The sequence below is a fragment of the Arachis hypogaea genome, chromosome 13 (genome assembly GCF_003086295.3).
Source record: "Arachis hypogaea cultivar Tifrunner chromosome 13, arahy.Tifrunner.gnm2.J5K5, whole genome shotgun sequence".
Lineage (NCBI taxonomy): Eukaryota > Viridiplantae > Streptophyta > Magnoliopsida > Fabales > Fabaceae > Arachis > Arachis hypogaea.
Window position 1 is genome coordinate 145,944,085 of NC_092048.1, and position 128,551 is coordinate 146,072,635.

Sequence of the window (128,551 nt, forward strand, 5' to 3'; positions counted from 1 at the left end):
AAATGGATCGGTGCAAATGTTAGGGAGTTGTATACTTCTAGGTTTAAACTTTGGTATCCAGAAAAGGTAAAGAATAAGAATGGGGTAGGTATTATCGTGGATAAACAATAGAAGAAGGACGTAGTGAATGTCAAGAGGGTGGGAGATCGGATCATCTCTATTAAACTTGTGGTGGAAGGAGGTACTTTTTATGTAATTAGCGCCTATGCACCGCAAGTGGGTTCGGACGAGCAACACAAGATAAGATTTTGGGAGGATCTAGAGAGTTTGGTCCAAGACGTATCTTGAGGAGATAAAATTTTCTTAGGAGGAGATTTAAATGGCCATGTTGAAAGAGATGTAACTGGGTATGGAAATATTCACGGAGGCCATGGTTTTGGAGTGATCAATACCGAAGGTAAAACTATTTTGAACTTTTCCTCAACATTTGACATTCTCATCACAAATACATGTTTTAAAAAGAGACATGAACATCGTATAACCTATAAGAGTGGCGTGCTCTGAAATTGACTTCTTCTTGTTGAGAAAAGTTGACTAGAAATTTTGCATTAATTGTAAAATTATTTCTAGAAAGAGTTTAACAACACAATATAGGATGCTTGCCATAGATTTTCGTATTGAGCAAAAGTTAAGGAAAATACATCATATGAAGAACCCAAGGACGAGGTGGTGGCAGATGAAAGGTGAGAAACAAAGAAGCTTCCTAAGACGGGTAGGAGAAGAGAAAAAGTGAAATGGGGATAGAAGCGGAGAAGATGTGGAAAGAGATGGCAGAAGTTACTAGAAGAACAACAAAAAAATTTTGGTGAATCTAGAGGGATAGTACCAAGAGATAAGGAGTCTTAGTGGTAGAATGTGAGTGTATAAGAAAAGATAAAAGGAAAAAGGGAATGCTTTAATAAAGAGTGGTATTTGTGCTGCAATTCAGATAATTGGAAAAAATATAAGGCAGTAAAGAAAGAGACAAAAGTGGCCGTAAGTAAAGTAAGACCAAGAGTATATGAGGGTCTCTACCAATCTTTAGGCACGAAGGAAGGAGAAAAAGGTATATATAAAATCGCAAACAACGGTGAAAGAAGAACAAGAAACTTGGACCAGGTTAAGTGCATAAAAGATAAAGACGGAGATGTTTTGGCTTAAGAGGAGAAGATCAATGAAAGGTGGAAAAGCTACTTCTACGAGTTATTTAATGAAGGACAAAAGACTCTTCTGAGCCTTGGTTGGTTATGCACAAGGAAAGAAGATCAAAATTTCTACTACTATCGAAGGATTCGAGACTTTAAGGTAAAAGATGCTCTAAAACAGATGAAAAATGGCAAGGTGGTAGGACCCGATAATATTTCAATTGAAGTTTGAAAAGGCATTGGAGAGAAAGACATCAGTTGGTTAACCAAGTTTTTTAAGGAGATTTTAAGGTCAAAGAAGATGTCAAATGAGTGGAGAAAGAGCACCTTGGTACTTATCTACAAGAATAAGGGGAATATACAAAGTTACAAAACTATAGAGGGATCAATCTCATGAGCCATACCATGAAGTTATGAAAAAGAGTGATAGAACAGAGGTTAAGACAAAAGACACAAGTAATAGAGAACCAATTTAATTTTATGCCAGACAGATCCACCACTGAAACGATATACCTGTTAAGAAGGATGATGGAGAGGTATCGTAATAATAAAAAAGATCCATATATAGTGTTTATTGATTTGGAAAAAAGTGTATGATAGGATGCTAAACGAGGTCTTATATAGAAGGTTTTGGAAAGAAAGAGAGTAAGGATCGCATATATTCGTGCAATTAAAGACATGTACGATGGGGCTACTATTAGTGTAAAGACTCAAGGTAGTGTGATAGAGGAATTTTCTATTGGTATAGGATTACACAAGAGATCATCCTTAAGTTCATATCTTTTCACATTAGTCTTAGAAGTACTCACAGAGCATATCTAAGAGCCTATATCATGGTGCATATTTTTTCATTGATGCCGCTAGCAACATGAGCAACGCCGTTAAATCGGTACAACCTGTTTTCGTCCGCCATAGTCTCACTTGAATATGGTCCATCTAAAAATCCCAAATCTTCTCAGCCTCCTCCTCCTTCTCTCAATCCACAAACTCTCTCTTCTTTCTAAACAAGATTCTTTCTCTAACCAAACTTGGTTTACATTTCAAATGAAGAATCTGCTACTGTCTAAAGTAGTTTTATAGACTACCAATATAAAATGCGACACTCATCTGTGATTTATGCAACATAACATTTGCCTATAAAACTACTACATTCGGTAGCAGTTTTTGACAAGCGCAAATTAAAAAAAAATGCTATATTTTGTAGATTGATCTACTACATCCTATAACAATTTCTATTAAAATAAAAAAAATTATAAAAATATCTTCAATATTTAAAAGTTGTATTCTAATAAATTTGCTTTTCAAATACTTTAATTAAGTAATTTGTTCGAGTCACCAAAAATTAAGTAATTTGTTCTAAGTATTTTATTATTGAACAAAAAACAAAAAGTTCAGTGTATGAGAAATGATACGAAATTGATGAGTTGATCACATGGACTGTAGGAGTGGGGACATGTTAGGGATATTGCTATTTCCATATTAATTGTGTTCATTAACACAATCCGTACCTGCATAATCCCTGCATCTAAATGCAAAATGGATCTACATCATTAAAACTCTGATCTTCCATAAATCCCTAATTTTAACTCTTCTTCCTGTCTTCTCCTACCAAACCAAAGTTGTCCAACCGCTTTAGCCTATAATAAATACATATGTACTTATATCATGAGATAACAAGAACGCAATTTTTTTAATTTTTATTGTTATTGTCATAGTAAAATTTAGTTTATCCCCGTCATGGTAGATTAACTACGATTATTTAATTTATTAGTAATAAATAATGCTATTGTTCTTAATAGACTGAGTTAGATTATAAATGAGTCACTCATTCTGTTAATACTAATGAGGCTATAAGTTAATCGAAAATGACTAATAGATAATTAAAAATCAGTTCAAAGTTATTTTATTTTATATGTATTATTAATACATAATATTATATATAATTTTCAATATTATATATATAAAATTAAATAAAATAATTTTAAATTATTATTTTCGTAGCAGTAGTGCTCAAGTCAAATATATCACCATAACTTTTCATCATGATGGCGTAAGAATTTCTCCCCAAGCTAAAGCTAAATTAATTAGTGTTTAATAAATGAATACTTAATAAATAAGATAAGAAAAGAAAAGGCTCATTTTTTTTGTTATGAAAACTTTGTTTGTGTTCTTCATGATTATGAGTTTCTGAGTATTATACTAACGTGTGGGATAGTTTTTACTCAGTTTTAGTGTGAAAAATTTAGGATTCGATTTGTATTTTTTATTTTTTTTATTTTTAAAAATAAAATTCGAAAGATTCGATTTTAATATTAATTTTTTTTTTATTTTCTAAACCACAAATCGAACTGTTTAATTTATGATTATTTATTTAAAAAAATAAAACAATATAAAAAATATCGAAAGCATCAATTTATATAACTCATAACAACGTAAAACACTTCTCTTCTCGTACTATTTTGTGATACACATCTTTCTCACACGAAAAAAAAATTTGTGAAAAGAAAATGCATGCAATAATTTCTAATTAAACAAGTGATTTGACATGCATTTCCAAAATAGCCATCGATTTAGGTGACACATCCTTTGCCACAATCCATGAATAGAACAAACTATACATATTTCCTCTGCAATTGGTAGGTCCAATGAAGTGAAATATTATTAATAATAATTATTAATTAGGAGGTAAACTCCAGAATTTGGGGCAACCTAAAATTGTAGCTATGTTGCAACCAGTGCAATTAAAAACAAGTCAAATCAATCAATTATCAATCAATTATCAATTATCAATTATAAATAATTATTAAAATTGAAATTCATGTAGATAATAGGAGTATAAAATTGCAGCCACCTTAATATGAGAGTAGTTTCCATTCCGTAAAAAGTGATGTGTATGCTAAATGAATGAATGAAAGAATAAAGAAAAAAAAATCTGAGTGCGTATTAAAAAATAAAAAAATAATATTATATATCTATTTATTTTTATATATATTATTTTTTATATTTTTAATACATATTTTATAAAAATAAATTATCAGTGATTAATTTGTAATGACTGATTTGAAAAAGGAATTGGATTTTATTCTCTTCTTGAATTTATGCAATGAAGCCTAGTTCCTAGGTTTCATAGATTTAACTAGGACAACTATTTTTCCCGTTTAGTATTTTATTTTTTTATTGTAATATAATGTTAGAATATGTGCAACCTTGAAAAAGTGCAAAAAGAAGAATAAAAGTATAAAAGTGTATGTAATGTCTATGATTGTCAGTTTGTTAGAATAAGAATAGTTTAATTAACATAATAATGCTCTGAAGAAAGCGAATTCTCTAGGGCATTATTAGGTATTAGCGGCATCCCAAAATGGAAAATGAAGAACATGGTATGAATTAAATATACATACAAGTTAAAAGGAGAACTTCTTCTTGGTCTGTTCTCTTTCTTTGTCAATGGGGTAAACTATCTATAATACAAAATAAACTTCACAAACAATAAACTATAATTCAAATTAATCATGGTATTTGTACTAAAAAAATCAATTAATAAATCAATAATTTATGTACAATATTAATAATATATATATATATTAAAAATAAGTTAAACACCAATACATACTTATATATAAATATATGATAACTAATTTAGAATATATTTCGTTACATATATATTTTTTATACTAAAAATTATTGTGACACAAGTACTTAATATATATATATATATATATATATATATATATATATATATTATCAATTAACAAAATAATCTAAATATACAATTAATTAATAGCAATTATATATCTTATATAAAGAATATTTTATGATAATGAAATTTGTATCGAAAATACTACTAAAGTCAAAGAAAGAAAGAAACTAGTTATTCTGTGCTATACTGCTACACAGTAATGTAAGGAAAATCACGTGCCGATCAAAATAAGGGATTTTTATAAGTTATAATTTCGAATAGTATTTTAGAAGAATATATATTTATTTTTCGTGGATGTAATGAGATTTTTTTCTTGAGACAATAATCTCTATGCCTTTTTATAAGACTTTTTACATATATCAAAATCGTAATGCTACATGTATACTAAAATCAGCTATTAAAATCAGTTATTAGTATAAAATATATATTAAAATATAAATACATATTAAAAATAAATTAAACCGTACATATATTTATACATAAATATTTTAGTAGTTAATTTTAGTGATTAATTTTAATATATAAATAGTATTTTTAATATTATTTATATATTAAAATTAGTTATTATATATTTATATACAAATATAATATATATAGTTTAATTATTTTTAATGTGTATTTTATATTAATAGCTAATTTTAAATTATATATATAGTATTTTAACGGTATTTAACCAATTTGACACAATAAAAATTAATTTATAATATATTTAAATTTTATTTAAGTATTTATTATTGACTAATAAATATATATACAAATAAAATTCAAAATTTTAATACTTAATTAAGTAGACAAATAAATTAATTATTTGATCCATTTAAATTGACTATTGTTATATATATATATATATATATATATATATATATATATATATATATATATATATATATATGTTGTTTTAATAAGTGAAGAAAACTTCTCTCTCTCATGTCCTACTTCATTCAATTGATTATTTATTGTTTAATAAAATAAGCAAATAAATAAAATTGTAAACGAAGCTTAATTTTAAAGGCTTTTGTTCCAGCTTTATCCCTCCCTTTTGATCCATCTCAATCACATATCACTATAGGGCAAAGAAAAGAGAAAAGGAAAGGCAACAAAGACAAAAGATAAAGTAAAATAAAATATATAAAAAATTATTTTAATATAATTATGTTACGGTAATTATAATATATTAAAAAATATTATTAAAATTAAAATAATATTTTTAAAATATTATTTAAAAAAATATTATCAAAATATAAAGTAAAATATAACTTTAATTTTATCAACATTTATATAATTACTATAGCTAATTTAATTATACTAGAATCCACCAATATAAAATACTGATATAGATAGATATATCTGAGTACATTAATATATATAGTTTCAGATGCAAAAAACCACCTTGTTGGATGAAAGACCTGTTTTTTCACTTTTATAAATACCCCATCTTTGGTTATAGGCTTTCATTTTTCTGATAAAACAAAGTCGTCTTCTGCAAAGTGCAAAAGAAGAAGCTAGCTAAATTATATATATATTGAGGCACTAAGTATAAGAGGTTGAAATTAAACCTCTCCGATCCTAGCCTGTATTTTGATATTTGTTGAGAGTGATGATTGATGATGTTGTTTCAGGTTGTTGCAAGCTAAGAAAGGATGGATTTCCCAAACCATCATCATCAGGAATCGATGTCAGACAGTTGTTCTCAACAGAAAAAGAACAACAACATGGGAAGAGGGAAGATAGAGATAAAGAGGATAGAGAACACAACAAACAGGCAAGTAACATTCTGCAAGAGAAGGAATGGCTTGCTCAAGAAGGCATATGAGTTATCTGTTCTTTGTGATGCTGAGGTTGCTCTTATTGTCTTCTCAAGCCGTGGTCGCCTCTATGAATATGCTAATAACAGGTACCTAGATCTGTCAATCACCCAAATCCCTAACTCCTTTTTCATTCTTCTCAGCTTAAAGTTCCATTTTTTTTCCTTCTCTCTCTCTTAATCATCTATAATATGGCTTCCTTTAGTCTAATCCCTCAAACCCTTTGACACTAAAGTAAGGTTGGGCTACAAGAAATTATTCTTAATAAGTTAAATCGAGCTATAAATAGACAAGAAAAGAGAAAGGAAAGGTTCTTTAGGGTTTGTAAAAAGCCTAAAACTTAGTTGTCTCAGATTATTGAGAAAATTTCTCTTTTTTAACCCATCACAACAAAATCTGCACAGAAATACTGAGACTAGATAAAGATTTTCCATTCCAAACTTGAAACAGTTATTTTCCATCTCAAAAATCTCACCTTGCCGCATACTCCACGTGGGAAGGTGAAGAGTAACCCTAGAAATTAGGGTTTTATTAGGAAATAATACACAACTTGGGTATCCACTACCAATCAAGGGATAAAAAAAGATGTCTTTTTTCTTCCGACTTGAAAATGGCCAAGAAGGGTGTCAAAAGTTGAAGTTTTTTCGTTTATTTAAACGCCGTTTAAGGAAAGACCAAGTTTCAAGTTGGTTAATTGTGGTTAGGGCTTCAACAAATTAAAGTGATCTAGTTGGAGAGAGTTACGAATGACTTTAATTTGTTGTCTTTGGTTCAAAGAATCTTTGGTCACGTCACACATGATTTTTCAGTTCTGACAAGTGTGTTTATGTCATGATTCCCATACTTGGATCTCTATTTAAATCTTGCATCTGAACCCTAAAAAGTAACTATGCTTCTAACTTCTAACATCCTCTAGTTATGTGTGAAATTATTTTAGTTTCTTCCTTAATTTCCCATTCCCCTTGGAAATATTTTTTTTATATATATATTGCAAAGATTGAAAAGATGAAAAGACTGAAAGAGATTGATATGATTCATGAGCCAATGAGAGAACGAGAGGCCTGATTCCTGAACATTTCATTTCATCACTGTGACTGAGGTTTTGCAATTTATTTGCTCAGGAACTTGCAGAAATATACATCAATGAAAATTAATGGTTTTCTTTGATATGATTAAAGGGAAAGAGGGTGAAGTGAGTGAGTGAGTGAACGGATGAGTGTGGAAGAGACAAGGTACGATAATGTGAGTGATGGATCCAATGGGACACTTCTGAGTTCCATTTAAAAATGATTATCAAGTAAAGTATTACAATAATTCAATATAAGTTAAGGGAAAAAAAAAAGAATTTGAATATTAATATGGAAATCATGTTGAAATTTAGAATGGTAAAGTAAGTGTTGATCCATTATTGCACAACATATTTTGTTGTTAGAAAACATTTTTCCAAACAAAGTTTATTTTGTCATGTGGGGTTGTTTCTTTAAAAAAAATTCAAAGAAGGAACAAGCAAACATCCAAATTAGTACAAGACGATGGATAAAGTTTTTTTTTCTTAAAAAAAAAATTTTGAACCCTTTTACTTGATTGAAAGTTTAAATATTTACCACAAAAGATGTATTGAAAGTTCTGAACTTTTTTTTTTAAATTTTGCACTTGAAATTCTCAAGAGCACACTTGCATAATAAACCATTGTTTTATTAATATGGAAATGATCTTGAAACTTAGAATGCTAAAGTAAGTGTTGATCTATTATTGCACAAAACAATTTGTTGTTAGAAAACATTTTTCCGAACAAAGTTAAATCATGTGGGGTTTTTCCTTTTTTTTAGGAAAAAAGTCAAAAGAAGGAACAAGCAAAGATCCAAATTAGTACAACAAGATGGTTGAAGTTTTTATTTTTTTTTAAAAAAAATCAATTTTGAATCGTATACTTGATTGAAAACTGAAAACCCATAAAAGAGCACACTTACATAATAAACCGTTATTTTATTATAATAAAATGACATTTTTTAAACATGTAAATTCTTAATTTATCACATTTTATAAATGATAAAATGACTAGTTAAGATTAATGGAGTTGCAGAGTAATTAATGAAACGAAAAATCCGGTGTGTAATGGTTTTGGTGGAAGTGGGAGAGAGAAAACATAGGTCTAGAAATGGTTGAAGCAATGATATTGTGGGAAGGTGTGCCACGGTGGCAGGTGCAGCCAATGAGTGGGTCGAGGAAATTAAGGTATTTGTAAGAGTAGGGTACTATTTTAACATTTTATTTTTGATCAAATCCAATCAGACTTTGACGTTGAGGTATTTGAATAGTTGCGTTTAAGGTTGAGTTAACTCATTGAGTTGGATGATTTGACCTTCAATTCTTCAACGTTTTAACAGTGTCAAAGCATCTATTGAGAGGGTACAAGAAAGCCAGTTTCAGATTCTTCTAATGGTGGAATCCAACTTGACTAGATGGTAGATCCACTTCTGAGATTAATGCTCAGGTTATTACTTATTAATTCATTATTAATCTCATCAGCATCATACTTCACTAAATATATATATTGTTTCAGCATTACCAGCAAGAATCTGCAAAACTGCGTGTGCAAATCAGTAACCTTCAGAACCACAACAGGCAAGTTCAATGAATCAATTATTACTAAATAATTGAATCACAGAAAAATTGAACAATTATTGCATTATGCAGGCAAATCTTAGGTGAGGCTTTGAGCAATATGGCTATCAAGGATCTCAAAAACCTTGAGACCAAATTGGAAAAAGGGATTAGCAAAATTCGTTCCAAGAAGGTATTTATATATATACATATATCTTTCTATTATTATTTTAGAAGCTAAGAGTATATATATATTATTGCTTTCAAAGTAATTAATTACTTCATGTTTGTTCCACATCAGAACGAGCTGCTGTTTGCAGAGATAGATTACATGCAGAAGAGGGTAAATGTTTATTTGTAACATTGATTATTATTATTATTTCTTTAGATTATATGGCTTTCAAATGTTAAATGTACTAAACTACTTTAATTTACAGGAGGTAGACTTGCATAACAACAACCAGTTTCTTAGAGCTAAGGTATGCATCTGCATATTTCACATAACGTATGTAATATCATGGTAAAGAACAAGTTTTTGTTCTTTAACTTTGTACTCTTAAGTTTTATTTTATTTTAATTTTGTCTTAAAATTTTTTAATTTACATCAAATATATTTAAAACAGCTAATTTTTCAAAAAAATTTAGAATTAATTTAGTAATAATTTTACAAGAACAATCATCAACACAAATAAATCAGAAATAATGGTCATGCATTACTGAATTAGTCCTAAATTTTTTTAAAATTTAATTGTCAGTAGTATATTCGATGCAAATAAAAATTTTAAAATTTTTGACAAATTTTATAAAAAAAATATAATTTTTCCTAATATAATATGATTAACATTCATGGGTCTTAATTATTTTGTGTATGTAGATAGCAGAAAGTGAGAGGAACCAACATAGCAATAACAACAACAATAATGTGTTGAGTGGAGGAGGAACAAACTATAACAATAATGAATCTCATCACAATGAGCAGCATCAATTTGAGTCTCGTGGCTACTTCCAAGTCACTGCATTACAACCCAATAACAATGAAAACCATTATGCTGCTACTGCTGCTAGGCAAGATCACATGTCCCTTCAATTAGTCTAAGCCTCTATCTATCTACATACCTACCAATAATTTATTTCTTTCTTCTATGTCGTGTGTTTTTTTTTTTTTCGGAATTATCCGATTTAGTCTGTGATCTTGGTCTTAGCATATGAAGGTTTTTTATTTAAATAAATAAAAAATTATTTCCAAACATATTCAAAAGTTGTAGAAAGAAGTTGCAAGTATATATATGCAACTTATATTATATCATTTTGCAATAGGATATTGCTTTGAAAAAATAAATTGCGTTTCACACCAACCAATTGTGAAATCAACATGTTTTTCACATTTTGCAAAAAAAAAAAAAAAAAAACAGAAAATTGAATTAATTTTTTTCACATTTGTTCTGCTCATTTCTCATGTCTTACATGAGTTGAATTCCACATGTTCTCCATGCATAGAGTTTTAGCTTAAAATAAAAATAAAGACATTTTCAACCATCCTCGTGTTAAATGAGTGGAACAAGTGCATAAAAAATGAAGTCAATTTTTTCAAGTAAATGCTTATATAAAGTTGCATGAATTAAACATGTTGATTTTGCAACTCTCTCGTGCGAAATGCAGTTTAAGGTATCAGACTCGTAATTTTTATATGCTTGGAAATAATTAATTATTTAAAATGAAAAACCCCATATGACATTTAATTTAATGTATGATCATCACCTATAAGTATATATCTTTAATTTGTACTAAGACTACATCATATGCACGTAGAATACACGAAAGGATAAGAAAGGATAAGAGAGAACAGTCGGAAAAAAAAAAGTAAAAGAAAGATAATATTTTATAATAAATATTTAGATATATTAAATAATATTAATTAATCTAATTAATTCTAATTATACACAAACAAATTACAATCGAACAAGTTGACTAATATCCATTGGGAGGGTGTAGGATTTAGAAGGAGAGTGATAAGAATAACGTGCAAAGAAACGGTTGACAATTTCGGTTGGATGAAAGTCATCAAAGAATGCATGAAGGCTCCTGTCCCAACACGGTTCATGCTCCTCTTTACACTGTCCATTGGATCCTACCTCGCAGCATCTAAAAATACCTCCATGACCTGAAATAATCCAAATCAAATATATAATTAATTAATTAATTAATTAATTAATAAAACTGCTTAATATAATACGTGACGATTTGATTACCCCGGGGGTGGTTTAATTGAGGGATATGAGATGCCATAAGAGGAGTGTTGACATAGATGAAATTGGAATGAGAGAATTGTTTGTTGAGTTGCTGAGACAATGCTTCAAGCTTGTTATTAAACATACGTGATGCGTTATTCACTTCAGTGGCACATAGGGAGTGGTTTTTGCCATGAGTAATAATTTCATGTGGAATGCAGCCTAGAAGGTGCAATCCAACCAAAACAAACTTGCTTGCTCCAAGTTGGTGCAATGCCTTTAAATGCTGCGAATATTGTTTCACAAGTTCCGCAGCGAATTCTTCAGGGGAATACTTTTCACTAGAACGGTAATGTTGGGGCAGGAAATAATTGTTTATGAAATCGTTGCTTCCTACGTTCACATAATATAAGCATTTTTTTAGTCTTTCTTCCACATTCTCAACTCTTCCTCCAACTTGCTTAGTGATTTCTGATATTATTACCTTGTGATTTTGTAGCTGCTTCTCCAACTCCACATTATCACCCTGAGTTAATAATTAATCATCACAAATCATGCTTATATAACACACTACTAATTCATTGATATAAGTTTGTTGATATATAATATACCAAATGTTTTCCGGTGTCATAGCGAATTCCCGCAGAGCCGGATGCATAATTGACACCCTCCTTGATATCGTAACCACCATAATTAGCATAGGGAGGGATAAGATGGTCAAATCCCAATAGTTGTGCTGCAATAATCAATCATATTCAGCTACCTAGTTACTCATTTCAATTTTGTTAATATATACATCACATGCATACATAATAATTATTGAACGAAGACGCGCTAAATTTTTAGAGTGGTCTCTCGTATTTATGATTTTTTTATTATTTTAATGTTTCAATCTAAAATTTATTATTATTATACTGATTCTCAAAATTAAATTTTGGATACTATATATATTGATTTTTTTTACTCTTTTTAACATTGAATGAGCGATTAAAATATTAAATTGATTTTGATATGCTATGTTAGACACAAGACTAAATAATGTTATTTCGTTTTGGCGTTTAAACAAAGTAAAAATGAGGAAAAAAAAGAATTTATATGATGTATAAAGCATTTTATTTTTTTTATTTTCTAAAATATCTCATTTTTATTTTGTTTAAGCACAAAAAAATAATATTATTTTATTCGGTATCTAACTAGCATGACAAGTCAGAAACAACTTAACATTTCACTCATTAACTCAATACCGAAAAGAATCTAAGGACTAGTATGATTTTTAGAACTGAATCTTGAGAACTAATACCGTAAATTTTGAATCATAAGAATTAAAATGATAAAAGTCGTAACTTTTATAAGAATTTAGCCATGAAGATAAGAACATGTGACATGATAATAATAATAATAATAATAATAATAATAATAATAATAATAATAATAATAATAATGAATTTGAATGTATTAATTTGTGGATAAATTAAGTAGTAGTATTACTGATAAAGTCAGCAATAGTGAGGCCATTAGTGTATCTTCCAGTTGGGCCATCAGGGAAATCAATGCCATAAGGGAAGTAATTAGCTTTGCAATCGGTGGATAACTTGTTGTTGTTTCCACTGTCACTTAGAGAGTCCCCAAATATGAAGAGACAAGGCACCTGGGGCTCCCCAACAACAATTGTTACACCACTCATCAACAAAAATACCAACCATAATTTACTCTCACAACCCATGTTTTCTGATTTGTGTGAAAAAATTTTTACTATTTGAGCAACACAAAATATATACAGAGAGAAAAAGAGGCAAGAGAGAAAAAGAAGCATCACGAGGTATGACCTAGTTTTTTGGAAATGTTGATACATTTTTGTGGTGTATTTGATTTGGGACATTTCATGGACACACTAGTATACTCTAGTGCATGTAATTAACCACCTACACATTGAAACAAAGGTTAACTAACTCTGTGGCAGTTATTATCGGTAATCCAATAAAACCAAACACAAGTCAACCGTAACAACCTCCTATAACTAGGCCTACCATTACTCATAACTATATTTACATCTAAAATAAGAATTAGGAATTACCCAACTTCATTCTTATATATTCAATCAACTTCAATTCTGTTGACCAAGAAAAAGAAAAAGAAAAAAGTATAGGCTTGGTCTTAGGTGTAGCTATCTTATTGGGCCACCTATTGCCATGTTGATAATGCTTATTGGAAACATCTTTTTTACCCATTATAATTGTGTGTCAATTCCACAAGAGACATCAATAATTGGAGTAAATTTTATAATGGGCATCAATAATCAATAATCCAAAAACTTAGTAATAGTATTCACTATGCAATATGCAATCTTCCAAAACCTTATGAGAAGTTACAGCATATTAGTACTATATATGTACTAACAAACTAGAAGGAAATTTCCATATTCTTATGCCTTGCAAAGAAAGAAAGAAATAACATATTTCTAGAACATTAATTGTGGCACATACATTTATATATATGCATTTATAGCTTGAGATCAGATCAGATCAGATCAGAGCTAAGCCCTTGATATCAGTAGGGTAAGCATCAGATGGAGATTGAGCACTATAAGCTCTTTGAGCAACAACGGCATTCCCAGCCTCAGTTGGATGAAATGCATCCCAAAACAGATGCTCCCTTCTGTTCTCACATGGTGTTTGCATTGGCAAACATGTTATTTGACCATTGTTCCTTCCCACACCACAACATCCAGCATTTGTAACACTGAACCCTGGATCATTCAAACAAATTCATTCATATACCATGAACCATATAATATATAGCATGTTAATTTGGAATAAGAATTTACCATAGGCTGAAGGGTTGCTTATAATATCTTGGAAGATACCATAGGAGTTTATGTAGATGAATCTTGCATCAGGGAGTTGGGTGTTGAGTTGATCAACAAGAGATTTCAATTTGTTGTTGAATATTTGGTTTGCATCATTGATTCTTTCAATACATGTAACACCATCTGGGCTGTTTTGGGCCAACTCATTTGGGCTGCACCCTATTTGACCAACCCCAAACAGCACCATTTTCCTTGCTCCATAGTTATACAGACTCTGAATAAATGAATTAAATCATCATATTAATTATTGTGGTTAATTATGTTTATACTTTAATGAAAAATGATATAAAGAGAGACTAACTTGAAGTTGTTTGGTATAATCTTGAAGAAGAACATCAGCATACTCTTCTGTAGAGTACTGCCTGCTGCTAGAATAGAACTGAGGCATGAAATAGTTGTTAAGGTAATCATTGCTCCCCAACCCAATTGAGTATATGCACTTGCTCAAGTAATTTGCAGCTGAGTCCTCATTTCCTAGTATATTTACCACCTGGGACACAGTGTTTTGGTAATTCTGCACCTGTCCACTAAAACTAATACGCCCTCCCTGCATTCATATCAACAATTTTCAAACACAACACTCTTCTTTCATCAAACTAATAATAATGAAGGGTACTACGAACCAGTTGCTGGCCAGTCTCCTCTCTAATTCCAGCAGCAGCAGAAGCATAATTGACACCTTTGAGAATGTCATCACCACTGGCTGTTGCAAAGGGTGGTATGTAATCATCGAATCCCAAAAGCTCAGCTGTCACATTTCAAAACAAAATCAATATTAGATAAGACTTGCATGCACCCTCTTCTTAATTATTTGTTATTTGCTAAACACAGTAAATGTTTATTTCTTTCTTTAGTTGCATTTGTAGCTATTAGTCAAAGAAGTACCACTACCACAAGACTATCATAAATTCCACATTGAATGCTATGTAACAATCCCATGTGAATGGAATTTAAGTGCTAGCAACACACCTCAAAAGGTGTAACTCTCATATATATATGTAGAGTTATTATAGCAAGTAGTACTAAGTGTGCCACCAAAACAGTGTTCTTGTTCTGTTCTGTAACTTTGTTATTCACTGCATTCTGTGTTATAGAAAATACAAATGCTTGATGCTTCTTAAAGGTGAAAAACATAAAAGGTCCTCTCTTTGATGTGTTACACAATAGAGATAATCAAACTGATGCATGCACATTGAATAGCAAGCAATGTACGATATATCAAATGAGTAATCAACACAAATTAAAGATGTATATTACCAATGACATCAACAGTGGTTTTGCCATTGGAGAATCTTCCAGAAGGACCAGTAGGGAAATCAATGCCATAAGGCAAGTAATCAGCTCTAGCAAGAGATTGGAGCTGGTTGTTGTTGCCATTGTCAACCAAAGAGTCTCCAAATATGAAGTAGCAAGGTACTTGTGGTGCACCTCTAACCCCATTATTGCTCCACAGGCCAAGAAGCACCACAAGAAGAAGCAAGAGATCCAAAGCAGCCATTGAAGCAAGAAATGAAGAGTGTGTGTGAGTGAATGAGCACTTTGTTTAATAGTATATATAATAGAGTGATCAAATAATAACTATTGGAGCAACCTAAATTTATTAGAATAAAGTTCTCTCTCTCTCTCTCTCTCTCTCTCATCTATTTATTCTCTCTCTCTCTCTCTCTTCTCTCTCTTTTTCTCTCTCTCTCTCTCTCTCTCTATATATATATATATATATATATATATATATATATATATATATATATATATATATATATATATATATATATACACCACAAACACAAAAAAGGGGGATATTACGTATATGTAACACTTAAATAAATGTAGCAGTTTAACAAACTAAATATAATACAAATGATATTTCAGTTTGAATCACGTACTTATTTTTCAAATGATTTTATTAAAATTTAGGATTTGAAATTAATTGTTTTAATACATAATAAATACTAAAATTTTTAAATATTTAATTTTTCAGTACAAAACTTTTCATTTTCAAAATTTATTTTTGATAAACAAATTTAAATATTAATTTTAAATATTTGAATTTAGTTTGCTTTAATTTGAGTTGCATATATAATTCAAACAATGCTATATAGCTAATAAATATTATTATTTTTAGCTAACAATAATTTGTCATAGAAAAAATATATAATTTATACTTATATTTACTAAAATTTTACATATATAAATTAATATAGTTTATACTAATATTATTTTAAAATTTACACATATAAATAATAAAATTTATTTATTAAAAATAATAATATTTATATTAGTGAAATAATAATAAAAAATACTAAAAATTGCTACACCAAAAATTTCTGGTATAATTGGGTACATATACAGCGCACATAGGACCGCATGGTATAACATCACATTAATGGGTCATGCAGGAGCAACTCAAGAGTTATAAGATTAGAGTTTATGATCATTTCTTTATTTCCCTTGATAATAAGCATCATCCATGGGAATTTTATCCTTCATCTATCTTCGATTTAAAGAATGAAGTGACTAATAATAAATTCCTGTACCTATGCATGTAGGATTGTTGGTCTTCGTTATGATTCAGAATTCAGAACTGCATGCTTATATATTCATGAGTGTACGTAACATCCTTCATTTTTTCTATGCAAAATGCCAAGGAATTGTAGTAAGTAGTGATGATGAGTCAGTAGATTTTATATAACTTACGTGATGGCATTCAATGTACGCCCAAAGTTCATGTTTTAGATGTGATATTCTAATTAAGGGCGGTGGAAATATTCATTTTTTTTTTAAATCCACTTTACTTGCTAAGAATAGCATCAAGCTAAGTATGTTACTATGCTGTTATGTGGAATTCAAATAGCATATATTATATAACAATGTAATGTAATTAAGGCTCTTAACTTAATTTTATCTATCTTTGGTTATCATTTTCATCATACAAGTTCGTTAATTACAGTGTTACTATCTAAGCATATATCGCAGAGGGGGGAACTTCGTTGGTAGGTAGCATTTAATTACTTCATTAGCACATTGTTAATGATGCTATCTTCATAGTTCATATCACTGTCCTCTTAATAAATACATGTTCACGTCAAACATAGCTAACTGTCAGAACCAAAAGAATAAATAAAAGAAAAGAAAACTTAGTTGACTTCTATACAGATATACTAATACTAATAACTCGCAACTTCAATTCCTTACGTGGATTACCTTTTGGTTCAATCGATTATTAAATTATGAAAAAGTATAGGTAAAGAATGAGAATATTAAACAATGTGAATAGATATGTCGGATAATTATGTTCATTATTTTTAATTGGATCCTTATTTTTTTTTATTTGGTTTACTCACGCATAATTAATAATGAGTGAATGTTCAATTTATTATTAGGCGTACAAATAGTTATCTTAATGTTAGAATTTAAAGAATAATTTAAAAATAAAATATTTTTTTATTTTATTGGACCAATTCTAAAATCACATTATTCACAAAAGTTATTATTTATCTAACAAAATTTTTAAATTATTGACTAATGTTTTGTATTTCTAATTTCTAACAACTAAATGTGTTTTAATTATTATTACAAATACTTTGATTTGGATAACAAAATTGACAAAACAAAACGTAGGCGTCATGGCATGCAAACAGCTGGTTTGACACGAAAACATTTTATTATTCCAGCGATGGACAACATAATTTGAAGCTAACTAGCAAGCCTAAGAGTAAGACAAGTGCTCCATATATAGCCTATATAGCAGGCTTAATAATATTGGTAATGTTTGAAAGAAAAAAAATTCGTCAAAATTTATTTTATTTAATATTTATTAATTATAACGATAAATAATTAATAAAGATTAAATAAGATAAATTTTAGTCACCAAAAAAAAAAGATAAATTTTGATTATTTTGATTAAATTTTTTATTATTTTTGATGAAGCCATGCAAGATCATTAATGTGAGTTGGTAGAAAAATTCAATGCTTTTGCCCAAATCGTAACCGAGTAACATGCTTGGTTTTGAGCACTCCATTGTTGTGCATTTAAAGCATAAAGTCCACACTTCTCACTCTCCTCAATCTTCATAAAAACTCATTAACTTCCTAACCGCTATCTAGTGCTTTTAAAACCTTCTTAAAATGTTGTCCATAACGATTTATTAGGGTAGAAAGTCGTAATAACTTTTTAATTCAAATATTTTATAATGTATGTTGTCTACTGTAATATTTACAATATAATACCCACAAATTATTATAGTAATGAAAGTTTAAATGAAAATCATTGATAATTGATCGATGAATGCATGGGAATCTTAAATTTATATTTTTAAATGGGTTTTGAACAAATTTCTAAAACGTTTTTAGAAAAAAAAAATACTATATTTCAAAGTTTCTATAGTGGTATTCAAATGCATTCAAATTCATTTTTTAGAAATATTTCTAGTTTTAAATTCTTAACAAGTGTTTTACGGAAAAATTCATTTTTATAAAAGTTTAACTAATATATATCCTAAAGATACATGATAAGATTATTGTTAATAAAATTTTTAAATATTTTTTTTAATAGATACAAAATAAATATATTAAAAATATTTTTTCGTATTTTCAATAAAAAAATCTTCAATTTGTAATTTTAATATATATGCTTAATACATAAATTAGCTAAACTCTTTTATACATAGTACTGTCTTTAAAATAATTTGATTAACAAAACTCTACTAAAACAGTAGTTTTACGTTTAGGGTTTAGCTAATATGTGTTTGACACATAATAAGTTTATTATTAATAAAATATTTTAGATTTTTTGTATTTTCAATAATTTTTTTTAATTTTATAATATAAATATGTACTTTTAGGAAATAAAATAGATAAATCCTTACATTTATTATTAGTAGTTGGGTTAGTACTAATTAATTAGTATTAATGGATGGTATACAAGATTAGTTTTCTTGTCAAGTTGTCGTTGACAATTTGTATTTTGATTACTCATTCTGGATCGAACTATAACTGAATATGGAAGCTAGGATATACTGGTCAACATCAAAGAAAAATAAAACTTAAAGTTTGTTTGTTCTATCAAAGTAGTAGTAGATACTGAAAATGATGTTACCAATAATAACATATATACGGCTTCACAATTAACAACTACTAATATCACTATATCTTTTTAGCCAACTTAAGTTGATTTAGTGTAAAATTGCTAGGTCAGTTAAATAAATGTCGAAAATTTAAATTCTATCTTTTATATACAGTAATTTATTAGTTAATAATAAATATTTAAATAGAATTTAAATTTACAATAGATTAATTCTTGATTTATCAACAAAAAAATATCTTAAAAAACTTAAATATCACTATCTTTTTTGTTTGAGAAAATTTTTATATATGAAATTTGATTATTATTCTTGTTAAACTCTACTTTGTCAATGCAAATATCTGATCCATGTAAAAGGTAGTGAATAATGCTGATATATATTTAGAAAAAGTCTAGGCCAGCAGTTTTATTGAATTTTGGCCAGTATGTAACCAACAGAGAAAGATGAGTCATTGAATAAAATTTCACATCAATCTTACACTATCAAATCATCATTGATGACTAGTTGATAACTAACAATCACAAAAATTGATAGTCCCTAACATTGCTCATATATTTAAGGAGATTCTTAAGAAAAAGGGTGAAAAAAGTTAGGCCGTCGTTTTAATTTTGTGAAAGAATTATTAATGTTATACAGAAAGAATAAAATTTATATATAAAAAAAACAAGTGAACGAATTATTATCGGGAAAGAATAAAATAGATATATAAAAGAACAAATGAAAGAATTGAATCTGATTTCAACACCCACCACATGATGGTATTTATGAGGGAAAATTTGTTGCAACTTGAGAAGTGTGTTCTTCCACCATGCTAGCCTGTTACCTTCGAATTTTGTCTTGTAACCTGTAAATGCTTTTCAGGTCCTACTCTAATTCATACTTGATAAGTTTCACCTACATTCTAGATAATACTCTAAAGTGGTTCAATTTAAATAATGTTGAATATCAACGCAAATGTTAAGATTTCAGCTTCACAGTTTAAACAAACAAGGCAAATATATATGGAAGGGTGATCTCTCGTATTTATATATATGATAAATTGCGGTATAATATTATATAAAAAGAACAACCAATTAAAATGAAACAGTAAAAATTGTAAAATACGAGTTTAGTAAACACAAAATGGTATAAAGAATAAAAATAGGTTAGGAATATATGAAGAATTGATAACGCAGTTGAGTCATCCAATTTGCTATAAACACTTGAGAAAAAAAAGTAAAAGGTTGAGAAAGACGGAAGAAAAGAATTGAGATGCAAGAAAGAGGAGATAGGGAATTTCAGAGAAATAGAAAGAAGAATATACCACTCAAAGTTTGCAAATATAGTTTTTCGATCTCTTATTTATAATCCTCTTTTTATTATTATTACGCCGCATCTTAGTTCCTGATTATACAAATTATTTGTCATCTGTTCTACTTTTATAACTAATCTGTCTTTTCAATTGAGGAGCCCAGTTCATGTTCATTCCCATTACTCTCTTCATGAACAATTCAATTTACCTAAACTCACAATTAGTCATTACATTACCCTTCTTTTCAGCTATAATCTTGTCCTCAAAGTTGAAATAGGGATAAACTCATCGAAAATGATCGGCTACCTCCCATGTAGTCTCAACATATTTTCTGTGGTCCCATTGAATTTGCTGCTGGTGGATCTCCCTTCCATCTTTGAGAATGGTACGGTCATGAATGATCTTGTGTGGTTCCAAAATTGGCCCAAACTTAATAATGCGAAATGACAGAGATAAATAGTGATCAACATGTTCATCACGAAATTTCTTCAAGGCAGATATATGAAATAAATCATGGATTTTGGCCTCCAGTGGAAGAGCTAGCTTGTAAGTAACATCGTTGAGTTTGCGGCTGATTCGAAACGGTCCAAAATAGCGCACTTTTAGCTTCTGATTTTTTCTCAAGGCAACCGAGAGTTGGTGATAGGGTTAAAGTTTCACCAAAACCAAATCACCTTCTTCAAATTCAACGTGGTGTATGTGCTTATCCACAAAATGCTTTATAGTTTCTTGAGAATGCTGCAAATTGTGCTGTAGTTGTTCAATAAAGTGATCATTGGATAATAACATCTCTTGTAAGAATGACTCATCCTTTTGGAAGACTTCATATTTCAATAAATCTGGAGGATCCGTGCTATACAAAGCCTTAAAAGGGGACATTTTTATGATGTTATGCCACGATGTGTTGTACCAAAATTCTGCTGACGGAAGCATCTTAAAACACTTTCTTGGACTATCAAAATAGAAATAGTGCAAGTACATCTGTAAAGTCTTGTTAAAGACTTCACTCTGGCCATCTATTTATGGGTGGTAAGCTGAGCTCATGGCTAACATAGTACCTTAAAACTTGAAGTGGTACTGTCAAAATTTGCTGACAAAAACCTTGTCTCGATCTGATACAATAGATCTCAAAAATCCATGCAACTTCACCACATCTTTTACAGAAGCCTTAGCCACACTCTTGCTACTAAAGTCCTTTGCAGGAATTGGAAGTGGTTATAATAAACCTACAGGTAGCTTGGTTTCTATCTTTGCTTGCTAGCAAGTGCAACATGACAAAACATAACTTCTAATTTGCTTCTACATATTAGACCAATAAAAAGTTGAGCAAATTCGCTAAACTATCTTTGTAATACCCGTATTATCCCTCTACAATATTGTCATGAAATTTTTTAAGAATTAATTGAATGAGACCGCTTTGTTGAGGAATAATGATCCTGTCACGTCAGAGTAGGAGTTCGCTCCTAAAAGAATAATTCGGGTCCGCTGCACCATTGTTACGGCGTTGCTGTACTATATCCCTAAGTGAGACATCTTTCTCTATATCTTCCCTAAGAGTAACAAACCAATCCAATTTCTGGGAGGACCAAGCTATGAAATTAAGGATAGTGCATCTGCAGGAACATTCTCAGGGCTAAGCTTATAGCGGATCTCAAAATCATAGCCCAAAAGCTTGTGCAACCATTTATGTTGCTTCGGAGTATGTAGATTCTACTCAAATAAAGCTTTCAAACTTTGCTGATCGTTGCGGAGAATGAACTTTTTACCTAATAAGTAGTGCTAAAATTTGGCAATTGCATCTGTGATCGTATAAAATTCACGAGTGTAAGCTAATTGCTTTTGCATGGTGAGGGAAAATTTTTTTGAGAAGTAGGAAATAGGATGTTTGGCTTGTGACAAAACCACACCAATGGCTGAACCCAAAGCGATAGTTTTCACTTCAAACGGCAGTGAAAAATTTGGCATCACTAGAACTGGTTTGGACAAAATGGCATCCTTAAGTTGCTAGAATGCAGAGTTAGCTTGAAGGCCCAAACAAAGGCGTCTTTTCCGAGTAAATCGGTGAGAGGCACAGCCAAGGAAGCATAGCCTTTGATAAACCGTTTGTAATAACTGATTAAGCTAAGAAAGTCGCGAAACTGCTTAAGATTTTGGGGTTGCTACCATTCTTGCACAACAGGCACCTTATCGGTCTCCATGTGCACTCCATTCTCACTAATTATGTTTCCCAAATAATCAATTTCATGGGTCCCAAACAAGTATTTAGAGAGCTTAGTAAATAGTTGTTCCTACAGCAAAATCTGCAGAACAACTTCAAGATGCTCCAAGTGAAGTGTCCAAGAAGTGCTATAAACTAGGATGTCATCAAAAAACACCAAGACGAATTTTCGCAAGTAAGGTTTGGAAACATCATTCACGAGGCTCTAATAAGTCGCTGGAGCATTCGTTAAATCAAATGGTATCATCAACCACTCGTAGAGTTCTTGATGTGTTCGAAAGGCTATCTTGCAACGGTCTTCTGACTGCACCACAATCTGGTGATAATTCGACCTACGATCAAGCTTAGAAAATACTCTCATTCCAAGAAACTCATCTAAGAGCTCATACACTGTGGGAATAGGAAAATTATCCTTTACTATGATGTTGTTCAGTGCGCAATAGTCTGTGTAGAAATGCCATGTTCCATCCTTTTTCTTAACTAAAAGAATAGGAGAAGAGAAAAAATTCTTTCTAGGATGAATGATGCCCTCCTTTAGCATGTTCTGAACCATCATCTCAATTTGTGTCTTTTGGCAGTGAGGGTAACGATAAGATTGAGTCTTGACTGGTGCAACACCAGCAATTAAAGGTATGCAGCCTTTTGAACCCCAAGTGTATAAGCTTCCTCGATAGCATCTCTACTCACTAATCTTCAAATAACGTGATATTGGGCTTCAGCAGTCGGCAGAGAGGGAAGCTAATCAAATAGCTGATGGGTTAGCCGACTTCATTCTAAACTTAAGTCAACATGAAACCTATTATGAATAATCTCCCTGTCAAATTTTCTTGCTACTTTTCGTTGATTATTGTGGAACGTATTTTCCTAGAGCTTGCTAGTTTTTTTCCTTTTTCAACTTTAAGATCTTCTTTGTACAATATATATATAATTTTGGCAGTCAATTTTTGTTTTTAGGTCCAATTAATGTTTATGTTATTTAGCATAGGACGCGTGATTAGTAAGTTCTTTTTTTTGGATAAAATATATTTTTTGTCCTTGAAGTTTGACGAAAGTTTTAAAAATATCCCTAAGTTTTATTTTATTTCAATTTTATCCCAAAAGTTTTTGATTTGCATCAAATATACCCATGACGGCCAATTTTTCAAAAAAATTTAAGACCGATTCAACAACATCCTTTTTTTTGGATAAAATATATTTTTTGTTCTTGAAGTTTGACAAAAGTTTTAAAAATACCCCTAAGTTTTATTTTGTTTCAATTTTATCTCAAAAGTTTTCGATTTGCATCAAATATACCCATGACGGCCAATTTTTTAAAAAAATTTAAGACCGATTCAACAATATTTTCATAAGAACAACCCCTCAACACAAACAAATCAAGCATAATTTTCATGCATTATTGTTAGATTGGTCTTAAATTTTTTAAAAATTTAGCTGTCAAGGGTATATTTGATGCAAATCTAAATTTTTTGAGAAAAAATTAAAACAAAATAGAATTTAAAATATTTTTTAAACTTTTTGCCAAATTTTAGAGAGAAAATTATAAGGTATCTAGGCCTACCGACTTGGGCTAACATTAAATGGGATTAGATTTAGCATTCATTTTAAGCCCAATAACCGACATGCAGAACCTATATATGGGCCTCTCATTTCTGCCCCTTGCACACGTTTATTTTCTATTAAGACAAAAAAAAAAAGGAGAGAGCTAGAGAGAGAATTTCAGTTACTATTTCGGTCTCCATAGTTCTGCTTTCTGCATGCATAAGCATAAAACATAGCAGAGCATAGCGTAGTTGCATTCTCAACACCAATGCTATTACCTATTAGGGTTCTTCGTTTTCTCTACATTTCCATTATGCGATTACTTCAATTCACATATTGCGCTCGTAGATTCCTTCACGCTTCAGACTTCAGAAGGTAGCTGCAACATAGCCATAAGCAGAACGGTGTCATGAAGATCATGGAAAATCCACTATTCAATTTCTTGAACCAGAACTGTTGCCAAGAAAACAGAAATCAAGTAATGCGTTTCCTCGCAGACTTTTAATTAGCTATAAATTAATTATTTATATTTTAAGATATCATCAAGATTCATCCGTTTTTTTTTTCTTTTGGTTCGGTGATCAAGATTCTTCACTTCCTCCACTTTATAGCTGATGCTTTTGAAAACTCTCCAACTTGGGTAACTTCTTAATCTTTTCCTACTCTTAATAGACTTTATATATTATAATTATTGTTATTTGTTATATAATATATATTTTATGAAACGCTACATTTTTTTTGGTAATTAAAAAATTGATGCATATTTCCACGCTGTTCAAAGTTGTATAGTTTATTAATTAATTAATTAATTAATGAAGTTGTTTAAGTCGGGCCAAGAAAAGGGGAAGAAGAAACAAGAATATCGTATCTTGGTGGGGTCCATATCATTGTTTATTAATTATTATGCAGCGCGTGTAACCCATTGCTTCTGTTTCAATATCAATGATTCTTTTTTGGCCGTAAACAGGTGTAAGCGAGGTGTCTGATTTCAAAGTCCACAAAGGAGCATCGTCAATGGTAATGCATCTCAAGTGTTTTCATTTGCAAGCCTCAGGAGTTTATTTAGATGCTCTCCTTTTTTCGTTTCAATTCCTTTGACTCATGCATGCCTTTTATCACATTCATACACTATTATGGATAAGTTTCATGTTCCGTTATTATGGTCATCACGTATTTCCATCACTTGTGGAACGGATATTCATGTGATATCATCTTAAGAGATCTCCACTTTGCATTTCATCAGGTTACACCTTCCCGATACATGGGCCATGGTAAAGCTTTCGTTTTTGTCCCCTTCAATTTCACAATGAATTTCCATTTTTTTACCTTGTCATTTCATTTCATTTCATTTCATTTCATTTCATGCCTCTGCTAGTTTATTCTTGTGACAATGGATGTTGTTTGGAAACAGCATTATTTTTTGGTCCTCATTGGTTTGTTACGAGTTATGACTTTTAAATACAGAACCCGAAATTTCTATATTTATGTGAGTTTGGATCGGTTGTTTGTACACATTCAGTTATTGAACAGTAATTTTTCTTTTATCATTTCTTTCATTGCATAATGAAAAGGCTATTTGTTTCACTGAATGCATTATACGTGGATCACACTATAATAGCATGCTTGTTAGTTCCTTTGAGTTATACTTTCCCATTTGATAAATAACTAGAATGTCATCGTGTTTGAAATCAAAATGCAACATATTTGTTTGAGTATGTGATTGAGCACTGTCAATTGTTTGATATATTGTGTGGGAAAATTACTATTTTACTTTAAAATGACTGTATTGCTTTGTGGAAATCACTTGAGTAAATGTCTTAATTTGAAGAACCTCCAGGCCAAGCATATGCGGGGGAACAATTATAACTGCATTCCTATAACACCCAGATCGAGATTAGAGAGGCTTCTGAGGGAGAGAGAGCTAAGAAAGTCAAACAAGTATTTTGAGGAGACAAGAGATGGCAACAAAGAAGCGGAACAAGTTTATAGTGACTCGTTAACAGAGAGCGACAGTTTTAATTCTCTCAATGAGGAAGACATTTCTGAAGCACTTGCTGTTGCAAAAGTATTTCCAGATAGAAGTCAAAGGCCGGAGGAGCGGCCACGCAAACAACGGTTGTTGGTGGTAGCTAATAGGTTGCCTGTCTCAGCTGTTAGGGAGGGTGAGGACTCATTCCACCTTGAGATCAGTGTTGGCGGCCTAGTCAGTGCACTTTTAGGCAAGAAAAAGTTTGTCATCTCTGCGTTAATTGTTTTATTGTGGTTAATTAATTCTTCTATTATGTATTTACTTCCTACAGCTTTTATTGCCTTTGTTGATGATCTCATACAGGTCATAACAATGATAAGAATCTTTCTAACTTTCTATTGTCAACGTGAAGGTTATATATGAAGCTTTTTGTCTTTTTCTCTGTTGAAGGTGTAAAGGAGTTTGAAACTAGATGGATTGGGTGGGCTGGTGTGAATGTATCTGATGGTGTTGGGCAGAAAGCATTGACTAAAGCTTTAGCTGAAATGGTAATGAATTTCTCTCTCTCTCTCTCTCTCTCTCTCTCTCTCTCTCTCTCTCTCTCTCTCTCTCTCTCTCTCTCTCTCTCTCTCTCTCTCTCTCTCTCACACACACACACACACACACACACACACACACACACACACACATTGAATTTTCTTAAATTTATAATTCTCGAGGATGAGAAAATACTCGATATCTTAATGTGTCATCCTCCTAATTATGCATTGTCAACTGCAGAGATGCATTCCAGTTTTTCTTGATGAGCAGATTGTGAATCAATACTATAACGGTTACTGCAACAACATCTTATGGCCTCTTTTTCATTATCTTGGGCTTCCACAAGAAGACAGACTTGCTACCACTCGCAGCTTCCAATCTCAATTTGATGCATATAAGAAGGCAAACCAGATGTTTGCTGATGTAGTAAATAGGTACTATAAGGAAGGAGATGTTGTTTGGTGCCATGATTACCATCTAATGTTCCTTCCAAAATGTTTAAAAGAATACAATGACAAAATGAAAGTTGGCTGGTTTCTTCATACTCCCTTTCCTTCCTCGGAAATTCATAGGACTCTGCCATCAAGAACAGAGCTATTGAGATCTGTACTTGCTGCTGACTTGGTGGGGTAAGTTATTTTTGCATCTCAGTGTTGTCAAATTTTTGTTATTTACTAGTTTTCTGAAGGCAATGAAGCAAAAATGTCAAAACAAAATTAATTAAACTTTCTTATCTATTTATTACTTGAGGCTGTGTATCTTATGACTTCCAAGACCCATGTCTTTCTATTGTGATTTTAATATTTGCATCTGCCTGCATCCCAGATTCCATACTTATGATTATGCCAGACATTTTGTAAGTGCTTGTACTCGCATTCTTGGGCTTGAAGGGACACCTGAAGGAGTAGAAGATCAAGGGAAGCTAACTCGTGTGGCTGCGGTAAAAATTCTTATGTTTTCTATCTTTTCTATACATCTCACAGCATAGCTAGAATATCATCTATTCTGCAGAATGTTCACCTGCATTAAATAAATACAAATGAATATGTACTCATTAATTTCCTTCTCATGATGAACTTTTTTATTTTTTGGGAGTTTGGAAATTCAGTTTCCTATTGGGATTGATTCTGATCGGTTTATTCGAGCCCTTGAACTCCCTGAAGTCCAGGAGCACATGAAAGAACTGAAAGAAAGATTTGCAGGCAGAAAGGTGAGAGCTTTATATGCCAAAAATAGTTTGGAGTTGTTGCAACCATTCCTTGATTTCCATGTTTGCTTTGCTGATAAATGTGCATAATTTGAATAACTTTATGTTATAATCTAATAATCAGGTAATGTTGGGCGTTGATCGTCTTGATATGATAAAAGGAATTCCGCAGAAGATATTGGCATTTGAAAAGTTCCTTGAGGAGAACCCACGCTGGCGTGATAAAGTTGTCTTGTTGCAAATTGCTGTACCAACTAGGACAAATGTTCCTGATTGTATGTTTCTTCTTTAGGCATGTTAGTTATTACTTGAATCGTATTTATCAATTAATTTATATTTTTACTCTTTAGATACATATATACATGCATTTTTGTTTTAATTTGCTTGTCATCTTATTTTATTTGTTGCCACTTATATTTTATGGTTCAGATACTGTTCACATTTGGAGTTTCTTTAGGTCATTTTGTCATATTCTCTAAAAAGAGTAAGAATTGGATTCAACTTCTGTAGGCTGAGGCAATGTTGCCTATCATACCGTATGATTTTTAATAAACATTAACAACAAATAATTCATTATTTTTAAAAGGCATTGCTCTCTTTGGTCACTTTTGTGATCTTAATTGGTTACAATTTTTCTGTCTAAAATTATGTTATATCCTGTTTTTACATATTGGGCCTATTTGGTTGTTGTTTATCATTCTTCTTTCCATTCTACCTTTCTTGTTTCCTGTTATCAGTTTTCCTTCACAAAATTATGAAGACATGTGATACAGTAAATGTAAACTGGAAATGAACAAAAAGTCCTTCTATTTTCCTTTCTTTTTCCTCTTGTATCTTCTTCTTCTTGGCATACCAGTATCTTCTTTATCTGTATTAATTAAGATTTTTTACTGAATGCTTTGACAGATCAAAAGCTTACAAGTCAGGTGCATGAGATTGTTGGCCGCATCAATGGAAGATTTGGAACCCTTACGGCTGTTCCAATACACCATCTGGTTAGTCTTATGAGATCTCTTCTTACAAGCTTTTATAGTACGCGATCAATTAGTCTTTTCACAATTCCATCATTAGAAAACCACTCTTCCTTAAAATTCAAATATAATTTATTGGACAATTTTCAAACAATTATTCTATCTGTTATTTGCACACACTGCTCATGCATTTTGACTTGTTTTATTCTCTTTATTTGCACACAGTATTTATAGCAAAGTCTTGCATTTTCTTTTTTTGAGAACATAAAGCTGCTGTTATTTAGCAGATCATGTGAAGATTTCTGAACCATCTATTTCTGTTGTTACAGGATCGATCACTTGACTTCTATGCATTATGTGCACTTTATGCTGTTACTGGTACTCATTTTCTGCAATAACATACAAGATTTATCCCATGTTGTCCTTATTTTTTCTAAGTTATTTATTTATTTATTTTAGCAAGCAGTATGATATCTAGATGCTAAAACCTAAAAGATCCAAATTTGAAAATAAATTTCATTATCTTGAGAAAATCTTTCTCTTCTCATAATATATTGTATCTTGTCGCTAACACATAGAACCTATTAATATTTAATATTTTTTGTACTGAATTCATCAAGAATTAAAAGATAACTTCAGTGCAACAAGTTCATATTTGTTTGAAATATTTTGAACAAGACCTCTAAAACTAAGGAAATAATTGCATGGTAAATAAAGAGGAAAAAGAATAAAAATTTGCAGAAAGGGATCACATAATATACTTCCTGTCATACAAATGCAAGGGTTTTTGGTTCTCCTTTTTCTTTATTTATGCATTTAAGAATTTGGGTTCTATATTGAATCAGGTTCAGTGTATATATGTTATATTTGAAATTTATTCATGTTTCTCTACTTAAAAGATGGTTTTGACATTTTTCAATCACTATTATGTAGTGACAGTTATCCTAATTAGTTTAATATAAAGATTGAGCATCAATGATATGTATCAGTATCATTCTGACTAACATGTCGTATAGATGTAGCACTTGTTACATCTCTAAGGGATGGAATGAATCTTGTCAGCTATGAATTCGTTGCATGTCAAGCTTCCAAGAAAGGGGTTCTCATTTTAAGTGAGGTAATTTATGTTTTTAAATGAAGCATGACACATTTATCCTATGTGAATTCTCATAAAGAAGGGTTTATTTGATTTTTATTATAACATAATTAGGTCACTAATCCTTCAGTACCATTCGAATAATTTTGAATTCTTTATTGGCTATCAGTTTGCAGGTGCTGCACAGTCTCTTGGTGCTGGTGCTATCTTGGTAAATCCATGGAATGTCACAGAGGTTGCTGCTTCTATTGGTTATGCACTGGATATGCCAGCCGATGAAAGAGAAAAACGGCATCTAGTTAACTTCAAGCACGTGACAACTCACACTTCACAAGAATGGGCAGCAACTTTTGTGAGGTTTTAACCTTTAACAATGCATTTATTTTCTTGAATCAATTCTCTTTTGTTCTTCATTTTCCTTCTAAATCCGCTTTCCTACCCGCAATAGAAAAAATGAAGTGGAAAAGTCACAGATGCCAACATTTGATACCTTGAAGTTGCTAATAACCTACTTTCTATACTGTTTTGATGAAGACAATGGTCTAATGCATTACAGCAAAAGTTGGAAGTTTCTTATTTTTAGATGCATGCATTATTAAATGTAAGAAGCAAATAAGTTGGAAGTATTTGACCTGAACTAGTGTTCAAGACCACTTCTTTTGCATTGAATCTTTATTCATCCTAGCTCACTTTTTCTTTACTCAGTGAACTGAATGATACGATTGTCGAAGCGCAGCTTAGGACAAGACAAGTTCCACCATTACTTCCCAAGGAAGTGGCAGTTGATTGTTACTCAAAATCTAATAACCGATTAATTATACTGGTAGGCTGTTAGATCACCCAACACTAATCACTTCCAGAATTTTCACCCTATTTTGTGCAATATATTTTATGCTTGAATTTGCTATTAGAAATCAACTTGATTCACAAATATAAGTGCACTGCATATGTTAAGAGATATAGACATCAGAACACATCTGCTTCCACTTGTCTTTTGTAAAGTTGAGAAAACTTGCTTTTGATAAGTTATTTTTGATATCCTTGTGAGATACTTTTCAGCAGCATACCATTTTGCTTTACTGCAGGGTTTCAATGCCACTTTGACAGAACCAGTGGATGCCCTTGGAAGGGGTGGTCAAATTAGAGAAATGGAACTTAAATTGCACCCAAATATAAAGAAGCCTTTAAAGAAGTTGTCTGATGATCCAAAGACAACAATTGTTGTTCTGAGTGGGAGTGATCGAACTGTCCTGGACAAAGTATTCTCCAGAATATTTCATCTGTTTTAGGATTATCAGCAGCAACATTTGTTTGTGGACTAACTACATTTTTCTACAGAATTTCAGGGAATACAATATGTGGTTAGCAGCAGAAAATGGGATGTTTCTACGGCATACTTCAGGTGAATGGATGACAACCATGCCTGAAAATTTACATATGGATTGGGTTGATAGCGTAAAGGTATATTGGATCACAAAACTAAATTTTATATTTTTTATTCCAAGTTTGATTTTTCATAACTATATAAAAAAAAATGCAGCATGTTTTTGAGTATTTTACCGAAAGAACTCCGCGGTCTCATTTTGAGCTTCGTGAGACTTCAGTTGTATGGAATTACAAGTATGCAGGTATGTCAGTAACCTGGCCTTCTTCCCTTTTCAATTTCAACTTACTGATTTTCTTCAAACAATATATTTATGCTGACAAGAATCATCTCTCTACCCCTTCCGTGGAGATTGAGTGCCTCTAATGGTTAAATTTCTAATTTCTTTTGTCTATGAATGTCAGATATTGAGTTTGGAAGGCTTCAAGCAAGAGATCTGCTTCAGCATCTTTGGACAGGACCGATATCCAATGCATCTCTTGACGTTGTCCAAGGTGGTCGATCTGTTGAGGTCAGGGCAATTGGTGTCTCAAAGGTACAAAATTCCGTTGGTTAGTGGGACTCCCTTCTAGCTTTCTCTGTTCTGAGGCCTTATTTCTCTCGGTACTCATTTTTTGCTTTCCAACTTTGATATAGGGAGCAGCTATTGATCGCATCTTAGGAGAGATCGTTCATGACAAAGGAATGAAGGCTCCAATTGATTATGTCTTATGCATCGGGCACTTTCTAGCAAAGGTGCTTGTTATTTGATGTTTCTGTCATTAGTTGTGACATTGTGTTTTTGGGATCTATTAGGGTTAATAATTGAGAAGATGAAAAATCATGACTGCAGATTGGTTGCCATAACCAGAAATCTAACATTTTCCATGAAACTGTTTGTTATTCTTGAAATGAGAATCTCTAGGGAAATATTGTTTTGGGATAGATCGAGTTAGGGATAAAATGACATGTGTTATAGCTAATCTAGAAGATTAAAGTCATGAATTACAATCCTTGAAAGAAAATTGATGATTTACAAATTTATTGCTGGAAATAACTATTCTCAGGATGAAGATGTCTATAAATTTTTTGAACCTGAGCTTCCTTGTGAATCATCACCATTAGCACGAGCTATGCCTTCCAATTCTTTAAGGTCATCACCTCTGCTAAAATTTCCAGTCAGCAAAAATGGGTCCAAAGCAGCTCGCTATAAGAAGCAACGTTCAATGTCAACCATAGAAAAGTTAGAAATCGATCATGCAAGGGGCGATCCATGGATACCAACTTATCATGATAGAACATCACTACATGAGGGCTCTTCAGTGCTCGATCTTCAAGGCGATAATTACTTCTCTTGTGCTGTTGCACGCAAGAGATCAAGTGCACGCTACTTACTCAAAACCTCAGATGATGTTGTCAATCTCTTAAGTAACATGGCAGATCATTCATCAACACGATCAACTTAACTGATACCCTTCTCTCACCTTTAACTATCTGTAGGCCAGAAAGTTTTGGAAGCTCTTGTCTTGATATTATGTTTTTCAGGTGATTGCCATACTACCATAATTGTCTGCTAATACCTACTGATGTATCAGTTAAGTCTTCAATCTCTTCATCTCTTGTAACCTGAACTGTTTACCCAATTGAAAGGAGGCAAGGGACCAATAAATTTAAATCTAAGTACAGCATTCTACAAATTGTAGATGACAGTCAGATTTAAGATGGGCAATTGTACGTGAATAGTGAACTTAATAAGATCAAGAGTATGACTATGAATACGAAACAGAAAAGGTTAACATTTGTATTCCATTGTTGGTATGAATAAATGAAAATGATGGACACAGTGATATACTCCGTCATATACAATTACTCAGGAAAATGACCGCATAAACAATTAAAGCTTCCTCTGTTTCAATAATGCTCTTGATTCTTGAGACAAAGTTGATCTTAGATGTGGATATTAAATGAAGGAATACAATGCAAACAATCCAAAAGATAAGAAAAAACGGGTGATTAAATCAGGAATACAATTTACAGTTCCCGATGAAAATGAACTCAATACAGGGCCTGCGCAAGGTAGGATGGTGTTGAAAGGATAACATAATCTTCAATCAAGTTTAGTTCTGCTGGTCTTCCTTTGTTTTGACACGTATGCATATTGTCCGAAATCCACATTTGTTGGCCTGAGGTCAGCAGGTATATATGGAAACAAATCAGCATAAAGTACAAAAGTCAAAGGGACAATTAATTCATACGTTACCTGTTATTGCAACTGTTCCGAACATCTCTTAGAGGAGCACGGAGACCACTGGCACGAGAGCCAGAAGAGCATCTGAAGGATGAGATCACGGAGGCAAATCTTTCTACAGATTTCTCAGCTATTTCTGAATAATGGCCTAGATGGGAAATGTTTACACCGAATTTCTCTTCACCGTTATTATTTTTTCCATCTGGTGTATCAACATTGTGATCAGAGTAACCTAAAAAGGTACATATATATATAGAGGCAAAAAATTAATTGCTGAAATAGCGTGATAATCAATACTACCTCATAATAAATATACTTGTAACAATCACATAAGACAGGATCTCATTGAAATTCAGGAAACAATTCACAGCGTAAAGAATATATAGTTGGCAAAATAAAGGTGCAAGTTACCATTATCATGAGGGGGTGATGTAGGACAAATAGACCTCGGTTGCAAATTTTCCTGGATGAATTAAAACAACCAGTATATTAATATTAATAGCAAACTCTAATAAAAGGAAACAAAATAAAGTTCAAAATGTGAAAACTATACATTTTGAATGTTGTCATTAGGGGAGGTTTTCCTCTTCAAGTCTTTATTCTTCACAAGATTGCCACTTGAATCACCGTCGGATATGGAATTTTTTTTCTCACCAATTAAAGTGCCAGCTTCAGACGGGTGAGCTTGTTTATCATCATAATCATTCTTTTCTACTTTGTTGTGCTGAAAATAAGCACTCCTTACAATTACCTTTCTTGTAACCTCCTTGGTTTTTGACTCAATCGTGTCTTGAACAAGTGTATGCTCATGCTCCTTATGCAACCCCACACAGGGTTTATGAATTGGCTGCCTAACTTGTCGTAGTGCTGTATTTTCAGGACTTCTGTTTCTTTCACCCACCATAGAAACTTAAAACACCCAGAAAATGAAATGAGTATCAACTAACACATGGAGAGGCATAACGGATAACATTTTTGCATCTAAAGGAAATTAACAAGTCTATATACATACCATGAGATGGAGATTTCATATACTCAAAAAAATTGGTTGCTAAGCTGTTTTCAATCTAAAGAAAGAAAAAAAGAAAGAAAGAAAGGAAGTGATAAGTACATATATTTAAAAGAAATAACTACAGTCTACATATGAACACAGGTTTATAGTTAGGTCAGGCAACTTACAAAGTCATTTGCAGGAGGAGGGCTACTGTCAGGGTCCGAATTCTCGGAGTCAACTAAAGTGGCAGCGGAGTTCTTTGTCTTGCTAGCTGTAGCCTCTGAAGTTTCGTGATCCATAGAATTGACAAAAGAGGAATCAAATGTACCATGATTAGCAGGGGTGGGTTGTACCCGAGGTGCTCTGAAATTCCTTTTTGCTTCAACAGATGCAAAACCTTTTCAAGGTTAAGGAAAACAACTTAAGGAGTAAAAGAAACAGGGTAGAAAATATTAGCATTATGTCGGGGTAAAAAAACATTCGAGCTTAAATTCCACCAGTTTTTTGTACTTTATATAAACTTTGTCGCCCCATCACAACTACTTTGAATTGAATGTTATGTAATCTCATCTATTTTTTTTGAATTGGAAGCCAAAGGATCAGGAAGTATGCCTGTGAGCTACGGGATGGCACCTTGCTTCCAACTGTTTGAAATATGCTAAATTGATTGAAATCCACAAAGAAAGATACTTCAGATAGGAGGATACAAAAATACTTAGTCAAGAGATTCTTTTGCACAGGCAGATCAATCTTTTTCTTCACACTTTCAGAATGAATAGTTTTAAATTGTGAAGTTCCAGCAGTTGCTAACCCGGGATTAAGAATCGCCCCCTGCCAAAGGAAATAAATATCAGCCGAAAGTACCTCCAGACCATTGTTTCTATTTAACACTTCTTGTGCCCATAACAATGTTCATAACAGTATATTGACTGAATATGCTGAGTGATAATAGCGGCTGAAAGTAACATCATTTTTTCCTCATGGAAAACATATAAGGTAATGATTTGCCTCCCTTGTAGTATAAAGTCAGGAAACATCAGATAAGGAAGAAACTAAGGAGTACCTCAAATGGCATTTTGGTAAATGGATCGAGATCTCCTTTTGCTATGCCTTGTGCTATATCTTTTGGCAGTGATGTATACCGGGTTAAGGTATGATTTCAGCGTATCAGATAATTGAATATAACAGAGCAGTGCTATACGGATATAACATGGTAACAGAACCCCTTAAAATTGAAGGATATGGGCCTAAAAAATCTAACTCGTCACCAATATCATCAGGTATATTCGATAAATGAATAACGTTTTCATTAATTGGATCATACACCCGTTGAAAGTGGAAAGTCAATATAGCCTTCCTGAACGACTCTTCGTATAAGGGAGGCACAGAAACACCACTGTATCTCAAGTGCTTAAGAACCTGAAATATTGTCATCAGATTCATGTAGAATTTAAGTAGTTAGGCTTGACTGGCTAGGAGGGTCTAAACTGTAAACATGGGGAAACCAGAACATACTTTTCTTTGTTCTTTTTTTTTTGCCTTCCCAATGAATAATTATGCTGTCAAGTGCATGAGCCGGACTTACCTTGTCATAACTTTTAAATCTTTTAATGATTGCATGAGCTCTTTTCAGGCCCATACCTGGCAAGGACTGAAGATAGTCGCAGCCACTCAAGATACACATTTCGAGAAGCATTTGCCTGTCAAATCCTTCAAAACAAAGCTCCTTATTCTTCTGTAACATGGAGTACCGAAACTCAACTCCTTGTCCAAACTTGTCCATTTTGAAGATAATCTAAATAAAAACAAGTAAGCATATCAAAGTAGGAAGAAAAATAAATCAGTAACACATATAATGTTAAATAAATCAAAGGATAATATACTGACCCTTGGGCATCCAAATGGTATAAGATCAGAATCTTCAGTTATAACTGCATCAACCTGTCCACTAATGGCCAAGAAAGCCATCTGAGCATCAGCCTCATAAGGAGCTACAATATATTGCACATTCTCCTGCCTCAATACCTATGGCATAAAACATTCAGGACAAGAATGTAATTGTTTCTGTTATGTGAACCAAACGCAATATAACAGGAAACTACCTGAATTAGGTCGCGCGCAATGAGAGGTGAAATATCAACAGCTTTCTGGTAGCACTCAAAAGCAGCAGTGTTATTTCCATTTGACTCATGTTCAACAGCTCGTGCAAAATTTTCCTTTCTTACCCTGCGCTTGTTGCAGTGGCAAATTAGGAATAGGATAATGGAAATGTGAGGTTCCTAAGTAGTAAAGATATGAAAGGTACCTGGCACGCTTATTCTCTTGTTCGGCCTTCATGGGTAGAAGTCCACCGTCAAATACAAGAATGGGGTTAATACCAAAATGGCGCAGCAAATTCACTCTATGCATGCAATACTCAATGTGCCTGATATAGATAAGAATCTGAGTGAAACCATATCAATAAATAAATCGCAGAAGCCGTACAGAAAGTGAAGTAAGTGAGTGAGCGACCTGGTTGTGGGAATGTTTTTGCAGAGGTGGGTGCTGCAAGAGAGTGCGCCTTTGTGGAGCCATGAATATGTGTCCACCGCAACACAGCACCCCTCAAGCTCCTTTATGTGAATCGGAGCCATTATCGATTTCAACTGCGGCAACAAACCCTGTATTCCCATTTTGCCCTACCTTCCACTTCCAGCGACACAGAAACAGAAAATGCGAGAGAGAGCGAGAGCCACACTCAGGGACCAAATTAGGCGGGAACGTGAACGTTCTTTGCTTTTGCCTCTCCATTTTCTCCAACTTTCATTCTTTTTCAAATCTGTAATTACTCTTATGCCCTTCTTATTTTTTTTTAAAGAAAAAGATCTCCAACAAAAAATTCACACATTTTTTTCCTTAATGCAATCAATTTTTTTTTTGGTGACGTCTAATGCAATCAAATTTGATTCTTTTCTTTAAGAGCTCATTGGTCACTGACAAAAAAATATTTAACATTTTGTTTGGATAGATAATAAAAAATAAAAAAAATGAGAAAAAAATAAAAAAAAATATTTTATGTGTTGTTTGAATAAAAAATAAATAAATAAATAAAAAATAGAAAAAAGTATCTCTTTGTTTAGATGAAAAGAAAAAAAAATTATAATAAAAAAATATATTAATATCTTTATTTCTTATTTTTTTAATTAATTAAAAAATAAATTAATAATTTATATTTATTTATACATTTTTCTTTTATTTTTATCTCATTCTTGAAAAGAAAATATTTTAATGAATTTCACATTACTTTTTTTATTTTTTATTTTATCCAAACAATAAAAAACTTATATTTTCATCTATTTTTTTATATTTTTTATATTTTTCTAATCCAAACAAAGTGTAAATAAAAATATATTTTAACAAAAATAATAGATAAAAATATGTTAAATAATTTAAAAAAAATTAAATTATCTTATAAAAGAATTTAGTATAAAGTAATTTTAAATATGTCTTTGATTATATAATTTTACGTTAATAAAATAATTATTTGTCACATCTTTGCATAAATAATTATAAAAAAACACATAATTAAACTGTATACAACGCTTTTGCACTCTCAGTCCGTTAAAACTAAAAATAATATTTTTCTTAAACAAAATATATTTTTAAGTGTAAATTTAAGAGTTGTATAAAAGCGAAAAAGCAGATAAAAAAACAAGGCAAGAGGAAGAGTGATATGGGAAGCAGAGATTAACAGCTCTATCTCGCTCGCCGCATAGCGTGGTTGCTCCGATCCACGCAACGCCACCACCCTCTCTCTATCTCTTTCTCTGTACCACTTTCCCTTCTCTGTTTCCTTCACTCCACAACCCTTCTTCTTCATCTTCATTCCCCCCTTAAGGGTTTCCGAAACATCAATTCCTCTATCCTTCGTATAATTTCTTCTCCCTTCCGTTAATGCCGCCTTAGCTGCCGTCATAACCTCTAAACCCTTGCCTTTTCACATGGCTCTTTTTATTCCCTCGAACTCTTAACTCTTTATTGACCCTTCCTCCCCCTTTTCTTACCTACTATTACAGGTACAAAGCGAGCTTAGTTACGTTGAAAGCAAGATTTTTTTATTTGAATTTCAAGGTTTCTCAAATTTGTTCATTTTCTAATTGATGTTCTGTGTGGTTTTGTTGTCGGTAAATAGTATTATATACTAGAACCATGCCTCGTAAGGTAAACTACGGACTCGATTACGACGATGATTATGGCGATGAATATGACGACTATGATGATTATTATGAAGACTATGGTTAGTTCAATATATATGTTCCTTCGGTTTGTTTTGGCGTATTATGCATGTTCTTGCAATTTGAGTATGTCGGGTTCAGCTAGTAACTATTTAGTTATAATTATTTGACATTTCCACATTTTTTTGCCTGCATGTTCAATGCTGTTGGTGGCAGCGACATTAATGTGTTATATCATATGACTTATAATAATTAACAAGGAGAAAAAATCAAACTAAAGGAAGGGTGGCATGAATTAAGCAATTAGTTCCGGTTAAGATCTATAGATTGGTTTATGGAGTGGTTTGTTGAATTATTTTCGGTTTGGAGAAGTCCTAATGTTTTTCTTATCCAACAGGAGAAGTACCTGAAACAAAGCAAGAGACACCGAGACCTCCTGGGGTTTGGCGATGCACCATTTGCACGTATGACAATGATGAGAGTATGACATCTTGTGATATTTGTGGTGTTATACGCCGTGACTTTGTAAACACTGGTACATCCAATATTAAACAAACAGGTAATTCAGTATTCTGATAATTGAAGAATAGAATAGTTTAGTTTACAGCCAGGTTTTTTATTTTGTTTTTTTAATGTCTTTTGGTATGATGAGCATTTCTTTTGCACAGCCTAAGTTATTGTCTGTTCCCCTCGCCTGTATGGCTTATGGTATGGGTGACGACAAAAATGCCTAGGTTCATGCTGTTTTTATATTCAAAGAAGAATCGGAATATCTTGAAGTTTAAAATTTTTAGCTTTTTATCTCTTTGAAAAACAAGTTAATATGTGTACCTTGAAGGCCAAGCATGCTAGTGGATGACGAAAAATTGGAGTGGTTAAGTTTGTTTCTTTCCTCTCAACTATCTAGGATGGTAGGATTAGATGTATGGAGAATTTAAACCATGGATGATCAAGGGTTTCCTGCTTTTGTTAATTAGAAAAGGAAACTCCCATTGTATGGCCATGTCTAAGTACCTTAAGGAGGATGCCTCTCTGATAAAGGAGTGGGCTTTCATTTGTGGATTTTGGTGGAAAGAGAGGGGGAGAGAGGGAGAAGAGAAGAGAAGGGGGGGGGGGGGGGGGGAGCCATAGAATATAACTCATGCCTGCCTTTATACACCCCTGATTGCATAGTGCTAGGTTTTCCACAATGACCATGATATACCTATAACCCATTGAACAATCTCTGTGATGCAGTTGAAGACATAAGCAAAACATCTGGAGCATCCAAGTTGGCCAGGTCTCTTTTTGCTTCATTACCAAAACAGAATCCAAAAGAGGTTGTATTACTTCCCAAGCAGGATGATGGTTTTCAGACAGATGCCAGTAACTTCTGCAAGCATAGGAATGTTCAAGGAGAATTTCATGAATGTCATAAGGCGTTTAATACTAAAAGCCATTCCCATTTAAACATAGGTCTTCCCAAGTCTTGATTCAGGATGTGTGTAGAGTTAGAACAGTTTCTACGATATTTGGGTGTTAAGTAATAGAACTAAAATAAAAGAAGTTTTATTATTTGAAGTATAGTATTTGTTTGATGAGGCATGCTATGTTTACTTCTTGCATCTCCTATCATGAGAGCAAACATTATTTTTTACCCCTTTTCTCTAAGTAGCAGTTATATAGCTCTTTTTTCTTTATATGCAGCTCCTTTCAAGTTTGATGTTCCATCCCCTGATGATGTAGTTTATACTGGTCTACGTTCTTCCAAAACAGCTTCAAAAGGTATCCATCCTTCAACCAGTTTGGTTTGCCTCTAGCAGCTTTAGTCTAAAAAGTATTATTGGAATGCTAGGAAATTATGAACAAAGATTGGGGGTGGGGGGGTGGGGGGAGACAGAAAAACCCCAGCAATCAACACAACACAATCAGAAAACAAAACAGCTTCCTGTAAACATTCTTAGATCACTCCTCACACAAAACATTTGCAAAGAAGGCAATAAAAATACTAAAAAAGGACCTAAAGTAAACACAAAAGAATCAACTGTCCTTATGGCGATACAGGAAAGAAAAAAATAATTATGCCATGTTTCTTCTGTTAACATTGTACTTTCTTGTTCGTAAGTGTTATATTTAATCATTCGTCTTTCTCTTATGCTTGCAGACAAAATTATGAATAATGACCATTCTGTTCAATCAAATGTTGAAAGTTTAGAGAATTTAACATCACTAATGCAAAAGGGTAGGCAGGATAGGTCAGCTGAGAGCAAACTTTCAAAGAAGCCAGCAGTTCATCTGGAAACTAGTGATAAAACTTCAAATGTGAATAAGAAAAATGGTACACTTGATATTCGCTCAAGCAAAGGAAAGGCTGGTAGTTCATCTGCAATGCCTGAAGTCAAAGGTATTGATGCAATTAATTTCTCTTCTATCAAAGAGGGAAAATCCGAAAGTCTTTCCAGCAGTTTCAACAAAATAGCTGTGGACGTAAGATCTGGGATTTCAGATAATACTAACTCTAAGGGATCTCATCCACAAGTTTCTTACAAACCTGAAAAATGGATGCTACCTCAACAAGCTGAAGATACGTTGACTCAGCTGAATCTTGCAATTGTATGTCAATGGACTATTCTTTTGTATGTTTTAGGAAAAATAATATTTGTGGGAACTAATATCTAATGGTTAAATTTGTCAATTTTAGGTTGGACATGTTGATTCTGGGAAATCAACACTCTCAGGTAGGTTACTTCACCTATTGGGACGGATTTCCCAAAAACAAATGCACAAATTTGAAAAGGAGGCCAAAATACAGGTAAGGTCATGGTGAGCTTCATTTTGTAGTCATTAGGCTTGTTACTGATGCACCAGCATCTGTTCCCTTTTTTTGTTGATCAGGGCAAAGGATCCTTTGCTTATGCTTGGGCACTTGATGAAAGCTCTGAAGAAAGGGAAAGGGGAATAACTATGACAGTGGCTGTTGCTTATTTTGACACTAAGAAATATCATGTTGTGGTTCTTGACTCCCCCGGGCATAAAGATTTTGTGCCAAACATGATTTCTGGAGCAACACAGGCTGATGCTGCAATTCTTGTCATAGATGCTTCACGTGGTTCATTTGAAGCTGGTATGGATGGTGGCAAGGGACAAACTAGGGAGCATGCACAACTTATTAGAAGCTTTGGTGTTGACCAGGTTATAGTTGCAGTGAATAAGATGGATACAGTAGCGTATGCCAAAGATCGATTTGATTATATAAGACAGCAGTTGGGAATGTTTCTGCGCACTTGTGGTTTCAAAGATTCTTGTGTGTCATGGATTCCTATGAGTGCAATGGAAAATCAAAATTTGGTCGCATCCCCTTCTGACGCTAGTTTTAAAAGCTGGTACGCCTTCGGATTACTCTGTCTGATCTTGATTTGTCTTGGCAAGCAACAAATTGAGTATGAAAATAAAATGCTGACAGGCACTGAAGCAGCAATACTTGCTCAAATAAATAAATGATTAAACACCTGTACACCCAAAAAAAATGATTAAGTACCAAGTTTTTCTTTGTAATACTTTTTTTTTTAAATCTATTCCCCCTCCTTGATATTATGCAAATTTTAGCGCTGAAAATATAATGATAGATTAATACGTAAAAAAATATTAAATGCCATATGAAATTAAGCTGATTGGCATGATTTTGTGAATTTAGCATTCACCTTTAGTGAGAATAATGAAAAAGCAACAAGTGAGACGAGAAAAAGTAAGTGATCAATCAAACAGATACTCTGGTATTGTATTTTATTTATTTAATTTAGTCAGAAGGCTTATGAATACTGCCATAGCTTGGTAGCATCCTTGGTGTAATTTGGATACTTCCATTCCTCACAATCTAGGCTTGTATTTGGTGTGATAACCTTTTCTTAGCAAGCTACTTTAATTTTACTTTTTCAATTGTATGCCTTAGTTCTAAGAAATTATGGTTGTCAATTGTGAAACAGGTATAACGGACCATATTTGTTAGATGCAATCGACTCACTTCCACCACCTGCTAGAGAATACTCGAAACCGCTGCTAATGCCAATATGTGATGTCATCAAATCACCCACACTTGGACAGGTGTCTGCTTGTGGTAAACTGGAAGCAGGAGCTCTTCGGAGTGGATCAAAGGTATAAAATTGGGTAGTGTTATGGACCTCAGCGGAAAAAAAATGAAGGAACACATCTAATTATCTCTAAATTAGAAGTATTTTGTAGTTATCTGAAACACACTGAATTTCTGCTAGCATGACATGAATTTAAACAATGTTCCTTTCTGTAACTATTTTATAAATTGTAGGTCTTAGTTATGCCTGCAGCCGTCATGGGAACAGTACGCTCAATGGAGCGTGACTCTAATGCCTGCAGTGTTGCAAGGGCCGGAGATAATGTATCTGTAACATTGCAAGGTGTTGATGGAAGTAATGTGATTGCAGGAGGTGTGTTATGCCATCCTGACTTTCCTGTTGCAGTTTCTAATCATTTGGAGTTGAAAGTGCTTGTTTTGGATGGTGCAAGCCCTGTATTGATGGGTTCTCAGGTGTGTGCTATAATAATGATTAGTGATATGGCATATCCTTGCACTTTATTATCCAACTTTTGTTTTTCGTGGGGAAAAAAAGTGAACCATCCTTTTCCATATATGCAGTTGGAGTTTCATATACACCATGCAAAGGAGCCTGCAAGGGTTTCAAGAATATCATCAATACTTGATCCAAAGACTGGTAAGGTGACCAAAAAGTCACCTCGCTGTCTCACTGCAAAGCAAAGTGCAGTAATTGAGGTGAATAAATAACAGAGAACTCCCTAATTCAGTTGGTGTCAATCACTTTAGGGACTCGGAAAACTTGAATGACTTTGCTTGTTTCCTATTTCAGGTAACTTTGCAGGAGCCAGTTTGTGTAGTAGATGTCTCAATTTGTAAAGCTCTTGGCAGGGTATCGCTAAGATCTTCAGGTAGAACAATCGCTGTGGGACTTGTGACGAGAATAATTGAAGAGCTACACTAGTTGGTGTAGGGTTCTTCGCATTATAGTACTCAGCAGCATACTAAATACACTGTTCCAATGACAGGAAACTACGTATTTGTTTGCCATCTAAATCTAGATTATGTTATGCTGGCAGACAACGGGAAACTATATAGAAGTTATGCAAGAATGGTGAAGTTTTTCATGCTTTTCACCAGATAATGTATCATATGATAGCGGCTCGCTCTTGAATACTTTTCGACTTGTGTACAATAGCAATCTAATTATAATGAAGTTGGATGTATTAGCTTTCATTCTTATTCTTCATCTACTTATGTTTCCCGTGATTTGCATTTTGGATTATACACAAAAAAGCATACAGGTATAAACATAGTAGTGTGTTATAGACGTATATTCAAATTTTGAAATTAACAGTAAAATCATAGCAGCAAATATATATATTTGACTATTTGACGATGGGTGTGAATGTGGGATCGAAGCCGAAATTGTGTTTTTTTCTTCCTTTTTTTTAAATGCTGATTGAATAAAGCTGTAAATAAGAATTTAATTGTTTATTGTCATATTAGTAGAAATAATTAATTTTTAAATTTATTATTTGAAAAATGATCTAAATTATAAATTTGATTAAATAACTATTACTCTATTAGTAAATCAGCTGTAAGATAATTCAAGCTTGGCCCAACCATTATTATTTATGGTTATGGACCTCAAGAATAGATCCACAGTCAATCAATTAATTTCAAACGGACCATGAAAATAGAAATTTTCTATTTACAAACAGTTTAATGTACTCTTTAGTCACTTGTAATTAAGCTTAATTTTTTTAAAAATATTAACATATATAATCTAATTCTCTTTTTACGGGTACAATCTAGACTTAATTAATCAAACTAAAAAACAAGTAATCAACCAAAGTCCAAATATTACAAGAAAAAACAGTAATAGTGACAGACTCTCGAATGATTAGACATCTTTATTTTAGAAGACAAATGAATGGCTTCATAATTATCCCTTTTCAGTAACAACTCATAATTTGGATGAATCAAACACTTGCTATACACATGAGGAGAAGGGAGAAGTGCAGAAGATTTCGAAATTCTTCTATGCTTTTTGGCTTTTCTCGGGTTTGATCAAGATGTTATTGTTCCCTGTGAGTGTCTATGAAGTTGCAGGTACAATAATTTATATTGTTTCTATATTGCAGGAAACATCTTTGCTTTTGCATTATTTGTTTCCCCTTTGTAAGTTGCCTAGCTAGAACTCAAAACTTTAATGAGAAGCATTATTTGACATGAGAGAATCAAGTGTTTATATCATTTTCTTGATTATGTTCAGACCAACTTTCAAGAGAATTATCAGAAATGCTTCAACAGAACAATTTTCAGGATTGCCTTATGTATATGGCTTCTTGATTTGCTTCAACAGAACAACTTTGTGATTGTTGTTGTTAGTATGAGATTCTTTGATCCTCATGGTTGCCAGTTATTTCCATGTTTGTAAGTCCAATCATCTCCAATGTTTATTAACTTGCTGCTTAGCAAATATTCCAAGACAATGCAATCTTATCTTTTATGGTTGATGCATGACAGAATAGCGTTGAATACATGCCATTTTATCTGTCACTTGCATCCTTCTTAATGAGCCTCTCACTTTCTGCCTATGGAGTGCTCAAGGATGATCCTTTCATTTATGTAAGCTTTTTGTTTCTTGAAATTAAAAGTTTAAAACCATCTAAATCATTAACTTCTTATGTACTTGCAGCAGTTTGAACTTTTAGATATAGAGTAACTATATAATTTCTAAGGTTAAGACGAGAAATCAGTCGAGTCAAATATTTATTAGAAAGTAGATTATTTCGTATGAAAATTTCACATGATTTTATCACATTAATGTATAGATATTTTTGTGTTTGGTGTTTGGTACCGCCTTAACTAAAATATCAAAACGTGACACGTTGACAAAGTCATATGAAATTATCCATTTTTATATACACTTGTTATTATCACGTATAGGAAAATCACAATTAAAAAAAAAAGGAAAAACTGAATTTTGTATCAGCACAATATATCCTAAACTCATACTAACAAAACATTGTTGTTGCATTTGAATCTCTTAACAGATCCCAAATGGCATTGGAACATTTTTACTGCTCCCATACACTGTGAATGCATACTTTATTTTAATTTTACATTCTTTCATTGATTTAAGTTAATGATTTAATTTTGTACTATGTTACACAATAGCTGAATGTAACTATGTAAATGCAGCTACAAAAGACAACATGAATAGCCAATTAGAGATATAAATTATTTTTAATCGAATTTACTAATAGTTGCTAATTATGTGAGTATATTTTAGTGAAAGCTTTGGGATCATTTTAATGTTCATTGTCAATTAAGTACTATACCTTTTTGTGATGGTCTTAGTGAACTTTATCTTTCATTGTAATCCTGTTATGCTTCACATAATGGCAGAGAAGCATGATTGGTGTATAATGAACAATTCTTGTTAAGTGATATGTTTAATACTTGGTAATTATTTTTGTTCTTTTTTAATGAATGTTAGGATATAAAGCTTTTTTTTTACTTTAATGTTTTGCTAACATTTGTATTGGTTCTGATTTTTTCTGATGCCATCATTGAATAATTTCGATTCATTTCTTAGTTTATTTGAATTTCATTTGGATTTAGAAATGAATTTGATGTGTTTTTGTTGATGATTGAGTCTTTTTGACTGCTTGTTCAAATTTGAACTAATTTCAGTTCATTTGTGAATTAACTGAGGTTCACTTGATGCTTGTTGAGTCTGCAGCGGAATTTTGACTTCTAATATAGTAATATGAAATTGAACATTACTCACAATAATACACTCGTTGTATAATTATTAAAGAGAAAAAAAAGAAAATGAATAATTGCTATGGATGTGAATTCCTTTAATTTTAATTGAATTGAATACATTTTGATTTCACTCATTTATATAGTTTTCTAACTTCTATAAATAACAAGAGAGCATACTATAAAATAGTTTCCTATAAAAGTTCCTTAACTATCCACCATTTTCTCTCTTCCATCCTTTGTCTACCTCCCTTTGTTTTCTCTCTGCCTTTCTTTTTATTCTCACAACGCTGTTGTTAAGTATTGACCAAATTTTTTATTCCTTACAATCAAAATGACAAAAAAAAAACCATCTCAAAAAAGAAAAGCCACTTTACAATGTAAGCATATACACATTAAATCAACTCTATTTTTGTATTATAAATATATCATATAACATAATTTTTCAAATCCTTGTAAAAAACTCACAATTTGAGATGTTCAATGAGAATGATAGCTGACCGCTGACGTATTCGCCAACATGAATGATCGAAAGAAAGCTATCGTCGAGGAAATGAGATGTGATGCACTGAGACATATCCCATCATTGAATGTTTCGCACAAGCTCTCGAGGGAATTGATACTTTTCTTCGAACTCTAAAGGATTCTTGGAGACAGGCTATGAGAAAATCTACGTAACCCCTACCAAGATAAAAAGACGCACTGGGCTAAAATTCAATTTGTCTTGAAAGTCATTTCAACCTGGGACATATTGTCCATCAACAACATACCTGAACTGCAAATGAATCGAAATATTATTATAATAACACCATTGTATAATAACAAATGAACTGAAATTTGTGCATTCTATAAATTCAAAAACTCTTGTATTCTATCCAAATTCAAATTCATAAATAACACTGATTTTAGCAAAGAAGAATACAGTTATTCATTATTGCTTTATTCAATTGTATTAGATTCTATTATGTTCAATTTCTCTTGAAAGTCATCCCAACATTTGGAATAAATTGTTCATCGACAACATACCTGAATTACAAATGAATTGAAATATTATTATAACAACACCATTGTGTAAGATAGACTGATTGAGTGGTGTGAAAGTTTGACAAGGAAGATGTTTATACCACTAACTCATTTGTGCATGTTTTGTAGGAACAGACTATGACAGATGATATCCTTACCTACAAGTTCACAAATGGAATTTGGAAAGGACTGGTGCCCTCTAGAGTTGAGTTATTTATTTGGTTTGTGCTAGTAGGTTGAGTTAATACAAAGGAGCGGTTGAGTAGGTTTGGCATCATTGCTCAGAATGATAATACTTGTGTGATGTGCAATAAGGAAGTTGAATCTGTCCAACACTTTGTTACGTGTGAGTTTGCGTGGCAAGTCTGGTGTGCGTGGTTCGCTCATGTGGGTCGGGCATGGTGCATTCCGGGGTCCATAAGAGAACTCTTTGAGAGCTGGAGGACGATGCCTATGAGAAAAGACGAGCGTAAAACATGGTTAATGGGTTTTTTTCTCAGTTATATGGAACATCTGACTGTGTAGAAATGAACTCATTTTTCAGAATAAGACAATGGTCATGGTGGATTGCATTGCTAGATCGCTCTGTAGTTCGAGGGAATGGTGTGAAACTAACTCATGTTGTTGATGGTTATGCCATAGATGACATATGAGTTACTTTGTTTCTTTATTGTTATATACTCCACCGAGTGTGTTGAGCTTGTTTGTCTTTCAAAAGAAAAAAAAAACATCATTGTGTAATAACAAGTGAACTAAAAACTGTGCATTCTATTTAAATTCAAATTCATAAACAGCACTGATTTTAGCAAAGAAGAATGGAATTATTCATTATCACTTTATTCAATTGAATGAGATTCTATTTCATTCCATTCAATTCAAAATTGTCGAATAATGAAACTAGATAAAATTAAGAATGATCCAAACCTTGTTCACTTAATTCGATTCAAAAGAATAATTCAAATCGTCCTCATTCAACTTACTTGAACTTGAATCATTCATTATTTTGGAACACGCAAAACCTAAACAATTTTAACTACACTGTTCGATTCGAAAAAAGCAAATGTAGATCGAAAATCTGAAGAGAAAGAGAATAAAATTCAAGAACACAAAAAACTCGAAAAAAAAAACAAAAATCTAAAGAGAAAGAGACAATAATCATAAAAAACACAGAAAAAACGAAAAAGAAAGAAAGATTTACGTTGAAGAGGAACGAACATGAAAAGATTTACATTAAAAATCTGTTATAAATAACGGGTGATTCTAAATCACTTTAATAGACTTATGAATGAAATTACTTAAATTCAAAGTATTTCTGTTTTTTTTAATCTTTAAGTTAAAATATATTTGAGCCGGCTATAAATTAAAAAAAAAAAACATTTTAGTCGTTATATATTTTTTTAATATTACGTGTTTATGGGCAGTTATTATTGTTAACTAGTTTTGATTGCATAATTTGGAGAATGGATTTTAATTTTTTTTAACAATCGAAGGAATAAAATGTAGTGATCTTTTACTATTAATTTTATAAATGACACCAAGAATAAATATAAGAGAGAGAGCAATAAAAGGTTAGAAATCACACTTTACATTCTTAATTTTTTTTAACAATTAAAAAAATTCATTCCCTATAATTTGTAGTTTAAATTTGATTTCATCTTTTTAAAAGGTAAATCCATAATCAATTCAACCAACATGCTTGGAAAAATTACTATCCATTCCAATTCAATTAAAAGTTTGCCATTTGAAACTAATTTTATTAGATGAGATTATATTTTTAAAGACCTCTAATGAAAATATTTGTTCAGAAACTTGAAAATGCATATCTTTATTTTGTCTGTTTTTCATATTAAATTGATAAAATGACAAAAGTACGTATAAAAATTAGATATCACAAAATTTAGCGACAAAAAGTAAAAAAAAAAACGTAAGTGAGTAATAGTTGTCAAATAAAGTCATAATCATTAGAGTATAATACTTTTTAGATATTATTTTTTACTTTTACAGTAATTAAATTAATTTAAAATTAAATTTTGTACTGAATACTAATTTTAAAATAATACTAATATTAATAAAAAGAAATTATATTATTTTATTAATCTATTAAACTCATTAAATAAATGTCGTAACATTAATATTATAATAAAAACTCAATTAAAATATACTTAAATAAATAAGCTATACTCAATTTGTACTCCTGTATTTTTTTCAATCCAAATGTATAAAATTTTCAATCTTCACATCCATAAAGTTTTAATTTTTCTATTATGTTATCTTTGTTATTATTTTATTTATGTAATATTTTAAATATGTAATGTGTTTTATTTTTAAATATGTAATTTTTTTAATATTGTTGTTTTTAATTAGTTAATGTTTAAAGTCTATTTTTATTAGTGTAATATTTTTTAAATATAGTATATAATTATTAATTTGTAACTTTATTTTTTATTTTAATTAAATGTTTACAATTTAATTAAAATTATTTTAAATAATTACAAATAATTTAAAATTTAAATTGAAATGAGATTAAAAATTGAAGTGACAAATTTCATATTAAATCTTAAATCAATTTTTATAATAATATTAAAAGCTTGTTCGAACTCATTTTTAAGAAAGATTTTTCTTTAATTATCTTTTTTAAAAGATCTTATAGAAAAGTAAAAATAATTTAATGATTGGATATTTTATGCAAAAAAATCTTTTTATCTATTAATTATATTTGGGTATAACAATATAAAAGTACTTTTTGTATATTTATTATGTGAAAAATATTTTTTTAAGAAAAAAAATAGTTTATCAAAATTTTTTTATTTTTTAATATTTTAAATTTTATTACTAAAAATACCATTAAAAAAATGTATTTTTCACTGAAAAAATTATTTTTTTTATTAACTTACGCCCAAATAAGCACTAATCTTATAAATACTTATATAGTATTTTATAAAATCTAAAATAAAATTAAATTAAAATTAAGTACAATCCTGGTACACATACAAATTTTGTTGGCAAATAAGTCCAAACGAGTGAATTATAATCCAACAAAACCCACTTACATAACGAGCACATGAAATTACGTCATTCCTTCTCCAACATGTGTATTTCGCATTCTTCCTACTTCTCTTTTTTTCTTTTTCTTCGGTTCCTTCTTTTTCTTCACGTATTTCATCCTCTTCATAATTCTTTTTATTACTACTATTATTGCTGCATTTCTTTTTTCCTCTTCTTTTTATTGATTTTGCAAACATTATGTATTTTTTCTTTGTTTAATTTTTTTCTCTCAAAAAGAATGATGAAAAAATGAAATAATAAGATGATGAAGAAGCAGTAGAAGATAAGGATGAGGAAATGGAAGAATTTTGAATTATACAAAATTTATCAATATAAATACACCGAAAATTCTTAACAATACATAAAAATGTCTTAATTTTATACCGAAATTTGCTGCAAATACACAAAAATATTTCTTTAATGTTGTTTTTTTCCTTTTTTCCTTTTTTTTAGTTGAATGAATGTAGGTTTATTTTTTTAAGTAATTTTGTAGCATTATACGTTTCTTCTTCTTCTTTGTTTGATTTTTTTGTGTTTTTATTCTTGTTAAGAGAGTAAAACAAGAAAAAATTTGAGAAGGTAAAACAAGAAGAAAAAGATGAATAAGAAAAAAAGAAGATGATAATAATGATAAAAAAATAAGAAGAAAAAGTAGCAGAAGATGATGAGGAGGAGGAAGAGGAAGAGTTTTAAATTATGTAGAACTTATTAGTACAAATACATCGAAATTTCTTAACAATATACAAAAATATCTTAGTTTTATACCGAAATTTACTATAAATACATAGAAATATTTTCTTTATTGCTGCATTTTTTTCTTCTTCTTTTCTTTCTTTCTTTTAGTTGAATGAATGTAGGTTCATACTCTTTCAAGTAATTTTGCAACATTATGTGTTTCTTCTTTGTTTGATTTTTGTTTTTATTCTTATTAAGAGAGTAAAACAAAAAGAAACTTGAGAAGGTAAAACAAGAAGGAAAAGATCAATGAGAAAAAAAAAAAGATGATGATGAAAAAAGAAGAAGAAGAAGCAACAAAAGATGAGAAGAATGAACTAGAAAGAGAAAGAGGAAGAATTTTGAATTATGTAAAACTTATCACTACAAATACACCGAAATTTCTTAACAATACATAAAAAATATTTTAATTTTACACCGAAATTTGCTAAAAATACACAGAAATATTTTTTTAATGTTGTATTTTTTATTATTTTTTTTAGTTAAATGAATGTAAGTTTATTCACTTATAAGTAATTTGCGGTATTATGTGTTTCTTTTTCTTTGTTTGATTTTTTTATTTTTATTCTTGTTAAAAAAAGTAAAATAAAAATAAACTTGAGAAAATTCTATGACAAAAATTCTATGATAACGATAATAACGACGATAGCATAATGACGATACGTATAAGAAGACGACAATAATTATAACGATGATAATCATGATGATGAAGATGATGGAGGAGAAGGAGAAAAGAGAAGGAGGAGAAAAAAGTTCAATGAGAAAAGAAAGAGGAAGAAGAGGAGGAGAAAGAGGTGGTGTTGGTGACGAAGATAACAAAAGAAAAAAATAACGAAAAGAGAAAATGACAAATAGATCCCTGGCCTTTTTTTTCGCGGACATTTTCGTATCTGACCATTGAAAAATACTTTTAAGTCACTGACGTCTTTAAAAGTTGGACGGATCAGTCCCTCCGTCCAAATGCCTCCGTTAGACCCAACGAAAAAGTCTGACGTGCTTGTCATGTGGAGGTCACACGCGGATGCGTGGGTCACACGTACGCATCACCTAGAAGACTTTCCTCTCACGCGTACGCGTCGTCATGAATTCAGTAAATTCTCTTTTCTTTATAAATTCTCTATTTTGCATGCTTTTTTTCCATTTCTTTTCAGTTATTCTTGCCTTCAAAACTTTAAATTACTCAAACAAACATATCAAGATATCGAATGAGAGAAAAGAAAATTTACAATGCAATAAGAAATAATGTGTGTGGAATATATATTGCAACAGTTGTGGAATCTGCAGAGTCATTTGCTATAACAAGATTACGTGCGCATTTGATAACATACTTAACAAATGAGCTTGATGAGTCTCTAAGTGAAGCTACAAAGAATATAAACACTTGGAATGGTGTTTTGTTACTCTTCCCTTTGTTGGGTAACTTCATTGCTGATTCATATCTTGGTCGCTTCACCACTATCGTCCTCTCTTCTCTCATTTGTCTTTTGGTAATTCAATTTATTTATTATATTTTATATATATACAAATTAAATTTGTTCTCATCACTTTTAAGTTGATTATTAGTGTGGATGTCATGTAACTACTTTTCCTCAAATTTATTATGCACGTACTTTTAAGTTTGAATTATTCATACTGTTTATATTTAAATATTTTTTATTGAATAAAAGAAGTATTGTACTATTTGTTTATTAAATAAATTTTAACTCTTTATTTAAAAAATGATAATTCTATTTGCTTTATTAATTTACTTTTCTTCCATTCGATGTCTTGATATGTTTGTTTGGGTGATTTAAAGTTTTGAAGTCAAGAATGACTTTAAAGAAATAGAAAAAAAAAGCATGCAAAGTGGAGAATTCATAAAGAAATGAGGATTTGCTGAATTCATGGCGATGCGTATGCGTAGCCAACGCGTACGCGTGACAAGCACTACGGGAGCCACATCAGACTTTTTTGTATGCATTTGGACGGAGGGACTAATCCGTCCAACTTTTAAGGACGTCAAAGACTTAAAAGTATTTTTCAATGGTCAGGGACGAAAATGTCTGCGGAAAAAAATGTTACGAACCTATTTATCTTTTTCTCTAACGAAAAAGAATGAGAAGAAGAAGAAGACGAAGGAACGACAAGAAAAAGAAGAAGAAGAAGAATATTAAAGCATTCTTCCACTTTAACCCATGACAATAATAAAAAAGGTTCACGGCCCACAAATTCAACCTAATAAATTTAATCTTTATTATCTTATCTTATTTTTATGTTATCTTTTTATGTTATCTTTTCTTTACTTTTATTTTTCGTAGGTAATGTTCTATATATATTTAGTTTTACTTTCATAATTCAATCAATCAACAATCAATAAAAATTTCTTCATCTTTTCTTTTTTTTTTTCCTATTCTTTCACAAAGAAGAAAAGGAACGTATAGCAGGAAAAGCGTGTAAGTGTAAATGATTTATTAAATTTGTTTGGTTAAATAATTTGTAGGTAGAGATTAATTCAATTAAGTATTGAAGATGTCCTAACAATAATAATTAGATTAGATTAGATAAGATAAAGTAAAGTAGTATATAAAGAGAGTGAGAGAATGAAGTGACGACTTCAACAAACTCCTAAAACAGTTTTCTTTTTGGCGCGCCAGCACTCTTTTGCAATTCTTATATCTTCGAAGATCAAAGTTGCTTTTGCTAACAAGATTCAAGCTTTGTTGAACCCTTACATCAAATTCTTCTATTTCTGTCTTTCTTCCTTATTTTTTTTTCTTACTTTCGATCTACTTGCTGTGAATTTTTTCTCAAGATTTGTTGTGCTTAGCAATTGTGTAAAATTTAGGTTTCATGTTTCTTGGTATAAGCACTTTTAAAGACTCGGAATTTTTTGTAGGTTGTGAACAAATTCGTGAGAATGACTGACATTGAAGCAGTTGCATCCTTTAAGAGAAGAGCAGAGGATACGGAGTGCCAAAAGGAAAAGAAGCAGAAGATGAGGAGGACTATGGATTTGAAAGCATCTCGCCAATGTTCTACCATTCTCAATGTTTTGTCCTCTCACAAACATGGATGGCTTTTCAATCAGCCAGTGGATCCTATTTTGTTCCAAATCCCTGATTATTTTGATATCATAACACATCCCATGGATTTAGGCACAATTAAATACAAGCTCGAGTCAAATAGCTATTCTTTCATGGAGGATTTTGTGGCTGATGTCAGATTGACCTTCTGTAACTCCATGATATACTATCCCCGAGGTGACGAAGTTTATAAAATTGCAATGGAGCTCAGCCAAATATTTGAGGGTAACTGGGAAGAGTTTGAGAGAAGTTTGAAGTGTGAACAAGATTTTGAAAAAAGTATGAATCAAGAAAATGATACCTTGTCCAACAACCCACCTCAAAGACTTGCGAGAGTAAGGACCGTTTTCTGCCATTGAAATAAGCATTATATGGAACATGCAAGACTGCACAATGCATAACATATTTCTTTGAAATTGACTTAACAAAATCATTAAATTTTGCTTGTAGATTTGTTACACACCAACTTTTATTGCTACCTTCAGAATGATTCCGAGAGGCATGCACAAAGGTACATAACATCATGGTTATAGTTTGGGTTGATAGTCAAATTAATTCATGAAAGATAATAAGATATTTTTTAAATTCGTTCTTAAAAGATTTTTTCAATCAAATTGGTTTTTCAAAGATTATGAATTGATCATACCTGTTAACAAGAAAATAAAGGTAAGAAAATAAAAGATATGTATTAAAGTTGTTGTTTAGATGATAAAGAGTCATGCTATTTATAAGGATATTTTAAACTAACTTCATAAATATTTAGCTACCCACTACTAACTCTCAACTACTTATTATTACTCTAACACAACTACTCTAGTACCTGTCCTTCAGTTACTCCATTCACGATTTTCGTCAACGATTGATAATGTGAAATGTTAATTAATAGCATACATGACACATAACATGTTCAATTAGACGTTGACTAAATATGTTTACGAAAATCTATCAATTTAGTCACTAGGTCATATTAGGATTAGGATTTTTGTAATTGAAAAAAATGACTAAAAATTAATAAATTTTCATAAACATATTTGGTCAATATTCAATTAGATATATCAGATATTGTATATGTTGCAAATTAACATTTTACAATATCAATCTTTGAAGAAAAATGTTAATAGAGTGACTGGGGGACAAACATGATTAATTTACAATCTTTGAAGGACCAATTTGATTTAAAAAATCTTTCAGGAATGAATTTGAAGAATATCTTTCAGGAACTAATTTGACTATTTACCCGTTATAGTTTGTATTATTCTCTAGCTCTGTGTATGCTGTAGAGAGGGGTTTAAATTTGAGTAACTAACTTACATTTTTACATTGATTTAAACATAACCAAGGATCAAGAGGACGCATACACAAATCTGGTGCTGATAAACTGGTATTAACAATTCTCTTGTCATTAGTGAACTTAAAACTCTGGCTCTTCTATTAGATTTTAAGAAGAAACTTTGAATGTCATTCCAGGAAAGACAAGGTCGTCGCAACTCACATTTACAGAAGAAATCTGATGCTGATTCTGATGGTGAGATGAGATTTTCTACATGTAACTTTATTGCCGATTCGGTTTAATTTATGAAGCACAGACACTTTGCTGAATTGCGGTGTCCACGTGTCGGACACATTTCGAACACGATACTCATTGACATTCGTTCGACAAGCATTTGCTGTGTCCAACCGTATCTTAATAAAAGTAAAAAATTCTTCTCTAGACACGCTTGGACACATCTAAATACCATAACGTGTCAGCATGTCCAGTTTTATTCCTAACATATATTCTTGAAATAAATTTAGATATAGTATATATTATTATTTATAAAAAAATATTTTAAATACTTGATATAATTAAAATAAAATATTAAAAATAATTAATAAAATTTATATTTTAATATCAATAAAATATTAAAATATCATTACAATTTATCTAAAAAATACTTTATATTTTATATGTATGTATGTCCCCGTGTCTTATAAAATTTTAAAATTCACATATGTCCCGTGTCGTGTCCCGTATCCGTGTAAGTGTCTGTGCATCATAGGGTTTTACTGATTATGTTCTATATGATACTGCTGCATAATAGAGCGAGCTAGGATTGAGGCCCAAACTAAAGCTGCTGAGAAAGAGTCTAAGAGACAGGAAAACATAGAAAGAGAAATTGCCATTGGATTAGAAAAGGTTTTGTTTTGTTCTTGTATTAACTTCATAACGAGGTTGTCGTTTCTTTTAAATCTTTGAGACTCTGATGGGTTTTGTTTTGTAGATGAAGATAATTGCTGATGAGAAAGATAAAAGGCTGAAGGAACTTGAAATGCTATCTCCTCAATCCCCAGGCAGTAAAATTACACCCAGATTGGGACAGCTTAGTTTATTTGACAAAGATTATAATAATATGACCATGTTTTGAATGGAAGGAAGAGATGATCCCTAGTTGAAATACTCTTTAGGCATTTTATTTATTTGCACATTTTTTATAGTTTAAATTTGAAGGTTGGTAGATTTGTGTGTCTATGGATATAAGTAAAGCATATGCAAATTCTCACGTGTGACTTGCATTTAAATACATCTTAATCAAATGAATACAATTTTTTATTTGGTCATCCTCAGAATAAGTTTGATTGAGAATTTAGTTTCCATCATTTCCTTTTGCTAGTTTTCTTCTTTTCTTTATGGAAAATTACAGAAAAACAACTCCCTTACAAGTCAATATAAGCCAACTCTATTATAATTTAAAGAGTAATAGACAAATAAGTCTTTAACCTTTTGTCTCGCGAATATTTTTGTTCTTCAAAATTTAAAAAATTTTTAAATTTTTGAATTTTACAAACAGTGGACAGATAGATCCTTCATCCATTTGCCTCTCGAAGAACAAACGGAGATGGGTGAAGTAGCGTCCACGTATTTGTTACGGAGCTATGTGTCTGTTATAGTGCTATTGTGGTATGTCCCCCAAAAAAATAAAGGACAAATAAGTCTTTGCACTACAAAAAAAATAGCATTTTGTGGTTTTACGATTTTGCAGTAAGAGAGAGGGTGAGCTAGAGGGAGATTAGGTGAGGGCCAAAGGGAGAGGAAGGCAACAAGTGGTGGTTCTATGATGGAAGACATGTGATCACCAGAGGCGAGACAAATGGCCAGCGATAATGTTGATGAAGATGGTGGTTGGAGAGTGATAGGGGTTGTTCTTTTTCTTCGTTTTCGTGAAGGGAAAGAGAGAGAGTGTGTGAGAATGTGAGCTAGAACTGGGAAAGGGGAGAAAGAGAAATAGAAGAAGGAAATGAAGGAGGCCGCGGCGGTAGCGTGGACTGTTGCTGATGAAACAGTGAGAGGCAGCGATGATGTGGGACGATGAAGAGGAGGGGAAGAGAGAGGACCACGGCGGTTTGGTGTGGTGGTTTCATCACAGTTGGTGGAGGCTACGGTGGTTCTGGGACGACGAGGGTGGTGATTTCGGTAATGGAAGAGGAAGATGGTGGTTGTTGGGGTTTGAACAACAACTATGAAGCGGTGGTGATGGTGATTCGGATATGATGGTGGTGAGAGGAGGGCGACGTGCAAATCAGAGGAGAAGAGAAGGGAAGAAGAGAGTTTGAAAATGAGTTTACGGTTTTGGGGTTTCTTCAAACGGTTCGGAGCTCGTCGGCGATCATGGCTGGAGGTTCATGAAAATGGAGATAGTGATGGTGAAAGGGAGGATGAAGCTGCGTGTGGTGAAGAGCAAGAAGGAACATCGTCGTGATTAGGGTTGCCTTGAAACGATGTTGTTTTGCAGCAGCAGGCTTAATTGTCCCGTTTTGAAAAAGTTCCATCCACGTATGTATCCATAAGGCCAAGTCAGCATAATGGGACCACGTTAGACTTTTTTGTTGGCTCCAACGGACCCATATGAACGGAAGGACTCTTTTGTCCAACTTTTAAAAAGATTAAGGACTTAAAAGTATTTTTAAATCTTGAGGGATGAAAATGTTCGCGAAAAAAAGGTTAGGGACTTACTTGTTCTTTACTCTAATTTAAATTTTATAAATAAACAAAAATTTAAAAATCAAAATTCAAAAAAGATTCTATCTAAATTTATCCTAATCATATTTATAGTAGAAAATAAAAACAATTCATAAAAAAACCTAATCCCTTTCCATTCATTTGGAAACAATCAAATCTCTCCCTCCACAAACCCGCCGTCTTTATGCAGTTTTCGGCGGAGCCGTCAACCGACCACCGCCGCGTCTTTCGTCGCGCTGCACGACCTCTTCCTCGCATCCCGCCGCAGTCCTTTTTCATTGGACATAGCCGCCTCCACCGTCGCGGGATCATAATCCCGACGTATCTGTACTGCCAAACACCATCGCGGCCTCCATCCGTCACGTTAGACAGTGCAGAATTTACACTCCATGGCTCTACATCCATCGCGACGCAACCACTGCCAAGCTCCCATTCGCGATGGGCGTTCAACTACTTCGATCCATGGCGACTCCCCCACTGGCGATGTGCAGCCTCCGTGGCTTCCTCCTCGCAATGTGCCACCGCGAGTCTCCACCGTCCACACAACGCCGTCCAAGACGTCGTCACTAGCCACCCTGTGGCTCTTCTTCTCCTTCTCCTATTTGGTTTTGAATGATTCTTTTAACTAGTTTTTTATGTTTTTTTTCTTAAATTTCGGATGATTCTTTTTATTAGTTTTGGAGGATTCTTTTTCCTATGTTTTGTATTTTTTTTCTTAGTATTGGGATGATTCTTTTTATTAGTTTTGGATGAATTTTTCTTATATTTTGTATGTTTTTTTTAGATTTGGATGATTCTTTATATTATATTTTGGTATTTTTTTTTAGTTTCGAAGTTTTTTTAAAAAGAGAAATTAAGGTTTGCGTAATAAATAATAAAAGGTAAATTAAAATAAGAAGAGGTAATTAATAATTATTAATTTTGTATGTTTTAAAAAATAAAATTTAAATAATCACTAATTAACAATAATTAATTAATATAGAATGCAATTTAAAAATGTTTATTGACTTATTGTTGGCTAAACCCCGTTAAAATTGCTCCTTTATATACCTCAATGTAAATTTAATATTGAAGAAACAACAGACCATAACAAAGCCTATTAAGAGTGCATTTAGCAATCCAATCGTAACCTTGTCTTGTTGAAGATTGCGCAAGATATAATTTTTGAACACCTTAACTCTTATCATTTGTGACGATATTCATCTTATTGTTCTTCCATTTTTGTATGATTTCATTTATATATTCTCTTGACATTTTGCTTCGACAAGTTGTTTGTCACCGTTAAATTAAATTGAATTAGATGTCCATAAATACGTACTTTTGGATATGAGATATTATAATTCTTTTTGTATAACCTCGTAACGTTTGAATTGTTAAATGATCATAATAATAAAATATAATTTTTAAATTTTTTAATAATTATCATATAGTTATTATTTAATTTTAATTACAGAATAAATTTGTTTATATTATTTAATTACAAAATTTATGTTTTATTTTATAAATTATTATTTTATTATTCATCTATCATATTTATTAATAATTAAAAACAAAAACAACAAAATAGATTTTCAATTAAGTGTGACCTCTATAGATATTTTGACAATGCGAATCAATAAATTTTTTATTCCTTAATCCGTTATATCAGTAAAAGTTAGTAAAATCATGTTTATTGGTAATTCAATCGATTGGAAGTATAACACAATCGATTGAATTTCGCGTTTTTTTAATTCAATCAATTGCAAGTATATCATATTGATTAAATTTCGCATGGTAATATGTGTTTTTTTAAAATTCAATCAATTAAAAGTGTTAGACAATCAATTGAATTGCGCTATAAAATATGTGTTTTTTCTTATTAAATCGATTGACAGTGTAACACAATCCATTGACATATGAATTTTTTTTAAATTTAATCTATTAGAAGTGTTACACAACCACAATATGTATATTTTTTTATTCAATCGATTGGAACTATTACACATGATTAGAGAGAAGAGAGTAGTCAATAGCTCAATATAGGGCTGATCTTTTGGCATATAGAAGAAAAACTTATTTGAGAAAACTCTGAACTTCCTTGTGACAAGTAAAAGCCATAAGGCTCTCTTAGAAAACAAATTTAATGGGGATGATGATGGACAATATTTTAAATTATAGATATAGTGCTTGGTGTTTTACTGTTTACAGATTCAAATATTACTCGACTCCAATGGGAATTCCATTGTATTGGTACCATGCTAATTTGTATGTATTAATTGTTCTCTTGCAGCCTGAAACACAAGCAAAATATGGATGGTGATATGAGGGAGGATTTTGTTACAATTTCCATTGAAACATGGATTGCAAAAGGGAAGTTCCCATGTATGGCTGCGGCCCTTGTATTTCACTGTTCTTCCAAGATATGTATATGTTTGCTGTGTTCTCTTTGCAAATTTAAAGCGATGATATGTATGCAATGGAATATGCAATTTGCTAATATTTTGCTGTGTTCTTTGCAAAATAAATTCCGTCTTATAATTACAAAAAATTCTTATTGAATATGGTTTATTCCAGTGTACTTGTGTATTTCTGGAAATGATGATAATAGTTGCCATTGTCATTATTTTTTTAATTTATAATTAAATTTTTTTTGAAGAAACCATGCTTATTGTTTATGTATTTTTGTGTACTCTTATATACTGTTTGTAGATCTATATACTATTTGGAGATGATGATAATAGATTAAAAACGTGGGTTTAAAATATTTGAAAGGGAGTTCGCCAGGCTAAGACAAACTCTAATTTTTATAAAGTTCGTCGTGGGTGAGGCAAACTTGCTCTAAAAAAAATCGTATCTGGGAATTAAAGTTCAAAATGGTGTTTGGAGAAATGAATTTTTTTATTTTATTTCTGAAAAAAAAGCCCAATCAATAATGATATAACAAGTCTCAACAATATCTTAAAAACCAACGATAACATAACAATAAAAATAAAATTATAATAATAATACATGCGTAGTATAAAAATATATAACAAATTGAACATGTTATAAATATGATTGTAAATATAATAATAAAATAATAATATTAGAGTATATTGTGCGGTTTGAATTGGATCGGTTATGAAAAATAGATTCGAAATCCGATCCGATCTAGCAGTTTGCAAAAAATAGAATTCAATCAAATCCAAATTAGTGCGGTTTTAATTGATTTTCGGATTGGATTGGATTTGATGAATGGATTAATTTGGATCCAAATTAGTGTTCAACAACTAGAAGCAAGGGGAGTTTGATTTCCAAGCAACCAGGCAATGAGGCTATACTAGAGTCTATGTTGTGCACAAGAGTCAATTGGTCTTTTGCTCCATTCAGAGCTTATTACAAGTTGGCAAACTCTAGGTCTCAATGCAAATGACAGAAGATTACAAGAGATTTAATTTGGTTTGATTTTTATGTGTTGATAGCATTAACATTTGGACATCACTTGATAAGATACGCAAATTAATGGAGGCTTTGGTGCTAGTAACTAGCATTTGCATACACCTAGCTTAGTGTGCTAGCTTTGTAATGATGGAATGATGATGAAAAAGTTAAGAGAGTTCACTATTTATAGCAAATTGATGTAGAACAAATGATAATTCCCTGCTACATCAAATAATAATATATATAAATTGAGAACTCAATATATAATACATCTTAATTAATTAATTAATTAAACTACCAGGACCAATGGCTTCATTCCCTATTTCAAACTCAAGGGTTTAACCCATGATTCCAATCCCTTCAAGCAATGCCACCATTAATCTTTCCAAACCTGAAAATGCATTAAAAGTTAAGTCAAATGTTCATACATGAACCAATGGCAGGGCAAAGAAACCAAAGCCAGACAAGGAAGCTTCACTGATTCAACAATTACATGTGTGTTTGCAATTTAATTTTATGAAGTTTTAGTGCTGTATCTACTACAATTTTGAGACCAGTATCATTCTTATAGCTAAAGAATACTATTCAGTTGCTCCCTAGTTTAATTGCACTACTAATTTCCCAACAACTGAAAGTACTAGTATAAGCAAAATCTTTGGTATTTATTTTAATGTGTAAGCAAAATCTTTATGGAAGTATGGGCAAAATATAGCAGTTGCCAAATTCATGAACTCTTCTAGAGGGAACATCATGAATGAAAACACTATACATATTAACCCCAAAAGGCATAACAGTGAAACACTGAATCAATTAATTAATATTCTTCTCACCAGTTTCCATCATCCATTATGAGAAATTTCAAAATGCTGAATTGTCTATTTGTCTTTAAGCTTCGTATATGTTAATAGACTTAAAGTTGCTGCATCTCACACCCTAAAAAGTGAAAGCGATTTCCATTCATTTATTACTACTACTCAGAGAAGGACCCTAGCAATAAAGTAGAATAACTCCATAGACACAAAAATGCATGCGTTAGATACAAGAATTAATGACTAAATAAGTAGAACTAAACTACTAATCTCATGAGATTCTTCGAACCACAGAAACAATGCTTGTCATAAACATAAAAAAAAGAAGCTTTTTTATTACATCATTTGAAAAGAAAAGAAAAAAGTTTCTAGCTTGACCATCAAAACCTCTTGAGAAGAAATCTCCAAGCACCCCAAAAGCAACAAGGAACTGAAAAGGGGAAAAAAGAGAAGAAAGGAAGATGGGTGTTAAAAAAACGGTACCTTTGTAGGAGAAACCATATGAAGAGGAGATGGGTGAGAGAGAAATGGAAAATGCCATAGGAATAGAAACAGCAGTGGGGTTGTGGTTCTTGAGAGTGCATTTAATATGAAAATAGTGAAATTGGCGCAAAGAGAGGAAAGCTTAGCTTAGCTGAGACCACAAACAAGTGAAGAATGGAACCTGACACTTATTATATAGCCAGCCAGGGAGAGAAAGAGAAAGAGAAAGAGAGAGAAACAGTGAAAACACAACACAGCAGAGAGAGAGAGAGAGAGAGAGAGAGAGAAAGAGAGAGAGAGAGAGGGGTTGTTCCTTTCTCTTCTTTTTTTTTTTGAGGAAATCGAGGCAATGTGTTTGGTTTGGTTTTGAAAATGAAAAGGCAGAGATAGCATAGATGACATGAGTCATGAGACACCACCTTTCGTTGTTGTTGTTGTTGTTGTGTGTTGTGATATCTATAACGGTTACATAATTCCAGTTCCATGGGCACTGTACTATGATGACTCGTGCATCTTGCTGCTGAGTTCATTGTCCCAAACATATTTCACATTTTAGTAATGTCGCCAGTCACCTCTATCAATCACAAAATCTATTTATACTATATCAAATAAGAAATTCAATTCTTTTATAATTAACTAACAATATCTAATTCTTTTTAATGAATTTCATATGTAACCATCAAACTATTTTTTTAACAATATCTTACATAAAATTCATAATTTTTACATTAAATTTTCTAATTATATGTTTATTGCTTTCTTAAAATTCATTAGCTTTATACACTAAAAATTTTAAGTTATTATTCAAAATATTACATATTATAAAATATGCTTTATCATATTGAATAACACTTCGAATTAAGGGTTTCATCTTTTAAGTTTAAAAATGAGAGATATGTATAAACATGATTTTTAAAAGGAGAGTGCTAGATAAACAATAATCATTTTGAACAACATAAATAACCACCAATCAAATAAAAACACACTACACCTCCAAATTAACCATCTAAATTTTAATATTAAAATAACCATCCGTACACTTAGTGAAATAAACATCCGATATATCTATTGTTCACATTGTTTAATATTTTCATTGTTTACCTATACTTTTCCTTTTTAAAAATAATCTTATTTCCAATTGAGTATTTAAATTTCAAATAAAACCACACATTAATTGTGGTTAAGAAAATCCTTAATAAAAGATTCACCTCTTTTGCAAGTTTTCTTAAATTACACTATACACGGAATGGTTTTTCAGTTATTTATTATTATTATTCTCAAGCGCACATTTATTATTTTTCATTTACATTTATACTCATTTTCAGATTTTAGTATATTCTTTTTCTGTCGAAATATATTCTTAAGTAATATTTGAATACAAATACAATTTTTATGTAAATTAGGGTGATGGAATCATGGAATCTAAGTAAGACAAAAATTTTGCCAAGAGAAAGCATAGAAGGGTCTTGGTTGATTGAACCTAGGATCATGTTGGCCCCAAAGAAACTGTTTGCCACTTTCGGCCAATTCTCTCTTTGCTGATTAAAACCAAATTTTGTTAATACCAAAATCAGACATCCCTATCCAAATATGCTATTAGGCTTACCTTATCATTAGAAACACAATCCAGCAATCCTATGATCCTTGTTCTACCAATATCATTAGCAAGATCCAGACATGATTATCAATAAAGACACATATGTTACCCAAATCAATTACAAAAGGTAAAAAAAGAAAAGGTAAAGTAGTGTCTGTCACCCCACCAGAAAAGAAAAATGAATCAACTTTAAGCACCACCGCTTTGTCCAACTTTGAAAGAGGATAGGTTACATATAAATTACCCTTTTCTGTTGTAATAACTAAAAATTAACACTTAGAATCAATCACTTCACATTTAGGCAGTAGGAACAGGAACCTCAACCTGCATCCAATTTTGCTTTGTCTTCTTTGGACAATTGGGTGCTGAACTATATATTGGAAACAAAGCAAAGAATGGCTTGGCACAAGAAGGAGAAACTAGTAAACTTCACCAGCCAAGTTTGTGGAGGGTATTCTTTGTCGTTTCTCGACGTATGCTGACGGAAACCACCCTGCTCTGCCGTTGCATTCACCTTCTGACCACCCGGATGGGATTACCTGATGATAAACATATAAAACTTTGGTGAACAATGAGAACCAGAAAAAGTGAGAGATTTAAATTCACTTACTGAAACAAATTTCATTAAGAAAGTAGTAGGAAACAATTGTCGACAATAGTAGAGAATTAATCTCACAAAATGAGAAATGGATAAATGATATTTCACTATGCAGAGCAGTTTATAGGAAAATAAAAAATAAAAAATACATCTTTATTCTGCTTTCGTTTGACCCTTTTTGCCCTTGAGATCCCTTGAGAAATGGATAACTTGTGAAGGTATCAAACTAACAAACTTCCCATCTAATGTAAGTATTTCAGCAGCTCTGGAACTAGAATCTCACAGAAATGAGAGTAGCCAATATGAAAGGAACCTATTTAAGCTAAATGTAAGTAGTCGCTGAGAGAATACCAAACTCGTTTAGTAGCTTGCCACCTGGCATGTTTGAGGATATTCACATAGAAAACAAAGTATAACAGTACAATGACATTAACTGAGAAAACAAACCTTTCGCACAACAATGAAATCACCCTTTGAAAAGCTCAACTCCTTTTCTGATTCAGCACTAAAAGAATGCATTGCCTTCAAGATTATTAAATGTTAGTGACATCAAATCAATCCTCAAGAATCAAATTGATACTTCAAAAACAAAATTAAAATAAAATAAAAATTCAAGAACCACAATGGGGATTTACTCATTGTTTTGTGATATCACATGCCACAAATTTTTATTAATGCTCAATAGTTCTAGTTTCTATTTCGGTAATGTAATAATAAGTAAGCCAGATTTTCATGGTAATGTTTGATTTCCATGACTGAAGTAATTAATCAGTTTTCAATATGTTAAGCAATTAGAAACGAGGAAATGAAATAGAGAGAAATGATAGGAATAATTAGCATACTTCAGCCAAGAAGTACATTGTTTTCTCTGTGCCATTCTCGGGTATAACCACTGGAGGGGCAGATTCTTTCTTCTGTCTCTCTGAGACCATCTGAGAAAAAATTCTAAGTTATGAAAATTCATTGCTACTAAGAGAATGACAACAAGTCGTAGAGCCAATAAGAAATAGGAATATATGAAAATTAATTATGAAAACTTAAAACTTCTGCACAGCCAGTTCTCACCTCAGCTTCAATTTCACTTAGAATAGCACCAACTCTTAAATGAAAGGTCTTTTCTCCTTCAACCTATAAAATCATAAACAAAATCTTTGATATAAAAGGCCAAAATATTTCCCACCTCGGCATCGATTGGTATAATAACAGTCACGTCTTATCATACCATAGCAACGAGCCTTTGAAATGTCAGTCTCTGCTGCTGTGCCTCAACAGCTGCCAGTGCAGCTGCAGCTTCTTTACCCAGAATTGCCATGTTTGCTTTCAGCTCTTGCATCTTTGCTTCAGTAGCATGGAGTTTTGCAACTTGTTCAGCAGTAGGAGATTCCCTAATCCGTGCTTGTCTTCTAGAAATTTCCTCCCTCTAACCGAATTTAACACACAAATTAAAAAGAAATCCATAGGAACACCAAATAATGAAGTGAATGATATAGCAGAACGATGATAAACTATATACTCGTACTAGTATTTGACCTGGTGTAGGGATTACTAATCTATTTCAAATTTTGGCTTACCATGGTCTCCGCTTCTTGCCTCATCTTACTATACCGTTGAGCAAGATGGCGAGCATCCTCCAAAGGTGCACCATTGACCATTGATCTCAAAGGATCCAAAACCTGGAAATTGAAATCAACATATTCACAATACTCTCCTCATACATTTAAAAAGAGTGTAAATAATAAATTACATAGATCTCCCTCACAAATTCCAAAGTATGCAATTTTCCATAGAGATCTTGATATAGTACCAAAACATACACATGTGGGAAGGGCAAAAGGAGTGGCATATGCATTTGATGAAAAGTAAAAATAGTAAAATAGTGGGCTACCCTTTGTGCTTTGAAAGGGAGAGATCAATGAAATTTACTCATATTTGACTTATTTAGGGGGAAAAAATGGAAATTCTATGCTCAAAACTGGCTAGCATGACCTATTTGAGGCTTAATGTTAGGTTAGGGGTTCAATTTCATCTTGTACAACTGCACAAGGTATCAAAAGCCAACCTGGGAAGATAAAAGCCGATTTAATTCATCTTGCTCCTTTTCTACATGTTTGCGAGCATCACCATATACTGATGCTGCCTTGGCCAATATGTTGTCAGTGTTGTTGTTCTCTGCTCCATATTTACAGCAATCCTCAGAAAGTTTTGTTCCTGTCTACCACAGATATTGTTGATAAGCATTATTCCAAAATACCTTGTAAATTATAATGTCTCGTGAGACTAAAGTAAATTTTTCAGGGGAAAAAGAGAAACAAAAACTAATTTCTCACCTGCTTCAATATGCTTAAAACCTATGGCTGTAAATGTTTCTGCCGCTTTAACAATTTCCTTCTGGAAGTCCTGATTGAGAAGATAGTTCCACACACATCAATTAAAAGAAGAAAAAAAGAAAATGGAGGCAAATCACTGACAATAACATCCTTCCTTTTTTTTTTTTCTTACACATTACCTAAAATACATATCCACACAACTAGATTAAGCTTATAAAGTGGGAAAGCCCATGCTGCTCAAACATATCAGAACTAGCAATGGTTACCCCAAAGAATTGAGAAAAAGGTGATCTTTATTTATACCTTGCCAGAACGAGTGGCCCTATAGAGCCTTTCAAGTTGTTGATGTCTCTGCATTTCAACCTCATCAATGACAACAACATCTGAGCTCTCATATCCGCTGCTGCTGAACTGCTTTATTAAACCGTGAAACTGGAGAAAAAAAAAAACCATTAAAATTTAACTTCTTGTGAAATCTTGGGCATACCCAGATAAAGATTTGAGAAGAAAATGAAGGATAATTGAAGAAGAACACAGAAAGATACAATCTTGGGAAATGGGTGGGTAAGGGAAGAACGGTACCTGCTGTTGTTTGGCAACTTGGTCCCTAAACTTGGTGGCCTGTTTCCTCAGAGCGTCCATGGCAGAAGAAGAAAGAGAGTCGCCAATAACAACAATCAAAGTATGAATAAGATGAGATCTAATGTAAGAGAAGCTCAAATGTTGTTTCTTTTCACAAACGATTTTAATTAAATAAATTAAAGAGTGTATGTAATATTGTAAATTTGTAATAATGTAATGTTGATTGGAGGGGTTTAGTATTTGATTTTGACTGTAGCATAGCTATCTACTATCCTCTTTGTGTTCCTCTTTTTCAATCAAACCTGTCTCAAAAGAAAATTTTATTTTTAATATAATAATATCAATATTTCAATTATTATTTTTATGAAAATAAATTAGAATAAAAAATATGTTCTTTAAAATATAATTTGATTTCTAAATAAATTTTTATTACTTCTTCTATTTTAAAATAACTATCGTTTTTACTTTTTGGATTGAATAAAAAATAATATATTTAGCTTATTAAAAATATATGTGATATCAAATAAGGGACATTATATATGGTTTTTTTTAAGGATTAAATCGATGAAAAAAATAGGGACTATGTTAATACATTTAAAAAAAATAAATTAGTATAATATAGTAAGAAAAAATGAAAATGCAAATATTAGTAATAGTTAAATACATCCGAACTAATATTAGTAATTATTTATATTTTATTTTATATAAACGCTAAAAGATGCAAATACATCTATTTCAAGATTTGCAAATTGCAACTAACAATATTGGTAACACAATAAGAGGATAACGGTTATATAACTGAATCTTGTATACAAAGCATCATGACATTTTACTTTTAAGTCAATTTTTCATGAACGCCACATTATATTTCTTTGTTTCTAAATATTGTATACCCTTTTTCCACCACCTTTCTAGCAAGTCTAATGCTAACTCATTACACTCTCTTATTTATAGCGAAAGCAACTAGAATTTAAAAGAATGAAAATGACTAATATTTCAAAAATTTATAGATGGAATAATTTAAGGTTTAATTATTCTATTAGTTTTTATATTTTTTTAAGTTAGATTTTTATATTATTTTTAATTTTATATTAAATTTTTTTTAATGTAAAAATATTAGAATTAAATAAATATTTTTTTTACAAATTGAAAGTATTTACAATTAAGAATCTAACTAAATCTTTAACTATATATTTTTTTAAAAAAATATTCTGTTAATTTTAACGTTTTTATAAAAAAAAACTAATTACAAAATTAAAAATAATGTAAAACTCAATTAAAAAAAAAGTATAAAGACCTAATTAAAAATTTGATAAACTATAAAAACCAAGTCATAATTTAACAAGTAACCATAACTTGAACTTAAATTTCCTTACTCTTAGTCTACCAAAAGAAAAGAAAAACCCATCGCTTACTTCATGGCCAACAGAAGCAACGACTGGACCAGCAGGTTTACAATGGAATTAAATCTTCTCTTTTAAAAAAAATGGAAAATGAGTGCAATTAGTAATTTATTCAAATTCTAATTAAAAAAAAGGGCAAAATAGCACATTATACTTATTATTAGCAAAGGTAAACTGGAGGACAACCTTGTAACTATGTTTGAATCTTGTCCTATATTATATTCTGTTATTATTAGGAAAGATTTCAATTCATTCAAGGGAAGCTCCAGCTAGATAGTGTACGATAACACATCAAATATTGATTGGCGGATCCCATTCTTGTGTTCATATAAACTCAAGTTTATATACAAATTTGTTTTCTTCATTGTTGTATATTTGAGTCTCTTATCTCTCTCTCTCTCTCTCTCTCTGTTCCAAGTTTGTGGCTTTTAGAGTTCCCACAAACACCTCTCTCTCTCTCTGTTCCAAGTTTGTGGCTTTTAGAGTTCCCACAAACACCACAGAGAGAGACAGAGAGAGAAGGAAAACCCCACCATCACAATCATGCCATCAGCTTCTAAGAGAAGAAGGGCTGCTGCCAAGAAAAAGAAGGCACAGGATAACGCCATTATCAACTCTCCACCTCTAGGGAATGGTGAATTGAAATCCCAAGATATTCAAAATGGAGATTCACCTACACATCATGAAAATGCTCGACAACCTGCCTCCGATGCTGAGTCCATGAAACAAGAATCTAGCAATGTTAACAATGATCAAGTCAAAGAAGGAAATGAGGAGGAGGAGGCTTGTGCTATTGTGATAGAGAGCGATTCGCAATCCAATGAGAGTTCTGAGGCTGAAAATATAAGTTCGGAGGAACCTAAGACAAATGAATATGATAATGAAGAACATTCTGATGATTCCAAGAATCCAGCATGCTCTGAAAATCAGGTTTTGCACTTTTCTCACCTATATAAGCCTCATAAGAAAATTATCAAATTATAGTTCATTTAAATATAATTTTCCTTTGCTGAATTGACATGCAGCCACTTGTAGCATCTATACAGATGATTCAAAAGACCTCCTGGTGGAGTTGCTGTGGATTGTTTGAGGTTCTGCAAGCCTCGGATCGATGAGTTCATGAGGATCTCAACCGATGGATCTAACATATGAAGAATTCAAAGGACTTCGTCCAAAAATTTTGTGATATTCCTTTCTAAATTGTATTCTATAATATTGAGCATTGAGGCCTAACTATAATCCATATGAGATTTTATTTTTCGTTTTCTGTATTTGTGATTCTTATAAAGATTTTTTTTTTTTTATTCTTTTATGCCTTCTGGCATTTGTTTACAATCATCCACTAGCAATGAATGCGGAATAATTCCATCCTGTGGGATTCTGTGCATTTCGTGTTAGGAAACTTGTCAGTGTTCTTTAAATCAATAAAGATACATGACCTTTCAGAAAGTATCTAGAAGGATATTCAATTTAACTCTTGCATTTATATTTAACTTGTCAGTTTTCTAATGTTCTTGGCACTTTAGAGCAGTTTATGAGATTTTCCACGATCAATGATTACGGCTAAATAACCCATAATTGCTCGAATGAGTTACTGAAGAAAGTTAGAAGGAAAATAGAAGGGTATAAGATAGTGTTCTCCTTCAATGCTTTGAACATGATTTATTATTCTTAATTCATAGTTTGTACAAATCCAACCATTGATTTCAAATCCCAACACAATCTGCCAATTCTTAATTGATGTCTTGCAAATTGGAAGTCTTAATTAGAGAAACAGGAAAAATAAAATAAAATAAACCAAAGAATAAAGATGAAGGAAAAGAATACGCCAAAAAAAAAAGCACGCACGCACGCAGACACAAATTCATTCCCTCATGCTCAACAAAAAGAACTTTTGTCAAGTTTCAAGTTCATCTCCTGTATGCAGCAGCACCATGAATAGCAGCAATGTAGAAAAGTTGTGTGGCTGACAGGATAATTAGAAAAGCCTCCATTGTTCTCTGCAAAAAATTGATATTTCAGATTAGAGTTGATGTAAAGAGGAAAAAGCAAAGCACTTAAAAGTATACAAGAATATAAGAAAGTTCATAGAAAATTTTGTATATGAAGTTTCCCTGTCTTACCAAGCGTGCATTTCTGATTTGAAGCTCAATCTCTTTGCATGCAAAGCTGCAGAAAATAAATCAGAGTTAGAGCAATAGAATCACAAGTAACTAGAGAGTCAAAATAATTTGCTAAAAGAATAAAAAAAAAAGAAGTCAGGGAGTTCATAGAGGATGGATTACCCCATGGCCAAGAGTGTAAGGGTCCAAGCAATGGTAGCAACTGAAGCTGCAGATGGCAAGCTCTCAGAAGTCCATGAACGAATATGATTGAATCCTGAAATCGTTGATGCAGCACCAACTACTCCAGCAAGCAAAGCAAATGTTACAAAGAAGCCAGTGGCAGCATTTCCCATAGGGAAGTATATGGGTGAAAATTGAGCTGGTAGTGCCAATTCTGGACCTGCAACAATCTCTTTACAACATTAGCATGCTGAAGAAACACACAGAAAAGCTTAGCTATTGCATAGGAAATAAGGTGAATGATCAAGAAGGTGGAATCAAGAATGGGACCTAAATAAATATCTATTGATAAGGTTATGTAAACTTTTCACGCGAAAGAATCATTCCTGAAAATATAACTATAGTTTTGTTTTATTTTTACCTATGATAAAACCATGATCTATTGCTCTATTCATGGCCCATCCACCAATGCCCAAAATTATGACATACATGCAGAAGTTCAGCAACAAAAGAAGGGTGGCAATAGGCTTCATTTGCTCATTGGCCATCTTGCACTATGTGGTGTTGGATAAGAGTGGATAAAGGAAAACACTAGGGGACTTCAAGAAGGTAAAATGTAGTGAATGAATAATGTCTCTAATACCAGAACAAGGATATGCATGTGCTTTCTTGTGCAAGTGATAGTTTTATATATAGCAATGACTTCCCAATGAGAAATGGATGAAAAGAACGTTGGGGTTCTTTTCTTGCCGATAGTTCAAAAGCTCTTCATTCAAGGTTGTAAAGATGATGATGCATCATACTTCACATTCAAGGCAATGGCAAATATGCGTTATTCTTACTTGCCATGCATTTTCTAAGATTTGTTTAACCATAATATACCTTGTATAAACAGCTAAGTGCTTGTTTGTTGGCTGGGGAAAGAGATATTCGTTTCCACTAGTAGACTCTTCTCATTCACAGTACAACGGTCCCAAATCCCAATAGCTCTTTTCACTTGAATTATCTTATATATTAAAGCAATTCATTTAGAATAAAAGTTATCGGTATAAGATGATTTCTTCCACAATCTGATGTATCTTAACTAAACCTTTTGCACGGACTGAAAGTGAAATACTAAGATAAAATCATTTTCAAGAAAAATGTTCTACGATAAAGTAATTACTTTGAAACAAGTAGAAAGTTACACGATGGAGCACCTTACGTTTTGATCATTTAATTAATAATAAAGAACTAAAGAATCCGTATGTTATTCACACTCGCCTCGCATATCCTCAAATGAAATCACATTGTTCTCGCAACGTTTCAACGGATCTACATGTCCTAAGGCTTGAGACAGAAAACAAGTTTCTTAATTCATTGTATTTGACTTGATAACAATTCAATCGTTCAATCGTTCCATATAAGCCTGTATTATTCCAAAATGCAACAATATCCAAAGCCAGTACATAGATGAATTGTGTCAAGCATCTAAAATTTGCTAATGAGTTCAGGTGACCTAATTTATGATTGATTCCATGGATGCAAAATTGAACTAAGAGTAGCAATGATGATCAAGGCTGATAAACCTCAGGGAGGCGAAGACCGACGCTGGCAGCAGATTTTCCAAGAGTTCTTCTCACTTCATCTGACCTATCCACCGCTATATTGTAGGAGAACAACAATTCCTGAAAACACGAAAAACATGAATGAAATCAGGGATAATACATATATGTATGTATTTATGTATATATAAATAGATAGATACCTTGTGATGGTGGACACTGTTAAGCATGAGAGTGTAATCGCGCGCAAGCTTTAATTTCTGCTCAAGAGCTGCAGTATCAAGCAGATTAGGGTTCTTATGGAACTCAGACGATACGAAATCTAGAAAGTGGGGATTGGTGTGTTCCTTCCCATTCACAATATGTTTCTTCACAGCTCTCGCAAGATCGCGATAGATCTTGGCCGTTTGGGATCCCATTTCCTCTCATCAAACCTCTCCTCGCCACCGTTTTCCCCTCAAACAACAATTCCTGGGTTTTCGTAACTACATTGGGTCGGGCCATCACGTTTTATTTGAGCTTCAGGCCCATTCATTCATCCAACCAAAAATCCTTCTTTTGGATTTCGTTACTTTGGTTGAGTTTCATTAGATCGATAAATTTTTTTTTAATGAAAAATATTTTTTTATTTTTTTGTAATAATAAAAGTAAAAGTATTAAAAAAATTAAAAAATATCTTTTTTTAAAAGTTACAATTTATATTTTTTTTTAAATTTTTTTTTTAAAAAATATTTTTTACATAATAAATGAACAAAAAAATATTTTTATCTTATTTTATCCAAACATAATTAATAGATAAAAAATTTTTTTTACATAAGATATCCAAACATAAAATCACTTTTATTTTTATAAAAAATATTTAAAAAAATATCATTTAAAGATTTTTTTTCAAAAATAGGCCCAAACAAAATTATTTTTACTTTTTTTTTATAAAATATTTAAAAAAAAACACACAAAAATATCTTTTCTTCAAAATTCACCTAACAAAATCCTTAGTCTATCAAAGGAACTTATATGTCTCAACCAAATGAGAGAGAATTTTACATGTATTTAGTTTTATTTTACCATAGAACTTAAGTGTTCATGTAAGAGTTATCCGCTTCTGTCCTGGCCAAGAAGCACCAAAACCTCGAGTCTGGTAGCGGAAATCAACTTCAGAACACATTTTCATTACCCCTCCAACAGAGCAGGCGATTCTCTTTATTTTGCTATAACACTATTAGCTACCGGTTTTGACGTCTTTTACACAAATACCCTTTCCTGTTATTCATTATATACGTGCAAAACAAATATGTTTTCATCTACCCTATTCTCTAACCTGCAGTACACAAACCTTGTCCAAAGGACACGCGTTTAAGGAACTATATATATTACACGATAGCTCAAATGAGTTGGGGGTGGACGATGTGACAGTAACCCACTCTTTGTCAACCTTCTCAACATAGGAATTTGCCTTTTCTGTTGCATCAAACTGGAGTATGTTGCTCTCCTTCAATAACTTATTCACAAAATCCACGGAGAATATCATGTCAACATTTTTATCCGAATCCGCTAGTGCATCTGCATTTGCATGTGAAATTTGTATCCCAATATTGGCTCCCCTTGATCTAACCAACCCAAGTAGTAGAGAGTTGCCACCAGCAATTCTTCCACTTGGACAGCATACCTTCAAGAACGTTCAAGACACATGAATCAGGGAAAACATATACCATTTTAACAATGAAACATAGCTATTGTTTCCAAATATGTAAGCTTATGAATCACACAAAATATGGAATTAAAGTCCTTATCAAATACTGATTGCAAAATGTTTAATTTTGATATATTATGTAACTAACAGAAGCAAGTCGTATGAAATCTCCAGGACCGTCATTTGAAATAGGAAAACCCAGAGAAATTCAAAGGCTATCAATGATTGAGCATCTGAACTTCATCAAACCAGTTTGAAAAAGGAATGAAGCCCAAGAGAATTCAATGGCGAAACTACTCGGCAAGTAGAAGCGAGAAAAGAACCTAACCTCAATGTACTCAACACCCATGTTGATAAGATTATCCATGATGTTATGCTTTGAAAACAAGCTAATAAATGCTCCAGATCCAGCAGGAGCTTGGAGTATTTCCCAAGGCGATTTCATCAAGATCTTATACTTGTTCTCTCCTTCCGGCAAACTGCTAATAACCGGTAGCTTCTCTTCTTCCAAAAACCATACCTACACAACAATCATAAATTAGATATTGAAACTGCTATCATTATTTCTGGAGAATACCTTTATCCTCTCTTATTATTTTCCATTCTAGTTTGATAATATTTCATTTTATATGTTAAAAGAAGTGGGAACTAATAAATGCGACACACTTCAAGATATATGTGACATAATAATACAAAAAAACTAAAGGAGATCCTTTGCATGCATGATGTGAACCTTTTCAGAGTCAAATCCAAAATGATGATTGTTTGTAAACAATGTTGTTAAAGGCTGGATTTGTTCTGCTGAAGAGACCAAAATTAAAGGCACAGATACACGATCTTCGACCTGTAAAAAATGGAAATGTATTAGATAAGAGAAGTTGTGTAGTATATCTTAGTGAAGTCACTCCAAAAACATTCACCTAGTTGGACAAATACCTCAGAAATCAGCTTCATTTCTATAATACCTCAAAAATAAGAAAATAAAACGCAAGTTTGCAACAACTTACAAAAGTTTCATGATTGCAGAGTAACTTTTGGAGCAAGGTAAGTGGTGAACTTTCAGTTGCTTCAGTTTCAACATTGCCAGGGTTCCTAATGCAATCCTGATTCTCTATTTCACTCAAAAGCAGGACAATAGCCATTTTGCCTTTGCTCATGAGCGTAAGTCCCTTTTCCTGCATCCTCATATCTCCAACCAACTTCTTACTTCTATCTACGAAAGATTCTGCCGATATTTCCAGAGAACTTATAAGCTTTGCTTCTAGGGAGCGGACCAACTCAGCCATGTTCCATCTGCTTTAAAATAGTCAAAACAGCATAAATATAACAAAATGTTCTTTTGCAGGGATAAGGGACAGGGAAGTGGCGACATATAAGTCATAGAAAAATATAATGATGATGGATAAAGTTCAAGAAAAAAGAAAAGATAATTAAATAAGACATACTATTGTATCCTGTCATTTTTCATCAGTAAGAATGAAAAGTTACATCACAATTGTAATTCTTCAAACACATCTAATGTGAATTAAATAATAAAAGGTCATGTTAGCTAATACATAGTTTCTGTTTTTGCTATTTGTGAGGATGGGATTGAACTTGTCATAATTCAAAACAACTCTTGTTAAATTAACTTACCTCTTGATTGGTTGTTCAAGACTTTGTAAAGCCTCCTGTAACAATTTGGAGTTGACATCCACAATCTGCCCACTAAGCAATCTCCTCTGTTCTTTCTCTCCATATCGAAGTCCATGAAATACATGCTGTTGCTCCATTTCAACAAGTTTCTTTTTCACTGCTATGAGCTGCTTTGAAAACTTTTTCCTCTCCTTCCATTCCTAAAATATAGCAAAAAGTGAACTATCTATACTATATAACATCCTTGCATCAGCTATACATAGTAAAAGCATCCAGTCAAATAATTAGATCAAAACCGAAAATAATACATAAAATGCAATTTCAAACCCAAAAGCTACATGCACATTATCAAAATCCAAGAACTACATGTTAAATTATGTGAGTTTGTTGGCCAGGTTATCATACAAGTGGTAAAAAGGTACGACAAATTATACTAAAAGATAGATTATTGTGCTTTACTATCACAGCAAAATAACCAATGAACCAACCAAATCTCAAAGTGAACATTAACAGGTAGAAACTAAGAAAGGTAATCCAGCATCATCAATAACTACAAAACTTTCATAATTGTCAAAAAAAAAAAAAAGAGGACAAGACAACAAGAATAACAAGTTAGCAGTAAAGTATAGGAAAGTGTGCCTCACAAGTTGGCGCCTTTCTTTTTTGGACCTTTCATCATATCGTAGGTTTAATTCAAGGAGTCCTTTCGGGGGCGTAATATGCATTTCTCTTCTCTCCATATCAACATCTGGAACAATTGCTTCGACAAAAGGCACCAAAACAAGCTGATCAGATGCTTCTGTTCCGGCTGACCTTGGCTTGCCACTTTTATCAAGTATGTCAAAAGACGAATCAAGTGACACTTGTAGTAGGTCATTGGCTCCACTATTGAAAACATTAATAACAGTTCCCACAAGTTCTCTACTTTCCTGATAGAAAGAAATACAGTCAGCACCTTAACATATCGCATTAAGGAACCAAAACTAACAACTAGGTAACGAAAATATGAAAGCAGAAACATCCTTAAGTTAATATTTCTATTACGATTTCATCAGTTAGAATCACCAAGGTGATAATAGACCTCTAAAATTCGATAAATAGGCAGCTGAATAATAGCACAAGGGTACTTTTATTTTGTTAAAACAGTTGATATTTTGACAAAATAAATAAATAATAACAAGAAAAAATTCATGATTATCACTAACCTTCAAAAAAACTCTCATCCCAACAAGATCATGAGTGTAAAATTCACCCTCCTCTAAGTCTGGCTTGTCTTCTTCCGTGACAAGCAACGTAGCACCAATAAGCATCTTAGCCTGTGTGACATATTGATTAGTCAGGACCAAGAAAACATGCATATGAATATGATATAACGAAACACGCCATGTGAAATTTTTCCCTGTGAGTAAAAAAATCAAATACCTGGTCGACAGAGTCAATCCCTTTGAATTTAAGTATCCAACTCTTGAGTGCAGGGTGCTCTCTACCTTCCTCAAGCTCGACCTCTCGAAGGGTTTCGGCATTCAAAACCTTCTGCCTCAACCATCTTCTCCCGGGCTACACAATACTACGAACATATGAATAAATAAATAAACAAACAATATATGATATAATAATGATGATAAAAGGAAGGAATTTTGGTACAGTGGAGAAGCGGAGTTGAGGGAAATCGGTGGTGGGTTTGACGCGAAGCTCGCCATGAAGACCATGAACACTTGAAATGTATCCAATATCGATGAAGGTGGATTCATTGGTGGGGGTGTCAAGAAGAGGCTCTTGGGTAGGTGTAGGCGTAGCAGTGGCGGAATGGAGAGGAGGGAGGAAAAGGCGCGTGGTGTTGGTAGGGAGAGAAGAAGGGTAGAAAGGTAAATGAAGGGAAGGAAGAAGAGCACTGGATGGTCGCTGAGAGGTTCTGAGAGTGGCAGTGGGCAGTGGCAATGGCACAACCTGCATCCTCCTCCTTCTGGATAAAACACACACAAGCGCAAATTCCGAAGCGCAAATTCCGAATTGCCAAACACGTCACAACTAAAACTACCGTCTAAGACTTCTCTAAACTTATTTTTGGAAGAGAAAAGAATTCTATTTTTTTTTATAAAAAAAAGTTTATTTTTATTTAAAATTTAATTTTATAATTTGAAATGATTATAATATATTAATAAAATATAATTTAATATTTTAATTTAAAATAATTTTTATAATTTTATTTTTGATAAATTATTTTATTAATTATAAATAAGGATATTTTTAATATTTAACATATTAAATAAAAAAATATGAGAATTAATTTGAAAATTATATTTTCTTGGTTTAATTTATAAATAAAATTAAAATTAAAATTAAAATTAAAAAAAAATTAAATCATTTATTTTTAGTTGTTCCAAAATAAAAAAAATTTAACTCTTAAATAAATTTTAATTTTTTACCTTTCAAACAAATTCAGTTTTAGAAAATAAAATAGATCAATTTAGTAATTCTATCATTTAATTACATGCTTTTTAAAATTAGTATGTTATAAGCATTTTTATTTAAATTTGATTTTAATATATAAAAAAATGATATTTGCTATAATTATTCACATCAAAATTAACCTTTTTATTTTCAAATATGCTTTTTCATTTGTCTTCAAGAATTTGATGTAGCAGGGAGGGAGAAAAGGAAAGAGAGGCATCGGAACATGGCAGCGACGCTCACAGATTCTACCCGTAAGGAATTATAATGTTGTTTAACCCTCATCAAATTTAATTGTTAATCTCATTATGGTTCCTCTCTCTCTCTCTCTCTCTCTCTGTGTACTTCCGCCTCAGGTTGCTTTGACGCTCTTAAACTTCGAGAATTTATATCTGAGGGTTCACTTGATTTCGAACAATGGACTTCACTCATCTCTGACGTTGAGAAAATCTATCCTGTAAGTAAGTTTAATTCCAATAATTCAAAGATTCGGAACTCACCTTTTTTTAAATATTTTTTTAGAAAAAATTTATCAGTTATTTGTTAGATAAGCATAGCTAAACAAAACATATGGTTGATTTTGAGGAAGGTTTGAAGTTGGATGGTTTTAGTTCTCATTGTTGATGACATGTGACTTTTTGTTAGGTGAAAAGAGAAATTGAGAATCAGAGCTGTAAATGCTATATTTTGTGATTTAATTAACATGTAAGGATGTACAGAGAAGCTTGAACTTGACATTGATGCAGGATGACATGGAGAAAATATGTCTGACATATGAAAATTTCTTATCCAACTTCCCATTGTGTTTTGGGTATTGGAGGAAGTATGCTGCTCACATGGCACGCTTATCCACTGCAGATAAGGTTTTGGAAGTCTTTGAAAAAGCTGTTTTGGCTGCAACGTATTCAGTAGGGATGTGGGTCGATTACTGTAGCTTCTCCATGTCGGCTTTTGAAGACCCATCTGATGTTCGGAGGTAAATGTTGATACAGAAGCTGTTTGGATAAATGATTTCGGTGGAGTATGCTTCCACACTCCATGAATGCTTCTTAACTTTTGGTTGTTCTGGAAAGCAATAAAATGCTTTTCTTGATATGTTTTTTCCCCCAGATTGTTCAAGAGAGCGGTTTCCTTTGTTGGGAAGGACTATTTATGCCATACGTTGTGGGACAAGTATATTCAGTTTGAGTTTTCCCAGCAGCAGTGGGTTTCTCTTGCTCACATTTATATCCAGACTCTTGAGTTCCCAACCAAAAAGTTGCACCAGTATTATGATAGGTAAGCCTTGTTCTGTGAAAGATGTCTGAGTCTTTAAAGCCCCTTTGTTGGTCATCATCTTCATATATGTGCTTGACATGGCTGGCAGTTGGAATGTACTTCTGTAACATGTGTATGATTTTGTCGACTGTGTGTGTATACCTGAATAGTATGCTTATCAGATATTATTTCTATACTTGTCCAGTTTTAAAAAGTTATTAAACCTTTTGGAAGGGGGTGTAGCAAGCCTGGATAGTTCCCCAAAGGAATTGCAATCTGAACCAAGTTTTGATGGTGAAATTCCTGTAGATTGCAAGCATGACAAGATTTATTGTGTTATCAAAGATATGATGGATTCATCCGCCGGATTGACTCGTTCCATCGCCCTAAAAAAGTACAGGATCATTGGAGAACAGTTTTATCAAAGGGCTCATGACTTGGATTTGAAGATTAGTCCTTTTGAGGCTAATATACAGAGAAATTACTTTCATGTCTGGCCACTGGATGACAGTCAATTGCAGAATTGGCATGATTATCTTGATTTTGTTGAACTTCAAGGGAATTTTGACTGGGTAATTTTCTGCACAGTATTCTCAATAAAATTTGCCAGTTTCTTAATTTTATTTATTTATTGCTTAAAATTGCTGGCTAAACAATCTGCCATTTCTATGACTCTGCATAGGCTGTGAAACTTTATGAAAGATGTTTGATTGTGTGTGCCAACTACCCTGAGTACTGGATGCGTTATGTGGAGTTCATGGAAACCAGGGGAGGAAGAGAAATTGCAAACTACTCTCTAGACCGAGCAACAGAAATTTATTTGAAGGTATTCTTCATAAACCACATTTATTTAGTTGATTGGATTTCATGTTAATGCTCAGCTCTCCATGTGCTTCTGCTTTTTTCTTTTTACCTGAGCATCTCTAAAGTGTCTGACAAACAATTGCAAAAGATAAGGCTTTTTAAAGAATGAAAATATGAAGCATTAGAATCAATGTCAAATGGCAGGATTAGATGTCTAAGATGCAGAGACTAAATTTTTAATAGAAATTTATAAGTTAAATGGAAGAAGTGAAATCTATGACTTCAGAAGTCGAGTTCAACATGTATTGTAAGCCATGCTTAATGAATTAGAAGGGGGAAGATAAACAATGATGGTGTAACAATTTCATGGGTATTCCTAGATTTATTCAGTATAATTTATCTTAGGTTGAGTGTTGTTATCTTTATTTACTAATTCTAGGCTCCTAGACCATTATTTTTATTCTAAATCCATGACTAGGTTATACTGTACTGAAACTTGCTTTATTCCTTTCTTCTCTAGGGTTTGACATAGCTCCATCATATGTTCATTGCAGAGTGTACCAGAAATCCATTTCTTCAATGCCAGGTTTAAAGAACAAATAGGAGATGTTTTAGCTGCTCGCGCTGCATATATTCAGCAGACTGGTAAAGAGTCAGATTCTGATTTTGTGCAGAATGTTATATCAAGAGCCAATATGGAGAAACGTTTGGTATGCAATCAGCCTTTGCTACAATTGAAGAAAGCTGTACTCTTTGATGATAAGCTGATACAGAAAAGATGACTACATGCGCTACCTGTTACAATTTTTATTGCAGGGAAATATGGAGTCAGCTTGTGGTATATACAAAGAAGCAATAGAGATGGCTGTAGCTGAAGAGAATTTACAGCATGCCCTCCCTAATTTATATGTCCATTTCTCTCACCTAAAATATATGGTACGTGGCATATTTAACATTTTTTGTTGAATTTTCATTCTAAAAGGCTAAGCATCATTCTATAAAAGCAGTAAATGAAGGTTTTAGGCTATAGTTTCTACTAGGAATTAGTAGCTACAAGGTTTTCTGTATGAAGTGCCTGAAAAATTGTTGCAGCTAACATATCATAATCATAAACAGAGTAAATATTGACCCTTCCCATTTTGCATGCTGATGTGAGGTGTAGTTAACCAATCCTTTTTCTTCCATGTTCCTTTCTTCGTTTCAAGAGTTCAAACAACATGGATGCTGCTAGAGACATCTTGATAGATGGCATAAAGAATTTGCCTCAAAACAAACAGCTTCTGGAGGTAGGTCTATCTTTTCCATACTATTTATGTAACCCTAGTAGAAGTGGAGAGACCTAAGCTGAAACTTTTCATTAGTATGCATTTATAGATAGATATGGAAAACTTCAAATTACTTGCTCTTAATTAGAATGAGCTGGGGGAAACTCGTCATGTCACAATGAGTGAAACAACTTAGTTGCTACTGGCTTGTATGTCTAATGAGACTTCTTCCCCTTGCCTAGTGCAAGTGTTGACAACTTTAATTCAGTTCTTTTGATGTATTTTGCAGGAGTTGCTAAAGTTCTCAATGGTGCATGGAGGGTCAATGTCCATGGCTGTAATAGACACAATTATTGCAGAAGCAATATCTCCAAGACCTGATGGATCTCAAGGTCTGGGTGTAGAAGACGCTGAGGATATATCAAACTTATACCTAAAGGTTATATATCTCCTATGAAGTATCAACGCAATTAAAATTGAGCTAATCATTATGATATAGGAGTATTGCAACTTATGAGGTGGTTGCTCTGTCTTATTTTTCTGATGATTCAACCGGTGCTGAAACCTTGTGCTTGTTTAGTAATAAGTGTGTATTTGAGCATAATAGGGTGCTGCTAATTTTGAAAAACAAAAATCAACTGGTTGCCTTACATCTTTTTTCTTTTTAGATTAATAAAGAACCTTTCCTCCCAAAACAAGCTTATAATTTGTCATGTTATTGAGTAATTAAAAATAAAATATTTGAAAATTTAACATTTAATGGCCTACTAATTTGATACTGACACTTATATGGTAATGCCAGCTTGTTGATTATTGTGGAACTATACATGATTTAAGGAAGGCATGGAATCGGCATATAAAATTGTTTCGGGCATCTTCCAGGGCAGATACACATCAGCAATCAACTAAATGTAGAAGGTCACTGAATTTGATCCAGGATAGGAGTAAGGAGACTTCCATTGATATATGTAATCAGCTATACAAAGATTCTAGTTCTGACTTGCATGATTCTTTGCATTCCCAAGTGGAGAAAATGTCACCACAAAAATATCCTTTCCCAGATTCCAAGGAACCAAGAAATAATTATCCTGAAAATATATTATCTGCAGATTTAGTGGAAGTGAAAGAGGAACCTGCCAAAGTTCCTAAGCATTCCAAACCAAATAGTTATGAATCTGATGTTTCATCAGAAACTTTATTACATCAAACAGCTAGTGGAAATCAACGCTCACAAGCTTTGCAATCATCCCCAAAAGTAGATAATTATTCTCAGGGGAAGTGTGAACTTGGGCATGAAGAACTGAAGCCACTTTCTCAGAAAAGCATGTCACCAAACAGCCGGGAAAGGATTCATGATTCAGGACCAATGGTGTCTCGGGAGGAGGATTATACTGCAGGGGTGGTAGTTGATGGTCGTACGGGACACCGAGGCAATCTTGTAAGCACTCAAGATTCCGAGTCTGCCCAAACATGCATTGAAGTAGATGACGGTTCATATTCAGCATCCTGGCAAGGCCATAGAGCAAGAAGACCACTTCTACCACCTCGGTTGTTGAGAAATCATGGTGGAAACTTGCATCAGATGAAAAATGCTGGAAAATTTCGCAAAGGTCCCAAAAATGGTAATCGTGGACATATGCATAGGAAACATTTCCAAAGGCAGCAACCTACTCCACAACAGATCCATCCAGCTGAAGGGGGAGCGCAACTGCCTTCACAACCAGGTTACTCTTTGCAATCTGTATTGCAAGTTCAGCATTGCAGTCAAGCACAAAATCAGTTTAAAAGTACTGTTGCTTATAGTTGGCCCTTACAAAACTCCTCATCCCAGTCTCAACCACCAGCCAATGCCCCGTCACAAATATTACATGCAATGCAAGGCAATGGACAGTATGGATATATGCAAAATAGCCAAGAATATAACCAGATGTGGCAATACTATTACTACCAACAGCAGCAGCAGTTGCAACTACAACAACATTATCTTCAATCGCAACAACCACCATTTCAGCAAGAACAGTCCCAACAACAACAAAGTCAGCTGGGACATCTTCAACCACAGCAACTGCAACAATTGCAATCTCAGTTGCAACAGCAGGTTCTGCAGCAGCAGCAAAACTTTCAACAGCAGCAGCAAGATCATCATCCTGTTTATATACAGCAGCTGCAGCCATCAAGACAGGTACAATTAATTTTGGAATTATAGGGTTTAGGTAATTTGCATACTAATGAATGACGCATTAGAATGCGATTTCCCAGGGTGATTGGCATTTCTCACTTTAGTTTCTCTTGAATGGTAATATCTTAATTATAACAGCCCGAACTCTAGCCAATTTTCAGATCTAGTATTTCTGAGTCCGTTATTTTGTTGATAATCTTTCTTTTGACAACTTCTAATGAAGTTTCTTTGCAATGGCAGAGTCAGAGTAGTAGCAATCCTGTAGCTGAGCAAGGGCTGGCAATGGTGACAGCTCAGTCGCAGGTGAGTAAAATAACGAAAAAAAGTAGTTTGGCATCTTGGCGAGAGAGTTTGTTCTTGCTTCGTTGGATTCCTTTTTGGGTTTGATTGGCTACATAAATTGGCTTAATCTCTAGCTCTTCGAAACATAACCTATCTCTGATTTGGGTCGTCTCATGATGCAGGACCATGAATCAACACAATCACCGCAAGCATGCAAACCTGGAGTGGTTTCTTCTCCTGTTCCACTGAATTCCGAAGAAAAATCTACCCCAGAATAGTTATAGTTCCATGTAGTTTGACTGGTTTTTAAGTTTTAAACTTCAGTTTTCACTGTGCAAGGAATTAGACCACACTTCATTCGAATGTGAGAATATTTGTAGCTCCCAACCAAAGGAACGAAATGAAAACCGTTTATAATGTGTACATTTTTTTTCTTTTTTGTGAAAAATGTTAGAATGATTTGCCCATCCCGTTGAGTTGCTGTTCTTTTTAATGATAATTTACATGCCTGTTTTGCCAGAAAAAGGTGGTTTTCTGACATGATATACGCGAAATAAGTTCAATGTCATGTACAAGGGAAATTGACCAAGGTCTTTTACTACCTCATAATCTTAGCGACGGATTTCTAACACATGCTAGCGTTTCGTTAGTGGATGTGTGTCTACTCTATTCAAAACATAGATATGGTGACCCATAAAATTTTGACGGACACGGTGGGCACATAAATGGACGGTGAATAGTAGATAACAATTTAGTCAAATATACCATTATTTTGATAATTTTATCTTCAATCTATTTTCGACTTTGCCTCTACTTATCTCTGATTCACTGAACCACAGTTCTCACCCTTCTCCATGTGTTTTATATCCCTCCCTTCTCTCGGCAGTCAGAGACACTGAAGACGCCAAATGGATTTACCTTTGCATCACCTTCTGGTTTGCCGCCGCATCTCCAACTTCCCATCTTCGTCTACCGAGTTGCTACCTCTACCTCCGCTACCGCATCACCTTCTGGCTTTTATTGTTGATATTGTTAGAATTTTGTATCATCTTGATTATTGGTTTTTGGTTATGCATAGCAGTGGTAGATGGGAACTCTACGATAGTAGTGAGTAGATTTTTAGGAGTCTCGTGCTTTATGTATTTATTTTGCCATATATATATATATATACCCAAACATGGCCTTAATCACTTTAACTTATTAACTCCCTCTTCTTTTCCGGTTTAAAACGGTTGCCAACATCTCTTTGTTAAAGACACTACATTAGGGTAAATGTCTAGTCAGATATCAAAATTATAAACGTAGAAGGCTCATATGCTGAACATGCCATTTTAGTGTTACAGATACAACCAAAAGAATCAGAAGTTGCTATCCAGTTTAAGTAAAAATGGGAGCACAGTTGGTAACTTTGAACTAATCCATGGAATAACTATGGACTAGCTTACAACGTTGCATTCAACATAGCAAAATCAAACAAAAGGCAAGAATAAAATGGATAAAGCAATTCACTGTCTTCAACTTGTTTTATTCACCTAGGTACATTTTGCATGAATATAAATAGTCCATCCAACAATTCTTACTTGAGTGCTAAATATAAAGAAATGAACTAGCAATGTGTTTAAAGTGGAACTTTACACACTGGCATCACCTTGCATAGGGTGACAAAGATGAAGTATTGGCAAAATATTATGTAATCCAAATTTACAAAGCTATCAGTCAGCCATTAACGGCATAATATATCAACTTTTCTTCATAGACCTGCATACAATGGTTCAAAATGGCAGAATCTATTTTACCCAGATTTACAAGATATATAGCAGACAATTGTCAATTGTGCAATAGTCAGCCACTTAATAACAGAATCATCAGCAGCAGAACAAACAACAAAACCTTTAAGAAAGGTATGGTTATATGGATTAAATAAAGTCATTGTACCCTATTACGTTATCATGTCTGCAAAAGGTTATTTATACTTAAACCTACTTAAGGCAGGCCAAAATGAAACTACTCCAAATGAATTGTCAAATTGAACTCTTTAAACTTGATATCTAACCCAAATCTATTCAGTTCCTATGCCAAATGATTTCTCACACAGTTAAATTCAATCTGAACATTGTACCTCTTCTAATAATAGCATCAACAAAGGTTATCACCTAATAAACACCAATGAGGATGGATAATGGATAGAGGACTGGAGGTAAATTTATCTACGATGGTTATGAATTATTTAATCTCCTACCTTGCCTTACTAACAAGAGTATCATTAAAAGGTCATGGGTCAATGACAAGAAATATATATATCAAGAAAGGGATAGATATGTTATGTCTAATTATCAAGGTCTACAAAGAGAAAGAGTAACACATTGAGAAAGAAAAGATTGCGGCAGACCACTTGAAAGCTTTAAACAGAATTTAACTAATGTATGAAATGATTCCTATGGAGAGAGAACTCTAATCATCTTGAAGAGAATATTTAAACACAGAATAATAGGCACAAAAATAAAGCTAGTTTATTACCTCTCAAGTCCTGGGAACCTAATAAAATAATTAATGTTGTATGTATGTAGACTTCCAACCAATACCTGATAGACGACCAAAATGCTCAATTAAGATAAAGGACAAGACAGGTATGTGGATTTATTCCACAATTGATGTATAAATGTTTTAGGTCTACCAATGTACCAATGTAAAACTCCGAGTCATGGTTACAGTTCTGCAATGCAGAAGTCAGACAGATATATACAGTGAACAGGAGGAAATTGTGTAACATTAATGTGATAAAACAAATATTTTTCACAAGTAATGAAACTATGGTAACTACCGAATAGGAGAGTGCCCGTTCTTTGATAGGCAAGTTCCTTAATGGCATCTTTGTCAACCTGCTGGCTGAAAAGGATAAATACCTTGGCCAAAATGAAAACTAAAGCTCTCTAAAGCACATGGGGTCTAAAACATCAAGATTTTAACTAACTTCTCATGTCACAAAATCCACCAAATATACTGATAACATCATTAATAAGTTACAAATAAGATTTTCAATAGGTTAGCATTTGTTGCAATTCCATTAGAAGATGCAAGTTAATCAGCTAGAAGAACACCTTTAAAACAGAACATCAGTTGAGGCTTGAGCACCAAAAAATAAATAAATAAATAAATAAATAATCCTATCCCAAGTAATGGTTGACAGGAAATCATTAAAGGAGTCCTGCTACTTTCAGCTGATAGGACGTTGATGCATATGTCATATTTGAGCAACATTTGGGGTATGTGTTTCAAAACTATTCACTATGCATTTCAAATGTTGGTTGAAACATGTTACTATTCAATCTTAAGCTAGCAGTGGTATGTTCAATGGCAATGCCAATAAATTTATCATATCCTCTATTTAATTTGTTTTATTTTCTCACAGAAATAGTAAAATTTTACCAATCAAGTTATTTGTTGAACTTAACTTCTTTCTTCTTTTATTTTTTTATGTTTTATTTTTTGGTTTTTTCAACTTTTTGTTCCTAGACACTATATACAGCATCAATGATCCATGATAACTAACTATACACATACAACCTAGTGCACGAGACTCCCAAGGGCAGATGCACACAGTACACAGCCTTACCCCAACAAGCAGAGGTTGATTTCAATCCTATATGAGCATATACAGCAAAGAAATTATTGGAAGCTGAATCAACATATTTTACATAACAAATACCAAGTAAAACTAACTATGGAGTTGATTCTATTTCAATTAACACATAAAATTGATTGCCAGACTGCCAGTTCACATGGAAAGCAAAAGATGAAATTATATAACCTCACGAACTATATTTCATAATATGATAGCATTTCATATACACCCCCTGCAGCACAATACCAACCTCAACTGTACAAGGACTAGGGAAAGAGAGGAAGTGGAGAGAAAGAGAGATGGTTGCTGCAACTGCCTTTCAGGATAAACAGAGCACTCTGGACTTGCCAACTGAGACAGAATAAGGGAGCCAATCGTGGACACAATAGGATAACCAATAGTTTATTGCATAGGTTAATTCATATTAAGAACTCAAATGAAAAGGAGAATTTAGAACCTACTTAGAGGGCTTTTTCCTAAATCTATGTTTAAAAAATGACAAAAGCTGCCAACTTTGGTCAATAATATACTTATTCTTTGTTACCAAATCTCTGTGCAATGATAGGACGGACATCATCTGCATCAGCCAGAGTCTCCAGAAAGGGGAGTAATGACATTAGTGCACAATCCAATGGATCATCAAACCAACTCTTAATAGGAATACCATTGTTCACTTGCAACCGGAAAACCTGAAGTGTGCAATAAAAGAGCAAGGATTAGTATCATAAAAGAAAATCCAAGAAATTCTCCCTTGGCCTCAAGGCAGCCTTAAGGTGGAACCTACTTTTTTGTTTAATTTCAACTGATTATTGTTAAGGTTAACTGCTAATCTACTAAAAGCTGATGGATTCCCTAAAATAATGTTGGGAAGCTTCTATACCAAGTCTTGTACATATTTATGAGAATCCCCTAATATACAGTGTTAGTCAGAAATATATGAAAATCCCAGAGAAGGGCGATAGGTGAGTGACACATAAAAGTAACTTCAAGGGAAAGAATTTGGAACTTGAACAGAAAATATAAACTGCTTAAATTAGAGAGGTTAAAGAAAAAGAACCACCAAAAGAAAGTGGCAGGTCGGTACCTGAGGGGAATTATCAACTATGACAACTTTAGCAAGATCAACACCTAATACAGTCAGATCCTTAGTGTAATTTCCATCTGAAAAAATGCATGATTCTCTATATACTCGACGTGAAATAAGTCTTCCTTCAGGATCCAATATATCAAGCAATTGTTTGGCATATATGCTTTGGCTGGCAGTAAAAATTACAACTTCAAACATCTCTGACACTCTCTCCAAGAACGTGCAGAGATTAGGCCTCTTTCTTACATATACTGTGTGCTCCTTCATATTGAAGAAGACAGTAAATGTGAAATCAGCATCATCACAGTGTTCTAGAGTAGAATGAACAAGTGTCTCTGCACAAAAGCAAGCATGTGTGGTTAAGATTCATTGGATTACTGCTGCAAACGCTCCAGAAATGATATTCTAGACCCAAAAAAAAACAAAAAAAAACAAAAAAACTGAACTATGATGAATGAAACTCAACTTCCTTGAGATATTCAAAGACTACTCAAACTACGTGAATTTTGAGCAATTACTCTCATCTAGTTTAGCTGTCTTGTTCAATATTTGGTGTCTACAAGTTGAAGGCATACTATGAAATTATGCCTACAGCCCAAGCACTCTGGTACAAGGCATACTATGAAACATTTTAACTCTTAAAACTTCTGGCCTAAAATCATGCTTTAGCACATCAATAATCTTTGTAAGCTCTATATGCACTGACAACTTAGTTGGTATAATAATTGATATAAAATTGTAAGACAAAGTAGTATGACAAAGTAGATTGGAGCTTTGATAAAAATGGAATTTTAAGCTCATGAACTCATTTAATGCCATAATGAATATGTGTACTATTAACAATCACCATAAAACATGTTTAATTCTTACCGTCTAAATCAAGCGCTAGTGTCACTGACTTTCTTCTCTGAGATGATCTTGGTATCTGGATGGGCAGATCATTGGACTCTGCATCCGATAGTTCTGGTAAATTCTTTATGAACAATTGTGGATCAAACCACTCTGTCTTATCCAAGTAGTCTTTAACATCAGAATCCTGATTGCAAGATCTTATCTGACACAATGCTGAATACAAGCTAGCATTTTCCTGAACTGTGATGGATTCTTTATAGGATACATCAGAAGTACCGCCAATTTTAATATCATCTTCAAGAGCAGGCAGGATCATGTACTGATCAGATGCATCAAGCATAGGTGGCTCAGACGATCTATAATCAGACAAGGAGTTAATCTCACAGATATCATGATCAAAAGAATCTCTGTCAAGGGGTAAGCTTGTGATGATCATATCAGAAATGCTGAAGTCTGATACATCCAATGTTTCATAACCACAAATAATTCTTTTATCATCACTTTCATCATCTCTCACTGCAGACATGCCAGTACCACCAATGCTCCCTAGTAGAGTTCAGTCAACAGAACACACATATAAGCACTAAGCAATATGATATTTGGTGCAGGAATTTCAATCCAGAAGGCATAAGCTTCAATACACACACACACACACACACTAACACGGAGTCATTTAGCTTTGTAATTAAACTACACTATAAATCTCAATGATTTAAACAAATTTCATGTCAAGTGGGACAGTGAAATGCTTTTATACTTCTACCCCTTTCTTTTTTAATGTAACTAGTCTGTGTGTGAGTGAGAGGGAATTTCCATACCTGCATCTTCATCAAAATGTTGAGAATTGACTTCAATGGGCTCAAACGCAGTAGAAAAAATTGCTTCCATGTTTGCTGCACAGGGATTGATTGGTTCCTATTTAAAAAAAAAGATGAATTCTGTCAATGGTGTGCTGTGGGGAAGTTCAAAGGTAAGGAGAGTAAGATTGACTATAGAAAAGTTTCTCATTTTCCTCTCTATTATGAAAATTTTCAAGTGTCATCTGTAACTAGCTCCAACGTGATATCAAACTCAAAATCAACACCTTTTTTTGTACTAAGGCAACAGATCATGGAAGTAAGAAGCCAAATGCTATTCCTCCTCGTTTACTTCCATTACTCAGCCTTGAATGTTGCAAAAAGAGGTAGAATGAATTTACTAGGTGCAGCCAAGTGTTAACAATGGGTCAATCTAGAGAAAGAGACTACTCTATTTTTTGCAGAGCTTAGCTATATTGAGCATTGCAATAACCACCAAGAAATAGTAAATTACCCCAAAGTAAAGTTAAATAAAATCAAACTCCACCATTCTTACCAGGGAAGAGGAATCAAGAGAAAATGACTGCAGCAGCTGAGACTCAGATTTTTCTTTAGTTAGAATTTCCTTTTTATCAATAAATTCACCACTTGCAATGTCCTTGGGGGATACCAGTGTCACCGAGGAAACTATTTAAGAACAGTAAACAACCATCAAATTGTAGAAATTTAAATACATCTTAGCATAAATTTAACCACAAACCCATAAAATATGGAATAGTGTAAAATATCGTTACAACGCATATATAGAAGTATATCTAAAGCATAAAAACGGAAGTTCCAAAATATCTGGAGCTTTTATAAGATTCACACGAAATCTCAATATCCACTACGTAGGTATTTCCATATGTTAACAGAATAGAAAAGAAAAACAAAAAGAATATGATGGGAAGTGTTGGCAGTTGGCACAAATCACGATAGTGATTCCCGGACAGAAAATAGGATGAACTCCAACTTAAAGTTAAGCTGCTTACCATCTAAGAAATTTTGGATAGTTGTGTCTATTCCAGCAACTTCAGCAGAAATAATGACTTTGGAGCATGTCTTTTTGGAAATTACTTTTGATTTTGAACAGACGTGAATATCCTTCGTTTCTGTTAAACAAGTCGTGCTTACTTCACTCTTCATATTTACAGATGGCATTTGATATGTGCTCGAGACAAACACTGCATTCTGGTTTTGGGCACATATGGAGAACAATATTCCTCTAGAAACTCAAACCAGCAGGGGCTGTCCTGCAGAAAGAGAGAGGAAAATTGACATAGGTTACATAGAGGTTAAGGGGGAAAGCAGCTTTTTTACCAAAATTGAAGTGATATCTTTAAGTAAGCAATATTTCTTCATATCTATCAAATCAATAAACTTTTTGAAACATTTCCCCAAAAGAACAACAAAAAAGAAGACCGGAGACTAATAAGAGACACAGAAGTGACTAAAACTATCTTTAATCAACTCCTATATTTATACACAACAAAAACAAAACAAAATGTTAGCACTTATTTGAAGAAGAAAAAAAAAAGAAGCACATCTCAAAAGCAATAAAGAAATTTCATATGAATATAAATTCTTGCTGATTAGCAAAGAAACTTGGCTTAGCTAAAAGGATACCCAAGTCATTATCAAGATTATAGACAGAGGGCAAAATAGATAAATTTCAACTTGAACATAATAAATCAACCTAAACATCCACAAAGACAATTATATATCCCAGAATTAGGCACAGAGAAGACGATGAATCTTACCCACCTGAACTAAAACCCGTGATTGTACCCCAAAGACCCAAACTTTATCTAGTTCGAAGCTCGTACTCCCGAGTCAACCATACAAATCTACGCCATCCAAGAATTCCAAAATTAAGCAAATAGACGTCGTCTTGACGCAGTGCGAATTGAAAAGAAAAAAAAAGATCAAAACCAGAAAAATTACACTAAAAAAGATAATTCCTTTAGTTTTTTTTTTAATCTTTTTTAAAGAAAGAAGTAACTTTCAAAAAAGAAAACTGTTATAGTTAAGCAGTTGTATAACGAACAAGGAAACACAAAGTCCAAGGATAACAGAAAAAAAAAAGGTCAGAACAAAAGAAGATGAATAGAGTGAGAATTATGATAATTCGAGAGAGATTAACCTTAAATTAGAGCTGAATGAATGGAATTGAACCCTATAAGGGGAGAAAGAAAAAGAAGGAAGACCCCTCACAAAGCCCTTCTCTTCTCTTCTTCTTTTCTTCTCTTGTATCTCTCTCTACAAGTTGTGTTTCTCTCTCCTAAAAGAAGAAAAGAAAAGAAAAGCGAAGGGGAGGGGTTTGTTGTTGTAGTCAGCGCACACAAACAAAAACACAAATACAGAGAGAGAGAGAGAGAGAGAGAGAGAGAGAGAGAGAGCGCACACAAAAACGAAAACGCAAGTGAATGTGTTGTGTGCGTTGTTGATGTTAGCTTCCATTGGGGGCTTCGGACGGCTCCGATGGGATCTGCGGCAACCGCTTTCACCCACTCGTTGTGTGACACGTGTACTCCCTACCAGCTCAGCCTCACACACTGACACGTGCTGCTTCCTCGAAAGAGAGAAAGTCTCTGTGGTTCTGTGAGTGTGTGCGTGACGTATGCTGTTGGCGGGCGTTTGCCTTATATTCACGCGCTACGTGGCGCGTATCAATCACCATGCTCCACGGATAAATGAAGAGCAGAGAGAGGTAGCTTGTGGTTTAAGTAGCTTCCAGTATTCTAATTAGCACTTTTTTGCAATATTTTTTGTATTTTTAATTTTTTTTAGTAAGACAGTTATAGGAAAGGCCTATAATTTGGGGATTTGGTGAGAAAAAAAAATCCCTATAATTTAGGAAATAATGTATTTATACATTTTATTTTTAAAATAAATAAATTAAATCTAATATTTATATATACACGTATTTTTTACATATATATTTTAATATCAAAATATTAAATAAATAAAAAAAATATTTATAATATTATTTAATTTATTTAAAATATAAATTAATATAATTTATTATAATTTAAAGTATATTTATTTTATTTTATTTTTCAATGTATTAAATTTACATTATAAGAATTCCAGAAACTCTCATATATTATGTATTAAGTTCAATATTGAGACTACCACTCTCATCTAGCTAAAAAATTTAGATATGGAATTAACATGTGTGATATGATATGTCTTAATATTATAATTTTGAGTATTTTTTAAAATTATAAGATGTACACAATTCAGACTCTCCTATTTATGTTTAAAAAAATTTAAAATTTAAAGTACACAAATCAGATCTTCCAATTTGTATATCCCAATTTTTAAACACACTCTCCAATTTGTGTATCAAAAAGTTATTTCTGTACCTCTTAAAAATCAGACGGTCTAATTTTAGCCTATAGGTACGTAAAAAGCCCTTCTCCCTTCCATAACTAGACTAAAAAGTACTCTCATATATGAGTTATTAATGTTTAAACTTACTCCAAAATTTAAATAGATATAATTTAAATTATAAAATTTAAAAATTAAATTGAATGTAATTTAATTTTTAAAAGAATAATAATTAAAAATTAAAAATATAAAATTTACATTTCAGATGGATATAAATTATAAATAATAACACAATTCGAATAATAAGGATTAGATTAAAAAAATAAATTCAAATTGATACTAAACAAATTACAGTTATTTGAATCAAATAAAATCAGATTAAAAAATAAAATAAATTTAATTTAATTCAAATCACAATAAATTATATTAATATTATCTTTTAAATTTAAATCGATCCAAATCATATTACAAATATCAATTTTTTTAGCAATTTCATTTGATATCTCATCTTTTAGGTATACATTATACACATATGTCTTTTAAAATAGTCACCAAAAAAAAATGTCTTTTAAAATGTAAACATGGTTATGACAAATCTCTTATACTTATCTTATTTACTCGATAAATCAGATCTGAGTATACATATAAGATAAAATATGAAATTAATCTCTGTTACTTGACATTTTTTTTGGTGTCTATCTTGACAAATTTATAAATATAATTTTTTCTCTTTAATAAAAAAGTGATAATAGGTAACTGAGATAAAAAAAAAATAGAAAAATGACTTTAACTTCTAAAAAGAAAACAAAATAAAATAAATCATAAATGGCATTATCCAAACAACAGAGCAATCCAGAGTCAAAGATACAAGTAATGTAGAAAATGTATATGCATTTTAATGCTGATACACTAATCCTCTATACAACTTGGTTGGCTTGTTCCATCAACTAGTCAATTCTAAATTTACCATATCAACATTTTAATAAACCACCTAATATTCAACTCTTTAATCCTTTGTTACCTCCTGTCCAAATCAATCAACCAAAATGCTCAGAGCTTTTTTCTTTTGAAAGCTTCCTGGCAAAATAAATAAATATACATGCAACTCTACATCTGGCAAATGTTATTTTGTCTCCGAGGTTGAATCACTTGTATGATCTTGTATGATCTAGAAACACACAGTAGTTAGGACATTATTTTACAAGTAAATCTTTGTATGATCCTCCAAGCATCAATGATAGATATTGTTACCTTATCACCACCTTCAGGATCCTGTGAATGGAAGACGACTGGGCGGCACCGCTCATCTTCGTTCATCAGACTTGAATTCTGGAAATGGTTCACCAATGCAGCCTTTCCTTGGATTCGTGCATATGCCAGGGAAGCAACTTTTTCACTATTAAACTTCTCCCACTTCTTCCCATTAAATGTCTGCAAAATCAGACCCATTCGTTATAATCAAACACATTAGCTACAATGAGAAATATGCACAAAAAACTAATAACCTCATAGAATGGAATAATGTGTGATGCCGACAGCATGTTGATAAATGCGTATCCCACATTGCATTTATTCTGAAATCAAAAGGGGAAAAGGATTAACTAAGCTTCACTGGTTTAAATGGAGACTATAGAAAATGCGCGCTCTACCTTAAAGTCGATTGGTAGATAGAAAAAATCATAGGTACCCTTGTGCTTTTCATCAATAGCAGCTAATAACATTTTTGAGGTGTATCTGCAGGTCATCAACAACAAAGTATGATCCTTCAACGAAAAGAATAAAGTCATCATTGATAACTAAACATCCTTGTAAAAGTTAGCCATACTTATTTGGGATGTTCTTTATCATTAAGGTAGTCCTTCTGTCTTCACTGTTTTTAATCCTATCCAAGTCAAGATGAAATTGCTTCTTGCTGCTATCAGCTTGGCCCCCATTGTTCTCTATGCGCCTATTCCGCCCAGGGTCCACGAAACCAAACACTGAAGTAGTAGTAGTAGTAGTAGTAGCAGTAGGTGGCAATCCTGGGTATGGACCATTACCTGAAAACACAAGACTAAGTCTGGGAGATGATCTCATTCCAATGTTTGGCGAACCATGTTCAGACATATTTCTTGGTATAGTGATCCCGGCATTAACAGATTCACCCATATTAACCATGTAATTCCCCTTACTGTGACTCAGACCTATGCCTCCATAACCAACATGGTTCACGAACGACGTTTCAGGTGACTTCGAAAGGACTCCAAAGTTTCTCTCAAAAGGAAAACCTGATGGAGCAGAGCCAACATGATTATGGTGACGATTGTGGGACAAACCAATAAAAGAACTCTCTTGAGCAGGGTTTTGGAAGGCATGGCTATTTCCATTTGCTGTAAATGAATGCCTCACAGATGGTGTTGGCCAAGCTGAAGGTTTGATGTCCTGTGAGTACAAGTTCGGACTTCCCCATAAAAATTGTGACCCTGACAAGGTTTCCACCGAGGATCCATTTGAAGGAGATGAACCAAAAGAAGACAAAGCTCCACTATATGGGATGAATTTTGGTTCTGGAAGAGAATGAGATTGAAATGTCTCTCCATGCGATGAATTACTACTAGCAAATATATGCTCTGCATGCTGACTCCCTGCTAAATCTTTCCCAATAGCTACACCCTTCATGGCATTGGATAGTGGAGGGTGCAAAACAGAAGCTAATCCAGCTAAATGGTTTCCTATTGATGGACTCATGATCCCAGAACCAGGAGAATCGCTTATAGTTTGAAATGAGTTATTTTCAACAGTGCTGTTGAACCGCAACCAGTAACCTGTTATAAACCACGATTGTGTCATGTCAAAAATAATAAGAACAAAAAGCTTAAATAATAAAAGTAGTAATAATAACAATCAATAGTGTAAATCAAAGCGGTGGTGGCCAGAGACACCAACATCATGAAGGATATTCAATAGCTTAGAAACCTACCGGGTGGAGAATTGGCCACAGGTGAACCCATCTGATGTCGGAAACTTAGCTTTTCATCATGATCAAGCTCTTGATTTGTTTGAAGCACTAAACTGAAAGGTATAAGCTAATATCATTTATCTATTCATGCATCAATAAAAGATGCTAGAAAAAAAATATACATAAGCATATTACTTGTGCTACTCTATTCAATGGTAAAATGGTTCAAGTTAGATGACTTCATGAATCTTTTCTTAAATTAACAATGGATGCAAATCAGTCCAAAGATCAAGATAAAGAAACTCAAAATATAATTAACAGTGAAATTACTTTCGACGAGTTCTGCCAGGCCGGCTAAGCTCCACCTTTATTCGCCTCCCAGCTATGTTACTCCTGTTTAATGATTTTAGTGCTGCTTCTGCAGCCCTCACATCATAAAATTCAATAAACTTGTGATGGCCTTTGTGAGACGTTTCCCGTATCTGCAGTTATTTTAGGTCGTTATGTGATCTTCAAAAAATATATGACAAGGGTGTAAACAGATAAAGAAGGATAAATTGTCACCTCTTTGACCTCTCCATATGCCCCAAATATTGTACGGAGGTCCTCATTCGAAACAGATGGGTCCAAATTGAAAACTACCAAGGTTCCTTGGTTGATGTCCTTGTCAGATGGATTATCCTGGGATAAAAATGAAAAAAGAATAAGATGGCCAGAGGCATTCAATCAATAAATTGATAAATCAGAGAACTTTGGAGCTGCTCAGGAACCTTTGGTATTGAGAAGTGAATGTCAAGTTTCCGGCGTCGTAAAGGTTTGTTTTGTAATGCGTGCATGGCTGTTCGAGCAGCACGGATGTCATAATAGGATACCATAACAAACCCACGATGTTTACATGCAGTATATAGAGTCCTAATGTGACCATATTGCTGATATAAAAAACAGAATTAATAATTTGTATAGCACATGTAATGGTAATTAAATAATCATGTACTGTTTTAATCTAAATATGTTTTTTAAATTTCCAAAATCTGCATGTCTTGTTCCACATAATTTTTTTCCTAAACAGTGACATGCCAAGATAGAGCAGAGAAGATGGTGAATTAAGAGAACTAATAAGTTGTATGAAAGATATGAAAGTTATTGGAAGAGAGTTCATGTTAATTTTTTAAATGACCTCGAAAAGAGCTCTCAACTCTGAATCCTCCACATTATTATTAATATTTCGAACAAATAATGTCCGAGAAGGATGCTCTCCATATGGATGTTCTCCAGCAACAATCCCCACACCATTAAGAAAAGAATTATAGGGCAAACCATTGGCAGCATGACCATCAGAGAAGCTTAATTTTGACACACCCACATTAAGACTTTCCTGAGGATCAGCTTCCAGTTCCATACCTCCACCACTACCAAAAACATCATACTCCTCCAAATCCTCAAGAGAGTTTGGCAAACCACTTAGGTCAAAATCAGCTAAAAGGTCCTCCTCATCATCTGGAAGCATGGTTCCTATCACACAAGTATCAGCATCCTCAAGTAAACCATTCCCATCTACATCTTGATGGGACTTTTTAAAGCCATCAGCACTGCTTAAGTTCACTAGAGGTTAATGAAAAAACCGGTCAACTAATTATATTTAAAAAAAAAGTGCTAACAGATTAAAAAACAGCTAGAGCTAATCAATCAACACTTACACTTTTCATGTAACGGAACAGGCAATGACCTAGAAAAGAAGCCAGTATGAGATGAAACATGGTATAGATCAGATCTAGATAAATCCTCCCATGCACCTTGTTGCACTTCTTTAGGTGTATTTTCTGATGGAATCTTGGTTGGACCTACTAGCAATACCGAAACATCATTCAATTTGATATGGCAAGGTATCTTGATAACCAAAATAGGAAAAAGTAATAAAATATGTTTGAAATCTTACCAGGATAAGAATGGTCTACAGACTCCTTCATTGCAAGTTTGCAACACCCTTTCTGCCTCATTCATGGATAAGAAGATATATGTAAGTATTTTTGCTTTTGCTATCAACAGATACATTGCAAGTAAATTATTACTATTAAACAACTCACAAAACTGCCAATTATACCGGCATTTTGAAATACTAAGAAAATCTTCATCTATACACATAATAAGCCTCTGGCAATATTTTCATCTACAGTTTTCTCTTTTAAGTTCAGGAAAAGTAAATCAATGCAGATCTATCAATATTATTGCCCCACCCACCCTCCCATTTTCCCTAAATAAGGCAAATAAAAAATGTGTCCATGCATCGCATAAAAGTGAAACTGACAAATCAAGCCTATATTCTCCGTTAGTACAAATCAACATATCCAACACTGCAAGCACTTGAAAATAATAAATCAACCTGCCACACAGTTTTTACTCATTTACATTTGAAGAAGAGAAAAAAAGAATAATATACTAACCATATTAACGATAACAATGATAATAACGGTTGGCAGGGGGGGGGGAGAAAAACAAGAAACCAAGACTTCGAGCAATTAAGAAACTTGAGAATACCATAACTGCAAAAATCCCAGAAGAGAAAGTTGAGTGATCAACCACCATAACTGCTGCACTCAATGATACTCTCAAAGCAGAGAAATTCCACCAAGAAAAAATGAAAATAAAATAAATAATTCCTGATCAACTTGATCATACCCAGAAAACAAAACACTAAAAAGGCTCAAACTTTGGCATTGCGAAATTCATAAACAGTGAAATCAAAGGAAGCCCAATTTAAGTCAAGTACTAGTAACAAAAAAGTTACCTTTTTTTTTTTCCTTCTTGAAGGAGGCAACTGCAGGGCACAAAGAACTTGGTGGGTTGGGACCAAAAGGCAAATAAATTGGTTATGTTAATGTAACTGAATGGGGAGAAGCCACTTGTAATCAGAAGAAGAAGAAACAAAGCAACCAACAACACAGTTTTGGCACTTTTGGGGACGGTGGCAGAATGGGGAAGAGAGAGTGAGTTGCAGAGGAAGATCGTGCTGATGATGATTGGGCCACACCGCTGAATAAAAAGGAGCAGACAATGATTGTGTGTGTGTGTGAGAGAGAGAGAGAGAGAGAGAGAGAGAGAGAGAGAGAGAGAGAATTCACATTTGGATTCAGGATAAAGATAAGGTCAGGATAATACTTAATACTACTATATTATTAGTACTAATCTCATTAATCATATCCAAATTCATATCAAGCGGATTTAATGGAATTCATTATGGTATATATCCAGGAGCTACACTCAAAAATGACTTCTAAAATTTTAAAGCATAGCTTAAATTATTTATTTATTTTTTTATCATTAAAAAGATAACGTAATTCGTCTCAAACCTTTTTCAAAATGTCGTCTTCAATTAGATTACTCTCTTTTTTCTTCCGATTAATTTATTACTTTTTTAATTTGTGAATTTAATTTATGTGCATATATAATAGCACTCTCCACAAAATTGAAGTCCCGTGGACTATAATGGAAATTGCAATCATGCTTAACTTGAGCCCATTTCTCTCACCTCCTCCAACTTATTCACAAAAAATCCTCAATTTTCTAGCATGTTAGAGTAATGGTCATACAACATATGATTTACTTTTAATTCATCTAGTTGAACTTGTTGAATATGTTAAATCAAGTTCTAACAATGAAATTTTAGTGTTTTTTATTGATCTTCAATATAAACTTCCAAAAATCTTCACTTAAATACTTTTTTTATTATATTTTAATCATATTCATAAATCAATAGATAATACAATTAATAGAAATGATATCAATAAATTAATTATTAAAAATTAATATAAAATATTAGAATACTTGAAAATAAAGGAGAGATTATCTGTTGACTATTATCGTAGCGGTTAAATCAAATGGTACAGTGCACAGCAACACCCACAGACGATAAACAATAATAACCACACACAGTTCAACACTTACCGGCGAACGGAAACGCGGCAAGATATGAGCAGCTGAGGCAAGCAGAGATGGAGGATAGAGATGATTTTGGCAAGCAAATAAGGCGTTGGGTAGGGTGCTAGCAGACGACGACGACACGCTACAGGAACTAGGAAGCACAACTCGAGGCCTTGAACACTCCTCGGCAAAAGCACGATTAGTCGATCACATACGTAGGAGAGAGCGCGACACGCGAGCACACGACGCGGAGGATTTGGCAAGAGGCGGGGCGACGATAGCGAGCATGCGTTGGCGGTGAACGGAGGTGGGACGAGTCGCTAAGGTGATCTCTGATGGTGTGGTGGTGTCTGGGGTTGAGTAGTGAGCTCCCAGCCATTTGTGAAATACCGAGAGTGCAAAAGATTAGGATGTCGGGGATGTACTTTAGAACTAGTAAGAAGATGAACTAAGTGTCAACTAAATGTGCTACGTCATTTTTTCAATGACGAAAATGGACGAAATAACTAACTTGAGTCATGCCTTAGAATTTTAGGCTACAAATTAGATTGATTGAAAATTGAGAGGTCAAATTAAATCGAGATTAAAGTTCAAAATCCATCTTGAGTATTAAGTTAATATATTCTTGTAAATATAAAATATGTATCTTTCTTTAGTATTGAAAAATATTAAAAATTAGATTTTATTTTGTATTTAAATTGATACTAACTGATTCAATAAATTCTTTTTCTATTAAAAATGTTAGATCTTATCAATTTTCTCTAATTGTACTATTGTCCAATAGAACCACAAACTCCTTAGAAGTAAAGAAACTCAAACTCTGTATTAAATTTATCCAAAAATTCTCCATCGAAATAAATAAAGTTTTAGGACAACTCCGCTGAAGTTTGGAGGTTCCTTGTGCTGTGTTGTGTGATGTGCCTTACAACATTTTCCTTAAAAGGTAAATCGCTGAGGAAAATTAGCTTTGAATCTTCATATGCTGTTCCCATAAACACAAGCAACCTAAGATGACCTTATTAGTTAGTTTCTATAAGCGAAAAGCTGTGTACATTCCATAATAAATCCTTATATAATTGTCATATATCAAAAAATGGTATCGTCATCATAAAAGGTCGGAGTTTTGAAAACAGTTTGTAAAAAATAAAATAACAAAAAAAAAACAATAGGTAATCTTCTATTTTAATGAGCGGATAGATTAGTGTACTGAAAGTTATTAGTACGGATTATGAGATAGATCAGGAACTTGCCGATTTTTGGTGATAACGAAATCCAATCTTCTTAAAGCAACGGGAGTTGGTATTTACAATGACAATTCGACGCTCAAGTCAGAATGAATTTAAAAGGTACAGGAGGGAGTAAGGAATGTGTAACGTACCTAAGGGAGCCTCTGACTCCTTTTATATAGTTTGTGTCGTTATCTTATTTTTATCTTGTGAACTAAAATAAGAAAGTATTTGAATTTGAATGTTTAGTTAGGGATTTGTGACCACTAAGTCGGTCTGGGCCGTATTGGTGGTCCGGCTCATGTAATCGAGTTGTAACTGCTCCGATTTGGGATCCGAGAATCAGATCTGGAACAATTGTCCCGGAGCGAGAGAGTGTGCTTGCTCAATCTCGTTGCTTGTAAGGATTCGTCTTGTCGTGAGTCTAGCATGGAGTGCTGTCCGAGTTGTCTTGGCCGAGATCGGAGAACCGGGCCGAGTTTTCAACCGTTTTAGGGACCGCTCTTTAGGTCCTGAAGTTCCTCATGTTTATCGGAAACGGGATGATGAGGTCTCGTGTTTTACGGCTAAGATCGAGGGTTCGCGCATGCCTTGTTTGCTTAGTCATCGCATTTCTTCTAAGGGTTTTCGTCTGTTGCGATTCCCAAGGTGTCATAATGACGCTTAGTGGGAGGAGAGAAGTTTTCCTTTCTTTTTTTTCCTTTTTGCCCTCCACACTTTCGTTTTTTTTTTTTTGAAACGCTGGAGGGTTTTATTCATTTGCAACTGCTTTTTCTCCTTCTTCATTCTTTCACTTTCTAAAAAACACTCTCTGCAAATTTCTTTGGTACCGTGCTCCACTTGAACGTTCGTTGGCCTTCTTGTGTTGTGCCTCTTTGCTCATTGTTGCTTCGTTTCTCTCACTCGCTTTTTGAGAACCAAGTTGGTGGGTTCTGTCACTCTAATTGCTATATTTTGCTTCTGCATTTTTGTTTTGTTTACTGTTTCTGTGTTTTTGCATGCTTCTGTGTTTATCAATCGGAAAATGTTGATTGGTGTATTGTGCTTAGTGTAGTTTTAAGGATCTTAGTAGGATGCTTCGATTGTAGTTTTAGTACGGTTTAGGAATTTTCTGTATTTTTGCATTTCTGGGTAGTGGGTTGACAGTGAAAAATCCTATTTGGATATAGGTATGGTGAGACGGAGGGAAATTCAGGGAAACTCGGGTCCTATCTTCCTGGCAAGGGTGTGCCAAATCGTTACCATTGGGTAACGTCGACGTTTCGGGCACGCCCTCTCAATTGGATGAGGGGGACCTCCAGAGGCTCCGTGATGAAGGGGCCGTGTTATGTGGTGAGGCAGCAGGACAGTACGAGTTAGTGATTGCCGATGAAAATGAGAGGGTTTGCTATCTCAGCTTGCACTCCCCTCGTGTCCCAGACTGGATTTGGGTGCACAAACCTTTGTTTACTAAGTTAGGGAGTCGGCTACGCTTTTCTAAATTTCATATGGCTTTCTTGAACCGGGTTTTGGCAGCACCGTCTCAACTACTTTCGATTAGCTGGGCGGCTATTTAGACCTTTGAGCTGGTTTGTGACTTTTTAGTGTTTCCAGCTCAGGTCAAAGTCTTCTTATTTTTCTTCTTGTTGACCATTCCGCATAAGGAGGAAAAGCATAGGAAAGGACACATCTCTTTCCAAGCCCAAATGAACTGCCGACTCTTCGACTTGTTTAAAGATTCATTTATGGTTTCAAGACGGAGTATTTCAAGGTTTGTCCCATCAAGGGTTATCATCCCTTTTGGCTTTTGCCTGAAGGGGAGCGCTAGATTTGCCCGTATTAGAACTTTGAGGCCAGAGATTCTTATATGATGAGAGTGACCTATGAGGGGCTGCCTTCCAAAAATAGGAAAATTGGCGACGTCTTGTTGGCATTTTTCGGGGACCGACCTTTGAATCCTCACGACGTGATGGGGGGATCCCGAGGTGGGTAGGTCTTATGTTGGTATGTCTTTTTTGTTTATTTTTTAGTTTTATGTATCTGTCTTTCGATCTTATAACTTGTTAATTCTCCTATTTTCTTCGCTTTTGTAGTTGGCATGGCTGACGGATTGGCAACTCTGCAGTGTTTAAAGGTTGCTTTCGTGGGCACTCTGGAAGCTGGGGTTGAGGGGCCCTCTCAGTCAACTCCTCTAGCAACTTCAATCCCCAGTTCACAAATAGTTTCGCAGGAGATCATCCAATAGGGGGTCATCAAGGATGATGACCTCAGGGAGATCCCGATTCCCGAGACTGCAAGCGGGTTGAAGGCGCTGGTTGTGAGGGGGTTAGCACAGGGGTGGCCGTTCCTTATGTCACGGACCGCTCCTTTGATGCTTCCGGCTTTATCGACCATCACCTGCTACCCGGACTGATGAGTTTTTCAGGGACTGCGATCTTTTCGGCCAAGATAAGTTAGTGTATCGTGCCTTCTTTCGCTCTGCTGCCATCATTCGAAAAGCTGAGCCCACACTTTCGCAAACTTTCCGTCTGGATAGGAAGCTGAAGCTAGCTCTAGTAGATTTGGGCATTTTGAAGGGACAGTTGGAGGCGGCTGAGGTTGCCAGGGTAAAGGTGGCCAAGGATGCCAAAGATGCTGGTGTCGAGATCCTAAGGTTGTCAGAGCGGGAGACTGAGCTGTCAATCCAGGTGGTAAGGCCCAAAAACCGGCTGCTAATGTTGAGAGTGTCGCTGCTGCTGCCCGTGCCGAGGCAGAGGATTCAAAAGCCAAGGTGAAAAATTTTAAAAAGTGAAATGCCACCCTGCTGGATGATGCTTGGGCAGTCGTTGCAACTACTGAGAGGGTTTTGAAGTCCCAAGTCTAGGTTCTGGCCCCGGATGTGGACGTGTCCATGATGGGAGCATTCTGGATCGTGAAGGATGGTCAGATCATATATTTGTAGTAGTTTGTTGCTATTTCTTTCTTTCCTTTCATAAGTTTGTAAGCCGTCTGTTCGGCATTTCATACTATTACTTTTGTGGAACAATTTATGTTGTGAAGTTTGTAAGCCCTTTTCTCTGCTCGTTGAACTACTTTTTTGTGACCTGGTTTGGTGCACTATTTTATATGAATAGCAGGCCCCTTGGTGGGCCATTTAAAGTACTTGTGTTTATTTATGGATATCCATTTGTTAGCCTCGGGAGAGATCGGGCCCCAGGGTAGCTATCTAGTTTATTCTATTTGTATCGTTTGCTTGGTTAGAACGCGGATAAAATATTTTTTAGTTCGTACTATTTTGTTTGGGTAGGGGTTGTTTAAAATAGAAAAAATGACTTTTATTAAATGGTAGGCCTCGTTAAAACCTCCCGTTGTTACCTGGGTAGGAAAGAGTATCTGAAAAAACGGAAATACAAAATAAAAGAAAAAGAAACATTTAAGAACTAAGAGTGACTTTGCAAAATAACTAAACAAAACATTTTGACAAAGTTACCAAATCGGTAGAGCTTTCTTATGAGTAGAAACGCAGTAGGTTTGCAACGTTCCATGACCTCGGTATCTCGTGCCCGTTAAGTCGTTCTAGCTTGTAGGCTCCTTTCCCGATTACCAACTTGATTAGATAAGGCTCTTCCTAGTTAGGTGTGAGTTTACCTTTTTTCTGGGGTAGAAGGGCCGATGTAGTTGCGTTGTAAGACTAAGTCTCCCTCCCTGAAGTCTCGTTTCACTATGCCCTAATTGTACCTTAGGCTCACCCATTGTTTCAAGGCTAGTTCTAGCAGGTGAGCTATGCTTCTGACCTAGTCCGCGAGGTCCCATTATGCATTTTCATTGTGTCCCCCAATGGTCCTCTGGGGGCTCGGTTCCCAGTTTTCTATGGGAATAATGGCTTCCAGGCCGTATGTTAGCCGGAACGGGGATTCCACGGTGAAGGTTTGGGGTGATGTTCGATACGACCAGAGTACTAACCCGAGTTCGTTGGCCCAAAGGCCTTTGGCTTTGTCTAGCCATTTCTTGAGCCCTTTTATGATGACTTTGTTGGCCGCTTCTACCTGGCCGTTGGTTTGCAGACGTTCTATCGAGCTGAATCTCTGGGAGATGCCGAGTCCCTCTAGAAATTCTTGGAATCGCTTGTCTGCAAACTGGGTCTTGTTATTGGAGATTACGATCTTTGGTATTCCGAATTGGGCTATGACTTGCCTCCAAAAGAATTTTTGGCATTGAGTGGCCGTGATCGTGGCCAGCACTTCAGCTTCGATCCATTTGGTGTAGTAGTTAATGGCGACTATAAGAAATCGCAGTTGCCTGGGAGCCATGGGGAACAGTTGACGACGTCGATTTCCCAAGTTCTGAAGGTGTGATCCTCCGTTATTACGCTGAGCTAATGGGGGCTGCTTGGTGTAGGTCGGTGAACTTGGCATTTCTTGCAGCTTTTGACCAATTAGAGAGAGTCTCTGATGATGGTGGGCCAGAAGTACCCGGCTCGAAGACTTTCTGAGCTAGGATTTTTTCCCCGATGTAATGGTCACAGCATCCTTCGTGGATTTTATGAAGTACGTAGCCGGTGTCGTTGAGCTCTACGCATTTGAGGAAGGGCTGGGACAACCCTCTTTGTATAGTTGTCCCGCTATTGTGGTATACTTTGCAGCTTCCCATTTTATATGTTTTGCTTCCTTTAGGTCTTTGGTAGGTTCCCGTCGTTGAGGTATCGGAGGATTGGGAAGGTCTAGGAGTGCTGATTCATCATAGAAAGGTTTGCCAAGGTTGTAGTAACGACAAATGGGGTCATAATGACTTCCTGGATCAGTGATCGGTTCCCGAGGACCGACTTGGTACTTGCTAGTTTAGAGAGCAAATCATCTCGGCGTTTTGTTCTTAGGGAATGTGCCGAACGGTCACTTTGTTGTATTTGGGGTTAGCTCTTTGACCTTGGAGCTGGTGTTTGATGAGCCGTCAACGTGCAATTTTCATAGCTCGTTGACTCATTTCCTGTGGTCATTTTAGCGATGAAGTCCGCGATGGATTGGGTCTTGATTGTGTTCCTGGGTTCGAATCTGATCTCGTATTGTGATAGCTTGGCCGACCAAGTGAGTGTTTGTCCTGCCAGGTCTGGCTTCTGTTGTACTTTCCTGACAGTCTGGTCTGTCCGAACCGTAATGGGGTGGCTCTGGAAGTACTGCCGAAGACGTCGAAACACCATTAGTAGTGCGTAGGCCGTAGGCGAGCTTTTCGAGTCTGGAGTAGCACATCTCCGCATCTTGGAAAACCTTACTTATGAAGTAGATTGGACTCTGTGTCTTTTGCTTGTCTTCATGGATTAACGCCGCCGTTAGTGCTTCTTCTGTTATGGACAAGTAGAGGTACAATGTCTCTCCCATTCTGAGTTTTGAGAGTATGGGAGGTTCTAGTAGCACTTTTTTTTAAGTGTTGGAAGGCTTTTCGCACTCGGGTTCCCATTTGAAGCTTATACCCTTTTCATGAGTCTGAAGAAGGGGATAACCTTTTGGGCCGAGGCTCTGAGAAAACGTGAGAGGGCGGCAACTCAGCCAATTAGCCTTTAGATATCCTTGAGGATTGCGGGGCTACTAATCTCAAGGATGGCCTTGTACTTTTTTGGGTTTGCTTCTATTCCATATATCGTGATCGTGAATCCTAAGAACTTCACAGCCTACATTTTGAAGGCGCACTTTGTCGGGTTGAGGCGCATCCGAAGCTTCCTTAGGGTGTCTAGTATGAGTTTGAGGTTGCTAATGAACCCCTCGCTTGTTTGTGCCTAGGAAAGCATGTCCTCAATATAAACCTCCAGTTTGGTCCCTGAGAGGTCTTTAAAGATCTTGGTGACGAGCCTTTGGTAGGTGATCCCAGCGTTCTTTAACCCGAAGGGCATGGCTGTGTACCGGTATGTTTCTTCGAGGGTTAAGAACTTGATTTTTTCTTCGTCTAGTCGGTGCTTGGGTATCTGGTTGTACCCAGAGTACACATCCATGAAGCTGAGGTACTGGTGTCCCAAGATGGCGTCTACTAGCCCATCAATATTTGGCAGAGGGAAGGTGTCTTTTAGACAAGCTTTGTTCAAGTCCATGTAGTCAACGCACATTCGCCATTTGTCATTTGCCTTTTTGACCAACACAACGTTGGCCAGCCAGGTCGTGTAGGGGAATTTTCGGATGAAGCTTGCTTCAAGCAGGCTTTTTACCTACTTGTTGACCTTAGATGCTCGGTCCATGGATATTTTCCTTCTTCTTTGCGCTATTGGCTTAGCTTTGGGATCCACGCCTAGTCAATGAGAATAAGTCCCTATTTTGTTTAGGAGCTCTACGAGATCGCTTTTTAGGTTGAAGGACATCTCTGGTTGATGAATGTGAATTCGTCTTTGGTTTGCCCTATCTATAGCTTTTCCATGTCTCCCTCTACTTCTGATCTGGGTTGGTAATCCTGGTGTGCATCCAAGTTGGAGAGAAAGATCCCTATTATGGCTCGGGATTGTTTCCGCAGGGCTAGGCTGGTGTTGTCGCATTCTGCTACGGTTTCTCATTGCCGTGAATTGTTCTGATGGTTTTGTTCTTGGCTTGAAACTTTATGATGAGGAACTTGGTAAATATGGTGGTGGAGAGGTCGTTGATGGTTTTCTGCCCTAAGATAATGTTTTATGCCGTGGAATCCTTTAAGAGCACGAACTCGGAGAGTATGGCCTTTTTTGGTTACCAGATCCAATGGTGACTGGTAGTACTATAGAAACGTCTGGATTGAGAAAATTGTCTCTGAGACCGGTTACTCCATTTTGGTGGCTTTGTAAGTTTTCGTTTCGAAGTCCTAGCTTGTCAAAAACTCCTCGAAAAAGGATGTTGGAGTCGACTCCGGTGTCCACGAGTATCCGCTTAACTAGATCGATTCCAACCTTGGCTGATATGATGAAAGGGGTGTTTTCCTTCGACGTGATGCTCTGGCAGTCATTGGAGGAGAACATTATCGTCGTCGGGAGGGGAGGGGGTTCTTTGTTCATCTTTTACTGCCAGTACCTGGAGGTCCTTTTTTAGCACTGACATGGATTTTTCGATTGCATCTTTTTCGGTGATGATGTTCACTATGATCGTCGAGTCGGTTTCCGGGCTCTCCTGTTGGGCCTGCCTTATCATCTTGGGATTGCATCCTTTCCATTCCTGTGATCTCTCCCTTTTGGTTTTTATGGGTTCTCAAATGATTTTGGCAAACTTCTGGAATTTATTGTCTCGGATGACTTGTTCGAGAGCGTCTTTTAAGTCAAAGCAGTCTTGATTTGTGTCTGTATTCTCTGTGATAGTCACAGTACAGGATTTTATTACTGCAAGTCCACTCTTTCAGTTGTCGGGCCTTCGGGAGGATGTCTCGTTCCACTATCTGGTGGTAGATCTTCGTGATCGGGGCGGGTATGGGGTGTAGTTCGTAAACTTCCCCACCATGGGTGGTTGGTTAGGACCAGTGGATTTGTAGTGCTACTTTGGGTTGTCTTTGGATGGTGGATTACTTCGAGGTGCCGTATTATCGTGATACCGTTTATTGGCTACTACGACTTAGCTTATCTCTTCGTCATTTATGTTTTTCCTTGCAACGTTCTGGATTTCATGCCTAATCTAGACTGGTTTGGTGATGAGATGCTTTCAAAAATCTTCATTCATGAGTCTGTTGGTTAGGCAGAGGCTGGCTACAGAGTTCGTAAGCTTAGCTTGTCCACTGTTAAGCACTCATCATTGAACTTGTCGAGGTATTTCCTTGTGGGTTTGTCTTGCTTTTACATTACTCCGACCAGGTTGATCCGGTGCTTCGCTTTTGTAATCCTGGTAGTAAACTGTACCATAAATTTTTTTAAGACGTCGTTGAAATTGCCTATCGAGTAATTGGGGAGAGCATTGAACTATTTGATTGCGGGGCCGACTAGGGTTACCGAGAAGGCCCTACATCGAGCTACATCGGCGAACCCTTCTAAGTTCATCCTGGCCTCAAAGGCCATGAGATTTTCTTGTGGGTCCTTCGTCCCGTTGTATTTCATGTCGGTTGCCTTGTAGAAACCCTTCGGTAGCTTGACATTTAGAATTCTCTCGGTGAATAGGGTGGCTCTCATTATCATGTGCTCGCTCCTTGTTCGTTTGGAGTCCCGCTGGTGCCTTATACCGTCGTCGTTGTGTCGATGCTCTGGCTCTCGAAAAACACTGCGGTCCCACCGTTTCCCATGTCATCGTTTGGGAAACATTTCTTTATGGGTTTCTCGCCGTGAACGGCTTCTGGAGGTCGCTTGACTTATATGTTCTGGCTGGTATCGTTCCTTGGAAGTGACCTGGCTTTCAAGGATTTGTACCCTTTAATAGAGCTCTTGGATAATTTGGATCACTTTCTCTCCTAGGCCGTCGATTGCTCTGGTTTTATTGAGTTGGTGATTGCCTTTTTTTGGTTGCTGCTTGTTAGGAGTCGGCTGGCAGTGTACAACACTGGATATCCTTCCATGGGTCGGCGGGGGAATGTCATTCCATGACTCGTCCATCGAGTTGGGTGGGTCTGACTCATGGTGAAGGTTTGAGGATCGCTCATCGAATTCTTCCGTCATGTCGCCGAGGCTTGGCAAGTCCCCACAGATGGCGCGATTGTACTGGAAGTTGCTGGTACGGGTTGTGAGATAGATCAGGGACTCGCCGGCCTTGGGTGGTGACGGGATCAGATCTTCTTGGAGCGACGGGGGTGGTACCTGTAAAGACACTTCCAATACTCAAGTCAAAATGGATCTGAGAGGTATAGAAAGGGGGTTAGAAATGTGTACCATACCTGAGGGAGTCTTCTTTTATATAGTTTGTGTCGTTATCTTATCTTTATCTTGTGGACTAAGATAAGGAAGTATTTGAATTGGAATGTTCAATTAGAAATTATTTGAAGTTACTAGGCCGGTCTAGACTATATTAGTGGCCCGACCCGTTTGACCGAATTGTTATTGCTCTGATTCGGGATTCGAGAGTCGGATTCAGAACAATTAGCAAGTAAAAATATGAAATATTGTAGGTTTATTTATTCTGTTGATTTGTATAAATTTATAAAATTATAAAATTTATAATTAAATTTTTATATTTTTTTTCTTTCGTACCTATATTATTTTTAATTTTATAATTAAATTTTATGTAAAATATATTAGAATTAACTGAATATGTTTTTACAAATTTGGAGCCAACCTAACATCGTTTAATATTGACTCATTTAATTTGAAAGCAATATAATTATAACAGGAGCTCGGCATTTCCGTTTAATATTGATTCCGTTGAAGACTTGGAAGGCGGAAAGGACTTTCTGGCTATGAGGAACGATTGGCAGCGTTGCGTAGATTCCGAAGCAAGAGCTCACCATTTCTGTGGTGGTGCTCGTGGTGGTTGCCAGTGCTGTAACAAGATCTTCTTCAGGTTGCTGAGGTGGCTTCTCTTGTGGTGGCTATGGCGGTGGCGGTAATGGTAAAGTATTGGCCAATAAAACTGAATTGTTATTGTTAGAATCTAAGGGCGTTGGCGGTACTACAGGCCAGTAATGATTCAAAGATGAATCTTGAAAATGCATAGTGCTGTAAGCATGCGTGTTTGAAGTATTTGTTTGCTTTATAACCGGAGTTTTGTTTTCTGGAGATGGTGGTGCTGCGGCCACAGCGGCGGAGGAGTCAGGAGTGAGGAGGCGGAGCCCGGAACTCAATCTGGAAGATTATTACTATGGGGAAATTGAAATTTCGATGATCAAATTAAGTAATTTCGTGAATCTAGCTCAGAGTCTATCATCTGCGTAGACCCAATTCACTGGTTAATGTATCGTCTAGCCACTTTCATTACCATAATTGGATAACAAAACCAAAAAAGAAAAAACAATGTAAACAATCCTTTAGAGCAGGAAAATAAAATAAGGACCACAACATGATTGACCTGTTGAAGATTTTTTTTTTTTTTTGTATTATTTAAATAAAATCTCGAATGTCATGATGATTTAAGCATCATTTTACATCAAGGCCAAAAAAAGGCAACATTTTACATGTACCAGATTGAACTAGTACATCAAACACTAAGGTAATCTAGTGGTTTAAATCTAATTCTTTTTTTTTTTAATTCAAATTTATACCATTAGATTACCTTAGTATACCTAAATATACAATACATTAATATTATATAGCATTGTCCTTTATATGTGTTACAATATGATCAAACTGAGAAGAGAAAAGAGAGCAAACACAAAAAGGAAGTTTGATTATTGATTCAATCCCTAACAACACTAACTAGCAAAGAGCACTGCAGTCCAAGATCAGAGACATTGAAGTTTAATTTTTCTTTTCTAATTTCTAACCCTTAGAGTGCAAAGGTTTCCGAATCCCATGTACTTCTTTTGTTCAATATTGTGAATCAGGTTTGCTATGCCTACTCCACCTGCACATGTAGTTTATTTATTTAGAATAATAATTTGTATATTTTGATATAAACTAAACCATATTAATTACAATAATAATAGACTTACCTAATGATATTGCACTGACAAAAACTGTAAGTGATAGGATGAAAATAATAAGAGATGCTCTCCCTAGAAATGCAATGAGCTTTCTCACCAAATGTTGTCCAATAAGTGCAGCAACAGTTGCTACAGCTACAAAATACAGAGCTGCCATGCAAACATAAATAACAAGCTCAACCATATATATGATTATCTCTTCTTTAGGGGTGTAAGCGAGTTATTTTCCAAATATATTCCGCGACACTTACCATAAGGAACAGGAAAACGTTTAAGAAGGTAATATTCGACCACAGACATAGATGCTGAGAATGTCATTGCAAAAGTGGATGTAGCACTTGCCACCTTCATCATCATCATCATGGGAAGTTAATATTATATTCCACATACATAATCATCAGAGTGAGTTCCAAAACAGATAAAACATAGTGTTTAGTTTACCTGAGGTGGAATTCCAAGGCCAAGGAAGAGTGGACCCAAGATGAAACCACCACCAAGGCCAAGCAAGCCACCAATTATGCCAGCAAGAATGCCACAAGCCATGTATAGAATTATCTGATGCACTCTCCAATGTGTCTCTTTGTCTCCCTTTGAGGCTATTCCTTTCTTCCCTTTGTATAGAAGTACTGCCTCATATGAACTCACTCCTACTGTTATCGGCACCTTAAGGGACATGGACCAAGTCAAATTAATCACCATCACATTCATCAACATTAACCATTTGTTCATGTTTAGAGAAAGAAGAGTAAAGTGACAATTAGGTTCATGAAAATTTTGGCTTCGGATTAATTAGTCCTACTGAAGAAAAAAAATACTAATTTGATCTTTCAAGATAGCAAACGATGGATATTATGTCTTTCTATCAATTCATTACGTAAAACTTAATGATGGTGCTTATATATAGTATTAACTATTGTGACATGTCTATTTTATGAAAAATCATCGTGTAGATAATAATTTTTGGAGTAAAACTCCACTTGTTTCTAATAGGATTCATAGTAAATAAAGAACAGTTGATAAAAGTTATATAAAAACTCAAAAAATAATGAAGTTTTATTATCTAAAACTACATGGTTGTTATACTCATGTGGCAGCATCAGAACACACCACTATAGATAACAAAATATATAGACAATTTCATTTTGTTTTGTACTATCTATGAATGGAAGAACATACATGTTCAGCATTTACTATCGCGAAAAATTTAATTAATAAATTTTTTTTCATTAAGGGTTAATTAGTTCGAGGTCAAAATCCTTGAGGATTCAATTATTGTCACTCTACTCTTCTAGAAAGAAAATTCTATTACCTGCAGTATATTCAATGCCCAATATAACACTGAGCAATTTGTTGTATAGTTCTGTTTCACAATAAAGGCACATCATCATATTAGCATTAATATATAATCAACAGAGATCAATCATCTATCTACACAAGTTAATTAAGAATTCAATAATATCTCACTTTTCCTATCTCTAATGCAAGAATCATGATCCACACAGAGACAAGAAGTCCAAGCTCCCTCCAATAAACGTTCTCTATAACGGAAACCTGCAAAAGAAGAATACAAATTGTACTAAACATGCATGCGTGGAATGAAGCAAGCAACAACCTCGCTCATAGCTTCATTTTCTTACTACCTTTTTCTTAGATTGTTTATTAATGTTGTTAGTGAGATTTTCATTGACCGAGCCTACTCCTGTTTGAGGATCATTTGCAGCATTTTCAGCCCTCCCAATATCTGATTAGACACAGAATTAATTAGCTTAATTAATCTCGTTGTTCCATATATATTGATAAATCGTTTTTATATATTAACGACAGAATAAATACCAGACCAACTTAATTACTTACCATTCAGTTGTGATTTCTGCTTAGCCTCCTGGAATCATAACAAGAATAATAATGCATTAAACTAAACCAGAGCATCAAGTGCAAATTAGTAAAATGATTCAATAATATAAAAGGATGATCCAAGTTTCTTAAGAAAAAAAATTAAACCTGCTTAAGACGGGTTTCTTTTTTCCATGTATCAACACCCTTTAGAAATGCATTAGTTGAAATGCCTGTTTCATCAATGAAATAATAATTCAAGACTACTAGAATTATTATCATGGAAGATATATAGATGTTCATAATTAATAATGAAATTGTTAATTAATTAATTACCTATGAAAACTATAATCAACAAAGTAGTTAGCATCCAATCAGGGAAAGTGACATTGAAAGCAACTCCAATACTGATTCCAAGCATCAACATTGGTTGGAAAAGAAGTGCTAAATCATAATCAATCACAGGCAAATCAAGTGTTGGATGTCTTTGCCTTAGATTGTAGAAAACTGTTGCTCCTGCTCCACCAGTAATCATGCCTTCATCACCATGAATATACATATATTAATTAAGTTAATCAAAGGGATTAATCAGCATATCATGATAAAAAAAAAAGTAGACCATGCATGCATGTATGTGCTCGTCTATTAATTACTAATTAATCAATAATGTTAATTTATGTCGTTGAAATTATATATACATGGTGAACATATATACAACAAATTAACATACGTATGACAGTAGGACACTACTAATAATGCAAATGTACGTGTAGTTATTTTTCAATTTTTTGGGATAAAGAGAATGCTTAATTATCCTGTAAAATTAAAAGTTTAATTTGTATAGTAGTGGTACTTGATTTGTTAAGAAGGGAAAAAAGTTTAATTACGTAAACACTTGTACTTCAAATTTTTTTTTCCATATAATTAATGTTAATGGTTCATTTTAGTGGTGTAGAAGTAAGGTTTAAATTAAATTAAGTTCTTGAAAATAATAAGAAAAACGATAACAGCAAATTATTATTTATTTCAACTATTATATATTCTCCTAAATTTTTATAATGAAATACATAAAAAAAATTAGTCACTATGTGTAATTATATGTATTGTTTTATATATTTTTAATTTATATTTTATATTTTATATTTTATATTTTAATGTATATATTTTATACGAATAATTAATTTTATTATTAATTAATTTTTTCATATATACATAAGATAATTATTTTTATAAATTAGCATTGTTGGTTAAAAAAAATAAAAATATAATTTTTGAGAGTGCCTCACTAGTCCATCACTTTTGTGGGATGACTTTATTGGATATCGGAAAATGAACTTTTTTTTTGAAAAATCAGGTGTAGTCAATTTGACGTAAAATTATACTTAAAAGTCGTTAGATGATTGCTCTGAGATATCAACTTCATATGAAGTCGATTTCACCTAAGTTTTCACAATTTTTTTTATTGTTAGAATACTATTACTACACTAGCCCTAAGTAAGAGATAAGAGGATTAATATATAAAAAGCGAAAAAAAATAAAAGCATTATTAGGATCAATTTAAATAAATAATTTAATTAATGTTTTTAAAAAAATTAAAATATAAAAGAAAAGACAATTTTTTTATTTTTTCATAAATACTTTAAATAATTTTAAAAGAATCAGAAATTAATTTTAACAATTATACTAAACATGAATTCTGTAAGTTTTCAAAGTAAAAAACAAAATTCACTTTCGAACCTATCTAACTGCCGCTTAGTTAGGAGACTAGAATTGTTTACCAGCATGTAGCATATGTGGTTATGTACTTATCAGTCTTAATGAGGCAAAGAAGAAGATTAAGATAATGTTAATACAAAAAATTGTCCTTTTTATTTAAAAATTCTCACTAAGCAACCTAGGTAGGTAGGTAGAAGTACTGAATTGTTGAAGAAGAAGAAATGAATGATGAACGGCATAATAGATGTTAATTAATTATGATATTTGAGATAGATAGATGGTTGCTTACATTTGGATATAGCTGTGGCTGATTTAGCATCAAATCCAATAATAAGGGTTAGCATGGGAACAAAGATGCCACCCCCACCGACACCTCCCACTGTACCAAATGCTGATCCAAGGAACCCTATTATGCTCCCTACTACTATTCTCCACCCAATTTCCATCCCCTGATACATACATATCAACACAACAAATTATTATTATGCATTAATTCTATACAATTTAATAATAGCAGTTACCGTACCGGCCATTTGTGTTTGTAAAATGATGATTGTGGATCATGATGAAACCCTTTTGTTTCATTGGATGATGGTGGTGCAGACGAAGAAGGAGAAGAAACAAGGAGAAAAAAAGCAATAATCAAAACCCTTCCACTCATCACGTCCCACCATTTTAATAATCCATGCAAGCCCATCTAAACCGCCACCACCAGTCCTAATTAAGTAGCTAGTACAGGAGTGTGAACAGATATAATATATATATGATATGATATGATGATGAGGTTGCTAAAAAGTAAGATTAGTGATGTAAATTAAAGAAGCATGTAGCTTTTCCAATTGCACACTAATACTCCTTTTTTGACTGCTAATTAATATGTATGCAATGTGTTTCACACGGTTGGAGGAGTATGTATGCATACAGAAAGACGACATAGATAGATGTATCACATGTCTCTACTTTCATTGGTTCAACACATCAGTGTACTCCCACCACTTCAATCTTATCTCCAATTTACACACCTTATTAATATTTATGCCTTTTACTTAATTATTTACATCTATCCAAGGATCCAAAAAATTTTAAGTTTCCATGGTACCCAAAACAATAACTACTTCCAAGTTAGTTAGAATCTATTTAATATTTAATTTTTATATCTGTCATTTATTTAAATTTTCTCATGTTTTGATGAATTTTCATATATGATATTATGAATTAAAATGTTTTTTCTCTCTTTAATCTTATTTAAAGAGTAAATTATAAGATTATAATTTACTGTTAGAAACAAGAGACTAAATTAAAAAAAGAATTTGTGTATTATTTCGTGTATTCAAGTTGTTTGGAATGATATAATATAAAAATGTATTTATAGATATTAAGAGAATTGTAATAATAAAGACGTAATATTTTATAATAAATATTCATATACTAAATAATACTAATTGATTTTAATTATATTATAACATTTACAATATCAATTGAAAAAATTGAAAAGATTCATTCTCCTCCGTTATACTTGCCGTTGAGTCCATTTCTGTTGAAATTTTCATCATTGAAGAACTCATATATTAATTCGTTTTCTCTAGTCAGTCATTATTATTTCTCAGAAATAATTACTCAACAAGAATATGAAATTTATATTATGATTTCCGATCCTTGATGCATTTTGATTGACTTCCTTGTTGAGATGCATATGTGCCCAACTTAGCTATGATATGATCTGATCTACCGTTCATTAATGATTATTGATTCATATGTGATGATCCCAATAATTTTATTTACAACATTTCACTCTCACTATTACATTTGGTATATATATCAAAAGACTGTGCTTGAAGAAAATGATTGTATCTGATGTTAGAAGAATATAATCAAGTTTTATTACGTTTCAACTTTTATTATTAAAAATTTAAATTATTTGTTTATTAAGAATTTATTTTGGATTCGTTGCTTCGGCTTTTTAATTAGTATATTGTAGCTTTAGATCAATCTGATTAATATTTTTTTTAAAATATTAAGGAATTAACAGAATTTATTATTTTTAATTAGTAATTAACAAATAATGTTTAAAAATATAAATTAAAACTATTTTATTAAATTACTAAATTAAAAAAAAATAAAATAACAATTAAAAATAATAAATTCTTCTGTTGAATCTTGAATTTTTTTTAATAATGAAACGTTCTAAACATGAGATTTGATGTGCTAAAAAAATCATATGACATCGGCGTACCATAGTTTTTTAATAACACTTCAATAAACATAAGATCTGATTTCCATTTGATTTAGAAATAAAAAAACAAGCCAAAAATATTTTTATTTTCCTCCCAACATTTGGAATACATCAGACATATTGTATATGAATAAGTTTGACCACATTAATTAATGAATTTGTTTAATAATTAGTTTCATTTATCATTCTGTGGTGGTGAGCAGTACTCGGAATTCTCTCGTATAATTTTGTTTTCCTTAGTGCTTAAGATGGCCTTCAATTAATTCTGCATATGGACAAGTTTGGGCCACACCCACAGCTAAGTATAGTTTAAGATTCATGCAAAACAACAAAATCTGTAGGTCCATTCTCAACCGTGCATTAATTATAATTACTTTGATGTAACGTCGTTAATGGTCCATAATTACAAAACAAGAATATTATTCCACGAGATGGAAAAAATTGAAGAAAATTATCAACTTTCTTTTATTTGTGTAGAAAATTCTCACAAGTCACAGCAGCTAACGACAGATATACTGTAGCATATAATAAATGCTTATTTAAATAAAAATTCTTCCTTATATCATTTTCATTTTAAATTTTTAATTACTGTAGCTACTAGTATCCCGTTGGTAGTATTTTAATTTAATTTGTTTATTTCGTTCTCTTAAAACGTCCTCATGCATGCCGCTGATGATAAAAATTACAGTTTCGCTAGATAAATAATGAAAATTATGAATAGTATAAATAATGGAGTGAAAATTTAATTCAATAAAAGTTAAAAAAAGTACGACTTAAATTATTTAAATAAAAAATTTCATTCACTTATTCTAAAATTTTAACCATCTTTTATAATTTAATTTGTCAAATCAACATCTTTTTTTTTCAAATTTTTTGTCGTCATCTCTTCGTCAACTAGCCCTTTTATTTTTTCTTTACCGGACATCATCGTCGCCTCTTGGGTTCATCACGCCGTCACCGCTTCATCAACCACCCCATTTGCCGACATCACTCTCTCCCCCACCAGAAACCGAAGTTGCATAGGTCTCCTCCTCACTGTCGCGGGATCGTCAACCAGGCCCCTCCTCAGGGTCGATCTCCACCACACTAGAAACGAACGACGCCTCCATACTCTTCCTCGTCGACTCTGCTTCGCTCACCATCCATTGTCATCGGCGCCTCCTGATCAACGAAGAAACTATTGCTGCAGTCCTTCCTACATTTGTCGCTGACTCGCTGGTTGGCACGGCAGACATTATCATTGGGGTCGCACTCTCCCTAATCGCTGCTTCAATAGGTTAGCTGATGGCCAAGATTTTAATGTTCAAATGGGTGTTCATGAAATGCATTTGGTTGAGTAATGGAACAAAACAATCATCCAATTAAAAATTAAAATAACCATCTGCATACCTAGTGAATTGAACATCCAATATATTTTATTTGTATTTACTTAAACTAACCATCCTCATAAGAATTACAATAACTATCCACCAACCTAGTGAATTGAATATTCGGCACGGTCTGGGGGTTGCAGCGGCAAAGGGGATATGCATGGGAGCTGCTGCGAAAGGATCTGTCTTTGCTACGGATCGGAGGGACAACAGTACGAGGTGAGGCTTCGGCGGTGTCGGCAAAAGGTTGCGGTGGCATCGGTACGGCCAACGAAAGTGTAGCAATACGGAGTGAGACTACAGCAGCGTACACGAACTGTGGTATTTTGATTGCGTCTGACCGGCTTAAGGGGGAACGACGGCTTTATACTCCGTCGAAACAACTGTAACTAACAACGACAGCAAATTTTTGCCATTTGACGGAATATCGATAACAGCAAATTTTAAACATATATCAAAAATTAAAAAATTATAATAAAATTAAGAATAATCATATATAATATAAATATATTTAATTATTAATCCTAAATTTTTAAATTTTAAAATATAAAATTAAATCATTAATTAATAATTTTATTTTTATTTTTTAATCTATTATTCATATTATTTACCATATCATTATTGTTTCCTGTACATCCTCTAAAAACTAACATACCTTTTGCTCAATGGAAAACCTGTTGAAATTATATCGTAGTAGAAGGCAATTTTAACTACTTCCTAGCACTAGTGTGTTTTATATTATTAGATAAGTTTTATAGTGCGCTTAAATATATTAACTATGTCTTGCACCACCCACCGTTTTAAACTAATATATATACACAAAAGATTATGTTAGCGCGTCAAAATAAAAGATAAAATAAAAAATGATCTCAGTGCTTGGTCAAGTAAAAAATTTAATTAACTAAACCTCTTATTTTTCCAAACAAATCTTGAAAGAAACAGGCAACAAGCTCATATCAAGCTAAGCAATTCAATTTATCATTTAAAGCTCGTTAAAAATGACTGATACATACATACATACATACATATATACACAACACATGACATACACATACTCATACTAATTTTATCTTTTTATGAGACAGATAAACACGACATATATATATATATATATATATATATATATATATATATATATATATATATATATATATTAGATAAATTATAGTAATATTGTGATATATTATGGATATTAAAATACAACTTAATTTTTAATATCTTTTTTAATTATATAAATAAAAACATTTAAGATTATTTTTGAATTTAAAAATAATAATATATATACTATTTTTAAATTTATTTTAAAAATTATACTAAGAATATTAAGTTGAATATACCAATATGATAGAATTTAAGTATTAAAACATGTCCAACGATTTTTTCCCTTTAATTTGTTAACACACAATTTAGAAGAGTGCTAAGAGCTAGCAACTTTTGTGATTTGTAGTCATCAAGTAACTACTTTTGTGAGATTTCATCAAATAACTACCGGTATAAAATTACTCATTTTTCTTTTACTAGTTACATGCTGGCCAAAATTTAATAAAGTTGTTGGTCCTCTAGACTTTTCCATTAGTTAAATACAAAACACATATATGTTGAATGAGAATCAAATTAATGCCATATTCGAGATGTGCCTAACATATAATAAAGTCTTTATGATATATATTTCAATTTTGCTAGGTAATCAAAAGGGGTTCAATCAACTCCTGCCAACTTCTATTGGATTGGACTCCAGATTCTATTACTTTAAAAAACACATCTCCAATTATACCTATAATAACCCTAATTTACCCTATTTTAGGAATTATTATTAACTTCTGATTAATCCCATTTTCACCGTTGCCGTTCATTTTCACCCCCGACGGTTGCGCCACCGAACAGCCTTCTTCGGATGCCGTTTCCATCGCTAAGGACAACACTGATAAGCTTCGCCGTCACTTCAGTTTGCGAGCAACCGCGGGTCTTCGGAACAGCAGCTCAGTGCCACCACTGTTGCTGCTGACATAGGTCACCGTTGTCACTCTATTAAAGTCGTGTCGCCATCTATGTTGGACCATTCGATTACCCATCCCCCTGCTCTGTCTCAACGCACGTCACGTCGAGTTTCTTCCTTTACCATCACATGCAGCTACTCTTGATTCAACTTATTGGTTAGTAGTTGTTTACATGTGATTGTTGATTTTAGTCTAATTATGGTTCATATGAATGTTATTTGATGAGAGTAGATTTTCTTATTAAAAGGTTTTTAGGGTTTTAGGTCAAAGTTGATTTTTTTTGCTCTGTTCCATCGTTCAGATTATATGTATAGTTGTTAGTAACTGAATTTAATTGATTTCGTTCAAGTTAGGTATGTTTCTTATAAATGTTCCATGATTTTTGTTTGATTAATGGATCGGATGTCGTTATTAAAAGATTTTATGTCTTTTTATTGTTGTACCTTAGATTTAGTTGAATAAGGGGTGGAGATTGATTTTCGTATAATTAGTGGTTCATATACTTTTTTATTTTATGAAAGAAGATTTTCTGATTAGAAGGTTTTTAGGGTTTTAGGTTAAAGTTGAGTTTTCTGTTATGTTCCATTGTTCAGATTATATGTATAGTGTAAACTCGGTAAAATTAGCAAATAGATAATCAATAAATTAATTTTTAATAAAAAAATTAGAAATGTGAATTTTATAGTAAAATGTGATAGAACTAATTAAAATAAAAAATTTGACACTAATTTCAAAGAATTTGGCCCAAAATTAGGCTAAACCGGTCAAACCGGACCCAAAATGCGCCCAAGGCCCAACCCAACTTCACTAAGCCACATGAGCATCAGCTCATTTGTTCCCAAATCACATGAAACCCGTTCATGGAGGGGAGAGCAAGGGAAGAGAGCTTCCAACCCTAACATCCAATTCAATCCCACATAACTTTCCGCTCCGAGTTACGATCGCTGCATCGTTTGCGGCCACGTGACCGCAGCGTCGAGCTCTACGAAGCCTAGTAAGTTATAAGGTGAGAGAATCATATTTCTAGTTCCTAATATCTCTTCTTAAGTTCGAAAATGTCAAGGTTTTGAGGTATTGAAATTTTGGTTAATTTGATATTTTAGGATCAAATTGACTTGAGAGATTAGTGGGCTTTTTCTAAATTGAGTCACATCCAAGGTAAGGATCATTAACCTTATTCAATTCCTTGTTTATATGTGTTGGCTATTGAATTTTGGGTATATATTTGTGATGAATATGTTAGGTGTATGTATATATGTGATATGAGGCAATTGGGTATGTTGGAAGCTTAATTGGAAGCTTGAAGTGAAATCTAGTTGCTGAATTTTGGTGTTTGAGACTTGCAATTTTTCCTTGTGGGTTATCTTGGGTGATATGAGGAAATCGACCAAGGTATGGTTTAGGTTTCTCGTATTTAATATATAATGTCTTGTGAAAATTTAGGCTAGACGACCAAATGATAGGTTGGAAGGATAAACTATGTTAAATGCTTAGTACCTTTGATTATGAGTGATGATATGAATTGAGTATGTGTTGGTGATTGAATGATGGTTGATAAGTTGATAGTAGTGATTGTGCATAAATGATGGATTGTGGATATTCTTGTTGAGTAACTTGAGGAAATTAGGTGTGAACTTGTGTGATACTGAAGCATGCTTGAATGTAGTATGATGTAGGAATTTTGGTATTGTATTAGTGTGCTATGATGTGTTGTTAAGCTGAATATATAGACATAGGAGTTTGGAGTTGAGTTTAGTTTTTTTTTTTTGAAAATTGAGCTTTGAGGTTTTTGTGAAAAATTGATTTTTATCCAAACTTCGGCGAGCCATAACTTGGCTTCCAAACCCCCAATTTTTTTCAAACCTATTTTATATGAAATTGGGTCTGTGAAGTTTATGCCGTTCGAAGAACAGATGAAAAATGTTTTAAAACAAAAAAAGTTATGCGCGTCGGAAGTTTGGAGGGTAAAATTGAAACTTTGTAGACTTAGCCATTTCTGGTCAGTTTGCAGTATATGCGTATGCATACCTTTCATTCGCAAAGGGTCGTTTCTGCCTCGAGCACATGTGTATGCGGACAAGGCTATGCGTACGCAAAATGGATCAAAATATCTGCCCACACGTACGCGTGACCTGGGCAAAATTACACGTATGCGTACGCATACATATGACATGCATACGCATAGCCCTGTTTTTCAGCAAATGAATATTTTGCGTTTCAAACTTAATTTTGAACCTTTAAACTTCTATTTTCATTCGTTTAACCCTAGATCTTAATAGTATGCCTAATAATAAGATGGAACTAGGAAAGAGTGGTAACTTAGGGGTGAAGTAAGGTTGAAAAATGATGAAAACTGAATTGGATTGTGAAATTGAAGGATTATGAATGAATTATAATGATAATAAAATTGAAATTAATTGTGTTATGCCTCCGGGTAAGATGCAGTGGTGTCATCCGCTTGCTTCGGGTAAGAGGCAAGAATGCCAGATAAGATGCAATGGTGTTATCCACTTGCTCCGAGTATAAATTGTGAATGAATGGATGAATGAATGAATGGTAATGATAATGAAAGTGTGTTTCTGTATGTGACTTCGGATAAGATGTAGTGGTATTATCCACTTGCTCCGGAAAAGTTCAAGGCTTCGGGTAAAACGCATGGGCTATGTTCTGTTGCCGCTTGCTCCGGGTCGAGAATGTAACACTGCCTGGGTAAGAGGCAGAGTGAAGTTGTCCCCTACTTCGGGTACGCAGGTAAGATGCAAGGGTTGCGGCGTTGTCCCACTTGCTCTGTGTTTGGTGTTTTGCCCACGGTTAGCTACCAGAACATGTCGACTGGCTAAGTAACTGACAGTTGATATCAATAGCCGTATGATAGGCATGCATCATATGCATATTATTTGAATTGCTTGTTCATGCTCTAATTGGGAATGCCTATGTGACGTTCATATGCTTACTTGTATACGTGCTACTTGCATTACTTGTATCCTAATTGTGTTTGTTATTGTCTGCTTGCTTGTTTGTATGATTCTACTGATATTGGAGGTTTTAGAGGAAAGAGGATGATGGATAGTTAAGTTAAAGTATTTGGTTAAGTTTAGAAATCCTTAGTAAACCACCCTTATTTATGGTTTCAATTTTAATTCTTAAGTTTTATAATCTGAGTGTCGGCATTCTAGGATTGCCTCTGGCATTCCCAGGAACTTATATCTTATGTACATGGCACCTTTACCATGCTGAGAACCCTCGGTTCTCATTCCATACGGATATTTGTAGTTTTCAGATGCAGGACAGGCGGCACCTCGCTGAGTTATGCTGGAAGCTTCTGATAGCGGAGATCCTTGTCTTTGGGGATTTATCTTATATATATGCATATATGTAGATACTTTTATCTCCACTGCCTATGTATTTGTTGTAATATCCTCCTCTTAAAGGCTATTTTAGAGAATTAGGTTCTGTAACTTTGTATTTTAGGCTTATTTTGGGTTTCCTATATTTATGTATAAATACTTATGTGCTTAGGCCGATTTATCTTCGCGAGATGAATCTGAAGCTTTGTTATTTGTACGTTGGAACTCTTTTTGGTTATATCTATGTTAGTTTCTCTTACCTTTTTCGTTTATCGTTTACATGTCGTGAGTGTTGCGCTTTTTGCTTTATCGGTTTTGATTTTAAACTTTTCCTCGAAGGCTCCTAGAATAAGTCTTCTTTAACTATATTATATATATAATTTTTTATTTTAGAGGTCATAGCGCCTCGCTACCTCTATTTTATATCCTAAGTGTAAAGCTCTGTGTGGTAGGGTGTTATATATAGCTGTTAGTAACTAAATTTAATTGATTTCGTTCTAGTTAAGTATGTTTCTTATCGATGTTCCATGATTTTTGTTTGATTAATGAATGTTGCTATTGAAAGATTTTATGTCTTCTTATTGTTATACCTTGGATTTAGTTGAATTAGGGGTTTAGATTGATTTTAGTATAATTAGTGGCTCATACGGATGTTATTTGATGAAAGCAGATTTTCTAATTAGAAGGTTTTTAGGGTTTTAGGTTAAAGTTGATTTTTCTGCTCTGTTCCATGGTTCAGATTATATGTATAGTTGTTAATAATTGAATTTAATTGATTTCATTCAAGTTAGGTATTTTTCTTATCAATGTTCCATAATTTTTGTTTGATTAGTGGATGTTTCTATTTAATGATTTTAGGACATTGATGTGACTTTTTGCTTTTGTTAAACACTTGTGTTGTTTTAACCGGTTAATACTTGGATGTGTCTTTAATATATGTGTCTTTAATGGATGTCTCTTTTGTTTAAAACTTGCTTGGATGTGTCTTTAATAGATTTCTTCTGTTGGATGCGTTTTTAATAGATGTGTCTTCTAGTTAAAACTTGTTTGGATGTGTCTTTAATGAATGTCTCTTCTATTGGATGTGTCTTTAATGGATATGTATTTTGTTTAAAACTTGCTTGAATGTGTCTTTAATAAATGTGTCTTCTATTTAGAATTTCGATGTTACTTTTCGAGACTTGTGGACTTTCTTTTGGTTAAGACTTGCTTGTATGTGTTTTTTGTTTCGAGAACATTTTAGAATGGACTTTGGTGACAACAACTGGAGCAGCGCTTATTATAGAGTCCCTGTTTATGATAGTTATCGATATGCATTATTGCCTCCTTCTCATGGTTCAATCATATATGTTACTGCCTATGCTGTTTACTCTATTTATGGAGGCTACCAAAAATAAGTAAATTGAAGAAACAAAGTGTAATTACAGAAATAGCTCATTTCACAAGTCACAATAATATCTTGATTTGTTGAAAATTATAATAAGAATCCCTTCTTAATTGTGGAGTGGAGTTGAATTTTGGAATCCTAAACTGCTACTTTAGGGATTAGATTAATGATATGATTACATTCACAGGAAAGTAATTATAACGAGAAACTTGTTTATTGGAATAATTTAAGTATGATAGATTTGTGTGTTCTTGCTCGTCATATTATCTCTTCTTTGCTTTTGATAGCTTTTATTCTTTTAGCAAATTACTTGAATATCTTATTTCACAACTATTCAGATCTTACATACTATTTATTTTAGTATTTTCTATGAAGCTAAAGGTTCTTTCACTGGCATTCATGTGCATATTGGGTATGTTAAATATTCTTTGAAATAGGCAGTGAAATAAAAACAGAGTGGGAGCCATTCTATTTTTTTATTATTATTTTATTTATTTACACACTTTTTGAAAGTGTTGTATGAAAAAAATTATTGATTAAATAATTCTACAAGAAGGAGTTTCTTTTTTAATAAATTGCAAACCTATAAATAATAACTAGAATTTTGGCAATCTATTACATACATAAATAGTATACTTTTAAGATGCAGCATTTGAAACCTCTATATGTACCAAAAACAAATTAATGCCATACGAAAATTCTGTTACTTCCAATGACAATTTGTTTCTTCCATTTATTTGTTGTCAGTGGCCTCTATATATAGAGTAAACAGAACATTGACCATCAATTGTACATCATAAAAAATTCATCTACAATACAAAAAGCATCCATCTAATAAAAAAAAACATCTATTAGCCCAACTGTACATCATAAAAAATATTGAGAATCCAAACTCAATACATCAACCCTCAATTATACATCATATGCACAAATTACAACTCATAAGAAACTCATCAAAAAGCTATTTTCGGATGTCTTCTTCCTCTTCTTGTATGTTTTTTTCTTTGCAAATGTATAATAACAAGAAAAATCCAAAATCTTTAACAAAAAACATCCAAAATACAAAAAAAAACATTTG

General features: G+C 33.4%; 15 protein-coding genes, 2 long non-coding RNA genes and 1 pseudogene across 46 annotated transcripts; 6 read left to right on the forward strand and 12 right to left on the reverse strand.

Moving 5' to 3' along the window:
* The first annotated feature begins 6,187 nt into the window (after positions 1-6,187).
* LOC112792760 (floral homeotic protein AGAMOUS-like) lies at positions 6,188-11,021 on the forward strand (annotated as a pseudogene).
* Positions 11,022-11,182: 161 nt separating this feature from the next.
* Positions 11,183-13,628, reverse strand: LOC112784241 (GDSL esterase/lipase At1g29660-like). The gene is made up of 4 exons (XM_029297506.2): positions 12,950-13,628; positions 12,073-12,197; positions 11,483-11,987; positions 11,183-11,394 (listed from the first exon to the last, which is right to left on the reverse strand). The coding sequence occupies exons 1-4, from the start codon at positions 13,338-13,340 to the stop codon at positions 11,183-11,185; spliced, it is 1,233 nt and encodes a 410-aa protein (XP_029153339.2). The 5' UTR covers positions 13,341-13,628.
* Positions 13,629-13,761: 133 nt separating this feature from the next.
* LOC112792761 (GDSL esterase/lipase At5g45670) lies at positions 13,762-15,875 on the reverse strand. Its single transcript, XM_025836111.2, has 5 exons — positions 15,585-15,875; positions 14,951-15,075; positions 14,629-14,874; positions 14,286-14,541; positions 13,762-14,207 (listed from the first exon to the last, which is right to left on the reverse strand). Exons 1-5 carry the CDS (start codon positions 15,823-15,825, stop codon positions 13,984-13,986), a joined length of 1,092 nt encoding a protein of 363 aa, XP_025691896.1. The 5' UTR covers positions 15,826-15,875; the 3' UTR covers positions 13,762-13,983.
* A 9,648-nt stretch (positions 15,876-25,523) lies between these two features.
* On the forward strand, positions 25,524-33,411 carry LOC112792762 (alpha,alpha-trehalose-phosphate synthase [UDP-forming] 1-like). Its single transcript, XM_072212977.1, has 18 exons — positions 25,524-25,727; positions 26,294-26,675; positions 26,876-26,973; positions 27,206-27,594; positions 27,791-27,905; positions 28,074-28,175; positions 28,297-28,447; positions 29,079-29,167; positions 29,473-29,521; positions 30,160-30,260; positions 30,409-30,596; positions 30,945-31,062; positions 31,325-31,498; positions 31,578-31,700; positions 31,780-31,867; positions 32,028-32,158; positions 32,260-32,358; positions 32,670-33,411. Exons 1-18 carry the CDS (start codon positions 25,725-25,727, stop codon positions 33,066-33,068), a joined length of 2,799 nt encoding a protein of 932 aa, XP_072069078.1. The 5' UTR covers positions 25,524-25,724; the 3' UTR covers positions 33,069-33,411.
* Positions 33,369-37,965, reverse strand: LOC112792763 (exonuclease 1-like). Of its 3 annotated transcripts, none has more exons than XM_072212978.1 (8): positions 35,908-36,048; positions 35,552-35,675; positions 35,030-35,241; positions 34,863-34,917; positions 34,404-34,759; positions 34,262-34,313; positions 33,863-34,052; positions 33,369-33,785 (listed from the first exon to the last, which is right to left on the reverse strand). In XM_072212978.1, the coding sequence occupies exons 1-8, from the start codon at positions 35,917-35,919 to the stop codon at positions 33,710-33,712; spliced, it is 1,077 nt and encodes a 358-aa protein (XP_072069079.1). In that variant the 5' UTR covers positions 35,920-36,048; the 3' UTR covers positions 33,369-33,709. The 3 variants fall into 3 exon arrangements, with proteins under 3 accessions (XP_072069079.1, XP_029153184.1, XP_029153185.1); XM_029297351.2 differs by having other exon boundaries at positions 33,863-34,082; XM_029297352.2 differs by lacking the exons at positions 33,369-33,785; positions 33,863-34,052; positions 34,262-34,313; ... (1 more) ...; positions 34,863-34,917; positions 35,030-35,241 and adding exons at positions 36,430-36,639; positions 36,732-36,869; positions 36,947-37,070; positions 37,150-37,269; positions 37,356-37,965 and having other exon boundaries at positions 35,556-35,675; positions 35,908-36,263.
* Positions 37,966-38,482: 517 nt separating this feature from the next.
* On the forward strand, positions 38,483-44,339 carry LOC112792764 (uncharacterized). Of its 2 annotated transcripts, XM_025836113.2 has the most exons (12): positions 38,483-38,899; positions 39,016-39,120; positions 39,456-39,617; positions 40,295-40,513; positions 40,745-40,822; positions 41,202-41,650; positions 41,739-41,849; positions 41,933-42,420; positions 43,021-43,189; positions 43,359-43,598; positions 43,707-43,841; positions 43,936-44,339. In XM_025836113.2, exons 2-12 carry the CDS (start codon positions 39,033-39,035, stop codon positions 44,065-44,067), a joined length of 2,271 nt encoding a protein of 756 aa, XP_025691898.1. In that variant the 5' UTR covers positions 38,483-38,899; positions 39,016-39,032; the 3' UTR covers positions 44,068-44,339. The 2 variants fall into 2 exon arrangements, with proteins under 2 accessions (XP_025691898.1, XP_025691900.1); XM_025836115.2 differs by lacking the exon at positions 40,295-40,513.
* A 428-nt stretch (positions 44,340-44,767) lies between these two features.
* LOC140178046 (uncharacterized) lies at positions 44,768-48,713 on the forward strand. Of its 2 annotated transcripts, none has more exons than XR_011870127.1 (4): positions 44,768-45,218; positions 45,382-45,542; positions 45,636-45,737; positions 48,033-48,713. It is a non-coding gene; the product is annotated as an uncharacterized lncRNA (long non-coding RNA). The 2 variants fall into 2 exon arrangements; XR_011870126.1 differs by lacking the exon at positions 48,033-48,713 and adding an exon at positions 46,166-46,576.
* Positions 48,714-62,300: 13,587 nt separating this feature from the next.
* Positions 62,301-63,999, reverse strand: LOC112792765 (uncharacterized). The gene is made up of 2 exons (XR_003197536.3): positions 63,434-63,999; positions 62,301-62,532 (listed from the first exon to the last, which is right to left on the reverse strand). It is a non-coding gene; the product is annotated as an uncharacterized lncRNA (long non-coding RNA).
* Positions 64,000-65,046: 1,047 nt separating this feature from the next.
* Positions 65,047-68,846, reverse strand: LOC112792766 (SH3 domain-containing protein 3-like). The gene is made up of 10 exons (XM_025836117.3): positions 68,538-68,846; positions 68,259-68,387; positions 67,956-68,025; positions 67,688-67,836; positions 67,200-67,301; positions 66,851-67,048; positions 66,694-66,756; positions 66,471-66,560; positions 66,076-66,150; positions 65,047-65,569 (listed from the first exon to the last, which is right to left on the reverse strand). The coding sequence occupies exons 1-10, from the start codon at positions 68,595-68,597 to the stop codon at positions 65,450-65,452; spliced, it is 1,056 nt and encodes a 351-aa protein (XP_025691902.1). The 5' UTR covers positions 68,598-68,846; the 3' UTR covers positions 65,047-65,449.
* A 1,277-nt stretch (positions 68,847-70,123) lies between these two features.
* LOC112792768 (uncharacterized) lies at positions 70,124-71,392 on the forward strand. The gene is made up of 2 exons (XM_025836120.3): positions 70,124-70,870; positions 70,966-71,392. Exons 1-2 carry the CDS (start codon positions 70,484-70,486, stop codon positions 71,053-71,055), a joined length of 477 nt encoding a protein of 158 aa, XP_025691905.1. The 5' UTR covers positions 70,124-70,483; the 3' UTR covers positions 71,056-71,392.
* Positions 71,393-71,576: 184 nt separating this feature from the next.
* Positions 71,577-73,083, reverse strand: LOC112792767 (membrane protein PM19L-like). Its single transcript, XM_025836118.3, has 4 exons — positions 72,647-73,083; positions 72,226-72,445; positions 72,064-72,109; positions 71,577-71,940 (listed from the first exon to the last, which is right to left on the reverse strand). Exons 1-4 carry the CDS (start codon positions 72,771-72,773, stop codon positions 71,851-71,853), a joined length of 483 nt encoding a protein of 160 aa, XP_025691903.1. The 5' UTR covers positions 72,774-73,083; the 3' UTR covers positions 71,577-71,850.
* Positions 73,084-73,563: 480 nt separating this feature from the next.
* LOC112792769 (uncharacterized) lies at positions 73,564-74,766 on the reverse strand. Its single transcript, XM_025836122.3, has 2 exons — positions 73,973-74,766; positions 73,564-73,892 (listed from the first exon to the last, which is right to left on the reverse strand). The coding sequence occupies exons 1-2, from the start codon at positions 74,186-74,188 to the stop codon at positions 73,779-73,781; spliced, it is 330 nt and encodes a 109-aa protein (XP_025691907.1). The 5' UTR covers positions 74,189-74,766; the 3' UTR covers positions 73,564-73,778.
* A 167-nt stretch (positions 74,767-74,933) lies between these two features.
* On the reverse strand, positions 74,934-79,165 carry LOC112792770 (uncharacterized). 2 transcript variants are annotated; one of them, XM_025836124.2, is made up of 9 exons: positions 78,739-79,165; positions 78,517-78,651; positions 78,300-78,410; positions 77,739-78,023; positions 77,095-77,294; positions 76,467-76,752; positions 76,193-76,303; positions 75,788-75,979; positions 74,934-75,435 (listed from the first exon to the last, which is right to left on the reverse strand). In XM_025836124.2, the coding sequence occupies exons 1-9, from the start codon at positions 79,045-79,047 to the stop codon at positions 75,076-75,078; spliced, it is 1,989 nt and encodes a 662-aa protein (XP_025691909.1). In that variant the 5' UTR covers positions 79,048-79,165; the 3' UTR covers positions 74,934-75,075. The 2 variants fall into 2 exon arrangements, with proteins under 2 accessions (XP_025691909.1, XP_025691908.1); XM_025836123.2 differs by having other exon boundaries at positions 76,467-76,755; positions 78,739-79,161.
* Positions 79,166-79,667: 502 nt separating this feature from the next.
* LOC112792772 (pre-mRNA-processing factor 39-2-like) lies at positions 79,668-85,799 on the forward strand. 15 transcript variants are annotated; one of them, XM_025836130.3, is made up of 14 exons: positions 79,672-79,799; positions 79,902-80,002; positions 80,292-80,521; positions 80,656-80,823; positions 81,008-81,374; positions 81,485-81,628; positions 82,161-82,316; positions 82,423-82,542; positions 82,812-82,892; positions 83,161-83,310; positions 83,674-83,815; positions 83,981-85,053; positions 85,291-85,353; positions 85,515-85,799. In XM_025836130.3, the coding sequence occupies exons 1-14, from the start codon at positions 79,772-79,774 to the stop codon at positions 85,608-85,610; spliced, it is 2,919 nt and encodes a 972-aa protein (XP_025691915.1). In that variant the 5' UTR covers positions 79,672-79,771; the 3' UTR covers positions 85,611-85,799. The 15 variants fall into 15 exon arrangements, with proteins under 15 accessions (XP_025691910.1, XP_072069438.1, XP_025691915.1 ...); XM_072213338.1 differs by having other exon boundaries at positions 79,716-79,799; positions 80,404-80,521; positions 81,112-81,374; XM_025836125.3 differs by having other exon boundaries at positions 79,668-79,799; positions 83,674-85,053.
* A 3,243-nt stretch (positions 85,800-89,042) lies between these two features.
* On the reverse strand, positions 89,043-94,171 carry LOC112792775 (uncharacterized). Of its 8 annotated transcripts, none has more exons than XM_025836144.3 (8): positions 93,873-94,171; positions 93,494-93,576; positions 92,722-92,977; positions 92,247-92,377; positions 91,712-91,808; positions 90,912-91,439; positions 90,039-90,376; positions 89,043-89,643 (listed from the first exon to the last, which is right to left on the reverse strand). In XM_025836144.3, exons 3-8 carry the CDS (start codon positions 92,888-92,890, stop codon positions 89,485-89,487), a joined length of 1,422 nt encoding a protein of 473 aa, XP_025691929.1. In that variant the 5' UTR covers positions 92,891-92,977; positions 93,494-93,576; positions 93,873-94,171; the 3' UTR covers positions 89,043-89,484. The 8 variants fall into 8 exon arrangements, with proteins under 8 accessions (XP_025691929.1, XP_025691925.1, XP_025691927.1 ...); XM_025836140.3 differs by having other exon boundaries at positions 92,722-92,982; positions 93,873-94,162; XM_025836142.3 differs by having other exon boundaries at positions 92,722-92,982; positions 93,490-93,576; positions 93,873-94,149.
* Positions 94,172-95,872: 1,701 nt separating this feature from the next.
* LOC112792773 (protein MEI2-like 3) lies at positions 95,873-101,293 on the reverse strand. Of its 4 annotated transcripts, none has more exons than XM_025836135.3 (14): positions 100,786-101,215; positions 100,442-100,540; positions 99,937-99,988; positions 99,698-99,841; positions 99,178-99,602; positions 98,771-98,929; positions 98,565-98,681; positions 98,331-98,482; positions 98,022-98,113; positions 96,888-97,866; positions 96,712-96,796; positions 96,568-96,636; positions 96,314-96,493; positions 95,873-96,230 (listed from the first exon to the last, which is right to left on the reverse strand). In XM_025836135.3, the coding sequence occupies exons 2-14, from the start codon at positions 100,442-100,444 to the stop codon at positions 96,186-96,188; spliced, it is 2,502 nt and encodes an 833-aa protein (XP_025691920.1). In that variant the 5' UTR covers positions 100,445-100,540; positions 100,786-101,215; the 3' UTR covers positions 95,873-96,185. The 4 variants fall into 4 exon arrangements, with proteins under 4 accessions (XP_025691920.1, XP_025691919.1, XP_025691922.1 ...); XM_025836134.3 differs by having other exon boundaries at positions 99,698-99,844; positions 100,786-101,146; XM_025836137.3 differs by lacking the exon at positions 100,442-100,540 and having other exon boundaries at positions 100,786-101,293.
* A 5,621-nt stretch (positions 101,294-106,914) lies between these two features.
* Positions 106,915-107,517, reverse strand: LOC140177795 (uncharacterized). Its single transcript, XM_072210969.1, has one exon. The coding sequence runs from the start codon at positions 107,515-107,517 to the stop codon at positions 106,915-106,917; it is 603 nt and encodes a 200-aa protein (XP_072067070.1).
* A 5,494-nt stretch (positions 107,518-113,011) lies between these two features.
* LOC112792776 (sulfite exporter TauE/SafE family protein 3-like) lies at positions 113,012-118,281 on the reverse strand. The gene is made up of 12 exons (XM_025836146.3): positions 117,666-118,281; positions 117,429-117,588; positions 115,760-115,960; positions 115,592-115,656; positions 115,445-115,472; positions 115,231-115,331; positions 115,055-115,141; positions 114,900-114,950; positions 114,032-114,253; positions 113,842-113,935; positions 113,600-113,740; positions 113,012-113,511 (listed from the first exon to the last, which is right to left on the reverse strand). Exons 1-12 carry the CDS (start codon positions 117,834-117,836, stop codon positions 113,420-113,422), a joined length of 1,413 nt encoding a protein of 470 aa, XP_025691931.1. The 5' UTR covers positions 117,837-118,281; the 3' UTR covers positions 113,012-113,419.
* Positions 118,282-128,551: the final 10,270 nt, after the last annotated feature.

Coding starts and splice junctions, on each gene's coding strand:
- LOC112784241 (XM_029297506.2), bottom strand. CDS start 13,340: ATGTCCCAAATCAAATACACCACAAAAATGTATCAACATTTCCAAAAA. Junction 12,198..12,949: donor CACTATTGCTGACTTTATCA/GTAATACTACTA, acceptor TGATTATTGCAG/CACAACTATTGGGATTTGAC. Junction 11,395..11,482: donor TCAATTAAACCACCCCCGGG/GTAATCAAATCG, acceptor GGATTATTTCAG/GTCATGGAGGTATTTTTAGA.
- LOC112792761 (XM_025836111.2), bottom strand. CDS start 15,825: ATGGCTGCTTTGGATCTCTTGCTTCTTCTTGTGGTGCTTCTTGGCCTG. Junction 15,076..15,584: donor AACCACTGTTGATGTCATTG/GTAATATACATC, acceptor GAAATGTGACAG/CTGAGCTTTTGGGATTCGAT. Junction 14,542..14,628: donor ATTATACCAAACAACTTCAA/GTTAGTCTCTCT, acceptor TCATTTATTCAG/AGTCTGTATAACTATGGAGC.
- LOC112792762 (XM_072212977.1), top strand. Junction 27,906..28,073: donor AGCTAACTCGTGTGGCTGCG/GTAAAAATTCTT, acceptor TTGGAAATTCAG/TTTCCTATTGGGATTGATTC. Junction 31,701..31,779: donor ATTGGGTTGATAGCGTAAAG/GTATATTGGATC, acceptor AAAAAAATGCAG/CATGTTTTTGAGTATTTTAC.
- LOC112792763 (XM_029297351.2), bottom strand. Junction 34,918..35,029: donor CTCCTCCTGCAAATGACTTT/GTAAGTTGCCTG, acceptor TTCTTTCTTTAG/ATTGAAAACAGCTTAGCAAC. Junction 33,786..33,862: donor CGGAACAGTTGCAATAACAG/GTAACGTATGAA, acceptor TGCTGACCTCAG/GCCAACAAATGTGGATTTCG.
- LOC112792764 (XM_025836113.2), top strand. CDS start 39,033: ATGCCTCGTAAGGTAAACTACGGACTCGATTACGACGATGATTATGGC. Junction 39,121..39,455: donor TGATTATTATGAAGACTATG/GTTAGTTCAATA, acceptor CTTATCCAACAG/GAGAAGTACCTGAAACAAAG. Junction 41,850..41,932: donor AAAAGGAGGCCAAAATACAG/GTAAGGTCATGG, acceptor TTTGTTGATCAG/GGCAAAGGATCCTTTGCTTA.
- LOC112792766 (XM_025836117.3), bottom strand. CDS start 68,597: ATGGACGCTCTGAGGAAACAGGCCACCAAGTTTAGGGACCAAGTTGCC. Junction 68,026..68,258: donor GGGCCACTCGTTCTGGCAAG/GTATAAATAAAG, acceptor CTTCTCAATCAG/GACTTCCAGAAGGAAATTGT. Junction 67,302..67,687: donor ATCGGCTTTTATCTTCCCAG/GTTGGCTTTTGA, acceptor TTCAATTTCCAG/GTTTTGGATCCTTTGAGATC.
- LOC112792768 (XM_025836120.3), top strand. CDS start 70,484: ATGCCATCAGCTTCTAAGAGAAGAAGGGCTGCTGCCAAGAAAAAGAAG. Junction 70,871..70,965: donor CAGCATGCTCTGAAAATCAG/GTTTTGCACTTT, acceptor ATTGACATGCAG/CCACTTGTAGCATCTATACA.
- LOC112792767 (XM_025836118.3), bottom strand. CDS start 72,773: ATGGCCAATGAGCAAATGAAGCCTATTGCCACCCTTCTTTTGTTGCTG. Junction 72,446..72,646: donor AGATCATGGTTTTATCATAG/GTAAAAATAAAA, acceptor AGATTGTTGCAG/GTCCAGAATTGGCACTACCA. Junction 71,941..72,063: donor AAATCAGAAATGCACGCTTG/GTAAGACAGGGA, acceptor AATTTTTTGCAG/AGAACAATGGAGGCTTTTCT.
- LOC112792769 (XM_025836122.3), bottom strand. CDS start 74,188: ATGGGATCCCAAACGGCCAAGATCTATCGCGATCTTGCGAGAGCTGTG. Junction 73,893..73,972: donor ACAGTGTCCACCATCACAAG/GTATCTATCTAT, acceptor TCGTGTTTTCAG/GAATTGTTGTTCTCCTACAA.
- LOC112792770 (XM_025836123.2), bottom strand. CDS start 79,047: ATGCAGGTTGTGCCATTGCCACTGCCCACTGCCACTCTCAGAACCTCT. Junction 78,024..78,299: donor GGATGAGAGTTTTTTTGAAG/GTTAGTGATAAT, acceptor TCTTTCTATCAG/GAAAGTAGAGAACTTGTGGG. Junction 77,295..77,738: donor AAAAAGAAAGGCGCCAACTT/GTGAGGCACACT, acceptor GCTATATTTTAG/GAATGGAAGGAGAGGAAAAA.
- LOC112792772 (XM_025836125.3), top strand. CDS start 79,772: ATGGCAGCGACGCTCACAGATTCTACCC. Junction 81,375..81,484: donor TTCAAGGGAATTTTGACTGG/GTAATTTTCTGC, acceptor GACTCTGCATAG/GCTGTGAAACTTTATGAAAG. Junction 81,629..82,160: donor CAACAGAAATTTATTTGAAG/GTATTCTTCATA, acceptor TGTTCATTGCAG/AGTGTACCAGAAATCCATTT.
- LOC112792775 (XM_025836145.3), bottom strand. CDS start 92,890: ATGCCATCTGTAAATATGAAGAGTGAAGTAAGCACGACTTGTTTAACA. Junction 90,377..90,911: donor ACTAGCGCTTGATTTAGACG/GTAAGAATTAAA, acceptor GCTTTTGTGCAG/AGACACTTGTTCATTCTACT. Junction 89,644..90,038: donor TAGTTGATAATTCCCCTCAG/GTACCGACCTGC, acceptor TGCACACTTCAG/GTTTTCCGGTTGCAAGTGAA.
- LOC112792773 (XM_025836134.3), bottom strand. Junction 96,494..96,567: donor ACATTATTCCATTCTATGAG/GTTATTAGTTTT, acceptor CTGATTTTGCAG/ACATTTAATGGGAAGAAGTG. Junction 96,231..96,313: donor ATCCTGAAGGTGGTGATAAG/GTAACAATATCT, acceptor GTGTGTTTCTAG/ATCATACAAGATCATACAAG.
- LOC140177795 (XM_072210969.1), bottom strand. CDS start 107,517: ATGCCAAGTTCACCGACCTACACCAAGCAGCCCCCATTAGCTCAGCGT.
- LOC112792776 (XM_025836146.3), bottom strand. CDS start 117,836: ATGGGCTTGCATGGATTATTAAAATGGTGGGACGTGATGAGTGGAAGG. Junction 115,657..115,759: donor GTTGATTATAGTTTTCATAG/GTAATTAATTAA, acceptor TTGATGAAACAG/GCATTTCAACTAATGCATTT. Junction 113,512..113,599: donor TGTCAGTGCAATATCATTAG/GTAAGTCTATTA, acceptor CTACATGTGCAG/GTGGAGTAGGCATAGCAAAC.